This window comes from Candoia aspera, chromosome 4 (assembly GCF_035149785.1).
Source record: "Candoia aspera isolate rCanAsp1 chromosome 4, rCanAsp1.hap2, whole genome shotgun sequence".
Taxonomy (NCBI): Eukaryota; Metazoa; Chordata; class Lepidosauria; order Squamata; family Boidae; genus Candoia; species Candoia aspera.
This window is the reverse complement of record NC_086156.1, coordinates 100,600,049-100,744,227: the sequence shown is the minus strand read 5'-3', so window position 1 is coordinate 100,744,227 and position 144,179 is coordinate 100,600,049. Positions and strand designations below refer to the sequence as shown.

At 43.9% G+C, this 144,179-nt stretch overlaps 4 protein-coding genes across 4 annotated transcripts; 1 reads left to right on the top strand and 3 right to left on the bottom strand.

Annotated features, from left to right (window-relative positions):
• Positions 1-36,935: 36,935 nt before the first annotated feature.
• On the top strand, positions 36,936-47,923 carry IZUMO1 (izumo sperm-oocyte fusion 1). The gene is made up of 9 exons (XM_063303053.1): positions 36,936-37,167; positions 39,205-39,279; positions 40,721-40,804; positions 41,588-41,608; positions 43,418-43,498; positions 43,736-43,836; positions 44,062-44,212; positions 46,530-46,743; positions 47,734-47,923. Exons 1-9 carry the CDS (start codon positions 36,936-36,938, stop codon positions 47,855-47,857), a joined length of 1,083 nt encoding a protein of 360 aa, XP_063159123.1. The 3' UTR covers positions 47,858-47,923.
• Positions 47,924-52,317: 4,394 nt separating this feature from the next.
• On the bottom strand, positions 52,318-91,319 carry MAMSTR (MEF2 activating motif and SAP domain containing transcriptional regulator). The gene is made up of 13 exons (XM_063301237.1): positions 91,232-91,319; positions 81,241-81,306; positions 80,406-80,464; positions 79,145-79,220; positions 76,907-77,056; positions 76,157-76,296; positions 72,095-72,214; positions 62,898-63,169; positions 61,430-61,577; positions 59,234-59,629; positions 54,864-55,001; positions 53,782-53,836; positions 52,318-53,113 (listed from the first exon to the last, which is right to left on the bottom strand). The coding sequence occupies exons 1-13, from the start codon at positions 91,284-91,286 to the stop codon at positions 52,668-52,670; spliced, it is 2,121 nt and encodes a 706-aa protein (XP_063157307.1). The 5' UTR covers positions 91,287-91,319; the 3' UTR covers positions 52,318-52,667.
• A 6,323-nt stretch (positions 91,320-97,642) lies between these two features.
• Positions 97,643-116,079, bottom strand: RASIP1 (Ras interacting protein 1). Its single transcript, XM_063301236.1, has 12 exons — positions 115,647-116,079; positions 112,721-112,872; positions 110,358-110,935; positions 108,712-109,082; positions 106,590-107,237; positions 105,452-105,489; positions 103,669-103,820; positions 102,958-103,073; positions 102,625-102,865; positions 100,925-101,097; positions 99,955-100,102; positions 97,643-98,248 (listed from the first exon to the last, which is right to left on the bottom strand). The coding sequence occupies exons 2-12, from the start codon at positions 112,852-112,854 to the stop codon at positions 98,049-98,051; spliced, it is 2,799 nt and encodes a 932-aa protein (XP_063157306.1). The 5' UTR covers positions 112,855-112,872; positions 115,647-116,079; the 3' UTR covers positions 97,643-98,048.
• Positions 116,080-120,056: 3,977 nt separating this feature from the next.
• On the bottom strand, positions 120,057-124,634 carry LOC134497397 (cytochrome c oxidase subunit 6B1). Its single transcript, XM_063303052.1, has 4 exons — positions 124,533-124,634; positions 122,405-122,533; positions 121,637-121,737; positions 120,057-120,513 (listed from the first exon to the last, which is right to left on the bottom strand). The coding sequence occupies exons 2-4, from the start codon at positions 122,529-122,531 to the stop codon at positions 120,460-120,462; spliced, it is 282 nt and encodes a 93-aa protein (XP_063159122.1). The 5' UTR covers positions 122,532-122,533; positions 124,533-124,634; the 3' UTR covers positions 120,057-120,459.
• Positions 124,635-144,179: the final 19,545 nt, after the last annotated feature.

The window sequence follows — 144,179 nt, the reverse complement described above, 5'->3', positions numbered from 1 at the left end:
CCTTGACTTTTTCAAGTGTCCTGTGGATACTTCTGTCACAGGCCCACCATCCCTCAATACCACAGTTCTTCCTCACCTCTATTGTCCTTTTGCCCATGGCTGGCTGGTGAATTCTGGGAGTTGAAGTCCACACATCTTAGTTGCCAAGGTCGAGAAACCCTGACTTGGAGGGACAGGAGAACAGGAAGCAATTATGAGGAGACAACTTGGACCAAGGGACCCCAGAGATCAGCAACAGGATTCCTACTGAGCATTAGCAGATGCCAACTTTTGACAACTGACAGCAGTCTTTCTTTTGTCTCTGGGAGATGCGATTCTTCCTTCCCCAGAATCTATTTCTCTGGGGAGAGCAGAAAATAGATAATTATACCAACTTAAGTCCAGGTTCCTTCCCAAATGGTTGAAGCTACCTTGTTTCTCCACAAGTATCTTGTTTGCTTGGCAGCGTCTCCCTGAACATAGCACCCACAGAGTGTCGTAGGAGTCCTAACAAAGGATGCCATTGTTCTAACATCCCAATACAACCCCAGTGCAATTGGGCTAGGGATCAATGCTATCAAACTGATGGCAGCTATTTGAGAGGCAAGAGCCATTTGGGGGTAGTTGTTAAGCCACCAGTCTAGAAACCAGAAAACTGTGAGTTCTGGTCCTGCCTTAGGCACAAAGCCAACTGGATGTCCTTGCACCAGTCCCTCTCTCTCAGCCCTAGCAAGAAGTAGGCAAGAGCAAACCACTCGCAAAAATGCTGCCAAGGAAACTGCTGGGACTAGTCCTGGCAGGAGTCAACATAGACTCAAAGGCAACCCCCCTCCGCAAAAAAAAGAAAGAGAGTGGGGGACAACAGCCTAAGACTTATATGATAGAGATATGGGACTATGGTACTGAAGATGTTTGGTTATAATAAAACTCCACAAAGTGGAGTTTTGCCCGTTGTCGAGTTCAGCTGCTGTAATTCCCAGCCAACATGGCATTCATCTCCCATCTCTGACATTTAAAACATTCTGTGGGTGGCCACCACCAGTATGGAGATCAATGCACATGGTTTTCTCACCTCGAAAGTTGTTACAGCACCTGTTCTTGGCTCTCTGATCATTCGTACAACCCTAATTCACACACATGGACGTCTCCCCCTACCCTCTTGCCTCTGATCTCAACAACCTTCTCTAATAGAGAAAGCAAGCCCAAGAGCCAAGTAGATGAGAATTTAATGAGCATGAGAAAATAGCTTTAAACTCCCTTTTCACAGTTGAGGCACAGATGGGAATTAGCTTGGTCACAAGGGCCTGGGGGGTGGAGAAGTCAGGAGAGACAGAGAAAGGGAATAAACAAGGAGAAGTTGCATTTGGTCCCGTGTGTGTGTGTGTGTGTGTGTGTGTTGGAAAGGATGCCTTGATCATTCAAGAAGAAGTACACATTTGAAAAGGAACTTTGGATCAAGGAGTAATAATTTGTGGATTATGATAAGTCGAATTCTCAATTTTGTCTGCGTTCCACCATGCTGGAGGGTTGAGTAAACATGTTGGTTTCCCAAGAGGATCACAACCATTGCAATTCTGGACAGAAAACTTGAGAGAATGAGCAATTTAGCGGAAGAGAATCTCTTGTCAACTGAGCATCCACTGGTCTGAGAAATATGTTTGTAGCAATGCCTAAGTTTGGGAAGATGTGTCCTTCAAAACAGAAAGGTCATGGATTCTGCAAGTTTTCTTACCTAGTACTGCAGCTTCCATGTTCTGGCTGTGTTCACATGCAACACTCTTTGCTTAATTATGATTTGTTAAATAAACCACAATTGTCTGGTCAAAGCAATAGCTTAAGCCAAAATTAGGGGGTAAAAACCCAACATAATGCTTTAGTGTGCTCTATGACCCAGTCTCTATATTTGTTTTTAAATAAAGCCATATTATACAAATATCTGGGTTGTATAACACTGCCTCTTTTCAAGCTACCAGATGCAGAAGAGCTCAGGGCTCCTATAACAGGAAAATGTGTGTGTGAATGGTCTATCCCAGTGTCTCCAACTATTTATAACTTTTAATAAATAGTGGAATAAGGTGGCAAGCTAGGACAAAATCATTTAGAACTCTTCCCCACCAAAACCCAGGAATCCTGGCATATCTCAGTGCTTGAAAAACTCACTAGATTTACCATTGCCCTGATAAGGAGCAACACAAACAGGTACTCTACTTAGAGTAGCACATTAAGAATAGATGCAATTTGTCTTGCTTAGGTAAAAATAGCTACATTGATGGGATTGAAGATGTCAAAGATATAACTGTATAGATTAATTCTCCTTACCATCTAGTGACCTTATACAGGTAATCCTCAATTTATGACCATTTGTTTAGTGACCATTTGAAGTTACAACAGTGCTGAAAAAAGTGACTTACGACCAGTCCTCACACTTATGACCATCACAGCATCCCTGTGGTCACATGATCAAAATTCAGGCGCTTGGCAACCAGCATGTATGTATGTATGTATGTATGTATGTATTTATTTATTTATTTATTTATCAATCATATTTTTATCACCGCCCATGTCCCACATACGGGGGACCCTGGGCGGTTCACAACAAAACAGTTTAAAATTCAGTAAAATCATAAATAATATCCTTAATCCATAAATATCAATATCAATAAATAAATATAAAATGTAATGAGATCCAAGTAATGGCAGATCTAATACCACCCAAAGGGGAACAAGACCAGCCTTGGCAGGACTAGGGAGCCAACCAACCCCAAGAGTGGCTCTTCCTCTCCCCACTCCAGGCATGGTGACAAAGCCAGGTCTTCAATCGTTTCCTGAAGTCCAAAAGAGAGGAGGCCAACCTCACTTCTGGGGGAAGGATGTTCCAAAGGCCAGGAGCTGCTGTACAGAAGGCCCGCCTCCTGGACTCCGCCAGATGGAATTCTCTTACAGACGGGGTCCGCAACATGCCCTCTCTGCATGAGCGGGTGGGATGGGTTGATGTAACGGGGATGAGACGGTCCCTTAGGTAACCTGGACGCATGCCATGTAGGGCTTTAAAAGTGATAACCAACACCTTGAATTGGACCCGGAAGCAAACTGGCATCCAATGCAGCTCGCGCAGCAATGGGGTAATATGTGCTGATCTTGAAGCACCCAAAATCGCCCGCAAAGCTGCATTTTGGACCAGCTGTAGCTTCTGGATACTCTTCAGGGGCAGCCCCATGTAGAGCGCATTACAGTAGTCTATATGGGAGATGACCAGGGCATGAATGACCGTTTGAAGGGCCTCCCGCTCCAGGAAGGGGCGTAACTGGCGCACAACACGAAGTTGTGCAAATGCCCTTCTGGCCACGACTGCCACCTGCTCTTCGAGCAGGAGTCATGAGTCCAAGAGGACCCCCAGATTACGCACTGAGTCTGTCTGGGGCAGTGCCACCCCATCCAGAACTAAAGATGACAGTTTCCCAGAAGATGAAGCCCCATCAACCCACAGCCACTCCGTCTTACCAGGGTTCAGTTGAAGCCTGTTGTTCCCCGTCCAGACCCCCACAGCCCCCAGGTACCAAGAAAGGGCAGTCACTGCATCACTTACCTCACCCGGGATAGAGATGTATAATTGGGTATCATCAGCATACTGATGATACCTCAACCCGTGGTGACAGATGATCTCACCCAGTGGTTTCATGTAGATGTTAAACAAGAGAGGAGAGAGAACCGAACCCTGCGGCACCCCACAATGGAGGGGTCGAGGGTCGGATCTCTCCTCTCTTATCGCCACCGACTGGGACCGGCCCTGGAGGAAGGAGGTGAACCAGCGCAGAACTATGCTGCCCACCCGCAACTCCCTGAGCCATCCCAAAAGGATACCATGGTCAATGGTATCGAAAGCCACTGAGAGGTCAAGGAGAGCAAGGATGGATGCACTGCCTCCATCCTGCTCCCGCCAGAGATCATCCATAAGTGCGACCAATGCATTTTCTGTCCCATATCCTGGCCTGAAACCTGACTTAAAGGGGTCCAGATAATCCGTTTCCTCCAGGACCCTCTGAAGTTGTAATGCTACCACCTTCTCAACCACGTTCCCTAAAAAGGGGAGGTGGGAGACTGGACGAAAATTGTCCAGCACGGTTGGGTCCAGAGATGGCTTCTTGAGGAGGGGGTGCACCAGTGCCTCCTTAAAGGCAGTTGGAAACACCCACTCTCGCAAGGATGTATTTACCATCGACTGGGCCCAACCACACGTCACCTCCCAAGCTGCCTTCACCAGCCAGGAGGGACATGGATCTAATTGACAGGTGGTGGCATTTACAGTCCGGAGGATCTTTTCCACTTCCTCAGGCCCAACAGGATAAAACTATTCCCAGATAACTGGGTAAGTACGCTCCCCAGGCATCTCCCCAGACTCTGCCCCACGCTTGGAGTCCAACTTAGAGCGAATCCAAGCGATTTTATCCTGCAGATACTCTGAAAACTCCTCAGCACAGCCCTGTAGATGATTTTCCAGGTCCCCTTTCCCCAGCAGGGATTGGGTGATCCTAAACAGGGCTGCTGGGCGGCATTCTGTGGATGCAATAAGAGCGGAGAAATACTGACGTTTTGCCGCTCTTACTGCCACAAGGTCGGCCTTAATTGTGGCTCTAGCTTGTGCCCGGTCGGGTTCAGTCTTGGTCTTTCTCCAGCAATGCTCTAGGCGTCTCTTAAGCCTCTTCAAAATGCTCAGCTCCTCCGTGAACCACAGGGTGTGTCGGGTTTGATAGTGAGGCCGCACAGGTGCGATCCTGTCCAAGGCCCCAGCCATCTCCTTATTCCAGGCAGCAGCCAGGGCCTCCGCTGGACCATGCAGCAGATCCTCAGGTATAACCCCCAGCTCTCTCTGAAACTGCACTGGGTCCATCAGTCACCGGGGGCAGACCGATCAAATAGGTCCTGCCTCCCTGTGGAGGGGGCTGGCATATGAGAATCCCAAGGTCACCAGGGCGTGATCTGACCATGACAATGGGGAAAGATGTAACTCTCCCCTCAGATCACATTGCCACTGCTCTGACAAGAAAACTAAGTCTGGTGTGAGGCCGCTGTCTCGAGTTGGGTCCCAAATAATCTGAGTCAGGCCCATGGCCGCCATGGTGGCCATGAACTCCCGGGCTGCCTCCGAGGCCTGCCCCAGGGATGGCAGATTGAAGTCCCCCAGAACCATAAGCCTGGGGAACTCCACCGCCAACCCTGAGACCGCCTCCAGCAGCTCAGGCAGAGAGGTCGCTACACAGCAGGGAGGCTGGTACAGCAGCAACACCACCAACTGCTCTCGGGCACCCAACTTGAAAAACAGGGTCTCACAACCAGCTACTTGTGAAGCAGCGACCCTGAAGTCCACTAGAGACTCTCTGATGACAACTGCCACCCCTCCTCCCCTGCCCCGGCATCTCAGCTGGTGCCACACCCGAAACCCGACTGGGCACATCCATTTATGATGGTTGCAGCGTCCCAGGATCATGTGATCACCACTTGCGACCTTCCCAGCTGGCTTCTGACAAGCAAAGTCAATGGGGGAAGTCAGATTTGCTTAATATCCATGGTGATTTGCTTTATGATCATGGCAAAAAAGTCATAAAGTCAGGCATGACTCACTTAATGACCACCTCACTTAGCGATGGAAGTTCCGGTTCCAACTGTGATCTTAAGTTGAGGACTACCTGTAACTGTACCTTTCACATGGACTAATGACTTGGTTATTCATGGATTTCATTTCCTTAGATGGAGATGACAGGAACCCGGCTGGCATTTCTATGATATACAGATAAACTCACAGAAAGGAGAGCCATTTAAAAGCAGAAGTGAATAAAATATCTTTTCAACTGTTTCAAAATGAGATGTCCTTGTGTTAATATCAGGCTGCCCTTAATAATGGCAAAAGGCAATAAGTAAGGGGTACGTTTAATTTAAAAACAAAAATAGGACTCCTGTACAGAAGGGAAACAGATACCATCAAGGCCAACTAGATACAGTTTGGGAAGAGAACTAGTAGAAGAATCATGGCTGGAAGGTTAAAGAAGAGGGGAGAGCAAAACATGATAGGAAGAATCTTGGTCTGGGGGAACAAGATGGTCTGGAATGGGTATGCTGGCTGGCTGGGGGAATTCTGGGAGTTGAAGTCCATGTTAATATATTGTTTTCTACTACAGATTAAGGTTACTATGGTAAGTAATTGTCATGATCGCTGTTGCGATGTTTGCGACATCGTAACGGCTCGCATGACAAAGCGCGGAGGTGTGTCAATGACTGGAGAGGTGCAGGCGATAAACCGGACAAAGAGGGTAATGGGTTTGGGAGATCTACAAGGTCTCATCGCCCGGTAATCGACCATTGACACCATTGTCAAAGAAATGATCAGGGCGAGGTTCGGAAGGGCACGTCCGGGCTTTCGAGGAATATCGAAGTCTAATCGCCCGGTAATGGACCATTACTTCGCAGGAAGATAAACGGGGCGATGCCTGGGGCGAATGGGGCTGGACGACCTCTCACCTATCAAGTATTGATGACCTGTCACTCCGTGGAACTCATGGGGCACACCCGGGGAGTGTGGGGGTGGAGCGCTGTTTGGCGCGAGACTATTTAATTCAACTTTTGGCGAGCTTCCCTCACTCTCAGCTTTTTACTGGTGTGCATTCTATTCTAAATAAAAGCCAGAGCTTAAACTTGATTTAGAGTCTGAGTCTTTTATTTAGTCTTAGGCATTCCTTACAGTAATCATTTTGGCCAGGTAAAGAGGTTGAATTTAATTGTCCCCTTTTCACGTGTTAATGGTTGCATTGCCTAAGGGACGAACTTGCCTGGACTTGTTTTAGTTTCAGTTTCCCTTCTGTGTAGGCTTGCAGAGAATATGCAGCTGAGAGAAATCTCTCCTCTCAGCAAACAGCCTTTAAATATGTTTTGCTTTCTGTAAATAAAATTATTTTTATAGAAATGCCTGGTGTGTGACTTTTCTGATCTCTCCTGGGCCAAATGCTTTCCTAGCACTCTGCCAACAGGTTATGGGCCCAGTAAGCAGCCCAGTAAACCCAGTAAAACCCAGAGAGAATAGAGAGATCAGCTCCACACCTCATGCACAATTTAAAGGCAGGTAGCAAAGACCTGTGAAGATTTTCTTTGGAGCCACCTGGAGATTTTCCAGCAACTGCCAGTCCACAGGACAAAGAAGCCAGCTGAGGTGACTTGCAAAAGAAGGAAGAAGCCATGGCTACCTCCCAGCCCTCAGCGATGCCTCTGGAGCGCCTATCAGAGACCAACTATTTGAATTGGGCCCTGAAGATGGAGATGTATCTTCACAGAGAGAATCTTTGGCTGCCAATTGGTGAGCAAACCCCCCCAAATCCCAGTGCTGAATGGCTTAGGCAGGATGAGCGGGCTAGAGCCACCATTATCCTGGGAGTTGAGGACAATCAGCTAGTCCTCGTGTGAGGTATGCAGTCTGCAAAGCAACTTTGGGATGCTTTGAGAGACTTGTATGTAAAGGCAACAGCAGGGAGTAAAGTTACCCTGACAAAAAAGCTGTACAAAGCCTGCCTTGCAGAAGGAGATAGACTTCCTGAGCACCTGCATTATATTCAGCAGCTGTTTGTCGAGTTGCAGGAGAGAGGAATGGAATTTACATCTCTCACAAAATCCTATATCCTCCTGTCCTCACTGAATGAAACGTGGGACACGCTGATTTGTACCCTGGAGGCTATGCCTGAAGCAGACCTCACCCCATCGTATGTTCCACAGCGCTTACTCGCTGAATGGGAGAAGAGAGAGGAAAGATCCCCCCCATCTCTTCTGGAAAGCTGCAGTACCAGAAAAGAAGGGAAAAGAAGGGAAAGGAAGCTGAGGCCACAGCGCTAGCCAGCCAGCGATGCTTCACTTGTGGTTCAGCTGGACATTTGCAGAAAGACTGTGCCTTGAGACCCAAGAGTAGAAAGACAGAGAAGAAGAACACAAGGGCAACACAGAAGAAGGCTCTTCAGACAACCCAAATTGCACAGGTTGCTGAGAAGGGTAATTCTGATGTATGGGTGTTAGATTCTGGGGCCAATTGTCATTTATGTAATTGTAAAAGCTCTTTTGTGTCACTGTCTAAAACTGACAAAGTGTATCTTTGCCTGACGGGTCTGTGACCAAAATTATGGGACAAGGTGACTTGTATTTATCCTGCTTGGGAGAAACTGTAAAAGGTGTGTTGTATGTGCCAAATTTACAATCAAACCTTTTATCTGTGGCACAATTGGCTGCAACAGGGTATGTCATAATATTTAAGAAAAATGGTTGTGAGATACGTAAAAATGGAAAATTGTGTGCTACTGTATATTAAAAGACTCCTTGTACATTGTGCAAAATGCAAGGAAGCCAAGCTGCAAGGCTGCAGTTGGCAACATGCCATATCATGACCAATGTGTACACCTGATGCATAGGAGAGTTGGTCATGCTAATATCAAGTATATAGCACAAATGCCACAGCTGTGTGCTGACCTAAAGATAAAACCCTGTGACAAATACTTAGATTGTGTAGTTTGCAAAGAATGCAAAACACTAAAAGCTCCTGTGAGTAAGCACAGTGACAACTAGACCTTTGGAAATTGTACACTCTGACATTATTGGTCCTTTTGCTCCAAGCAAGGTACACAATGACCATCATTGATGATTTCTCAAGATACACATTTATCTACATCTTAAAACATAAAGATGAGGCATTTGAGAAATTTACAGGTTTTGTGACATGGGCAAATGGAAAATTCCCTAGGCCTGTATCTGCACTCCAGTGTGATAGAGGAGGAGAGTACCTTTCTCACAAATTCAAAAGGTTCCTAGTGGAAAAGGGGATAGAACAAATTCTTTCTAACCCTTACACCCCTCAGCAAAATGGTGTTGCTGAAAGAAAGGGCAGAACCTTGCAAAATGCAATGGAATGCATGCTTAAAGATTCACATTTATCTTTTAAGTATTGGGGAGAGGCAATATCTACTACCTGTTACGTACAAAACAGATTGTATAACTCTGTGATTCAGGACACTCCATTCCATTTGTTTTATGGTGTGAAACCAAAGGTAAACCATCTTAGAGTGTTTGGTAGCACTGCTTGGGTTCATATTCCAAAACAACAGAGAAGGAAAGGAGGCCCCACAACAAAGAAAGCCATCTTTGTTGGCTATGAACAAAGCCAAAGGAGCTACAGGTTCATAATGGGAGAGAAATTAATAATTAGCAAAAGCGCTTCTTTTGCTGAACAAAACTGGGGGAGATTAAATTCTAGCTCTCCAGTTGATCTGACCACCACAAGAGAACAGCAAGGACTTGCTGATGGTGATCTTTTGCCTGATGAGGACATTAAACCAGAAAAGCAAACTGAAGATCTGTCTGATGAGACAGATGCTTCTCAGGAAAGTGATAGGAGTCAAAATTTAAGCCCTGTATTACCTCGCAGATCAGAGAGGAGTAATAAAGGTGTTCCTTCATCACATTTTTCAGGCTGAAACAGTAAAGGCTTTTCACATATTCACAGAACCTGAGTCTTTAGAACAAGTGAATGCTTTACCACCTGAGATTGCACAAAATTGGCATTCTGCCATGCAACAGGAGTTAGCATCCTTGAAAGAAAATAAAACATGGAAACTGGTAAATCTACCTCCCAATGCATGCTGTCTAGGTTGTAGGTGGGTTTTCAAACTGAAAAGGGATGCTGATGGCAAAATCCAAAAATATAAAGCAAGGTTAGTTGCAAAAGGGTTCACTCAAAGGAAAGATTTAGACTTTGACAAGACTTTTGCACCAGTTACTAAAGGTGAATCAATTAGATTACTGTTAAAAATTGCTGCACTCAAAGGAATGTCAGTTCACCACTATGACATTCAAATTGCATTTCTCTATGGTGATTTAGACCACAAATTATACATGCAGTAACCCCCTGGCTATGAAAAAGGGGAGAATCTAGTCTGTGAACTGCAGAAGTCAATCTATGGGTTAAAACAAGCTGCTAGATCCTGGAACCAAAAATTAGATGAAAAACTGCAGAATTTTGGTTTTGAAAAAGGAAAAGCAGATCCATGTATATATATGAAGAAAGACAAACAAGGCTGTATGTATCTGTGCATTTATGTTGATGATTTGCTGCTGTTCACACCAACAGAAAAACTTGATTTTGAAGCCTGCATGAAAAGCCATTTCACATTAAAAAGCCTTGGAACTGTAACAAATTACCTAGGTTTGGAAATACACAGGAAGAAGGATGGTAGCTTTCTGTTAAACCAAAGGGGAGATAATGTTAAAATAATGTGAATGGAAAGACATACAGAGTTGTCAAAGAAAATTGGTTTGTGTCTTATTCTGTAGTATAAAAAGGGGAGTGTTAATATATTGTTTTCTACTATAGATTAAGGTTACTATGGTAACTAATCATTTTGGCCGGGTGAAGAGGTTGAATTTAATTGTCCCCTTTTCACGTGTTAATGGTTGCATTGCCTAAGGGACGAACTTGCCTGGACTTGTTTTAGTTTCAGTTTCCCTTCTGTGTAGGCTTGCAGAGAATATGCAGCTGAGAGAAATCTCTCCTCTCAGCAAACAGCCTTTAAATATGTTTTGCTTTCTGTAAATAAAATTATTTTTATAGAAATGCCTGGTGTGTGACTTTTCTGATCTCTCCTGGGCCAAATGCTTTCCTAGCACTCTGCCAACAGTCCACACATCTTGAAGTTGCCAAGGCTGAGAAACACTGGTCTGTAGATTAGCCTATGGAGTGTTTAAGTGGAGTTTCAATGGAGAGTTTAAGGGCAAAATGTTAATCTTAAATTAGGGCGAAATTTAACAAGTCACAGATCACTCAGGTATTTGATGGGCAGTGCCTAGCAAATTTTATTTTACTGCCTTTTCACACCCTTAGATAGTTTACACTTAAACAACTGTATTATGCATAACCCCGAGAGACATTCAAAGGCACTTTTAGTGTCACTTTCCAAAAATACCCATGGTGTGAGAAGCAGCAGAACAGCCATAAACCCACAAACCTTGTAATCTCCGTGCATCTGCCTTTTAATGATAGCTCTGAATAAAGCTTGAGCTTTAGCAAGGCAGTTAATTAAGGGATGGGTTGAGGCACTCTGGTGGGTCTAGCAAACCTGGGCATCTGTTCTCTGATTTCTCCTCCCTTGATAGGGGATCATCTTTGCAAGAGAGGAATGTGAGGCCTCCAGCTTGTCCATAACTTCTCCCCCTCTGATTGCTCATTGCCTTGTGGAGGGGGGGCGGTTTGCTGGCGGAACATTCCTCAGCTACCAGGGAGGTGCCTTCTCCTGCAGAGCGTGTGGTTTCTTCTGATTGTCATGCATGATGCAACCCAATGTTCTCAGACAGGCTACAACCCAGAATTTCTTCCATCCTGCAATCGTTGCCTCTTTTGCAAATTCTGATTCTGGAATGGCTTCCTTGGTGGTCTATCAGTGACATGTTGGGACTAGTTACCTCTATGTTTTATTTTTTTCTTCCTGAACTGGTCTGTAGCTAGAAATATTATGGGGCCTAAAATGCAACTCTGCCCATGTGTGTGTAAGATCCATGCAGAAAGCCAGGAGTTCAACAAATTGAATGTGTCAGAAGTTTTCTTAATGGCAATAAATATTCATATAAGCCCATTTAATTTGATACTATTTCATTATTTGTAGAGGTTCAAGAATCATTCTATTGCACTTAATGGCCTAACAATGCAAAGTAATAAGATGGGTTACTTCTCACCAAACACTTTATTATTTAAGTTGTTCATATCCTCCTTTTCTTCCAGTGGGAACTCAAGACTAAGTCTGTATATAGCAAGGCAAATCAATTCTGGAAATCTTCCCTTCCCCAATAAATGTATGCACATGTATTTCTACCTGCGGGAAGCCCCATTGGCAAAAAGGGTAGGGTCAGGGGAAATAATATATTAATACCTATGGATTAAAATGAATTACCTGTGAAATAAGGTATCCTATTATAATATTAATTGATTCCCAACTCCACACATTATGATTCCCAACTCCACATATTATGAGTTATGGGTTGGGTTTTGTTGTTTATTCATTCAGTCACTTCTGACTCTTCGTGACTTCATGGACCAGCCCACGCCAGAGCTTCCTGTTGGTTGTCAACATCCCCAGCTCTCCCATGTGGGTTGGGAAGGGCGGTTTATAAATGAAATAAGTATTTTTTAAAAAGGAAAATATGATTTTGCTGTTGCTGAGCCTCCAGTATTTGTTTAGTTGTTAAACTTTGATTGGGAATATGTACATTCAAATCTTCACTTGATATGGAGTCTCTTATAGGACTGTTGTTCTTGGGATAAAATTAGGGGAACCTCTCAGGTGTGCCAATGTTTGAATCCCCATTAAAAAAGCAGGATATAAATGTAATAAATAAATGATATAATATATAATAAATAGAATGATAAGCCATCAAGATACCACAAGAAAAATAAGTTTCAGTCCCCAAATAGTCTACATTTGTATATTGGGGAGATAAGAGAAGAGTAAAACAAAGGCTATCAGCTTGAGAGGGAAGGAAAGAGAGATGTTTCTGAATCTTCATAATACTTCATGTCACATAGCCTGCTGCTTTTACCCCTGGAGGGCCTAAATTTTCCAGGTAGCTGGGAGGGGCAGCTGGTCTTTTTCTTTTTTTAAAAAAGAAATGAGGTGTAGACAAAGGCTGGATTTTCCCTGTAGAGTCAACCAACACGACTGTCTTAATGGTGTTACTTCTTCTATTTGTCAAAGAAATACACTATTCCTTTCCACTGTAACATGTGGAACATCCCAAAATTTGATTTTATGCCACACTGTGAAATTCTTAACATCCTCTTTGACAGACCTTCTGTCTCAGCACCTGCTCTGCAGAGGGAGAACCAAGAAGAGGATCTGGCATCGGCTGTTCTCTTGTTACTGTTGGAAAATTGACCCCATCACTTTAGAAAAGAGGTATGGGTGGGGGGAACAAATTTATTTTTTAAGCTGCCAAAACAAACACCTTCTCCCCCTTTCTAGTACACCATCTTGACATAATGCAGAAGAGTTTCAAAACCATCTGGAATTTCAATATATCATTTGTCAAACATAGAACAAAAGTCTTTTTTTTTAAAAGGAAGTATGGAATAAGGCTGTAAGATTTTGCACTGCTATCTTCACTACGTTTCTGCAAATCAAACCCAATGTTGGGATGGGATAGAGGGAACAGGAACATCTGTGTGAAAAATCAGGTAAGACCTGCATTTCTCTAGGACTACTGTGATTCACACAGTTTATACAATAAAACAGCAAGGATCATGGGAGCCTTACCATAGAAGGCACCAGCACAGAAGCTGTATTTATGGTACTTCCATAAAACTCCTCCAGTGAGTAGATTTGGTGAGCAAAAGAGAGCAAAAGTGATCTTCGTTAGTTAGATGAATATGTCATTTATTCCAACTGCCAAAAGCATAGTCCTTTGGACTATATATGCTTTTATATATGTGGTGGCGCTGCGGGTTAAACCGCTGAGCTGCTGAGCTTGCTGATCGGAAGGTCGGAGGTTCGAATCAGCGTGACGGGGTGAGCTCCCATTGCTAGTCCCAGCTTCTGCCAATTTAGCAGTTCGAAAACATGCAAATGTGAGTAGATTAATAGGTACCGCTTCGGCGGGCAGGTAACGGTGTTCCGTTTAGTCATGCTGGCCACATGACCACGGAAGTGTCTACGGACAAACGCCGGCTCTTCGGCTTTGAAACGGAGATGAGCACCACCCCCTAGAGTCAGACACAACTGGACTTAATGTCAAGGGAAACCTTTACCTTTTTACCTTGGACTATATATATTTAAAGCACTTGATTAGTGGAGACGAAAGAAAGAGAAAGAGAGGGAGAGAGAGAGAGAGAGATGGGTCATCATAGGATGCCGAAGCAGAAGATATTAAGTCAACAGCTGCTTGCAATTCACACACCGCTCTTTCAGGATGGCTGCCTAGGCCCCCAAGTTAGTATGGAAATTCAGTAGCACTGTTCACTGCCAAGAGGCAGCAAAGTATTTTATTCAACCTTATTATTTTATTTTATTTATATTTCAAATTTTGTCACCGCCCATCTCACTCAAAGAGCGACTCAGGGAGGTTTACAATAAATGCTTTAAAAAATGGGAAGAGTGACATTTCTGATTTCAGAAAGGCTTTTTGTTTTTGTTTTTAAGGTGTCCACTTTTTGCCAACTTTTATACAGCACAACCCACATCTGCTCACAACACTTTCGGACCTTTGCCTAGAATGAATTTTTCCCACTCTTAATTTAAATTATGCTTCTTGAGGCAGACGTGGTCACATCCTGTTACTTCACCCCACAGGAAAAGTAATTTTGAACGAACTGTCTTGGAAGTATGTGTTGGTCTCATGTTGCTAGCAGCACCAAGGGATCCTTCCCAAAGATTGGGAGGAAATTGCATTTTGCTTAATACTTTAACCTCAATATTGGGTCTGTCATCTAAAATAGATAGTGTAGGGATGGACCTTTGGGAGAGGGATTATGGGGAGAATAATTTATATTAGTATTAATTTAACAAAATTGTTGAAGATGTCAGTCTGGTGAAATATAACACTGTAGAGATTTCAGAAAAAATGTGTTTGAATACCATGGTTGTTATAGGGAGGAAATGTTGTAGGCAATAGACTTGATGCATATTTGGTGAGAATGTCAATTACTCTGGGTTTTTATATTCATTATTTTCAGATTGGATAATTACTGCAGTTGGTAAACTTTCTCATTGTAAATAGGTTGATTTCCTCTGAGTTTAAATCTCAGTTGTTTGATTTATGTTATCATATGCTTCTGCCATATTTGATTGAATATTGATGCAAATTATGTACTTGTAATATATTGTTTATTATTAAAGCAGCAGTTGCATGGACCTTCTCAATATTTAACAAGAAATAAACTTATGGCTTCTCTGTTTAGAAGCTTAAAAATCCAGAGTCCCCTGTTGGGGGGAGATGGGCAGTGATATAAATTCAATAAAATAAATAAAAATACAGGTAGTCCTTGTTTAGCAACTGCCTCATTTAGCAACCATTCGCAGTTAACACTGTGATGAAAAAGTAACTTTACAACCAATCCTTGCATTTACGACCTTCACTGGTCTGTACAGCAAAGCTGAAGGAAGATCATAAGCACAGCCATGGTCTCACATAGCGATTGCTTCGCTTAATGACTAAGTGTTTGTCCCAATTGTGGTTGCTAAATGAGGACTACCTGTAATATACCCAACTCAGCACCTTCCTGATGTATTGAAGGTCATAAGCCGATAAGTCTCAACCTGTGTAAGATGAGCATTGTGGGAGTTGCAGTCCAACATATCTGGAGGGCTGATAGGTTAAGGAAGATTGAAGTGGAATGAAGTTGAGTTGAGGCAGTACTAGAGAAGTGTTTGGAAAGGGGACAGAACTAGAATTGCTCTGAGTTTGTGTAGATTAACTGAGCTGCTAAAAATCTAATCGATTCTGGCTGAGGTCTATTGCTCTGCCTTGCTTGGGATGTTTGCTGGGATCAGTGGAGAGAATTTCATTGCTTGAAAAGGAAGAGCTTCAGGGCAGAGGTCATTTCAAAGATACAGTCATGTCCAATTAGAACATACAATTTGTCATAACAAAAACAGCACATCAGCACATTCTGGGAGCAAGGATCACGGGGAAGCTGCTACCTCGCATCCCAGGAAGACCATTACGGCAGTGGCCCCCTCTGTCCACCGGGGAAGAGGCAACAGTGGGACGTTAGTTTTGCCCCTTTGGGCATGAATGACTGCCTCTCCCCCCCTCCCCATCTTCCCTCCTTTTCCTGCTTCTTGTGCAGAGAAGTATTGGGGAATTTTTTTTCTGATTTTTTTTTTCTCTGCACCCTGGCCAGATCTGACCCTTTTTCAAACTCGATCCTTCTTTTGCTGGCTTCTCTCACCACGCCAAACCGCACCACACCTGTTCTGTTCAGAAATTCTTGCACAGACAGACAGACAGACAGACAGACTTCTAAGTCCCTTTGCATAATTTATTTCCAACATTCCTTTAGGTGTGAATTTCGTGAAAGCTCAAAGTCCCTTGGGATAAAATAGAAAATCCTGGCCCTACTCACATGCATACCTCCCAGCTACAAAACATTTGCCCATCAGAAATATCCATGAGAGGCATTCCAAACACAGCTACTAAATCTGACCTAAAAAATATGGATGGCCACAAGGTGGTAGACATATCTCAAAATAGCTGAAAGAAAGCCCTCCCCACCCACAGATTTCTTTGGAGCGACCCATACAGCACCACAAAACGTGGGCACCTGCAACACACGTAAAAAAGGGGTAGAACTTCAATTGTGCGGTGGCGGTTACCATCTTGACTTTTTTGACACTGCCTGTGGATGCTGCTGCAAAGGGAGTCAGTTGGCAAGCTTATACCACCTGGGTTTTCCAGTGCTAACAGTGAGGACAATCTGAAAGCTGGTGCTATTATCTCCATACCTATCCATGTCCTAATGTTGTGCTTCCTACAAATCCATGGGAATTTATTAATTGATTTATATTGATTTATTCAATTTATATAGCCACCTGCTCAACTTGCAACTCCTTACAGTCCAAAATAACCTGAAGGTCAATAGGTTGTTCTATTGAGAGAAGCTATTGAGCTAAAAACACCACATTTTGATAATTCTGCCTGTAACACTTACATATTTACCAGCCTCTGAATTTTGTGCAGTGCTGGCTGTTTCTTGAATTTCTTGGCATGGGGCAAAGTTGTAGGTTTCTTGGGTGGGGGACACAGGGGCAGGCTGCATTAATATAATCAGTATCTGAAAAGACCTTCACATAACAGGTGAAAATCAACAGTAGACATGGAGTTTCAGTCACTGTTAGTGCTGAATGAAGATCGGGGGAGCCCTCCAGTTTACATCTACACCTCTTGGATCATGCTATCAGTGAAGGGGCTTCATGCTTCCAAGTTAAAGTCCAACTATGTTTGATATAGTATAGAATTCCAGCCTTCCTCTCCTCTCTCTTGAGTTTTGAACATTCTTCTTCATGAAAAAGTGCTCCAGCAGGAATCTGTTGGGGATTCATCCTGCTTTAGCCTTGGAGGCAGAAGCCATCAAGACTCAGAGGACTTAAAGTAAACCAGTGTAGAACCAGGAGATAACTTGCCCTATCTAGCTAGCTATTAATCAAAGAAGTTACCATTTTTCTCCCTGCTCTATAAAGCAAGTCAGCAAGAACTAGGGCTGTGGATTTGTCCCTCGCATGTTGGCTAGATTTGACCATCTGATGCTTCTTTGGCATCTCTAGAGGGCAGGTGGTTAGAGCCTCTGCCGCTCCAGGAAGGGGTTTGCGAAGCATAAATCATGGGTTAAAGTGATTGCCTTCTTCCCGTCAACTATCCACATGGTTTCCCTCCTGTCTCCTCTGCCATCAATTTTTGTGCAGAAGCTGAGGTCTGAACTAATTCGTTCCACATATGTTGTGTCACCTTCTCCAAGCATGCTGGGTGTGAATGACTCAGGAAAAGATTGAAAGGAACTCGGGCACCATCTTAAAAAGGCTTTTGGCATGGGGGAGTGCAGGAGAGGAAAATTCAAGTTCTTCCTTGAATGTTTAGGATTCTTTCTCTGGAGAACAGAACAATGAGCCAAGACTGCAGTTTAGTGACAGGGCCTTTCAGTCCCTGCCATTGTCGTGAAGAGCTTCAAAAAACCGAAACAGAAAACACAGAATGCTGATGCCAATGAGTGTTGAATTCAAGAAACTGTCTCTTAGATAGTAGTTCCCTATCATCCCTTCTTTGGATAACTGGGCTTCTAATTCTAACCCAAATTAGAAGAGTAAAAGTTTGATCTGATTTTATATCCATGCAGTGTCAATTCTGATTTTTGTCAACAATTCTATTGGTGAGAATTACTTTTCCTATGTGAGATGGAGGGGTACCCATTTGAGGTACCTTGCTTCAAAAATCGTTGCCCTACGATGCACTGGTTCACCCAGTTAAAGGTTACAAAATATCAAACAGACACAAGAGTTTTAGTAGTATATAGATTCAAGGTGCTTTCTGACTGGAGCTGATACCTGAAGGGTTGATTGAATGTTTTCCTCCCCTCTATCCCTCTGGGAGACAGCATTTCAGTGAAATTCCTTCTCTGTGGGTAAAGACAGTGTGTGGAGGACAGAAAGTGAACTTGGCGGGTGGTGGGATGAATCTGTTCGGGATGAATCTTTCTGTGATCCTATGGAAGGAAAGCATATCTATAGATAGATGTGTTTAATTACAGTGACTACAAAATTCCTGGAATGAAGAAAACATCTCGCTAAATATTAAGGGCCATTTATCTTTTTTATCAATTGAAAATAGTCTTGTGTTTGGGTTCCCCCCTTTCCCTTAATGTTTCCATGCTCCCAATCCATCCAACTTCCTCCCCGGAGCAAAAACAAAGGCTTAGTGGTTTCAGGATTAGAAGGATACATTATTCTGTCATGTGTCTTTAGTTAAGCAAACTGCAAGCAGCAGGGATTCCTGCTGGCTAAAGGGCCATCTCTATTTCTCCATCTCACTCAGGCTGTTGGTTTTCATGGCATCCTTTCCATGATGTCAGTTTTTCTGGTGTTAATGCCTCTCGTTGAGGGATACATAGCTCTTGGCTTCCAGCAGTGTATCTCCATTTCATCTCCTTTTGCTGCTGCACCCGATTAAACACAGGAGGGGCTGAGCGTTGCCAGAAACAAGCCTCAGTCTTGTCAGAGTCAAATAATACCTCAGTAAAGAGAGAGAATGGCACCTTTACAGCCGTTGGATAGCCAACTTCTAACTTGGAAGAAACAGCCACAGGCAAGGGCCTTAATTCTGCTTTGCCTTCTTGTTGAGGGTCTTCCTTTCCTAGACACCATGCTAGCATAAACCTGCCCTCTCGCAAACAATATGGTGCTACCAAAGCAGGGTTTCTGGGGGGGTGGGGGGGTTTGAAAGTCAGGATGGCAGCCACAGCTGTGTGATCGGTGCCTCACACCTTTTTTATGCATGTAAAAGAGAGGTGAGGCTTGGATGATGCATTTGTGGCCATGGTCTTGACTTTTTTGATCTTTTTTGACCTTTTCCAATGAACAAACTCTCTAAAAATGTATATATCTAGGGAAAATGTTTAAACAAATATGCAGGTTACAGGAACAATGCACAAAAATGCACCATATTAGGGACAATTATGAAGATCAGGAAAAAGTATATATTAAAAACTGTACATCAGTATTATATGCATGTTTTGTCCAAACTTAAAAAAATTCTCAGATTGATGTAAGATTAGACATGCTGAAATTCAAAAAATGAGGAATGGAGTGTGGCTGAAATTGTCAGATTCATACATTCCACCCTTTAGCGGGAACTAATTCTTTTTAGCAACAGATAGCCATGTTGTTTTGCTGCAAGAGGCTAACATATCTGTTGCTAAAAAGAATTATTCAAGATGCTGATGCTCAATAAATTGGTATTCTTTAATGTGCCGCAAGCCTTTTTATTCATTCTGCAAAAACAGAGGTGAAACGATCAACAACCTATGAAAACTTGTTCCCAGTTCCTCTCATTCTTCAAGCTGCACCAGAGAGTAACAAGAAGCTGTGGTTATTCCACAAACATTTTCTGAATTGCAACATGTTTTGGAACCATTTACAGATTTCCCTGAATTACAAAATAATATTCCTTGCTCATTCACAAAGCACGCCAGTTCCTGCATCATATGTCACAGAAAAGACTTGGGTTTATATTACATTCAGATCATGTTACAATTGTTGCTATAAATTGATGAACTGTTTGTTCAACAGGGTTCTGTTTAGTTCAGAATATGCCTCATATATATCTATATATCTATAAATCTATATATCTAGAGAGAGAGATAGAGAGAAAGCAAGAAAAGATGTAAAATGTATTCCACTATGTATTGTAGCTGCCATCCTCCAAGTAATTCTGAACTGTTGATAATAACATATTCTGGGGCAATTTAAAGGTTTCTAGCTATTTTTAAGAGACATTACTGTTATCCCCAAATCTGCTGTGTTTTTGCATTGCTGGGGATTTAGTTCTTCTCTTGGGTGAAAAATAGTCATTTGGCAGAAGTGGAGGAGCCCAGATTTAGGTGGGAGAATCATAAAAACAGCCCCTTATCTGTACCAACTTCCAAATCTACATTTTATAAAATATAAAAATTGGGAGAGGGGGGGAATGTGACTTAAGCATCACATATAATTTGATCCTAGAACTGGAATGACCTGTGGCATGTACTGAAAAGTAAGTTCCTGTGAATAAGTGTGATTTATTTCTCAGTAAACATGCAGAAAGTTAGGCTGAATTTTCTTAAAACTCAAGGGAAATATTCTTATTTCATTTTTTGAAAATACTGGGAAGTATGGATTCTGGCAACTCTTCTGAGAAACAAATTATATGGACTTTTTAATACCTAGTGGCTACAATTTCGCACCGGCAAAGGGTTACACAAGGCTTCTGATTTCTGTGGTATCTAAAACTGCCACATGTTCCATCTATGTTTTAATTTAGTGTGGAGATTTAGCCTGAACAAAGATACTTCGTTCTACTACTCATCATTAGGTTTTAGTTACTATAAACAAACAAACAAAACAAATCTATTATATTTGCATACATTTTCTGGGAAATGGTAGATCAGAAGTGAGAGCACGCTTGACTTTTTTTTTTTTCTTCATAAAACGTATATCATGTAAACTGTTACCCTCTTGGGAAGAGGGAGCACTCCTTTGTGAAAGAGTATGCATGCTATCTGCAGTGTTTTTTAAAGTTCTTCCGCAGACTTTTTTCTCTGATAAAATATCTGAGATTTTTCTTTTTCTCCTTCCCTTTCTCATGAAGACAAGACGGCCTTGTAGATGTTTTCTTCACAACTACTAATGCATTTTTAATTCATTTTCTTCCCCCCCAAAATTTTCACCTGCCATTTTTCTTACACAATGCTCTGGAGCAACACTAAGTTTGGGGACGGGGGTGGGGGTGGGGGTGGGGGGTGGAGGGGTAGGGGCATATGACGGATTCAAAGGATAGCTGGCTTGGTACTGAAATGGCTTCTGCTGCTGTTTGCAATGGCCCACGAAGGAGAAGAAATTCAGAAAAATGAGGCTGTGACTTGAAATGCTGACCGTTCTCCTTCCAAGGACTCCCTGGAGGAATCCGTTGAAACCATTCCTCCCAATTTGTCTCTCTTTGTACAAGCTCTAGTATTTACAACCATCTTTAGAACAATGGATGAAAACCAATCTGCCGATTAATCAAAAGGCATATTTTTTTTAGTCAACCAGGATTGCAGCCCTAAACATACCTAGTGGCTATTAACCCCTTCTACATTTCTTCTCTTACCAAATGTTTACGCTGGAATACGTTAACAGTTGCACTTGATAAAACAATATAGCCTTAATGAATAGAAACAAAATTGCAAGTTTAAAAAAATCTGCATGGAAGATAAGGCTAACCTTGGCTACGCGCCCTGAAGGGTTTATTTTCCTCTCTCCCTAAGCGAAAATCAGTCCTCGAAAAGCTTCAAAGCCAGTTTTCAAAATCAAATTTGCCCTTGACAACTGCAGGAACAGAAGTTGGACTAGACTCTTCTTTGGTCTGAATCAGTCCAGCTCATTCTTTACATTCCTTGAAAGATTTAAATGGAATAACACATCCTCTGTTGGTATAATGCAATCCAAGGAGTTGCACTTTACATCGTTTCACAACCTTGCAGGATGAACACCAGTATAATGAATGCTCCTAGAAACTTGCTGCCCGTTTTTTCCTCTCCTTGTCTATTGCTGTCAGTAGAATTTGCTTTGTTTTGCTTTCTGCAATGTTATTACAGTAAAAGAACAATTATTGTTGCTGATCTTTTTGACTGTCATAAATACAACATTCCCATTTACCTGAATACTCATTTTCTGCTTAACTGCCATCTCTTTCCTTCACAATCATTTCCATTTTAATGGTTCAAAGCCCTTCACCCATTGCAAGCTTGTCTAACTATGCATTTAGTCACGCAACCACCAATTCTTGGCCTCTGGCTCATAACAATAGAAAATTGGAGAGAAAATAATCAGGATAATGAACAGCTCTGTTCAAGGCAGGGATTTCTGTCTGCTTGTTATGATGCTGTTATTTACAGGATCACATTGCCATGACAATACAAAATAGGTCTAGTGGATCACAGAAATATTCCTGTAGTTGAGACAGCCATCAAAATGATTTCTGCTGGTTTTCCTATTTTCAACCTGCCAGCTAAGTTTCCACGTTTCAGATATTACAGCCTCTGTGGATGTTTCTTTTCCAATATTGCACTTACTGTTCCTCTGAATAATTTATTCCCATGAAGCCTTTCACCTGTGAGCAAATTTAAGAAATGGTCCAAGAGTTGGTCATTTTGTTATATATTCCTAATTGTACCACAAGCAGTAGCATTTTTTTTTTGCTGTAATGATTGGATAGGTAGGCTGTGTTAATACTGCAACAACAAAGCAGAATATTATGACAATTTAAAGACTGACATATATTTTGTGGACCCATTGGAGTTACACGTAATGTGTGCAATAAAATGGACTCCAACCTACAAAACCACATGTTGTAATAAACTGGCTAGCTTCAAATGCGCCACAAAAAAAATACCCTAATGAAAGGCTGATTTTCATTAGCAAGTGATTGATATTGGTGTTATTAGTACTTTGATAATAATGAGCTGCAACAGTAAATATTTTCTTTCTTTTCTTTGTGGTGCTGAAACTCTCTGGAGATGCCCAGTTGAAGTTTTACTCCAAAGAGTCCCAATCCAGCCAAAGCAAGACACCTTGTGATTTATACGGAACTGTCTACGTGACTTATTACTGTGTAGAAGTAAGTCACATTAAGTGCAATGGGTTTTCCATCTCCCATATAAGTGGGTACTACAGCTTGCATCTCTCCTATTTATCTCAAAAATACTTCACTGTGTCTGGATTATGCCAAGCATGTTTGCGTTTCTTGAGAAGGCTACTTTTGAAAATCTTCTAAATATTTTATTTGTTTATTTATTTTATATCCCGCCTTTATTATTTTTATAAATAACTCAAGACAGCGAACATACCAAATACTCCTTCCTCCTCCTATTTTCCCACAACAACAACCCTGTGAGGTGGGTTGGGCTGAGAGAGAGTAACTGGCCCAAGGTCACCCAGCTGGCTTTCATGCCTAAGGCAGGACTAGAACTCACCATCACCTGATTTCTAGCCCATTGCCTTAACCACTAGACCAAACTGGCTCTTATAATAAATATAATTATATAGGTATACTTTGGGTTGACTTTTTTCACCTTTCCATATTCTAAAATTCAGAATGGTGAGCAAATTGTAAAAAGTACAAAATGTGATTTAAAAACCTTCTGAAGAAACTTACTTATAAAAATCTGCTTTTTTAAAATTATGTCCAGAAGCAACTTTCTAATCTACCTTAAACGCAGAGGCCAGTATTGTTCAAGATTTTAACTCCATGACAAATTATGTAGTCACTGTAAAACCTCTCAAAATTTTAGAAGGCTTTTTAAAATGGGATGTTAAAAGAAAAATATACACAACTAATTTATCGTACTGTATTCAGTCCACATCCCTCCTTTCTATTCAATTGTATGCTCCAGGCAGTGTTCAGATCCACTATAGGCCACAGCTATAGACTGCTGATAAAAGGGGGAAACATTAAAAGTCCTTTTCATTTTATTATGGCTAGGGAAAACATAGGAAAAATGGCTGAAATCGGCAATTTGAAGTATACATAAGAAATAAAGCTTACAGAACTATATGAGTCTTTTCTGAGTAAAATATATTTAGTACTGGAAATAACTTATTGGATGTACATGTAAATAAGAATCCAGACAGCCGTCTGAAAAGATGATTATCCTGTGTATGCTTAGAAAAACAAGCATAACATGAATATGAATACTCAGAATAGCTTCTCCGTAGTTGGAACATGATTGTGGTCCAAGTGGGACCACTTACTGTTTTTGTGAAGGGCTGACATTTCTATGATAAAGGTAAAGTGCAAATAAATACTAAAAATGCATTACAACTTCCAGATCCCAAGTATAAATGGGACATTAATGCGCACAAGGGGGCTGTTTTTGCTGGATGGTATGCCATTATCATGGCAAATCATGATTCCCTTGCTCCTGTTTTACAGAATTTCACTGGAGCACTGTGGTTCAGATAACCCATTTCCTCTTTCTATCCTGCTAGATTCATTCATCACTCTAAGCCACATTTTAACCATAGTTTGTCATATAATTCACAGTTGGGTGGACACTCACATAGTGCTATACTGCAAACCATACTCAGAAACCTCAAGGGCTGGGGTTACACAACCCAAAACCCTAGATCAACCCACCCAGTTTATGACCTAGATGTTTGAACAAGCCACTCTATTCTAAGTGTGCTGAGGATAATAGACTTGCAGTCCTACACACTACATGTCTACCTACATCCCCTCCTATGTAAACTGGTGCCCCATTGCCCCATTTTTCTCTTTGGGGCAACTTGTGTTAGTTATATTCTTACAATTGTTATTCTTCAATTACTGTTCTAAATTTCCAGAAGTTTACTTTCTGAAGTGGGAACAGATAGGGCTCAAATATCGGCAATCGTGGGGCTGAGCCTTAAGGAGCCACACAGGGGATCCCCAGCTAGCGCTGCTGTTGCAAATTAGATTTTGAAGTCTTGCTAACGTATTGGCCAACAACTGGATACTATCTGAGCTTTGAAGGCTGCAAAATCCTGTTTGCACTGAGTTGGAAGTAAATTGTATTTGTACAATGCACAGTGTACAAAAGTACATTGATCTCAGTGGGTTGTATTTAAAAGGCATGGGTAAGATTCTGATGCAGGTAGTATATACAGCGAAGGAAGGGCTGGCACTGAGTGAAAACAATGAACTGAATTTTCAGCAGTATACGTGTTTGTGAGGAATGGGGTGGAGAGAGTTGGAAAAGAACAGGGATGTGATAAATACGTCCAAGTTTTCATCTGTGAAACACCGCAAGTTATGAAGATGTGGCATTTGCCAAAGAAAACTCCTTAGGACGGATCCAGATTCTTAGCTGCGTTTCATTCCCGCTGAATTCCATGGGACTCAGACTGTAACCAAACTGCCCATGGACTTTAATAGGGCCTAAATACAGCTAGTGTACGATGAATATTAATTACGCGTATGTCCTAAGTTAAGGCATGCATAGAATTTATTATTTTATTTAATTTTATTTATCATATTTTTATCACTGCCCATCTCCCCCACACAGGGGAGTCTTGGGATAGGAAGAATTGCAGCCTTGGGATAGGAGTAACCCTTGAATTCAATGGGACTTTGTAATTCTGTATAGAATTTTGCCGTCAGAATCTGAATCCCAACTTTTGTGATTAAAATATCCTAATGCTAATGTAAATGTCTTTGGGGGCAAGAACATAAATTTCAGTTTTTAGCTAGTAGTGCTTCCAGACGAGAATTTCAATGTGTCATATGTCTTGCTTTATTCATGTAATTTTACGGGATACATACTCTTTTTACAACTTTCTGGACACCTCTTTCGTCTTTTTTCTTAGCATACTAGGAACTGTTTATAACAGTGTTTCTCAACCTTGGCAACTTTAAGATGTGTGGACTTCAGCTCCCAGAATTCCCCAGCCAGCATGTCTGGCTGGGGAATTCTGGGAGCTGAAGTCCACACTTCTTAAAGTTGCCAAAGTTGAGAAACACTGGTCTATAAACACCCAACATTGATTGCATTGCAAATAACAAGGATGAAAACAAAGGCTAGCAGCAGTTTTCAAATTTTGGGACTTCCTGCACCCTGATTTTTACATTCATCAGACCAGGTTGGGCCTCACCATGAGTCTTTGTCAACTGAGACTCATTTTGATGCACATTAAAGAAGAACTTCCCAGTTTCTCATTTATACAAATATGCCAGTTTCAATTTATCCCTTAGAAATTTTGTTTCTCCCATGCCTGAACAGGTTTGAATTTTTTTTAAGTGGTCTAAAATGTGGATATATTCATATTTGTCTAAACATACCCCTTTTTTGGTTTTGTTTTGTCAAATTTATACAATTTTTGCAAACAACCTTTCTTAACTGTAGTTTACCACATTTAGAGAAGTCTGAATTTCAAGTAAGTCAGGCACAGTTGTTTAAACATATGAAATTTCTATCTCTTTCCAATTAGACACACGAGAAATAAATGTCTCCTCTGAATCTAGTGCAGGCGTTAATACTTTCCTGGAGCTATAAATTACAGAGAAAAGGAAAACAATCTTTTAAGTGAGTTTGCCTTTGATAATTAATCTACGCATGTAGAGGAACAAGGGGTTTACGAATCTCATAGAATACAGTTTTGAAACCAAGAGGCATACGGATTGCTGGAAGAGACACGGTTCATCTGATGTTGCTGGTCAGTCTTCTTTTAGTTTCAGTTCTGATTATGATTAAAATGACAATAGAAAGACATTCTTATTAAATCTGGGATTGTCTTGCAGTGAATTAATAATAAATAACGTGCAGTAAATACCTGTTTTGCATAGTGCAGATACCAGTGGATCTTGGGTCCATATCTCATTGGCTTTGGGACACTATTTCCCCTTTGTTTAAGTTTGCAAAGCAGCCTACCATAATTTTAGGTAGTGTCAACTATTAAAAAAGAATAGCAGGCTGTTCATTGAGAACATACTGCGAGCATGCAATTTCCTTTTGTAATCAGTTCCTGTAACTTACACATTCTCTTTTGCTGGGGCATTTTAACAGGTATAAATAGCCGCTTCGTTAAGTATTTGCTAGTTCAAAAGAATACACCAAATAAAGATTTAATGCTTAAGTATGTTCCTCAATAATAGTTTTCCTACCAGTTTTAAGAGCTTTTTCCAACGTTTGCAGCTATTTACCAAGACTGTAAATATCTGTAGAAAAGAGCTTAAAATATTAGCAAAATAAAAAAGAATAGTTCTTAAATGTACAGAGTTGTTTGTTTCTAAGCTATAGGAAAATGTAGAAATCTGAAGATTTCCCAAATGTTTAGCAGGGTATGCCAACCTTCAGAGCTCATAGTATTATTTTGTTTCCCATTTTCAGGCTTATTAAACAGAACAAACCTTTTCCCAAACAAAATAAACTTAATATGAGCTAAGGTTTGACATTCATCACCAATGATCCTCAAATTTTATTAATTTGTGCTTCAGTGCAATTTCTGAATGGAGTGGAAAGTTTATTTCTAGCTTTTGTTTGCTGCAAGGAATTGTAGCGCTGTGACAATCCTTTGCCATTTACTTGGAACATTTAACACTGAAGTAAGTGAGATTTAGTAACTGTATGTAGTAAATTGTGCTATTAATTCATTTGCCCTCTGTGCCATTAAAATATGGTTATCAGTCATGTATCTTAAACACGTATGCTTGTACATAAAGAGAATCTAATCTATAAGTTGCAGATAAAGGCAGGAAGAATTATTTTGTTACAAAAATAAAAAATGCTACAAACCCAATGACCTGTCTTCTCCAAAATTAAAGAAATTGTGGCTTTTAATTAATTTTCACACAAGTGTTCACATGAATCTCTAGGTTCTATAGATGTTAAAGGAATTAGTCTTTTTAAAAACTGTATTTAAAAAATAGCTTGGAGAACATTCACTTACACAGAAGTAAAGGCTATTTCTTACTGAAGCAATAACCTTGCGTAACTCAAAACAGCAAATATTTGGGAGGTCTGTTGAAGTAGCAGAGATTCTATCACATACATCAAAATCAAATAGTTGACATCAACATAAAGCTCATTCAATGTTGCAGAATAACAGTCAAGCTCACCCTCAGCTCTTGTTTATTTTCTGACCTGCGGTAATCTAAGAAGTATTATACAGAAAATCATAATAATTTTAACATGTCACTGGGGAAATCTCCAGCATTTCTTCTGATTTCAGGCATACAGAGGAACAGGCAATGGAAGATTAGTGAGGTCTTGAGATGCAAATGCTTGGGGGAACTTTCACCTCTCCATACATTTTAAGAAACCTTGAAAAACTGTTCTGGTTCTCCACAAAATTGTCACTAAGCCCCAAAATATGAACAACAAATGAGCCATTAGCTACAAAACCACTCACATTTCCCTGCATCTATTACACATTTTGTTACCAAAGGCCTGCGGTAAATATGGATATATTTAGCAGTATAAGCACCGGCATGCTGGCTATCTCAAATGCTTACTACTCATACCCCCTACATTTCCCTTGCCTGCATCATCTGAGATTTTACAGCTTTGTTCAGATAATACTGCAGTATGAACACTGCGGGTTTTCTGTCCCAGTGTCACAGATCTTGCTCTTCAATAACTGGGTCCACATTAAGTTGCAACTGTTAGTCAGGGTCTATATCTATCATCTATCATCTATCTATCTTGCAAGAAAAGCCAACACACTGCAGGTATGAAACAACAGGCTTTGCCCTTTTAATATTTCTCTGATCAAATTTGGGGGGAGGGGGGCTGGCTGCAAACATAGGCAGAGCTACAATTTCTCATGCATTAAAGAAGTGAATGCAGGAAAACAATGCGATAGAAGAACACAGTGATACAATAGACTGATGAGAGGAAACCCACCTTTTCTCCCCCAATTGTTGTGTCTGGAGCCTGCGTCCACTACACTGTCCACCGAGGTTTCTGGAATCTGATATCAGCCAGTCTGGAGTTCCTTAAAAATGAAACCCTCTTTGTTGAGAGTTTTTGGGGAAGTCTAGCAAGTTTTACAAGCCGTTGGGTAAATACTAGACGGTCGTCCTGTTGGATGCATGGATTGTGGGGTGGAGGGTGGGGGGAGAGACGGGAAATAGTGCCTCTGGGGATCGCTTAAAGTGTTTGTGAGTTATGCAGGTTTTGATAGTCAGGTTTCTCACCCAGTCCTGGAACCAGGAGGAACTGTTGCTGAAAGACTTTTCCAGGTCTCGGAGGCTTTGATCTGTGGTTGCTACATTTCCTGATGGCCTTGTCCTACACAAGTGGGCTTCCAGCAGCGATCGTCATGAGTCAAAGTAAGGGCGTAAAGCCCACTGACAAGACAGATGCCAAACACACGCAGACAGGTGGGCTATTAATGCAGGATACAGAGGAGGGAAATACAAAGAGGAAGAGGCAAAATAAAAAATGGGCCCATGTGTCCATCAGGAAAGACATCCAGATTATAGACCAACAGAATTATACCCAGGAGCAAGGAAAAACAAGAGACCAGTGGAATCCGTTCCTATCTCACACACTCCACTTATCCAGAGGGTATGAGGGGATCACAAAGGAGAAGAATAAAGGCTTGGGACTGGGTCATGTGTTTATTACAGTATCTTTTTGTGCTCACAAAACCCCATATTGCTCAGAGGCAGAGGGAGAGATGGCCTTCCAGAGAGTTCGATACTGAAAAAACGTGACCTTTAAAAAAAGGCTCCATTTCCCATTCTAACATAATGGGAATGGTTCTTCCTTCAGGTTTTTGGATGTTGCAACTTAATCCCGGGTTGGTGTATAATAAAATAGTTGATAAACTCCAACATTTGGCTGCGGAAGTCCTCCAGTTTTGCCTTCTTGGGTACTTTGACAGAAATCACGATGGCTATAGGAATAGGACATAAACAGCTTTCAGCTTATATTAGGATAAATAGATGCATCTTAGTCATGTAACATAAATTTTTATGCTTATCTTTGCGTATCCAAGATGATATAGATACAGGTAGTTCTCGACTTACGACCATTCATTTAGTGACTGTTCAGTGTTACAACCGCGCTGAAAAAAAGTTACTTAACGACTAGTCCTTGCATTTACGACTGTCACAGTGTCCCTGCAGTCACATGATCAAAATTCAGGCGCTTGGCAACTGGCTTGCACTTATGATGGTTGCAACATTCTGGGGTACCATGACCGCCATTTGCAACCTTCCCAGCCGGCTTCCAACAAGCAGCCAATGAGGGAAGCTGGATTCACTTAATGACCATGTGATTTGCTTAACAACCATGGCAAAAAGATTGTAAAATTAGGTGTGACTCACTTAACAACTGCCTCACTTAGCGACAGAAGTTCCAGTCCCAATTGTTGTCGTAAGTCACGGACTAACTGTAGATAGACAGATAGTTAGGCAGGCAGGCAGAGAGATGGGTGGTGACGAAATTTGAAATATAAATAAATAAAATAAATATTATTTATGTAATAATCACATATATGCTTATGTAACCACGATGATAGATAGATATTAGTTACGTGTTATACACATATATGCTTATGTATCCAAGATGACAGTAAACACAGAGAGAGAAAGAGAATTTTACCACAATGTCACTTACAGTGTCACTGAGAGGAAAATTCCTAGTTATTTACTCTCAGAAACTCTAATTATTTTAGCCCAGGCCAGAAAATGTTATGGCCTCCTTGGAAAAGTGCAAACAAGAAGGTTGTGTGATACTCAGGGTGGGCTCAAGACCCTTTGTGAGCTAACAGCCAAACAGCAAGGCAGAGTGGCCTTGCACTTGAATCTTTTCTCACCACTTATAATGGGACATGGACTCTGCCATTTCTGAGGGCAGTAGACCAGTTTGTGGAGATGGAATCTCTTAGTTTTAAACCTTTGGTCTCTGTTGCTCTATACACCAAAAGTGAGCAGCTCAGGTGGAATAGCTTTGAATACAATAATAACCTTGTAGGAGCTGCCATTGGGGCGGTCCCCTCTTTCTGTCCAACAGAAGATCCAGTCCTAGAGGGATTGAGAAGCCAGCCCATAATGCCTACTTCTCTATACTTAGCTTGTCCACCTTGCATTGGATCTCTGGCAGAGGCCTAAGGAAAATACACTTTTGTTTAAGGGCTATGCACAACGCTGTTTGCTCTCAGAAGTACTGGTGTGTCGTATGTGGCTCTGAAGATTTGGCGTGGGTGCCCTCCCTCGGCTGCTTGTTGATGGAGCTGTGCCTTTCCCTGAACTCATCCTGTAGCTATGCAGGCTCGGGAAAACAGGCATTTGAATTAGGGACAAACGGCTGCACTGACGTGTTGCCACCTTAATTCAAATGCCTGAACTTGCACAGCTACCAGCTGCTGAGGAGCTGAGGAAAAGGCACAACTTCAGATCCCAATACTGCATACTCTACCGCTAATCCAGAGTTATATTTCCTCTAAAAAATGCCTAGTCTCTATTATATGATTCTTTTTGCACAACAGTATAAACCAGAGTTTCTTAACCTTGGCAACTTTGAGATGTGTGGACTTCAACTCCCAGAATTCCCTAACCAGCATACATTCTGGGAGTTGAAGTCATACATCGTAAAGATACTAAGGATGAGAAACACTGGTATAAACCCATCTTTATATTAGAAGACTGGTTCTACGGACCGGTGCATATAGCTTCTTTGCATAGCAAGCTGCTTCTTGAAGCAACTGATGTGAAAATGCTTATGGTAGAGAAGATGTTCACAGCTACTGTGGTAGGAAATATTATAGAATAGCAAAGCAGGGATTCTGGAATTCTTTTCAGCCCCTTCACCAACAGTGACCGTAGGAGGCATCTGTATTTTCCTCTGGGAAATGAAGTAATCCGTTGCATCTGTATGTACCGTGTGTGTGTGTGCGCGCTCTGGGGAAGCCTAGGGAGGGCTGTGTATCTTCACACTCTGGGTCACGTGACCAGAAAGGAAGAGGAAGGGGGCTTAGAACGGAAAGTTGCCCAACTGTCTGTTCCATAGGGGGGCATTGAGAACATTTTTTCTTGATTTTTTTTGCTCCACCAACCAGATACAGCCCATTTTTTAACTTGATTTTTCTTTTCCCAGCATCTACATCCCCCCGCACCAAATGTGGTCCAATTCTGTTCTATTTTCAGAGACTTATTCTGCTGACAGACACACACAGGCAGAATGCCCACCTCCTTTATACAAAAATATTTTCCCCCCTAACATTTAGTTGTGTTGAAATTTCCTTCCACTGAGGGTACCATTTCCTTATTAAACTGATCGTTAAATTAGCTTATTAAACTTGCCTTTTAATATGCTCAAAAAGGAGACTGTATTACAGTTTTATTACATTGATTTAATCATCTGGATATATTCAATAAATTGACTACATTTCAATAAATTTAAATAATCAAGTGAAACTTTCTTGGCAGTTAATAGAACAAGACACCAAGCTTTCCTCATATTAAAGAAAGTTAATAGGCAATCAGAATGAAAAGCGAGAATCCAAATGCATAAAGCAGCAATAAAAGATAGATTGGCAAAGTCTTTCTTGCCAAAGCACCTACTGGATTTCCAAGATACAGTCTTGGAACTTCCTGACATTATAATATTATTAGTTAATATTAATCAATCAATCAATATTATCCTCAGAATATGAGTTGACAACATCCCATGCAATATTGTGAACTTCTGTAAGATTGACCGAAATATTGTGAGATTTGGATATTGTACATGTGTATACTCTCACCCTACCTATTCAACTTGTACGCAGAACACATCATGCGACGTGCTGGGCTTGAGGAATCCAAGGCTGGAGTTAAAATCGCTGGAAGAAACATTAACAGTCTCAGATATGCAGATGATACCACTTTGATGGCTGAAAGCGAAGAGGAACTGAGGAGCCTTATGATGAAGGTGAAAGAAGAAAATGCAAAAGCTGGCTTGCAGCTAAACCTCAAAAAAACCAAGATTATGGCAACCAGCTTGATTGATAACTGGCAAATAGAGGGAGAAAATGTAGAAGCAGTGAAAGACTTTGTATTTCTAGGTGCGAAGATTACTGCAGATGCTGACTGCAGTCAGGAAATCAGAAGACGCTTAATCCTTGGGAGAAGAGCAATGACAAATCTCAATAAAATAGTTAAGAGCAGAGACATCACACTGACAACAAAGGTCTGCATAGTCAAAGCAATGGTGTTCCCCGTAGTAACACCTGGCTGTGAGAGCTGGACCATAAGGAAGGCTGAGAGAAGGAAGATAGATGCTTTTGAACTGTGGTGTTGGAGGAAAATACTGGGAGTGCCTTGGACTGCAAGAAGATCACACCAGTCCATCCTCCAGGAAATAAAGCCAGACTGCTCACTTGAGGGAACAATATTAAAGGCAAAACTGAAATACTTTGGCCACATAATGAGAAGACAGGACACCCTGGAGAAGATGCTGATGCTAGGAAGAGTGGAGGGCAAAAGGAAGAGGGGCCGACCAAGGGCAAGGTGGATGGATGATATTCTAGAGGTGACGGACTCATCCCTGGGGGACCTGGGGGTGTTGACGACCAACAGGAAGCTCTGGCGTGGGCTGGTCCTTGAAGTCACAAAGAGTCGGAAGTAACTGAATGAATAAACAACAAAAACATGTGTGTGCCAGCATGATGGCATCCAGAGCCAGAAAAGGTTGCTCCTTCCTGCAGTTAAGATTAAAGCTTCAGTCCTATTGATATTTTCTAGAACAGTGTTTCTCAAATTCAAATTCCCCAGCTGGCTGGCTGGGGAATTCTGGGAGTTGAAGTCCACACAGCTTAAAGTTGCCAAGGTTGAGAAACACTGTTCTAGAAGTAAGTCTCACTGTATTCAATAGTCCTTGCACTTAGCTAGACATGTACAGAAGAGAGTAGGGTGTCCATACATCATACCAAGTCATAAAGTGGGTGATTTAGTTTAGGCTTGGGGTGTTGGGTAAACCCAGCTATTGTTTCTGAACGTGGCTTAAGGTTTAACACTATGTCAATATTCACCCATTGGTGAGTTATTTGACAAATTATGGTGAAAAGGTAGGTGTATGGATCCAGCCAATATATCTCTGACAATATTGGGAGTTACTTCTGAATGAAGAGAGTTGGCTTTTGTGCTGCAGTGAAAGCCTTTTAGGATAGCCAGATATCCTACTTTAGAGGACAGTCTTCCACGTTTTGAAGGTGAATACTTGTACAGACCATGCCAGACTTTAATATAACTAGTACAAAGGGGCATTGAAGCCTTGAAGTTGGTATATGAAGAGAAAGGTTGTAATCTCATTGTTAACAGCCTTCCCCATGAAGTTAATATATATTTAAATTATATAAATTATTTCTGTGAGAGTACGTAGATTAGTATGCATGCAAATATTATGCAAATCTGTGTCAAGTTTGCCCTCTTCCCCTTTTGGTGTCATGCATCTTACTGGGTGATGCATTATGGACTTACCTTAATGTTAATCGAATGTGATGACCGAAAGCCTTTGGCAACTATTTATAATCTATATCGGCATCCAAAAAGAGTGTTTTAGCAATTGCACATATCCTTCTAATAATAATTTGTATTTTGATATATTCAGTCAATCTGAATCCCAAACATAAGGCACTTGTCTAATATTCTGAAGCTTGCAATTTTCACACAATTGAAGATCAACTTTTAAACTGTGCCACAGACTGAAAACCTGTAATTTGGACTCACAGCTAGATTTGCCACTTTTTCACTCACTCTGTTTCTGAGCCTTAAACACCAATCTTAAGCAGATGGTGAAGTTTATTTCTATTTTGAGAAAACCTTCGTCTGACAATTCCCGCAAATCCAACTGCTAAACACTGGTGGGTTTTCCCCTTAAACAGTTGGCAACCCTCTGTGCAGTTGCTTTGCCATTTCAGCCTAAGATGTCCACCCCCCTGCCTAGTTCCCAAATTTCTGCCCCTTCCTCCCACCCCCACCCATCTGGCAGGCTCCCCCCCCATGCCCCCCAGCTGTCCCAAGCTCTGAAAGTGAAATTGCTGGCTCGCTTGCTATTAATCTCCCTGTTGTTTTTATGAGGCTCCCCCACCTCTCCTCCCCCAGGGTGCCCGTTAAGGATCAAAGGTTAATTAATGCAGAGCAGACCGTGACCACAGTTATTCTGACCCCATATGGCCAGGTGGTCCCAAAGTCCTGATATACAAGATGCGATGAAAGGGGGACACAGCCAAGGAATTTACAAGATTATGAGGCGTGGCGGGTGAGGGGACCAAAGTGGAGAAAGAGGAGTCTGTGGGGAGCTGACCTTCTCAGGGTCAGCTGGGGGGAGAAGTCTAAGGGAACGTTGAATTTACTTCGGAAGCAAGCTACATTAAAAGTCAAACCATTGTTGGACTCGATGGATGTGACCCTTGTGGCAATTTTTCTCTCCCCTTACATTCCATCACCATGTGCAGCAAATCTCTCCTGTTATTGTCAAGTCCAGGGTCGCTTGGCAGGCAAATAAACCAGGCTCAAACCCTGATGTGCATTTCCTGTTTGCAGAGTAAGAGCGATCCTAGGTTTTGCCCTTTGAAGAGGCCAGATCAGAAAGTGAGGGAACCTGTGTGCTGATGGGGTAGTTGGCATGTTGGTCTAGGATGTGACGTATTCAAATTTCTGCTCAGTTTTCTAAGGCTACCTACCTTGCAGGGTTGTTTTCAAGATAAACTGAGCAGAATAGAACTGTATGCCTCTATAGCAGTGTTTCCCAACCTTTGCAACTTGAAGATGGGTGGACTTCAACTCCCAGAATTCCCCAGCCAGCATGTTGAGTTGAAGTCCATCCATCTTCAAGCTGCCCAGGTTGAGAAACACTGCTCCATAACCTTAAATTCTGGGGAACAAAGGCAGAATGTAGTAAAAATGACAACACCAGTATCAGAAAGAGAAGAAGAGTTTTGGAAGGAAAATCGGGAAATCCTATGATTTCTGGCTTTCATATAGGGTGGCTAATATTGTAAACTTAATATTATTTGACTCTGCACTCTTGAAGTACATCTTTTCATCTCCCTGTTACAAAGCTATTGCAAACACACTCACCTACCCCCAAATTAGTGCCTTGGGACCATTTCCACACTGAGACTCCTGTCACTTTCCAAGCTCCCAGCAGCTGCTTTAAAGTTCCAGAATTGTCTTCACTGCTGTCAGCTTCAATGCGCCGAGAGCAGGCTGTGAATAATCCATGCTCATTTGGCTGTCCAATGGCTGGCCGCAGGTAGGAGGCTGGCAACTTTCACGTTCCTACAATTGTTCCTTTCTTCCATTATTTTCAGATGAACCAACACTAAAAAAAAAACCTTTCTATTAAAGAGTCACGAAACCTGCTTCCAAGTTAGACTCATAGATTCCTCTCCTTCTGTGTGGTCTATTTGCTGGCTGGGGAAAATGGGAATTGTGGTCCAATGTGGGTCTACAGGGGTTATGCATTAGGGTTTTATTAGTGAGCTGTGGTCCATCCAACACAAGCTGAGAAATGAAAGAATAATAAGGAACAGGCAAATGTGACATTAAATACACTGGAAGTATATCAGAGAGGACAGAAGCTAAATTGCCTCCATCTTCTGACTAAAAAATATGTGAGGATGCTAATGGGAAGTTAAGCTGCATTTCTCTGGCCATTGCAACATTTACTTACTTATTTATATATTTTTATTTTATTTCCTATCCCGCCTTCCTTATTTTTATAAATAACCCAAGGCGGCAAACTTACCTAATACTCCTTCCTCCTCCTATTTTCCCCACAACAACAACCCTGTGAGGTGAGTTGGGCTGAGAGAGAGGGACTAGCCCGAGGTCACGCAGCCAGCTTTCATGCCTAAGGCGGGACTAGAACTCACAGCCTCCTGGTTTCTAGCCTGTTGCCTTAACCACTAGACCAAACTGGCTCTCATGCTCTCTTACGCTGCAGCGATGTTCACACATTGTGCTAAGCTATAATGTGGTTCGTTCTGTTTCCATTACATATGAGTGAAGCCAGCCCACTGGAATTTATTCAGCCAATTATGGTTAAACAAACCACAGCTTAGCGCAACCGGGACTTTTCAACGGAAGGGTCACATAGTCTTCTGATTGTTGAAGAGCTTGCAGGCTTTGTGAGGTCGTGGTTATGATGTCACTGCTTTGCTGCTCAAGGCCCCCTCCAGCAGCTGTAGCATACTGTCATGTCTTGGTTAGAGTCTTGGCTCCTGACTGTGGTCATCATGGGATCTCATGGCTGCTTAAAATGTAGCAAAGAAGCCATGGCACTTCGGACAAACTTCAGAAATAGCTACCTGGAGCAGAAACTCCAAAAGGACCCTCAACTCAAAACAAAATTGCAGCAGCTCCTGGACAATGTCATACAGCAGCTATCGAATCAACCCGTAGATCCACAAAAATATATGGGTATTATAGGTACGAATGCACTCCTTCCAGTAGCCCTCCAAGAGGATCCAATTTTTTCTGGAGTGGATCTGAGCCATTCTGGAAGGACTAAGTCCACAGCCTGACATCCAAGTCCAGTGATAGGCTCTGTGTGCATTTTTTAAGGGCAGGAGTTGATTTTTACACAGCAACCTGTATATGGAACAAAGAGGTCACGTCACCAAATGATACTGATGTTTAAGATTAATATTTTAGAGCAGGAGGCATAATCTTTCTGTGAACTGAAGGCTCTCCTTTGCCTTTGTCATGCTAGGGCAACTGTATCCCCAGACATTGGCAGGGCCAAGTTAGAGAAATTCATGGGGACAAAAATCTAACTTTTACAGGCATGTATTATAAATGAGGCCAGGTTATTTGCAGGACCACTTACCTCTGCTTGTCCCACCAAACCCGACAAGGCTGGCATGCTCCAGGTCCCCTCTAGTAACCTGTGTCATCACGTGGGACCAAGCCAATGTGTCTTCTCTGTCATGGCGCCTGCCCCACAGATCAGCCTCCCCACTGAGATTCAGAGGCCCCTGGCCCTCTTGGCTTTCAAGAAGACCACAAAACCTGGCCTTTCCCCTGGGTCTTCATGGGATGGGCCAGGATGTCAGAGGAGCCCAGTACAGATGTGTATGTAGTATGAGTTTGTTATATGGTGCCTTGGTTTCTTTTTGTATCGGATTATCGTTAACTGTTCTGTGGGAGAGACATAAATTGTTTTTTGTGAGCCGGTGGCTTTATACGTTTCCTAGATTAAATAAATAAATAAATAAATAAATAATTTTTTAAAAATCGAATAGAAAGGGCAAGTGGAAAGTCAGGGGGGCAAGCTGCCTTGATGGGCTGAAAATAAAAGCCTCAGAAATGTAAACCTTGATGAGACTTGCTTTGAGCCTGGTGCGATGAAGGGGGAATACAAGCTGAAGGTATCATATTGATGGACTTTTCTTGCTCTGGCAGGTGAATGAGGTGATTAAAAAAAAAAGCATTAAAATGGACTATTCTCTGAGACCAAATTCAGTACCTCAATCAGCAGGCTGTCCACTCCTTTCGTTTTCTTTGACCATATTCCTATTTCATGTGAGCAATTTAAATAATGTAATTTTGTATCATGGTTTGCATTGTGTTTCTAACTGTGAAATGTCTGCTTCAGTTTACTGCAGATGTGCTCTTGCTGAAGCCCCTGATCAAACTGAGATCTAGTCATGCTTAGAATGCCCACTGAAGTAAATGTGACCAGGGGCTTCCACGGTGGAGGTGTCAAAATGGAGGTGCAAGATAGTGGGTGTGATGCCTCACCCTTTTGTACATGTGTCCATTGATAGGGAACTGAAGTTGGTCATCCTAACTGAATGGGCCTTAAGTATGACAAGATCTAGATCCACCCCAGGTTTGGGTTCAGTAGCTGTGCAATCAAACCCAGTAAACAGAATCGATGGTTTATTTTATCTCTCTCTGTTCTATGAGAGCATTTTAACCAGGTTGATGATTTCTTTGAGGTTATAAATAATAGAAAAGTAACGTACACATATATGGAAGTACATCGATGTATTTGTGTGCCTGTGTGAGAGAAAACTTCTGTGCTTCAAAATGTACTAAACACTGATCTAGTAAGGATAATAATCAACTCCTTAATGGATTCAAGCTTTTCATGAAAGTCTTTAAGGAAATATTTGGAGGGATTTACACATATTGCAAAGCTATGATTTTTAACCTTCATTTGGCCTTTTGTGCATGCTGTACATAAACTATAATGGGTATTCACTATCACACCATCTTAAAAAGAATCCAGCAATATTTGGTTTCATGTTTGTGTGAACCAGAAAACTGTTTTGGAGACAGCTTTTATGTTTGCAGACCACAAAATTCACAAAGGCACATATTGATTGGAAGCCATGGATGAGGATTAGATACGGAGAAATGATTTAAACAAGGCTTCTTAAGACAAATGCATGAGCAAGGAGGAAGGAAGCTGGTTTCTTTCTTTTTCCTACAATCGTTCCTCTCTTCCATTATTTTCAGATGAATTAACACTAAAAAAACTCACTGTCTATTTCAAACGCTCCCTGAACCAGATCAAGGAAAATAACTTTGAAGGTAGGGACCTGATAAAAGGAATGATTCTGTATGGACATAAAAGGAAAAAGACTGGTTCCTCTTGAAGGGCACTTAGAAATATTTTGAGTTTAGACATATTACAATCCATTAAGAACAGGGTGAATCTGTGCAAGGTCCTCCATAATCCTCAAGCAAGCTTTGCTTTGGCTGCCCAGTTCATCCACCCGTGGCCTGTTCCCTGCTTTTGTCTAAAGTCATCACCAAAATGTATTCCAATATAATATTTTTCTCTTGGAATTAACAAAGCAGCACCATCTGGTGGTTTGGGGAATTTCCCTTACCCAAGGGAAGAAAGGATTTTCCCTGTTCATATACCTGGATGTAAATTCCTTCCTTCCTTCCTTCCTTCCTTCCTTCCTTCCTTCCTTCCTTCCTTCCTTCCTCTTTAAATCTCAATGAAGAAAATGTACATAACCCCCCCCCCATTTAAGACGATGGCTACTCACTGTAGAATCTCCAGGATAGCTCATGCACCCATTTTAGAGCTGAGGATCAAGCAGTGGGGCATTAAATAATTTGAAGTATCTGCTGTGTGAAGCCCTCCTGCTTATTCTACTAAGTGGACCCTGGATAACTGTCCCAAATTTCTTTCAGGGAGAAGCCATCATTTGAATAAGAGAATTTAGTCTTAGAATTCACAAAGACAAGACTGAATCTGTGTTCCACTCTAGACAAGGCCAAGGCTACCATTGAGCAGAATGAAGCAGTCATCTTGGGCAGTGGACTAGCTCAAGATGAGAATTGAAGACAGGTCACCCTGCCGCTATGGCCTTCTAGTCTGTGTCCTCAGAGAAGCTATTTCATTGGGTCTAAGATTTTTGTTAGCTTCCTAGTTCTATAGGTTTCTTGTGGGGGAGGCTTCTGAAGAACTGGCAAACTGTGAGGAACTTATGGTGACTATCTGTACAGCCATAGATGTAGCCATTCCAACAGCATCCATGTATAAAAAAGAAAAGCTAATATGGCTGCCAGGACTGTGCACTTAAATCCTCACCCCATTTTTACATGCAATGCATGATAAGGAGGGTAGGACTTTGATCATGTGATTATGGCCACCACCTTGAGTTTCTTGACCTCAGGGATACCCCAAGCCATTTCACATTGAGTCATTCTGAGTAACCCCTCAGAGGGATGCTTGCAGTGTCGCTAACTGGTCATGGGAGACTGTCAATATCCCTGAAGGTAAAAAACAATGTATAAGACAACGCAAGTTTGTCCCACCACTTTGTCGGGTCTCAACAACAGGGTAGAAGCCCTGGGTCCTTCCTCACATGTCAGACAATAGGTCTTTTCTTGAGTTGCCCCTAGCTTTAAATTTATTTCTTGGGGCGCTCCAGCCTTGTCACCAACAGCCTGGTCCCGTTGCCCATGTCACAACTCTTCCACCACTCCCTCTCAGCATCTTCCTTCTTTCTGGCAGATCAGCAGCTTTTTAATGAAATGATGTGGAGCCTCCAGAAACTGGTAACTTATTTTGAAGAGGTCATGCCACAAGTTACAAAACGTAAGCTACATTTAATTCTAAAAAAGAAAAAAAAAAGGAGGAAGTGGTTCTAGGTTTAAACAACTGTATGCAATTCTGAGTTTTGCATGCAACACCATCCGGGGTTCCCCACAATGTTCAGTTTGCAGCTGGTGGCTGCCAACCTGCCCATTCTGGAGATGGTTTATAATTTTCGGAAAGTAAACTTTCCAAAACTTATTCCAAGAATTTATGAGGTTCCCACCACCACAGAATGGCTGAATTGGCTCATTCCAAAGGAGAAATGAAATTCCTTAAATCCTGAAACTTTCGTACCTAATTGTGCTAAGGGTTCTCCTGCACCATGGTGCTAAACTGCTAAAGTGGTCCAGGACAGGGCTGGGCACAAAATATAGTATACTTTGACCCCCTCTTTTGCCTCTGCAATGAAGCAGAACTGGGGTTCTGTCCAAAATGAGAGCTTCTGGGGTGGGGGGGGCGGAGAGCAGATTGATGGCAGATGCTTCATTTAGTGGCAGTTACTGGCAGCAGAAGACCTACAGTTCTCTAGCAACAAAGAAGCCATCCTCATTTTTCTCCCGCCCTCTGTTTGATCTATGACCAGACATTTTAATACTGTAAACTGAAACTGTGGAGTACTTGGTTTACTTGCTTGATCATCCCTTGCTCAAACTGATGTTAAAATGTCAACTTCCAGGACTGGTTCAAAAGCTGGCTTTATCAGCACTAGCTAGGGAATTGGGGCTGGAGGAAATAAACCATCTGTGGCTAATGACCTTCTTTGTTTCTCCTTTCAACTTGTAGTCTATTGCAGCAATGACTGTGGTGAGTATCAGACTGGTTAAAAGGAATGCTAGTGGTGGGCCTTTTGGGAGTGTGGTTTTCCCCATCTGATCAGGGCTGGGAGTCACATTTTCTTGTCACCCCCCTCTTCCGCCCCAAGACTTATTCTGTATTCAGTCCTGAACATAATCAGAACTGTTTCAAACAGCAGCAAAGAAGGAAGGATGGACAGATAGATTATTTTCATCCCCAGTTTATTTTAATTATAAGTCAGAATACTGGTGCATCTTATTCAGGGGCACCCATTACAAATGGCATTGTTCTTTCAGAGTCTCCAATGGAGAAGGCAAATCTATCACACTAAAGTTTACTGTCACATTTTTCATTTTCTGGAACTTACAGGTAGTCCTTGACTTATGATCATTCATTTAGCGACCGTTCACAGTTATGATGGCTCTGGAAAAAGTGACTTGCGACCAGTCCTCATACTTACGACCGTTGCAGCATCCCTGCAGTGATGTGATCAAAATTCAGGTGCTTGGCAACAAGCATGTATTTACAACAGTTGCAGCGTCCAGGGGTCATGTGATCGCCATTTGCGACCTTCCCAGCCAGCTTCCATCAAGCAAAGTTAATGGGGGAAACTGGATTCACTTAATGATCATGTGATTCACTTAATGACCACTGTGATTTGCTTAACAACCATGGTAAAAGGTCGTAAAATTGGGCATGACTCACTTAACAACCACCTCACTTAGCGACAGAAGTTCTGGTCCCAATTGTGGTCATAAATCAAGGACTACCTGTATTTTCCCCAGTGCACATATCAGATTTTTAAAAAGTGTTCTGAATGAAAAATGGTGCCCATTTTGTATATGGTTCTCCTCATTATTTTCTTGTACATTATGGCAAGCAATTTTCCCCATAATATAATGCATTTCTGTGCATACTTTGTCATTATATGTGTTTTTGCACACAGTTTTTGAGCTGCAAATGGCCTTTTAGTAAAAAGTAGGAGGAACTGAGCCCAGGATCGTCTGTAATCCAAAACTGAGCCGTGTGACCAAGGCTTTTCTGCAATGACACCACTAGGTCTGCTAACTGCTCATCTGAGCCCTGTGGCTCTGCCTCTAACAGCAGGATGATGCACCAGCTCTTGGAACAAGTGATGTGTTTGTGCCATCAGACATTTTAAATGCTGCTTTCAGCACAGCAGTTTGCTTTTTGTGGCACAAGCATGAGGCACAGCCTGGGAAAGAGAGTACTGTGTCCACTGCATATAAAATCATAGAATTGGAAGGGGCTGGACCTTAGAGGTCTTCTAGTCCAATCCTCTGCTCATTGTATGATCCACTAGAGCAGGGTTCCTCAACCTTGGCCACTTTAAGCTGTGTGGACTTCAACTCCCCATGCTGGCTGGGGGATTCTGGGAGTTGAAGTCCACACAGCTTAAAGTGGCCAAGGTTGAGGAACCCTGCACTAGAGCATCTCTGATGATTATTCAACCTCTGTCTTAAGACTTCTGGGTCCTTATCTCTTGAAATGAAAGAGCAGCTCTACACATCCACCATTGCTTATGTCAGGTTGCCACCTCCTTTTGCTGATGTCCAGGTGGCCAGCCTTGTTGAAACTGGTGCTCCCCAGATGTGTATGACTACAGATCCCATCACTGCAACCATTCTTGTTAGGGATAATTGATGTAATCCCAGTACATCTGGAAAACCCTGCATCAGTGGTAAATGTCTGTGCTCTCTGCCTGTTGTATCGACCGTTCTGGTTTTCTTCTGCTTTGCACCCAGCAAGTTCACTTCTCTCTTCTGGTCCTCCTCTGATTCAACTCCTGCTCTATAGGTCGGATGGTGTATGTTTTTATCAGTTGCTTCTCGTGTGAGACAAATCAACAGTCGTGTACCAAGAACTACCACTGTGGAGGTGAGCGTTGGGAGGGCAGACCCAAAATTGACTCATGCCGTTTTGAGCTGGGTTAGTAGGTAATGGGGCCTTGTTGGACTGAGAGGTCTAGCATCCAGTCTAAATTGTGGGCCCATGAAACTTTCAGGCAGGGAAACTGGTCAAGAAAGCCTAATTGATTTATATATTCAATTTAAGGTAGCAGCAGTTGGCACAGCCTGACAGTATATAAATTTATAAATTGTCTGGATTTTGCAGAACGGAAAATTCTAGTGGAAACAGATGGTGATCTGGTTTTGGATTGTGCTCTGAAATGGCATAAGGCAAGCTACGGAGTGAAGACATATAAGTTCTACCGGGTAGGCACTGTCCCCAACAAGCAGTTTCTCTGACACCAACCTACTTCCCTGTCTCCTTTGTCTCCTTAGCTCTTTAATTTTGACTTTCCAAGGCATTGAATTATCCTGCTCTTCAGTGGAGAGCTTGTATTACTGTCCGTTCTTTCATCCTGGATGGCAACAATACTGTTAGTCTGACCCAGACACAATGTGAACTCAGCTCTTTTCAGGTCTTATTCTTCTCAGATGGTGTATAATAAAGAGGAGCTGATGGCCAGTAGTACAGATTCCTATCTGATCAAGAAGGAAGTCAACATGAAAGATGCAGGCAGATACAGATGTAAAATGATGGATATAGAGGGATATGCTGCCAGCCAGCTTGAATTTCAAGTTGTGGGTGAGTGAAGTGAATCAGGGCTGGAAAACTTCTCAAGAAGCTTCATATCAGCTGGGGTTCAGAGAACTTCTTCCCCAACATATTCAAAGAATTCAGGGTCATGAGTCATACTGGGGTTACCCAAGCCCTGAATCCTGTTTCTATTGGCATCAAAATGCCCTAGCAAAGCTATATAAATTGCCTGGACCAAGTTGGCAGAACGAGTTGGGAGCCTTTCCCAACTAGATGCTCTCCAAGACTGGAATTGCAGTCCAATACTTCTGGAAGACACCAGGGGGGCAAGTAATATCGTCTGAAACCATAATGGAATGTGAGAATGACCTTGGAAGACTGACCTTCCCTTGGGGGAAGAGATGCTGCCTAGGGACCGATCAGATAAAAGGGGGAGGAGCCTGCAACTGAGTAACGGGCACAGAAAGAAACTTAGAAAGGATCTGCCCTAACTTGGCAGGTAGTAAACAGGGACAGCGGGAGATTTGTACTTCCAGACTTGCAAGATTCTGTTAATGTAGCCTAACAATAAAGTAGAAGTAGTTTAACTGGTCCTTGTGGGCTCCTCCCCATTTTATCTGATCGTTCCCTAGGCAGCATCTCTCCCCTCCCCCATCTTCCAAGGCCATTGTCACATCCATTACAAAAACAAACATATTGGCCACTTGTAGCCATGTTTCTTATTTGTGATGATAACGGTCAATCATCATCATCGTCACCATCATCTTTCAATTACATATGCTTTCCTGACTGATTTTCCTGTTACTTGAAAATCACACATATTAAGCAGAGGCAACACAACGTATGGGTGTTAAGCAGTCCTGAAACATACTTTCTCTGTGGGTGCAACCAGTGGGTATCTGCATGGGGTGGATAAAACAGGCAAGATGGGAGATGCAACATTGCAATGCAAGTCCTGCCCCTATCGTACATGCAGACCGCAGCGCAGGCCTCATCCGCCATCCTGTCCGTTTTGACCACCCCCGTCAGTGCTGCTGCTGGGTGTAACCTAGTAAGTAGTAAATGCCAGTTTCAGGTTAGGAATCTGCAATGTAAAAGACCAGATAAGCGGGGCAATGAGTAAGATTATTCCTGGCTGAGCTGCTGGTGAGCTGCTGCCAGTTTTAGGAATAGCGCAGTTCAAAGCAGCTTCCTGTAATATTCCTATGGCACATATGGGCCTGGATGAACTCTATCATGCTGTGTAGCAATGTTAATTAGAAGGGAATTCCACCGACTTCAGTGAGACTCATTCTGTAACTCAGGGATGGGTGGCCACCTTAGGGCTGTGATACCTGGGCTGCAAAGATTTAGGGAGCCACTAGATGGCAGCAAAGAGACATGGAAAACACCAAGTCTTTGCTGCCTCTAGTGGTCATTCTTTTTTATGGTCCCTGTGAAATTCTTTGGAGGGTACAGCAGTGGTGAGCAGGGCAGATTGTTAGTGGACAGTGGGTACATACAGTGGCCACCCATGAGAGTTGCTTTTTGCTCATTTCTGTTAGAGGTGGAGAAACTGTGACTGTGATCTGGGGGAAAGGCTGTAACAATATCCCCCTCTCAGTGAAAATGCAAAACAGCTGAGCCTAACAGCCTACTGGCCTCCTTGCACAGATGTACGTTTGTAGCTTTAGTCTATGAAAGCAAACTTTGGGCTCTAGGCAACTGATTTTTAATGGCTGATTAAATCTTCACTGCCTGGCCTTTCATTAAGAGTTTTGAAGGGGAACCCCCCCCCCCAAGGCATCTCTGCATGGTTTATGCAAAGGTTGTTGCAGCTGACTGCCATCTTCAGGGGTGTCTGCAGGGAGGAGGCTAAAAAAGTCAAGATGGTGGTCACAACTGTGTGACTGAAGCCCTGCCCCTTTTTTACAGGCATTGTAATGTAAAAAATACCCCCGGGGCCATCTTTAGAGACTCCTTGTCAACCCTGTGATGATGAAGAGAGTATTTCTCTTCTAAGGTGGTGTCCCCCCATCCGTCTTTTGTATGACAGATATGTTTTCCTTTAAAGTAGATTGCTTTGTGTCAGAGTTTTCAAACCATTCACCTAATCAATTGACTAGAGCAGTGTTCCTCAACCTTGGCAACATTAAGAAGTGTGGACTCCAACTCCCAGAATTCCCCAGCCAGCATGGCTGGCTGGGGAATTCTGGGAGTTGAAGTCCACACATCTTAAAGGTGCCAAGGTTGAGGAACTCTGGACTAGAGGTTGAAAATTGAAGAGATAGAATTACTTCTCTTCCACTCTGGAAAAAAGAGCCCAAACTCCTAATCCCTACCCTGATGTCTCTTTATTTCCCATCTTGCCCTCTTCTTCTATCAGTGCTACCTACAAGGCAGACCACCTGGTTTACCCGCCCACCACCGCTGGTTCCACCACCATCATTACTGTCATCAGCATCATTGCTGCCTATTGCAGTGGAAAACCCTCTCACCCTAGGGATTTCTTCCAGGGCTCCAACCCCTACAGCTGATTGGACAGCTTGGAAAGTGAGCGGGATTACTGGAGGAGTGCTGTTCTTCATTGTTGCTGTTTTGTGAGTCTCACCATCCACCCACTTTACTATTGAGTAGCCTCATTTGCCTTTTCTGAGGATAACTGGAAGTAGATCACATTAGGACATGTAGCACCCTCCAGATACTTTGGAACTATCAATCTCAAAGGCTAACACATCTGGACAGCACCTGGTGGGAAAAAGCTGCATGAGGAGATGCCAGGGCCAGCCCCATCTCCAGAGCCTCATCTCTGAAATGTCCGTAGAATTCAGTACGATGTCCTAAACACACCTTACTTAGTTATTTGTTAGTTTTAAAAATGTCTATGGTAGTTTTCAAAGCAGAATTGGGCTTCCAGATAGGATGGACCATATCATCCTGAGCCTACACTGACCTGCCAACTGCAGATTAAGGAAATTGTAGTTCAGTTTCCCCAGTGGCAAGTTGGGGAAGGTTTCTTTAACCACAGAGTCACACCTATGTAACTATTGGCATCCTTAAAATAATGTCATTACAGCTGAGACCATAAGACCAATTTTCTCAAAGTGGCATCCTTCAGGTGTATCTGTATTCCCAGGGATGTATTTTTAACCTTCTTCTGGAGGACATCAGTGTGAGGAAGGATGAAACAAGGGATGAGGTGCCAATTTCTGGTGAGACCACTGTGAAAAATCAGTAATGGCAGACAGACTTTAATAGAGTAGCTTTTTTCAAGATAACAAACATTTGTGCTTATACCCAGGATACCCAATCCATCTTAGGCAGCAGACTGAGTTCCCACCATCCCACTATTGGAAGATGCACAAAGTAATTTGGGCAAAGTAATAATATGGCCCAGCAGGCACAGCCAGTGTTGTAGATGAATCAAGGGCATATCCTAGAATTCTTCCAAGTATCTTCCAAGGCTGGTAGGTAGGGCCTCATTAGTAAACAGGAGATTGCTAGTGGAATTTGACAAAGCTAGGAACTGTGAACTCTGCCTCTAAGTTCTGCTTCATTCCCAGCTGTGTTATACCTTTTTTTTCTTACAGTTTATGTTATTATCGTCATATGGCTAAGAAAGAGGAGGAGGAAGATGAGGATGACGATGATGGCGAAGAGGATGAAGATGAGAGTGACAGTGACAGTGACTCATCAGAGTTGGTGGAAATGTGAAATGTTCCCTCCCTGTCTTAAATTACTTGTAGGCAACATCCCCCTTCTTATCTTGTATTTTTATAGTCTTATTTAATCTGGATTTCATAAAAGGCAGATGATTTACTTTACTAAAGTTTAGGATGTAATAGAAATCTGCCACAGATTCTAGTGGAAAGAATTTGCAATTTTCATCAAAATTGACTTCCTTCTATTCCAGGACTGAACAGAGTCAAATCTCATGCGTTTGTAAAAATAAAGTTCTGAGAAAATGTATGTTTCTGATTGATTGGTGATTATGTGTTGACTCTTAGTGACAAATCAGTGTTGACTCTTAGCAAGCCCATAGACAAACCTTCTCCAGGATGATCTGTCCCCAATCTGGGCCCTTCTTATATGTTTCCATGAATGCAAAAATTGTTCAAACCAGTATTTTTCAAACTTGGCAACTTTAGGATGTGTGGACTTCAACTCCCAGAATTACCCAGCTAGTATGCTGGCTAGGGAATTCTGGGAGTTGAAGTCCACACAACTTGAAGTAGAGACGTTTGAAAACACTAGTTTAAACAGTTAAAAAAAGATAAGAAATGAGCATTTTCTGGGAAAATCATATTTTAAAAATCTGTATAGAATAAAAATTTTCCAATTTTGCTCCCCCACTTGGGGAACTCCCCTTTTCTGCCATCCTGTTGCTTAGGTGCATCCATGGGGTGTGTATGTGTCAAGAAAGTACAATTGTGCAACTGAAATCCTGCCCCCTTTTACATGTATCACATGTAAATAAGGGGTTGGGCTTTGATTGCATGGTCATGGATGCTCTCCTCATTTTTTGGACCCCCCCACTCAAGTGGACTCTCTTTCCAAAAGCTCTGTTGAATAAGGACAGTAATGATTGCAGAGTTTTTGATTTTTTAAAACCAATTTCAAACTGATTTCCCCCCCCAAAAATCATTTAAAAATGCATATCCAGTCCTACTCTCATAGATGGTAAAATGGGTTTGATTTATATGGATCTACACATCCCTAGTAAAAACAAAAATCCCAAACTTCTTGGAGCCAGTTTAAATAGTAATTGGAAATGGCTTCCACACACATGCTACAGGAGGGGGGAAAAAGGATAGTTGGTAGCAGCCTTTCTCAACCTTTTGACCCTGGAGGAACCCTTGAAATATTTTTCAGGCCTCGGGGAACCTCTGCACATTCAGGCTCAAATATAGGCCACAAGTTTCAAAATTATTATATTCGTTTCATGTGTAGGCCTGTATATATGCATTAACAGTGCTCTTAAACTAAAAATAAAGATTGAAATTTACCTCTTTAATGTGAAGTTGCCCGAATTTGAAATAATTTTTTAAATAACTCGTGATCTCCCAGGGAACCCCTAGCGACCTTTTTCGGAACCCTAGGCTCCACAGAACCCTGGCTGAGAAACCCTGTTTGGTAGGGACAATTTGGCACATCCTAAAAAGATAATTTGTCACAGAAGAGCAAACAGGGTTAAGCAGCCATTCTTGATCTGCTGCTCCAAATGAATCCTTTGCCACCTGATCCTTCTTTGGGGGAGGGTCCGCAAAACACACAAAAAACAGGTGGAATGAGATTGCAGCTTCACAGCCACCATCCTGACTTTTCGACCATCCCCTGCAGACACCCATTTTACACAGAACAGCCTACTGGCAATCAGGCCTCGGTATAGCGCAGGGAGCACAGCAAAAAGAATGCAGAGAGGGAAGGCAAATGCAACAAAAATCATAAGCCAGCCAGTGGGGAGAGGATGTGCCAGTGAGAGCTACAGTGAGCAGCAAAAGAGATCCAGCTCCCCCCGCTTCAATATGGCACCTGAAGGGACAGGTGCCTGCTGCGACAGGCTGGGAAGACCTTCTGGACTTGCTCCGATAATAACTTCCCTTCCTGACCAACAGCCCCCTGGGCTTCACCTGTTTTGCCAGCTGCTTCACTGACTTATCTACAGGAGCTCTTCAATAAGACAACTTCACCGAATAATAAAACAAAGATATAGTAAAGCCCCCACACAAATATCCACACGTCACTTCAGCAGCGAGAAACGGTGTTTATTCGGAGAGTAACTGAGAAACAGGAGAGGGAGGGTCCAATTTTGAACCTCTGCATATTGGAAGCACAAGAGACAACCTGCTTTTCCAATCCATTTCCCAGCAGGAAAGCTGGACGAGGCTGTCTTAACCGAGCAACCCTTCGCAATTCTGCCTGCTGAGTGCTACCCCTCTTCCCCAACCTCGGACTGACCAAAATTGGGGGTCATCGTGAACAGGGGGGAAAAGTCACAGGCAGCTGGCTGGGCAACAAGCTATGAGCTGGGAGGGCTATATTTGCCCCGAGCTTCCCCAACTTGGTGTCCTCCAGATGTGCCGGGACTGCAGCTTTCAGAATTGCCAGCCAACGTGGCCAAAGTTAGGAGTTGCAGCCACAACCCATATGGTGGTGCCAAGAGAAAGGCTGCTTGGACCCGTCACTATCAAACTGCATGAATAAAACATTCTGCTTCTGTACTACCCAGCTGGAGAAGCCAATGCTGTGTAAGCTGTGGATGAAATAAAGGATGTTATAACTGAATTGAGAGCTACTTTGAACGGTCTAAGGATTGCTATGGATGTCCCGAAAACCTGATGCCGCAGTTTTGTGGCTCTGAAATGGATCTGGCTTCTCCCTGGATCATTCTTCCCAATGACAAACATGCTACAAACACAGGCAACACAGATTTTCTTGCTCGCTTGAGACCTTTTCCTCCCCGGGGCTGTTCCCTGATTAATTTGGGTAATTTTTGCATTCACGCATTAGATAGCATCTACTTAATATCTTAAAAAAATAAGGCACAACTGCTCTGAAGAAAGAGGAGATGATTCAAAATGTCAACATGCTCATTTGATAGGTATTCATCTCCCTCTCTACCACAAATTGGAAAATACAATCCCATATGATTGTATTTGCAGAACCACAAAAGTGTATCTTCTAGAGCAGTGTTTCTCAACCTCAGCAACTTTAAGATGTGTGGACTCCAACTCCCAGAATTCCCCAGCCAGCATGCTGGCTGGGGAATTCTGGGAGTTGGAGTCCACACATCTTAAGGTTGCTGAGGTTGAGAAACACTGTTCTAAGCAGACTACAACAATTTCTGTTGTTACAGATCTCATTCCCAAGCCTGGTGCTCCCCCAAACTGTTGGCATTACAGTTCATAACCTCCAACCAGAGTAGCCAAATGAATGGTAGCTGACAGTTCTGGGAGTTGTAGTCCCAACAAGATCTGGAGGGCATCCACACTGTCCTTTAACATTTGAGAATACAGTTGCAAATACATCTGAAGAGAATACCATTTTTAAAATCTTTTTAGTGACTTTTCATGTGCTTAACTTCCATAGCATGCCTGCCAAACAAGCTTGTGAAATGTAATTTGGGGGAGTTCATGTGAATTTTACCACAGCGTGCCCAAGACCTTTCTCACAGAACTGCAATTCGCATTCTAGCAGAGATAATTCAACCAGATTAAACATTTGTGTTGATGTCCCTGACATTTTCACACAGCATGAGCAGTTGCCACAGCTAAGTGCTAATGCTTGGATAACAGCATTGGTCTAAATTTCCCAACAACCTTTGGCTACTGGGACATAAGACACCAACACCACCCATCTCCCTGAAAAAAGTAGACCTCTCCATATGTAGCGACCTTAGGGTGCTGTTCCACCACCATGGTCCAAAGAATGGTTTTGAGCCTGTGTATATACAGTATGTGTATGTATGTATCTGTTCCTTCTGTTTCATAACACCAAGTAAAAATGAAAAGAATTTAAGAGTTAGCAAGGCATAATCCACTAAAGATGGCACCTCCTCTTCCAGTTGCATCTTTTTATGACCAGCTATAAAAATAAGATATCGTTCCTAACAGAGAAGATGTCCTCCCCCTCCCCCCATGCCATACTTTCAAGAAACAGGAGGCTGCTGCTCACGATGCAGCCTCTTCAGGTGGCCCCTGGAAATTAAAGCTTCTCCATCACCATGGGAAATCAAGATGGAACAATCCCCCCCCCTTTTTTTTTTGAGTTGGCACTGAACAAAACAAGACAGTATGCTCATTCAAGCTAGAATCTGTGCTTCTCATCCTCAGGGACATAGCATCTAAATCAACATGACTGTCCAGATGCGCGTAGAAATATTATCCTCATGCTTCAACCGATCCAAAATAGCCTCCTGGAGATGTCATGATTTTGGGACCGCAGAATTTCCCAATCTATTAATGGTTTCTAAAGTTAACATCAGGCAAATAACCAAGGTTCAGTGTAGCAGATAACAACCAACAAGTTTGGATCACAATATTTTAAATCCAAAAGTGGCATAGAAAGTTGTTAAGAACCTGAGTATCAACTGTTTCAGTGAAATTAGTGTCTAAAACTTGTTTAATTACTTTGTGATGTTAGAAGTTGACATAGAAAACCAACACTTGTTTTACTTCACCGTAAGGTGAAGTAGTAATGTCTTAAGCCATAATTTTATGAATCTGAAGTGATTGATTGGTTGATCTTCCAAACATTGGTTTTACCTGTTCAAGGTGAACACCAGAGTTTCTGGCATGTCTGACCATCCAAGATGATGCATACATTGACACAATCCAGGCAACAGTGACTTCATTCTTCCAAGGGAGCAGTTGGACATGTCATTAACAGAAACAAGACCATACACGATGAAGCTTGATGTTAGCAACTCAAAGAAAGACATTCTTGCCCAATCAAGCTGGATTCTAGTGCCACGATGACCTTTTAGGATAAAAAGAGGATTCGCAGATTGCTATTAGTGCCCTTACTACCACTGCTCCACCATGAGGTCTATCATGTGGTTGACACCCAGGTCAGAAGAATCAAAAAGGTCTGTGCAGAAGATACTGTTACCAACAGGACTGGCAGAGCCGAGACCTGATGCTGAACCTGAGGTCAAGGCTTCTAGCCAATCAACAGGATCAAATCCAGCACGGGTCCCACTCCCTTGCCAGGCATCTGGAGGAGATGGCGGCATCTCCAGAGAGTCAGGGGAGAAAACAGAGGACAGCGAATCCAGTGATGCAGATGAAGAGGAGGCTGTTGAAAGGAAATCATAGGGTCCAGGAAAATCAAAGATGGCAGAAGACACTAAAGATGGCTCACTGTTGCAGCAGGATTTCTTTGGTGGTGATGCTTCTTGGTGGACTAATGGGGACAAGGCAACTTGATCAGGGACTTCCGGGGTCAAGGCAGGTGCTTGAAGAATGTCACCTAGATGCCAAAAAACAGATACACACTTTGACATAATCGTGCACCCCACCCCCACCCTAATCTTCCTAAAGGTAAAGGTAAAGGTTTCCCTTGACGTAAAGTCCAGTCGTGTCCGACTCTAGGGGGCGGTGCTCATCTCCGTTTCTAAGCCTTGGAGCCGGCGTTGTCATAGACACTTCCGGGTCATGTGGCCAGCATGACGACTCGGAACGCCGTTACCTTCCCGCCGAAGCGGTACCTATTGATCTACTCACATTTGCATGTTTTCGAACTGCTAGGTGAGCAGGAGCTGGGACGAGCAACGGGAGCTCACCCCGCCGTGCGGTTTCGAACCGCCGACCTTCCGATCGGCAGCTCAGCAGTTTAACCCGCAGTGCCACCGCGTCCCTTCTAATCTTCCTAACTCTGAGCTAAATAGCAAAGTCACAGAACATGTTTTCACACCAGGATTATGCACTGGATCATGTGGTTGAGAACACATGGCCATGTGAAGAGCACCTGTTTCTTTAACCCAACCATCCCCAAACTTATGGCTCCTGTTTGCCAAAACCTATATTGCCTCATCTTTATTCTTGACAGCTTTTTCTGTTATTAAGTTCCTCCATCAGCTAGTCCTGACTGCAGGCTGCAGCCTAATGATGACACAGAAAATAGAATCATTGTCTCACCCGTACACATCAGTGGTTCCTCTAAAATCTCTTCAATGGATTGGCTTGGTACCAGCTATAGGAAGGGAAGAAAAGAGAGAGTGGCTAGAACAGCATCTCTTTCAACAAACAAAGCCAGAACTTATTCTGGTACAAGTGTCAGTGCTGAGCTTCCAAACTGATTTTCAAGCCAATGCAGGCTTTGATCCTAACAGCAGAGCAGAGGACATTCAGCAGGTGAAGTCTGTTCCTTCTCTCTATGAAAGATGGAGGAACTCTGAAAGGATCCGAAGACACCAGAAGGATTCATATTTCCAGAGCTGCCCACACATTTGTTCCATGTTGGTTCAAAATTGGTTCAAAATTTCAAATTTCAAAATTTCTTTGGTTCAAAATGCAGCAGCCTGCACAATTTTGCACAAGTTAGATTTGCGCCTGTCACCTCTTTTGTGGGAGCTGCATTGGCTGCTGATTTGCTTCCGGGTCCAATTCAAGGTGCTGGTTATTATCTTTAAAGCCCTACATGGCTTGGGGCCTGGTTATTTGAAGGACCCCCTTTCTCCAGTTACATCCCCCTGGCCCACCAGAGCAGGGAGGCAGGGTATGTTGCGGGTCCCACCTATGAGGGAAGTGCATTTAATGGGACCACAAAAAAGGGCCTTTTCCATGGTGGCTCCCTCCCTATGGAATATCGTTCCCCTGGAGATAAGATTGGCCCCCACCTTGATACCTCTTCAGAAGGCCCTGAAGATGTGGTTCTGTGAGTGGGCCTGGGGACTCCAGGTTGATACAGAGCCAATCAAGTGCCTGATTTGACTGTGTTTGTGGCTGCCGTGGGGGGCGGGGGGTTGATGGGTTTTTGTATTGTGGATTTTAATTCTGCAAGGCGCCCGGAGTCACTGTGTGTGAGTTGGGCGGCCATATAAATTTGTTTAATAAATAAATAAATAAACGTTGTTATTCTTTCAATGAGAACCAGGAATTAAAGGGCACAGAGAACTTTGCCAAGCCAAAGTAGCCATTTCCTTTAAGACAGCCTGCGTGCAAAGCAAAACCAGATAACCTGCAAAAGAGTAAAGGCCGAAAGAGATGCCCTATCGTACCTGAGCCTTTTGAATAGCCTCTTGGAGTTCTTCCTCAAGGGACCGGGTCGCTGGGGCTGGGTCAGGAGGGCTGGCTGTAATCTCAAGGGGCAGCTCCATATCAGAATGGATTGGCTCACACGATGGAGGGCATAAAACCTAGTGGGAAAGTGGAAGAAATGCTAAGAGTTCAACTTGATTTCTTCTGGGTCTGACAAAAAGCCCCACTGATTTTGTATCACTCACGAAAGGAATGAAACTTGGTTTCAAGCTGATGGTTTCATAACGACTCTGGTAAGTGCTCGGTAGAAGTGCCTGACACTGAGTGAGTGGCCTAGTAGGAAGATCCTGGGATCATGTGTATGGAGGGGACCCTCGGGCTGGAGAGAGAGATGGCAGGGATCAGGGAGGATTACCAAGTCGGGGGGATGAGGGGCAGGTGAGGACACTGAGGTGGGGATGGGTAGGGGGAGATATGGCAGGAGTCGGGACAGACCGTTCTCATGGAGCATGGTCTCGGTGTCTTCTACCAATCCTGCATTCCAGCTGCCTGTACTCTGCACCAATATCTGGTCACTGAGCCTTAGGAAGCCCTGGGCTTCAGCTGTTGTTACTCAATACTAGGTCCATCTGTAATAAAGCCGATCTCATCCATGAGTCAATAATGGATGAGAGGATCAACCTGACGTGTATAACCAAGACCTGGCTAGGAGTGGGGGGTGGCGGTTCCCCTTGCGGAAATCTGCCCACCTGGGCTTCAGTTGTGCCACGGCTTCAGGGTAGGGACAGGGAATGACCACTGTTACACAAAAGACTCTGAGTTCAGGGGCACTGCCCTGTAGATAACTGGGTATGAAACCCTTTTTGTGAAGTTGGGCGCTTGGGATCAGATGGGATTGTTGCTACTGTACCAGCATCCCTGTTGTGTAGCAGTCTCCCTACTTGTGCTAAAGCTGCTCCCATTCTTGGATTGAAAGGTCCTGCTCATGGTCACTCGTGTGTTAGTCAACTCCTGGTTGGACTACTGCAACATACTCTGCTGGGGACTGCCCTTAAGGACCATCCAGAAGCTGCAATTGGTCTAACGTGCAGCAGCACAGGTAGTAATGGGCATATCACATTACATCCATGTAACACCACTACTCAACCAGCTCCTAATGGGCTTCCAGATGCAGTCCAAGATGCTGATTATAAAGCCCTGCATGGCACAGAAGCAGACTATTTGTGGGACCATCTATCTCTGGTCAGGTTGGCCCATTTCCTGCTCTTCCAGACTGGATATGCTTTAGGTCGCTTCCCTATGACAATGTTATTTGGTGGGTCCTAGGAAGTGTGCCTTATCTGTGGATTTGGAATCTTATCCCTCCTGAAATTTAATTGGCCCTGACCCCGTTAGCCGATTTTTCCTCTGGGCATTTGGGTTGGGCTGTTAGCCATCTCTGTCCTGGATGGAGCATGGTGGATTTGATGGCCCGGTAAGTATGTTCTACCTTATCTGTGCTATTATTAATTATCATCCTTTGTTGTTCTAATTTTATGTCAGCTGCCCGGGGTCTCTCTGGCGAGTTGGTTGGTGATAAAAAATTATTCTGAAAGGCTCACCAGTGCATGAACTTTTCACTGGTCAAGCTAGCCTCTCCTTGTTGCTTCCCTCAAGGAAGTTATGCATTTCTTCTTTACACTGTGAAGCTCTGAACACAAGCTTGCTGCTTTCTTTTCCTTTTCTAGCCCTTCTGCTCCGCAACGGGGCAGTAGATCTGAGATGTTGGAATCACACTTAACCAGGTACAGGAGGAGTGAAAAGAGGTATGATGGGTAAAGCAAGCCAAGCATGGGTCCAACAGGGCTGTCAAAGTCAGCAGAAGGCAGATGTGGGTTGACCTCATTAAGGCTGGTGTCCCCAAAGAGTGGGCAGACAAGCAGCCTCCTCATAATGTGGAAGGACAGCAGTTTACCAGCCTGACTGGGGAAGTCAGAAGCCCATACAAGGCTGGGTCCCACTGTGATAACCACAGACCATATATCACTATCACCCTTCCTTGGTTACCAAAGAATAGACATGTTTTGGCCCTAGCAGATACAGGAGCAGAATGCACTTTAACGTATGGCAACCCAGAGAGATTTCCCAGAGAACGTCTCTTATATCGATGGGTTCGGATCTCTCAAACAGCAGATCTGCCTCCTCTTGGGACCTAAGTCCTTAAAGGGGTAGAGACCACTCTTGAATGAGGCCATCTTAACACTGAACTAGGGGTTTCTGGGACCACATTCCTTCTATGTCCAGCATCAAGACCTCCCCCCTGCTCAATAGGTTTGCATGCTCCGTATCTGGAGCCTGGTGCTTTCTTGCCTGTGGTGGCTACAGAACAAGGGCAGCAAGGTTTTGGCTCCACCAGAGCAAGACTCTGGGCAAAAGCAGGGACAGAACAGATGGAGGCACTGTTTCCTGTCATTGGATGAGAGTGGGGGAACTTGGGACTATAAACATGGGCACTAAAGGACCCCTAAGTAGACTCAAGTCATGACGAATGGCCCCTCCCGCCAATATCGTGGCTGAATGGGACAAGAATTCCCCTGTGTAAGTACAGGTAGTCCTTGTTAGCGACCACAACCGGGACCAGCAACTTGGTCATTAAGCGAAGCAGTCACTAAGTGAAACTGTGACTGTGCTTATGATCTTACTTCTGCTTTCCTTTGCTTTACAGACTGGGGAAGGTCATAAATGCAAGGATTGGTTGCAAAGTAACTTTTTCATCACTGTCATAACTGTGAATGGTCACTAAATGAGGCAGTCGCTAAACAAGGACTACCTATATATTGCTTTCATTAATATCACTCTGCTTAATAAACTTTATATTTTACTGTCATTCTCTCATTCATAATTTCTTCAGGATCTCATCTGCAATGGGCATTGCCCACAACAGGTGGCCACATAAATTAGATACATAAAATAAAATATAAATAAATAAATAATGCGGATGACCAGCCCTTAAATTTCCCCCCGCCAAATGACAGAAGCTATGCAAGCAGTGATTCTCTGTGGCCATGAATGTTTTGCTGCAAAGGTGAGGTGACTGACTGCTGAGTTCTACTCCTGTACAGCTAGAAGATTCCTAAGATAAACAGGGGCAGACTAGGTTTGTTCCCTTCTGGCTGGAAGAGAGAAATAGCTAAAGGTGTAATTTGCTCCATCTGGGCATCAGATACAATGGGGGAAGCTACTTGGCATCCGTAGGGGATGGGGCAAGTGACGACACGTGCATCACAATGTTATCACACAAGTGATGTGAATCATGTGGTATGCATCATTTGCACAATGATGTCCAGGCAGACAAGGCATCCGCGTAGCTTCTTCTGGACACCCATGAGCAGCAGATGAACACAGATTTTCACAACTTGAATCAGTTAAGGATAATTTATTTATCACAAGCTGAGAAAAAGTAAAAATGAAATAGCCTTCTCCAATTCAGGACCCCTTCAGAGTCAATTGAGCTACTTGGAAGTAAGGTTTACTTGTGAGAAAATGGTTTTATTTGAGTAGATATAAATGGCAGCACCTCCAAATTCACTCATCTTCTGACTTAGGCATGTACAGTATTTTGTGTTACATCTGCTTATATTATTTAATTTTCTTATGTTTCTTATGAAATAGCAAACATGAATAGTCCCTCCAGAAGTGTTCAATTAACACTCTGATTCCCTGGGTGTGCCGGCTAGGAGCCAAAGTCCAACACATCAAACTAGGGAAAACTGTTGTAAGAGAATGTATTTCCAGGAGTGGGAGAACAACAGATGAATCAGTCAAAGGACTTTCATAGCAGGAAAGCGTAAACCATCTGTCACTTTTCAGCTCAGAGAGAAGATGAATGCCAGTGGATTCTTCCAGGGGTACCCATGGGGGAATAAAAAAAGTCAACACAGTGGTCATGACCGCATGATGCCCTGTCCCCAGCCCCTTTTTACATGCATCCCATGCACACATAAAAAAGGGTCAAGGCTTCAAGTACATGGCCGTGGCTGCCATCTTACTTATTATTTATTTTATTAGATTTAGAAGGCTGCCCGACTCCCAGATGACTCTGGGCAGCTTACCTAATTAAAAGAAAGGGGAACAATTAAAAACAAATTAATCTTGACTTTTTTGAGCCCCCTGCGGATGCCCCTGGGTTCCTCTCTTTGAAGCACCCTGGCATGAATAAACGAGCAGATTAAATCAGATGAAAGGATGCTGGCTATGCTGGCTGGGGAATTCTGGGAGTTGAAGTCCATGCATCTTAAAGTTGCCAAGGTAGAGAAACACTGCTCTAATTCATTAGATTGCTACCCCTTTTACAGACAACCCCCATTTTCCTATCACATTCAGACTAGTCAAGGAAAGCTGGCTTGCTCACCATGAACCCATCTTCTGTGCCCCCTCCTTCCTTGGCGCACTCTCTCTTGGGGAGGTAAGGAGGGGGCGGGGCCTCCTGCTGGCCAGGGGCCTGCAGCGCTCCCTTGCGGCGATTCTTGATCTGCTTGTGCACCTCCAGCTCCTCATGCAGGTCGCTGTCGTGGTGCTTCAGCTCTCGATGAAGCTTTAATGCCAGATTCTCCACAACGCGTTGCTTCTCCTGCAGGGCCTGGGGCTCTTCTTCCAACTCAGAGGGTGCTAAGCGGGCACTGGGGAGGGGAGCAGGTGGGGGCTTCACCCGGGCCACCTGGTAAGGCTTGAGACGCTCCAGCAGGGCTGGCTTGGTGCCTGAGACAGGGAGGCCCCGCTTACGGAGCTGCTGGCGGAGTTCGGAGACCTGAGAAGCGAAATAACGGCCAGAAGTAATTAAAGGGGAGAAAGGTGTGGTAGATTATTAAACTCATACGCACAGAGAAGTGGCTATTTATGATTTGTTTCATGCATTTTTATCCCACTTTCAGTGAAAAACTTTCTGCAGAGCAAAACCGGCATCGGAAGAAAAGGGATTAGAGAAGGGAAGGGGGAAGCCAAATGAAGCATTGGTGCCGGATGGCCTATTTATGTTTTCATGGTCTCCCTATTTCTATGAGTTGTGAAAAAAATCCCAGATTTGTCTTTTTTTTTGGAGGAGAGAGAACATATCCCATCTCTGGGGGTTTCTAAGAAGAGGCGGGCCTGTTGCCTCTCGAGGGCAGCTGAGCTGATTTCTCTGCATGTGGTTGAGGGTTGGACTAAGGACCCTTGTGGCCCTTTCCCGCTCCACAGTTCTGTGATTATGGGACCTCTGCAATGCAAGCAGAGCAACAGTAGGCAGGCAGGACCATCTCAACAGCAATAGGCAGAGGGAGGCATGGTGGGAATCTGAGGGCAGGCCACACTCAGGACACCAGGCCCGATCTTTGAGAGTGGTCCCGCTATCCCACCCTTGGTTCCCACCCTCAGTGCCTGGCTATCAGATCCTCAGTGGCCCTGGATTTCAGCTGTTGCTATAGAATGCCAGGTTGGCATATAACAAAGCTGCCACTATTCAGAAACTTACGGGCTGAGAGCCCAGGGGAGGGGAGGAGTGATGGCTGTTGTCATCCATGAATCATTACAGGCTTTCAGGGGATCCGCTCTGCAGATAACCAGATGGGAGGCACTCTGGCTGAAGTTGGGCTTAAGGGGACAGTTGGGACTGCTGCTGGTGTACCAGCCTCCCTACTGCCCTGTGGCAACTCTGCCTGAGCTGCTGGATTTTGTTGCTGGGTTGGTAAGAGACTCCCCAAGGCTATTGTGCTTGAGGATTTTATTTGCCACCTGGTGATATTGAGTCTGGGGTGGCTCAGGAGTCTGGGGCCTCCATGGTAACCATGGAACAGTCTCAAGCCATTGATGGCCCAATATATGCTGGAGATTTCTACTGCAGGACAGACCCACCAGCACTTTCACACTGCTGCCTGCAGTCTAGGTGTGGCCCCCTGCAAGCACATGCATGCACAAACCGATACACACCGACATACACACAAACATGGATCCTGATCTTTCACAGAGAGCTTGGTTTTTGGTTTTCCTCCATGGGGCAGGCATAGCTGAAATACCCATTTTGATGCATTTTCCACTCTCTTCCTGGTCATGTCTTTTTTTCCCAGAGAAGAAAAAGAGGGGAAACACAAAGCCACTGGTCCTGCCACAGATCCTCTTTCCTTCCCCAGTGGGTCCTGAAGGGGCTAAAGTCAGCCCCCTGGTCCTCAAACCTGACTTGCTTTTTCTCAGAGGTCAGGCAGGCAATGCCATGATAACCGTGGCTGGAAAATGTCCTGATCGTGAGGGGAAGTCAGATTGGCTGTACAACATCAAATTGACTACAATTTGCAAATTGTATTGGTTGTGAGGTGGCAGAACTCTCTATTTCCAAATTTACTCTTTGGTCCCCTATTGCCCTCTAACCCCCTCTCCCCATGGGACATATGTGCCCACTTACACCTCTACCAGTTCCTTCCCCTTAGCTGGGAATATGCATTTGTTGGTGGGGTGAGGTTCTTCCACATTGATAGCTCCTGGGCTTTTAGCCAATACTTTGCCAGTAACTTGCCTAACATCATGTAAGGAGATTTGAGTTGATAACCCCCCTTACCGTTCTACGGTCTAAACCTACCGTGAGCTCTTCTAAGTTGGCAGGTAACAGTTCTGGTTTCGGGGGCAAAGGGGAGATTGGGGTGGCTGGAGAAGGAAGAGGGAGCGTTGGAGGCCCACTTGTGGGACCTGGCGTCCCAGGGAAATTCAAAAGCTGCTCTGGAGCATTGCTGGGTGAAGGAGAGAGAAACAGAGAGATAAAATAAATAATGTGCTATTGCTCCTGGATAGTTTTGCCTCAGACAATAAGGACAAGATGATATTAGTCCATGTGACACGTGCCCAGAGTTGCTGAGAGTCGGGCGGCATACAAGTCTAATAAATTATTAATAATTATTATGTGGGGTAGCATAAACTGGGAGCCAGAGGTTTAAATTTCCACTTAGTCAAGAACAGTGTTTCTCAGCCTTGGCGACTGGAAGATGTGTGGACATAGCTGGCTGGGGAATTCTGGGAGTTGAAGTCCACACATCTTCCAGTCATCAAGGTTGAGAAACACTGGTCAAGAAACTGAGGGGCTGCTTTTAAACCAATCAGTATCTTTCCACCAAACTCATTCACAGGTTTATTGAGAAGATCAAATGCAGAGAAGGAGGGCCATGCATACTTTCCTGAGCTGTCTGAAGGAGGGGCAGGAGAAAAGGCCGTAAAGGCAAATGATACAATACACCAAACCAACTCTAAGCTAGCCTCAAGCTTCAGCACTTCTTATGACAGAAAAGCAACTTTCTAACATTAATGCTAGCTCAGGCATGCCAGCTGCAGAAGACGGAGTGGAGGATAAGACCTTAACAAAATGACATACGGTATTACATCAAATGTGAACAGTATTTTATTAGAATATGTATAATGCATTCAGTGTACTTATTTATTATATTTATATATTGCCATTCTAAGCAAGTTTTTTCTAGAATTCTTGGATAAGAATTCAGTCTATGCTAATCGCAACTAAGTCCCTTTGAAATTAATGGGACTTATGTGAGTCACCATGACTGGTTCCAGTAGATGCTTCTCTTGAGTCACTAACTAATTCTGAATTCTGGTACTTAATAAAAATGGCAAGTTAATTTAACATTGCTTTTTGCACTACTGGGGCATCTTCATCAAGGCCAAGCAGTCAAAGAAATTGGAAAGCAACATCCACTTTAATCTTAAATAGAGAGCAAGTCCTTGAAGTACAGAATAAGTGGCGAGTCTCTGGGGATGTTAGCAAAAGAAATATAAATGTTTTAGCAGCACCCAACAGCAAGTTGTGCCATGAGTCAAGGGTGCAGCTGCTGCAAACAAGGCACCATCCACAAGATGGCAGGTGTAGTCAAAAAAGTCAAGATGATTGCAGGCTGTGACTGCGTGATGCATATGTGCAACGCAAATAGAACAGGGACAGGGCCTCACGGTTGTGGCCACCCTCTTGACCTTTTTGATTCCCTGTGGATGCCCCTGCCTGGAAACCGTACCTGTGGAATTCTCGGTGCAAAGCAAAGAGTTACCTGGCAGGGACTGCGTGAAGAGCTTGAACGCAGAAGGTTGCTGGGGACGTGGGCATGGGCTGTTGCTGCTGATTCAAGATCTGGAGCTGCAGGAAGACTTGCTGTTGCTGCAGGAGATGAGCGTAGGCGGCGTCCATGGGCAAAGGAGCCTGCTCCCCCTTCTGATCGGGGGGCATGTACTGGTGGTATTTGAGCTTCTTCACTTTGGGGCGTGGCTCCTTGGCCTTTTTGGGCCGAGGGGCTTTTCTGGCCTCAGGAACTTTGTGCAGGACCTAGGGAGCAGAAATGAAAAGGAAGGGAAGAAAAGCTGCAAGGTGCTGTCTGTGGATCAAAGCAGGGAGGAACAATTGGAGAATCTAGGGTAGTCCTTGCTTAACAACCACAGTTGGGACTGGAATTTTGGTTGCTAAGCAGGGTGGTCATTAAGTGAATCTGACACGATTTTACGATCTTTTTTGTGGCGGTCGTTAAGGGAACCACGTGATTGTTAAGGAAATCATGTGGTTCCCCACTGATTTTGCTTGCCAGAAGCCGGCTGGGAAGGTTGAAGATGGTGATCACATGACCACAGGATGCTGCGATGGTAATAAATGTGATGGTCACAAATGCGAAGTTGCCAAGTGACCAAAACACAATCACATGACCATGGGGACGCTGTGACAGTTGTAATTGTGAGGACTGTTTGCAAGTCATTTTTTCCAGTACTGTCGTAGGTCTGAACCATCACTAAATGAATGTGTCATTAAGCGAGGATTACCTGTAGTGGATTCTGGGGAGGGGCAAGAAATAGGAAGAGGGGTCACATTTCTGTTTCTTGGAAGGATTTGTCTTCTATCAGCAAATGTCATGTTCACCATTTCGATGTTCTGTTAACATCGTAACGTTTCACATGTCAACCCGTTATTCCGTGTCCTACATGCCTGAAGGTTTGCTGGTGTTTTCCATTATTGCTGTGCTCTTTATTTTGCTACTTTGGAATGTATGTTTGGGTTTGCAACTCTGTTCAAGGTTACTTTCCCAGGCAGATGTAACGGTTGCTAGCACCTGGGAGGAGGTGGTTGCTAACGAGCGCTCGGGGCGGGACTGGGTTGGAAGCAAGGCTTTTAAGTTTGTATTTGGCGTGCTTTTGCTCATTCTCAGCTTTCTCTGTATTTGCATACTATTCCTTTAATAAATCAGTTATCTTTAAGCCCGGGCTTGTGAGACTGAGTATTTGGGATTAGGCAACCATTACATTAAGCTGAGAATCATTTAAACCATCTTCCGCTAGCCCCATCCAAAGTTTGGATAACGGGGAGCGCTAGCGATGACAGAACCTCAACTACGCGAGAGTGAGGGGAGCGAAGAGGAGCCGGACTCGACAAAGACCCTGGTAGCTCCGACCCCGCGAGCCCAAAGGGCAGCACGTCGAGAGAAGCGGGATGCCCAATTGGATGAACTATTGTTGGCGGTGCAGGGTGCCACAAGGGGTGAACTACAGCCCGAGGTGGAAGTAAGAACGGGGAGGGGATCACAGCAGCCATCCTGGGAACCTGAAATCCCCTTATCCCCGAGGGTGGTGGTAACCACTAGACCCCTAGAAGAGCCCGTCACCTCTGCCCGCATGAAGGCAATAGAGGACAAAATGGACATGATAGTGACCCTCCTGAAGGATATTCCCAGAGGGTCGGGGTCCCTACAGGAAGATTGGGAAGAAGAGCCCTCTCAGCTGGCTTACCCGAGAGAGAGGTCCCTGTCACTCAGGGGAAGAAGTAGGACTCGGGCTTCCCGACAATCGAGGGGAAGGGAGTCGAGAGCAACGAGGGAGAGGCCACCACTGGGGGCTCGACGCGCGTTGATGTTTGCGGAGCCATCGCAGCCGGCGGAGCCGATGAGGACCTTTCCACCGTTTGGGGTAAAGTTTGATGGCGACCCTACCATGCTCTCTTTCTTCATTACCAATGCTAGACATTACATGGAGGATTGGGGGCGATGCTTTCGTTCGGAGCAGGGCAAAATTAATTTTATTGCCAACAAGTTGAAGGGGAGGGCAGCGGATTGGTATATGCAGTTATGCCAAGCAGAAGCCACGGAGTTAGAGGACTTTGATGAGTTCCTGTGGGCACTAAAGCAGCACTTCGAAGACCCCTTGGCCCAAGAGAGAGCAAAAACCGCCTTGAAAAAACTTTATCAAGGAACCCTCTCCGTCGCAGACTACGCTTTGGAATTTAAAGCCCTGGCGGGAAAGGTGGAGGATTGGTCCCAGTCGACTTTAGTGGAAATGTTTAAACAGGGACTGGAGATAGAGGTCCTCCGGTGGGCTTTGTGTCGGGACGACCCCAAAACGTTGTATGGGTGGATTCAGTTGGCGGGCAGCGCGGAAAACGCTCTACAAATGTTCGCCCATAGCAAAGAACTGAGGCAAACCAGAGTTAGTAGGGGGGCTCATGCCCCTGGATTTCCAAGCCGCCCGAAAACGAAAAGTTGGGAAGAGGAAAGGGAACGACGATTTGCGAAAGGGCAGTGCCTAAGATGCGGGAAAGAAGGGCATTGTGCCACTTCGTGCCCGAGGCGCAGACCGGAGGAGCGGCCGGCGAAAGCGCTGGGAAAATCGCCAGCATTACCGCGTAAGATGAGAGCTGCCTGCGCAGAAGTCGACCCTGCAGAACTCCTATTTGGAGAAGAGGAAGAGGAATTGCATTTCGACCAGCCAGCGGGAAAAGGCTACCACCTGCTCTGAAGGGCGCCATTGGGCAGGTGGAAGAAACCGGGTGTGACCACGATTCGGTGAGTGGGAATTTTCCTACACTGACTGTCAAAGTGAAATTGGGATCTAGAACCAAAACTGTTGAAGTCTGGGCTATGCTAGATTCGGGCTGTTCACGTTCACTAATGCACCCCGATGTTGTAGCCGCCCTAGAACTGCCCACGTTTCCTTTGCCACGACCAATGATCTTCACGCAATTGGATGGAACTATGGCTGGGGGGAAAGCGGTCACCCACTCTACAGGACTTGTAGCTTTGCAAATGGGTACCCATTGGGAGAAATTGCCTTTTGTCATAGCTCCAGTGGGGGGTTCTTTGGTTATATTGGGAATGCCTTGGTTCATACAACAAAATCCTTTTATCAACTGGTTGCATGGAACTGTAACATTTGCTGATGGGTTTTATAAAGCACCAGAAAAGGACTTGTTGGAGGACATTGAGGGTGGACGGGTGGCTACCACTACTGTACAGACGCTTCAACCCCTAGAAGGACTGCCTAAGCAATACCAAGATCTGGCAGATGTGTTTGGAGAGAAGGAAGCAGATCGCTTACCACCGCACCGAAAAACAGACTGTGCCATTGAATTTCTGCCCAATGTGAAATTACCTCACCCAAAAATCTATCCCATGTCTCCGAAAGAGCTGGCCACGCTGAGGGAATTCATTGATAAAAATCTAGCTAGGGGTTTCATTGAGCCGGCAAATTTCCCGGTGGGGGCACCTGTCCTCTTTAGACCAAAAAAAGATGGGTCTTTGAGGCTATGTACTGATTTCCGCGGGCTCAATGCAATATCAATATTAAATAAATATCCTTTGCCCCTCATCAAGGATATGTTATCACATCTGGCCAAGGGCAAAATCTTCTCGAAGTTAGATTTAAGGGAAGCTTACTTTCGCATTCGCATAAGGGCGGGGGATGAGTGGAAAACAGCGTTCAACTGTCCTCTTGGGGCTTTCCAATACAAAGTGTTGCCTTTTGGTCTGTCAGGGGCACCTGGGGTTTTTATGCAACTTATCAACGAGGTCTTGCATGACCACCTATTCAAAGGGGTTTTAGTGTATTTGGATGATGTGTTAATTTATACTGAAACCATGACAGAACATATTCACTTGGTGCGTCAAGTGCTTGCTAAACTGAGGAAAGCAGAGTTGTATGCGAAACTGTCCAAATGTGCCTTCCATCAATCACAGATTGATTATTTAGGGTATAGAATTTCAGCAGAGGGCATTGAAATGGACCCTGCCAAGGTGGAAGCCATTGTGGCATGGGAACCTCCCCGTACCAGGCAGCAATTACAAAGTTTCCTTGGATTCGCCAATTTTTACAGGGCATTTGCCCCAAATTTCGCTGAAACCGCCCTTCCCCTTACTGAACTACTAAAAACTAAAGCTCAAGGGGATACGTGGCGTTCCAAGAACCCAGGCGCGCTCCTTAAATGGACCCCAGCCTGCCAACAAGCGTTCGAGGTGCTCAAACAGATTTTCACCACTGAACCTATTTTGCAGCATCCTAACCCAACTAAGCCTTTTGTAGTGCAGGTGGATGCCTCTGACTTCTCCATTGGAGCAATTCTGCTGCAAGCAGACCAATCTGGCATTCTAAAACCCTGTGCTTACCTCTCTCGCAAGTTCACAGAAACAGAGAGAAGGTGGCATGTTTGGGAAAAAGAGGCGTTTGCTGTCAAAACAGCCTTGGAAACATGGCGCCACTTACTGGAAGGGGCTTCCCACCCTTTCGAGGTGTGGACTGATCATAAGAACTTAGAGGCGTTAAGCACCAGTCGAAAACTCAGCCCCAAACAACTTCGATGGGCCGAATTTTTCACTCGCTTTGATTTCACACTCAAATTTATACCAGGCAGGAAAAACTTTTTAGCAGATGCCTTATCACGCAGACCCCAAGATGCTGGCCCTGGGCCCACGGTACAGGGTACTGTATGGACTGAAAAGCAATTGAGTTTCGCAGCTGTGACACGCAGTCAGACGCGAGCGCAACAGGCTGAACGCCAGACCGCTCCGCCTCCCTCCCGTCCGGCGTGTCTGCCAATTCCATCAGACTTGAAACAACAGTTGCTTTACCACCTGAAATCTGACACTTGGTTACAAGCAAATTTAAACACTGTAACTTTTACTGAGGACTTTGCCTGGCGAAACGATCGTCTGTATGTCCCTGAGGCTTTACAAAAGACGATCCTCCAGCGCTGCCATGACGATAAGTTGGCTGGACATTTTGGGTACCTTAAAACCCTTCACCTCATCAGGCGTCAATTCTGGTGGCCAACTCTTCTAAGGGACCTTAAAACTTATGTGGCCGCTTGCCCCGTGTGCGCAACAACCAAGCGCAAACCTGGCAAGCCTCAAGGCTTTCTGCAACCAGTGGCAACCCCTGCCTACCCATGGCAGGACATATCCATGGATTTTATTGTCGACCTCCCACCCAGTCAACGAAAAACAGTCATTTGGGTAGTAAAGGACTTTTTCTCCAAACAAGCGCATTTTATCCCATGCGCTTCCATCCCCACCGCGCAACAGCTGGCACGCCTCTTCCTCGTACACGTGTACCGTCTCCACGGTATCCCCGCCCGTTTGGTGAGCGACAGGGGCTCACAATTTACGTCACAGTTTTGGCGGGCATTTTAAAAACTGCTTGGCACTAAACAAGCCCTCTCCACTGCGTGGCATCCAGAGACAGATGGATCTACTGAAGCTGTTAATTCAACACTGGAACAATATTTACGAGCGTTCGTCAATTATCAACAAGACAATTGGGTTGACCTGCTTCCTTTTGCTGAAGTTGCCTACAACAATGCTGTACATCAAAGCACTGGACAAGTTCCTTTTAAAACTGTCTTTGGCCGGGAGTTTGTCCCAATACCTGAACTCCCGCACCCACAATCACTGCCAGTCTCTCTCACTGACTGGGCTGAAACCTTACAAGACTCATGGCACAACATTCAACGAGCCCTTTCTCATGCCCAAACCACCTACAAAAAACATGCAGATGCTAAACGTGCCCCCCAACCTACGTTTACCGTGGGGGACAAGGTCTACCTCTCCACAAAATTTATCAAATCATCACAACCCTCGAAAAAACTTGGTCCTAAATTTGTTGGTCCTTTTCCTATTATTGCACAAATTAACCCTGTAACTTTCAAACTTGATCTTCCCCACAATCTTAAACGTTTGCATCCTGTTTTTCATTGCAGCCTACTCAAACCGTACCTGGCATCGGACCGCTGGCATCCCCAACCGGTCCCACCACCTCCGATTATGATCGATAACCAACAACACTTTGAAGTCAGGGAAATCCTTGACTCACGCCGCCAGCGTTCCTCTTTGCAGTATCTCATCCGTTGGAAACATTTCCCTCATCCTGAGTGGGTTTCTGCCCACGATGTTCGCTCACCCGACCTGGTTGATCGTTTTCACTCTGCTTATCTGGACAAGCCGGCTCCTTAGCAATTGTTTTAGGGGGGCGATATGTCATGTTCACCATTTCGATGTTCTGTTAACATCGTAACGTTTCACATGTCAACCCGTTATTCCGTGTCCTACATGCTTGAACGTTTGCTGGTGTTTTCCATTATTGCTGTGCTCTTTATTTTGCTACTTTGGAATGTATGTTTGGGTTTGCAACTCTGTTCAAGGTTACTTTCCCAGGCAGATGTAACGGTTGCTAGCACCTGGGAGGGGGTGGTTGCTAACGAGCGCTCGGGGCGGGACTGGGTTGGAAGCAAGGCTTTTAAGCTTGTATTTGGCGTGCTTTTGCTCATTCTCAGCTTTCTCTGTATTTGCATACTATTCCTTTAATAAATCAGTTATCTTTAAGCCCGGGCTTGTGAGACTGAGTATTTGGGATTAGGCAACCATTACAGCAAAAGAGGGAAGGGCCACCAGTGGTCACATCTACTCCCTAGGAATGACCACTTCTGCCACCATTCAGTAGCAAGAGGGTGGACAAAGCAGGCATTCCCCTTCTGCATTATTTCACCATTTATTTATTAGCCATTCTATTGTAACCCTAGCCTCAAAGGCAGCCAGGGATTCCATGGGGTGTTATTGGTTTTTTTTATCCATTCAATTGTGTCTGATTCTCAGAGACTGCCTGGACAAGTCCCTGCAGTTTTCTTGGCAAGATTTTTCAGAAGTGGTTTGACATTGCCTGCTTCCTAGGGCTGAGAGGAAGTGACTGGCCCAAGGTCATCCAGCTGGCTTTGTGCCTCAGGTGGGACTAGAATTTACAGTCTCCTGGTTTCTAGCCTGGTGCCTTAACCACTACACCAAACTGGCTTTCTCCATGGGCTGTACCTGCGTAAAAATCTGCAAGAACACAGGTGAGGCATCATGATCAAAACCCTGCCCCTTTTGTACATGCGCAGATCACCAAAGGAGGGAAATTTCAGTTGTGACACCGCACCTGCCATCCTGCAGATTTTGGCACCCTTCTGCAGATGGCCCTGCAGCTAACAAAGTTTATAAAATAAGAGAGAAATTACAACAATCCATAGAACAGATTTCACAGGAAACGTGAAGCCAGCAGAATAAGGACCAAAATAATGATTCCAAGCAGTGAATTGTCCTTTCCTTATTTGCTCATAAGACAGATTTAACTTGGCAACTAAAGTGTAGTGAAGATAACAGTAGGCACACCTTTCCTGAGGTTGAAGTTCCCTAATTAGGCACTCCTCACATCATCAGGAAGTAACCCTTGCTGATACACACCTACTACTTAGTGAAATTGGAGATACCCAGAAAAGAAATTTTGGGAAGTATTAGTTGATGAGTGTGGGTACACATTAAGATGAATGCCAGGGCATGGTTCTTAGGGAATTTACAATACTGTAACTGCACGTTTTGGTAAGTCTCAGTTTTTTAATGTTTGGACTCTTCCATTTGCTGACTTGAGTGTAGAAAGACTGGGTATGCAGGTAGTCCTAGCTTAACGACCACAATTGGGAGAGGAATTTTGGTTGCTAAGCAAAGTGGTCATTAACCGAATCTGACCTGATTTTTATGATCTTTATTGCGGCAGTCATCAAGCAGATCACCACACTTGTTAAGCGAACCATGTGGTTGTTAAGCAAATCATGCGGTTCCCCATTGATTTTGCTTGCCAGAAGCTGGCTGGGAAGGTCGAAAATGGCAATCACGTGACCGTGGGATGCTGCCACAGTTGTAAATGGGAACAGTTGCCAAGCACCTAAATCGTGACCAGGTGACTGCAGGGACGCTGCGACAGTCATAAGTGCGAGGACCAGTTGTAAGTTGGTTTTTTTCAGCACTGTCCTAAGTCCAAACTGTTGCTAAATGAACAGTTGCTAAGCAAGGACTACCTGTACTTTGAAATAAATAAACAATACATGTGCCTGATCCAAACAGGCAAGCCTTCAGCAAGCAAAGCCTCAGCTGCTCTCCTTGGCTGCCCCTGCACACTGGAGAAAGCTTCAGATGCTGAATGTCTGGTTCTTGTGCAGCAGGACCAAGAGGAAGGAAGGGGCCGATAGATAACAACTTCCCAGAAGGAGTGCGAATCCTGTGGCACCCCAGATGTTGTTTTCATCATCCCTGAAAATTGATCATGCTGCCTGGAATTGCTGGGAAGTGCAGCCCAGCAGTATCTATGGCTTCTTCAGCAAACCATAATTTTTAAAAAATGGAAGGGAGGATTCAGGACAAGGGTGGACCCCACAGGCTAGAGAAATTCTTGTTAATGTAGTGTTTTGCAATTTGGAATGAGCAGTGGATTACCTTTTATTTTTCAAACAACATTCAGCCGACAAGGGCAGTTAGGGCAAAATAGCACAAAATAATTACCCTCCTTCCCTTCCCTCCCCTCCCCTCCCCTCCCTCTTCCTTTTCCTGGCTTTTCATTGATTTGCAGAGGCTGTCAGAATTACTGGTATTCCTCCCCGTAGCTACTCCTAGCCAGCAGCTGCTGTTTCTTCTTTTACAGAAATGCCTTCTCAACAATAATACATGCAGAGAGGATGAAAAAACACTGCACCAGCTAAAAATCAGCGCAGCATTGCCACCATTGACTAGAATTAGTTAAATTTTACCCACTGAACATTTGCCCAATTTTTCTCTGTCTGCAAGTGAGGCAGTGAACACACAGGGATGGAGAACTCACAGCTTGCGCTCCATGGAGAGAGTAAAAAAAATCAAGATGGAGCAGCTTTGATGGTGCAGCCGCAGCCATCATTTTGACTTTTTTGACCCCTCCCGGCAGATATCCCTGGTTGCAACAGCCACATTTCTGCTGGCAGGACCCTTAGAGCTCCTAAATCGCGCAGCCTTGCAAAATTATGCCTGCAACCCATGGTTTATCTCTTTTTCTGTGAAAAATGGTGGAACTGACTTTGTCCAGCTCTTTTCCTAGGCTGCCAATGATCTATCCCTACAAACCGACTTTGTCCAGCAATTTTCCTAGGCTGCCAATGATCTATCCCTACCTTGGGGAGCGAAATTGAGGGCTTGAGAAGCAGGTTTCCCCCTTGGAGAGAGAACTCGGCCTCAGAGGTAGATGAAGTGACAGCAGGCTGTTGATCAGCCAGGACTGGGGGCATTTCCAGCTGTAGGAAGAAAGATAAAATTCAAGAGTGCCGGCTCTTATGTATATAGTACCAGGTTTTCAATATTGACATAAATCTTGTTCTTTAAACTATGGTTTGGTGCATAAGCCACAGTAGGGTGTTCACAGAACGTAAGAACCTAACAGGCCCCATATTGGAACCCTAACGTCCCGGGATTCCTAAATTCACTAGTTTCTATTACTTCATGTCAAGGATTCTCAACCTTTTGGGCCAGTGGGCATATGTAATAGTTTAAGATGGTGGACATCATGGATGCTCAAAGAAAATGGCTGCCCTGGGGGTGGAGGCACACTCACAAAATGGCTGCCCCAATGGGCATGGCCATTCATACTGTCCAGCACCTGCCATTTTTATTTTCTAAATCATTGGTACTGGCCACATGGAATCCAAAGATGTCCCTGGAAATTAAGTTGATTTTCAGCACCAATACTTTCTTTTGCAGCATGCCAACCGCCTTTTTGACTTGGTTTAAAATTAAAATATGTTAAGAAATGAAGGTTATAGATGAGGGCAGGGAATATAGTGAATATCAAGGAGGTATCTGCCACATTGGGGACCTCAGTTCTGAATCCAATAATATTCCAAAGTGTCCTGCAGAGGGCAGCAGTACCACACACACACACACACACACACACACACACACACACACAGAAACCTAATGTATCCTTCAGTGCCACAGCCCTTTCCCCGCTTTTAAAAATACTTTGCATTTCATACATAATGGAAAATCAAGTATTACATAATACAAAATCAAGTTTTGTATTATGCTCTACAGTTGAACTTGAGGCATGAATAAATCGACCTATTTGAGGGCCTCCCTCTGTCCAACAGTTTCTGCCTGACCTGTACAATTGGACAGAGTTGGCACGCCCTGGGTCCCACCAATTAAACAATGTCATCTGATGGGACCCAGGAGATCGGTCTTCTCTGTCACAGCACCTGCCCTCTGGAACAGCATCCTTCCAGAAATCCATCTGGCCCCTACCCTGATGGTGTTTAAAAGGTCTTTAAAAACCTGGCTTTCCCCCCAGGTCTTGGTTAGGCTCTTATTTCATTCTACATGTCAGTGTGATTTTTGTTTCCTCTCTTCTTTTCTTTCTTATACTGGTCTTTGTTGTTTTTAATGTTGGATGCTGCCCAGAGTCTTTATGAAGTCAGGGAGCCTTATAAATTTGAAAAAAAAAAAGCAAAGCTTTAACAAAACCATAAGGCTTTTCTGACCACAGATCCCAGCCACTGCATTTCTATTACAGCCACAGCTACAAGAGTAAAAATAAAGAAATAAAGACATAAGAAATGTAGAGGAATCAATATCCAAGTGCCTGAAAGTAAGCCATGAACCTTAGGAGTCATTTTTTGATGAAGTATGGAAAGCGGTAGCATAACTAACGAACACTAGGCACTTTAACATTTTATAGCATTATTTTCTTTTCTTTGTATTTGATTAAATCACATCACTTCAAATACATGAGCCATCTATAATTTGGTTCTGGTTGCTGGGTATTGATCGATCTCCTTTCCATATACTCTTAGGCCCCAACCTAACACATAATTTTCGTCTCTGGTCTGTGGTGAACAGGACTCAGTGGGGTCTGCAGGAGGGGTCAAAAAAGTCAAGATGGTGGTGGCAGCAACGCAATCAAAACCCCACCCCTTTGGTTCACATGTGGCATGGTTGTATTGTGGCAATCACCATCTTGACTTTTTTGACCTCCCGCTAATGCCACTGGAACTATTATTGAGTGGAAAATTCTACAGTTCTCAACTACAGAGAAACACAGCAATATTTCAACGTGGCTTATTCAATAAAACTTCCTGAGAAATTGCAGCTGAACAGAACAATTTCACCAGGATGTGATACTATTCTATTTCCAGTCTTCAGACTCCCAGGGCCTTTGCTTATAGGCATCAAAAGCAACAGCAGCAGAGCACATAAAGAATGTCAGGCTAGTCTGGGGAAAATGCAAGATTTACCTTTTTTTTTTAATGGTGAGGAAAATGGAAAACCTCTAAAAAAACACAGTGAACAGTAAGATTATTCCAATTCATAGGACGCTGTCTCTGAAATGGTGAGGGGAACTTCCAGAAAATTAAGGAGGAATAATAGAATGTCACAGCCAGAATAGGAAGCACTACCCACTGCAACATTTTGCTGTAGAGACCCACCTGCGCTGCTCCATCTGGATTTCAATCATTTGTATTAATGTCAGAGGCCACAAGGGCTATTGCTCAGATTGTCTTCTTCCCATATCACATTGCATTTATCTTCTTCCCCACAATTTGGCTGTTTAATAAAGGTGAAGGTCAGAAAAGCCCATCAATAAATCATACATGCTAAAGTGGGCTGCACTAGCTACACGACCACTATTTTGGGTTAGTTTTTTTTTTTAATAACAGAAAGAAAAAAAAGAAGCGGGGAGGGAAGGAGGAAGCTAGGAGAGTGAATGATGGACATATATGCAAGGGGATATGGAGCAATAATTCTCTCTGTGAGGATTCTGTAGGCACCAATAAAGGCCCTTCTCTGTGATCTCTAAATGAACAGGTCACATACAAGGAAGCCATACGTGTCAGGATATTGTAGTGACCAGTCAGTGTTTCAAAAGACCACAGAGGGAACAAAGTGCCTTTGTTTATGGAAAAAAATGTACAGTTTAACCATATAAGGCAAATGCATACATTAAACCAGTGTTTCTCAATCTCATGCTGGCTGGGGAATTCTGGGAGTTGAAGTCCACACATGTTAAAGGCTCTGAGATTGAGAAACACTGCATTAAACCAATGAGAAATGGACACGTTCTGCTATGCAAAGTTGTAAGATCTGTAACCATCAAAATGTTGGTAACTGTTCCCATGGGGCAGATCCAACAATTACTGCTGGATAAACTTTTCCTTTTAGGTGTTGACCTCCTCTATTCATTGGGCACAGAACTGTTAATCTACAACAGCTTCTACTCCATGAACATCCTACCATTTGTACCTGGCACTTCCCTATTGTTATTCTGCAAAGCTGTTAAGATGGTGTAGTTTCCCCTGGAGTTTGGATTCTGGATCCTGAATGTTATTATGGGATTTTTACAGTGACCAGCCTGTAGCTTTATTTTTGTTAGAAGCTGTTGCTGCATATGGTTTTTATTATTAAATTTTGGTTATTTATTGGAAATGTGTTGAATCCTATTAGCATAAACCATCAAGAATTTTGAGCACCAGGCAGCATATATGTGTATGTTCTCTCTGTGTGTGTCATATTTTATTACACTGCCTCTTTTATAGAGATATTAGAAATAGGTATAATGCACCTCTTTTAATGGACATCCCAGAATATGCTGGTTGTTTTTATCTTCAGCTATTGCTGGCTAGTCAGTATGACCCTACATCATTAGCAGTGGCCAAATACTGTTACACTGCATTCAAGATCCAAAGTCCAATTCTGACCCAGCAACATTTCCTGGACAAGAATTTTAGGGTTGGATTTTTTTTCCTGCCTGGGTTTTATTCTATAAGACACAGTATGTGTCTACCTATAAGACATATTTTTCTTTTATCTTGTATTACTTGGTCTATGATCATAAACTGAATAAACAAACATATTAGGGCCTATGGCTCTACTGACTTACTGGTCTCCAACAGGTTTAAGCAGGAGTGGGGAACTTGTGGTCCCCAGAGGTTACTGGATTCTAATTCCTATTAGCCCCAGACAGCAAGGTGAGTGGCCAAGGAAGACAGAAGTTGGGGTCCCATCAAGTCATCATCCTGGCTTGTAGTTTCATGCTGGTATACTTTAGCCAGTTCCTCCAAGTAGCGAGGAGTCTCCCACTGTGTCCTGGGGATAGGAGTGTTCTTTTCCACTTTCAACTAATAGTCCTTCAATAATCCACACACAGACACACACACAAACACACCTATGTAGAAGTTGCTTACTTGAAAGACTGCCTCTGAAGTGGAAGGATTTCCTTGGCCACTTCCTGGGGACAATGCAAAACATGGGGAGGAGGAGGAAGAGGAACTACTAAGATCTTCCTCAAAGTTGAAGGAATCAGGGGCTCCACCATGGGCTGCGTCTGGAGATGGGGAAAAAAAGAGGTAGAAAGACACAGGAAGTTGCTTCAAATTCACAATAGAGTGAAAGGACAATACTGCCCTGTTCTTTTATTTATCTCATTCAGTATAAAACTATTTTATATTGAGCTTGACCATTGATTCATCTAGCTCAAAAATGTCTAATCAGTCCCTGTTCTTGAAGATCTCACAGTCAACAAACTCATTCTGAGCCATAGTAATTGAGAATCGTTGTGACATCTGGAGCTTTTTTTGAAGCGTAAGACCTTAGCTCCAATCATCCCCAGCCATTACACCCAATGTTTCCACTATTTTAAACATGCTTTCTCCCTTACAAACCCATGTTGCTGATATTTCCATTTTGTAGATGGGAAATGAGGATGAAGGAGAAGGCTACATAGCATGGCAGAGATGACTTTGGTACCCACTTCTCCATTTTGAAGGCCTGTCCTACTATGATACTACTTGCTGGAGAAGCCCAGAATCCAAATGTTTGGGGACTTTTGTCCCTCTACATTCAGTCTTCCTCATTTCCAGAGCAGCTTCTGGAATGAATGAAGCTTGCATGAGGCTGGATTTCCCATTCTGGAGCACTATTAACAATGTCATTACCTGCCACAACATCTTTGATACTAGGATCCAGGGGGAGAATATTTTTCTTCACCAACTCAAGTGGCCCAGGGCGGTGCAAGATCTTCTCGCTCAAGTCTTCGGCCAAGCGAGCCTTCTTTTCCTGCAACTCGGAACGGTCCCCTTGAGACACTGAAATGGAAGACCAAAGGGAACTCAGTGTTCATGGAAAGCAGATAAATAAGATAAGAACAATCTGGCTAGATCAGACTGGAGTTTTACCTCATTTAGAAGTCTGGCTCCAAAACAAGATGTTCACCAATAGGTATAAGGAATTTAATCATCCCCTGGGGATTATTCTGAGTATCTGATTGGCTGTCTCTGAGTAAGATTTAATTTCAGGGACTGGACCTCTCCTTCATTCATTCCTCCATCTAAAATGCCAGGGAGATAAGATTGGAGGACTCAAAGGTTTTTAGTGAGATTTCGCCAGAGATGGTACCATCACTATGTAAGGAGGAAATGAAGAGGCCTGTGGATTGAGGAAGACTTCAGGACCTGACTGTGCTCCTGATGACTTAGCTAGAAATACTGATGGGCTTGTTCATGAGTGTACGTATGTTCCATCCTGCCTCTCATTTAGGAACTCGAGATGATGCACAGAGTGATCTCTTCTCCAATTTTTCCACACCACAACAACCTTGTGAGACAGGTTGGGCTGCAAAAAAGACTGGCTCAGAGTGAGCATCTGCGGCATAAACCTGGATTCTAGTTTAAATTAGGAACTTAAGAAAAAAATAACCTGTTTTCCAGAAAAATGAGTTAATTTTCCCATGAGCTAATGCCAAATTTCTGAGCCAGTTCAAATTAGAAAGCGAAGGAGAGAGAATGTGAAGTGCTTCAGATCAGAAGGGGAAAAGGGGAAAAAGGGCATTGAAGAGGACAGGAGGGTTCCCAGAGCACCTGTCATCCACTCCTTAAGGTTGAGTTGCCAGCAGAGGCTAGGTTAGCTCCCCCTGCACCCGCTGAAGCACCTTTTTCTCTTGGGGGAAGGGATTTCTGACATTAGTATTCATCACTGAGCTTGGAGAATGGGAGTTCTTTTCAGTTTCACCATTAGGGAGGCAGGAGTGGAAAACATGGAGATAATTTTGGGCCCAAAGTGTCTTCTCATCTTCTCAACCTCGTTCTTTGGAGAGAGAACACCTGCACTCTTTGGCAAAGAGTATGAAGAACTCCAGAGGAAGGGGAACCCATTTTTTCCCCACAAAAATTAAGAGCAAAACTCATTCTTTTCTAAATCTCTCCCCCTGTTATTTATTTATAACTGTACGTATTTTTTAGTCAGGGCCATGCTGAGAATTGGTCTTGCTACCTGAGCACTTCCCAGAGTTATGATATCCGACAGTGCAGCAAGTGGAAAGCTGGGGCACGATAAAAAATTCTTTCTTGGAAGTAAAGGGAACTGGGGCAATATGACCCCCAAATTACTGACTGCAGGGGCAACAAGTTTGAAAGCAGAAATAAAGTAGGAGAGTACGTTTAGGAAAGTAGGTTGTGCAGCCCCTGGGTTTTGTAAATACTGCCCAGGGCATCTAAAAATTTGGCACTACAATGCCCAACTCCTGCCCCCCTACTTTTTATCCCCATACTTGCTAATCAAATACACATGTTCCATCTAGAACTCTGGGGCAACTTGAGAGGTCAGAAGAGATGATTCCCTCCTGGAAAGGGATTTTTTAAAAAAAAGGAAAAGAGGGATCTGGCAAGATTCTGAGGATGATAAGTAGATGAAAAATGGGAACTCCCAAAGGATCTGGATTTTGTATCAGAGTTTTAAGGTGATTTGCCTGGGTTTGCACAACATACTAGATCAGTGTTTCTCAACCTTGGCAACTCTAAGACGCGTGGATTTCAACTCCCAGAATTCCCCAGCCAGCATGGCTGGCTGGGGAATTCTGGGAGTTGAAGTCCACGCGTCTTAAAGTTGCCAAGGTTGAGAAATGCTGTAATAGATCTTTACTCTGCGTTAACAAAACACAGGTGCTTTGCTCATATAATATACTATGCCCAAACAACCAATATTATGACTTAATGTGCTGGTCTGCATCACACAACATGCTAAGACAATGGTTGTGTTCCCACAACACACTGGCCCACAAACTATTCCACCCACGTTGAGCCTTGCCTAGTGTGTTATACTAACCCAACATCTTGATTTTAAGTTTAGGACTGGCAGAGATGTTTGCAACCTGGACAGAAACTGTTCTTTCTCCCTACCTTCAGCCAGCTGGCCCTTAGCAGAGCTGGTCTTGTGAGGCCGGGGTGAGACCTTGAGCTTGGCAGCCTCAGTGGCCTGAGAGAAGCAAAGGAAAAACATTGACACGGCCATTAGGCCCAGCCAGTCATCACTAGAATTTCTTTCCTCTCTCTGTAGAGCTGTCCCACCCGCCACCCCCTACCACACTAATATATCTCAATCATGGAGTTTTGAGCTGAAATAACTGTTTAGCCTGAAGGGTATATTGTGCAGGTGGTTAACACCCTACGGTAGTGTTTCCCAGCCTTGGAAACATCCATATCTATAGATATCAGCTCCCAGGATTCTCTTCAATGGCAATGCTAGCTGGAGAATTGGGAGAACAGAAGCCTACGCATTTGGAAGTTGCCAAGCCTTGGAAACACTGCACTAGGGCAATCAAGAGAAGAGGATTAGAAAGTCCAGTGTAAGGCCTCCTCAACAGGGCAGTGACCATGTTTAGCCAAGCATATCCCGTTCCAGTAAAGCAAGTTGTGAATGAAACTTGCATGCCAGGCACGCTGCTCTATCATGCAACTCAACGAGTCACTTAATTTATTTCTATAACTGTCTATTTTAGAGATTGAATTGATGGGATTCTGTGTAAGGTTTTGAGTTTGGATGATGCCACTCCAACTCTGCATGTCCTTGAAAAGAAGGAGGTTTGGATTACCATTGGTGATCTAATATCACAGCTAGCAGAAACATGCCTGGGAACTTTATGGGATAAGTTTTGGATATAGATTCCATGCATTTCCACACCATAGGTAGCATAAATCATCTCCCTCTGTCCTAGACTTTGGAAATGCACTGTTGGTCAGAGTAGCAATTCAGAGTAGTGATACTAAAGGACAATCACCTTCCCTTGGAAGAGTTCACCTTGGTCCATGTCGTAGGAATGGTGGGTGCTTATCCACTGCATTTGGAGAAGGCAGACATAAGCATATTTGGCAAGACGGACCAATGGCCTAAATCAGCATGTATCAGCTTCTGTCTGTCTGTCCTACCCAGTTCAATATGATGGGATGGTGGGAAAGGGGACACAGCTTGAGAGGCTTATCTACACTTTTCTGTAAGCCAGCAGCTAAAGATGGTGGCTGATGCAGAATGTGGATCTCTGCTTAGATATTTCTCTTATTGCCAGCCAGCCCAATCCTTGAAAACAGGGTGTCCAATAGCAAGTTAGGACAGCCCCTGTGATTGTTCATGCTGCTAGAATTCCCAAATCTCATTTATACTCACCCTGGTCTGCCCCTGTGTTCCACTGGGCTGCGAGAAAGTTGGAAGGGGTTTGTTGAGTGCTGGAGGGGTAAAGAGGAAAAATATCAGATGATCCCTAGAGGAAGTTTTCCATCTTTCATCACTACGCTTCCCCTTACTTTAGGAGCATATATAGGGTAGCCCAATCCTTCCCAAAAATGGAGAGTCTCAACCCCCAGCTGAGCCTTTTGACAGATTTCCAAACAATCAACTTCAGTATTCTCAACTATGAAGTTATTTGAGGCCGGCTATGTCCTTTAGGCTTAGCATTTTATTGCACTTATTTGCAAAATCTGGTACCTGGCCCAGAACTGATTGCTTTGGGGGTTCTTTTAAAATGTTGTTTGTAAAAAAATATGCCCTGTTACGCATGGCAAAAAGGAGGCCCTTCCACCCATTTAGCATTATGCTATTAGCCATTTTGGATCAAGCTCTTGTTGTTAAGAGGCACTCGCACACTATGTCCTTTCCATTACAGAAATCAAGGAAAGTGTTGAATCATAACTTTTTAAAACATGCATTGGCTGGATGTTTTCCTTATTATACTAACTGAAGTCCTCTGTTGGGTATCCCACCGAAATCAAGCTATTCAAGCAGCGCTATTACTGATGTTTTTTCCCCCTGTGGAAATCCGTTAGTGTGGCGTAGTATGCAGAAATTCAGCGGGTGCAGCTTTCCCTCCATGGCAGGAAAAGCATTCCCCACTACCATCCTGATGCTGATGCCAACTCTTTTCCCAGGCACCCACCACTCTCCTCCCACACCTGTGGTGGAATCTTGTTCGCCGCGCAATTCTCTTGGCTTTTTGGAGACTCACCTGGAATTAAGTGTCGTTCGGAGAGCTGTTCTTGGGAGCGCCGATGCTGCATTCGCATCTGGAGCACTGCAGAGGCAACCAGAGATGCATTATGGGAATGATGGGTTGTATCAGCCAAGGGGCATATGGAAACAAAATGTGAAATGTACATTCTAAAACCAGACTCACTGAAAACACCTCAAAAACAGGGCTAAAGGACAATCATCTTCATTTGGTCTATGATTTGAGATTAGTGATGTTGACACAAGATGTAAACTATAACTATAAATGATGTTGACAGTGTTTAAAACTACAAGCCGGTCCTACTGATAAATACTCAGTTGCAATACTGCACCAAACTGAGGATTATTTTCCCCCAAAGTTCAGCTCAGGATGTAAAACAGAGATTTTTCTGCTATTGCGCATACAGGTAGTCCTCAATTTATAGCCATTCATTTAGCGACCGTTTGAAGTTATGACAGTGCTGAAAAAGTGTTATGACCAGACCTTGCACTTAAGACCATTGCAGTCACATGATCAAAATTTGGGTGCTTGGCAACCGCCATGTATTTATGACAGTCGCAGCGTCCCAGGGATATGTGATTGCCATTTGCGACCTTCCCAGCTGGCTTATGACAAGCAAAGTCAGTAGGGGAAGCCAGATTCACTTAACAACTGCGTGATTCACTTAATGACTGTGGTGATTCGCTTGACAACTGTGGCAAAAAAGGTAATAAAGTTGGGTGTGATTCACTTAATGACCTCCTTGCTTAGCAATGGAAGTTCCAGTCCCAATTGTGGTCATAAGCTGAGGACTATCTGTACATGTATTCAGTTTTCCCTCCACACCTGCTGCTTGGTAGAGTCTGGCTGGCAGAGAAGATTCTTTTAAACACATTATGCTGAATTCGATACAATTGGGCAGCTGCGACTCATTGTGGCTCCCTGCCTGTGCAAAAGCTGGGGATGTTATGAAAAGGTGCTTTGGCACAGCACCTTCAGGATGCATGCATCAAACTTACAAGGTGGGCGGCTTTTTCGCCCCCCTCCTGAAGGTTCACATGGAAGGCTTGTAATAATCCCATTCTAAATGGAACTGGAGCAAGGTTACTCAGCACTATTTAATATTTTAAAAGCAAAAATTAAACAAACAAATCAAAAGAAGAGAGCGAAAACAAGTTAACGATGAGAGCAGCATGAATCTCCTTCGACAGCTGTCCAAGTGGGGTGAGGATGTAATTGAGGCATCCATCTGCCAGCCAGCAGAGAGACTTCTACCATGGTGGGGCGGGGGTGGGAGGGAAGCAATACTCCAGAGGCCCAGTTTTGCTTGCACCATGTTCCTCTGGTATAAATCTTCCACTGGCAATGCTTCTGCTGGTGGTAAGCGTTAAAACAGGGCATTTGGGGACAAGGACAATTGAGATCTGCAGATCCAAGGCCCTTCCCCTTAACAGAGAGAGGTCAAACTGGGTCTCATAACCGCACAAGTCTTCACTGCTCTGGTTTCCACTGATTCCCCATCACAGGTCACATACCCTTCTGCTTGCGGGTGTCCTTTCCTTATTTGCTTTTGGCCTTTAAAATTGAACAAATTCAGATACGTCTAGGAGATCTCTACAGGAACTACAGTATTTGCCTTGCTGCCACCTTAAGCCCTCTTCTGGTTAAGAAATTCTTTGTTTGTTTCTTTATGTCCAGGGAACATGGGGGAGACAAGGAAAGCACAGTCCCTTGGTTCACATTTAAACAAAGACACACATTGACTCTTGTTAAATAACTTTAAATGGTTTATGTCACTTGATTCCACTTGATTCCACAGTGTATCTATAGCCACTCAATATGGGCCTAGCCTTGCACTAAATATATTCTTAACTCTGCCTGCTGGACAGATGGGAAGTACTTTCTAGGCTAGAAGGGAGAGGCCAGTGTGGTGTAATTGGTCAAGATGCAGGCGCAAGAGCGGGGAGATGGAGGTTTTAGTCCCCCCTCAGTCACAGAAGCTCTCTGGGTGACTTTAGGTCAGGCACTCTCTCTCAATTCAGCCTATCTCATAGGATTGTTGTGGATATAAGTAGACCTTATCTACTTAAATATGCTTAGACATAAGCACACACATGATGAAAATATTAGACTAGACCAGTGTTTCTCAACCTTGGCAGCTTTTAGATGCGTGGACTTCAACTCCCAGAATTCCCCAGCCAGCATGGCTGGCTGGGGAATTCTGGGAGTTGAAGTCCAAACATCTTAAAGTCGCCAAGGTTGAGAAACACTGGATTAGACTGTTAGCCTTTTTCAGACCTGTCCTTCCACTTAGACCTCAAAAGTTCCTCTCCTCCAAATTCCCTTCCTTCTATAATGTTCTGCTTTGATTGGCCGTTCCACCACCCAGTCATCACACCCCCAAAGATATCGACAGAATGACCAAGTTTAATAACAAATATAACAACAGTCCCCTGCTTTAATGGGAAGTAGGAATAACCTTGATGAACAGGAGGAAGAGCCACAACTAAGACAACAGTCAGATAAAAGAAATTTGAATCCAAGTCAGAAATGTAATTTGAGAAGGCGTCTCAGACATGACCCTCCCTAGTTCTCACAGAGACAAAGGCGGGGGGGGGGGGGGGGGGAGGGGAGCGTATCCAGACTTGCAAGGTTCTGTTATTGTAACCTTATAATAAAAGTAGTGTATTAGCATTCATTCATTCATTCATCAAATTTTGCTACTGCCCATCTCCCCTCAGAAGAGGGACTCTGGGCTTTTTTTCATAACTTTGGTTTTCTAATCTAGTCAACCTTGAATTCCAGACACTTCTGTACCTCCTGTTCTCCAACTGCAAACTAGCAAAGAACAAAACTCATTAATTGGAATATGGGATATTGCTCTGCTTTTTCTTTGTAATGTTTTATTTATACCTATTGTGCCATAGTAAAAGTCAAGATGGAGATCGTGACCAAGGGCCCACTCTTATTGTGTGCATCACAAGTTCAATCATGCAGTCCAGGTCACCACCTTGACTTTTTTGACGTGTCTGGCTGATCCTTCTAAAAGACAGAAAGGAAGGGAATGGGAGGGAGAGTGAATAGGAACAATGCAGAATGTGGACTTGGAAAAGGAGAAAAGGCAAAGCTGCTGTTTGAGGATGGGCAAGAAGTGACACCACAAATGAGTCCACTGAGTTCACTGCTATCTGCAGGCCGTTGGATTAGATCTCCATGAGATGGACCTCTTTACTTGCTCTAAGAAATCAAGAAAAACTTTAATACAGAAAGCACGCTATTGGGCACTGCAAGCTACATCCACGTTTGCCATGCTTAAGACCTACTCTACCCATTGTTTGAATTTAACTGCAAACTGCTTCCTTTTTTTAAAGCATGGAAATGGGTAGGCAACTGTTTTAAATAAATAAATAAAATCTGGATGATAAAGCAACATAGCTTCTCTGAAACGATTTCTTTAGGTTCTAGGATTGCTGTCATTAAACAAAATGTGACCAGATGGAATACTTGGAAATGCCATCAGCGATTATATAATATTTGTTAATGATACAGCTGGAAAGGAAGAATGCAACAGCTTAGGCAAAACAGACACAGGTGGATACACACACACCTGCACGCACCTTCACACAGTCTCTCTTTCATACATACCCAGAAAATGGAACTGGAAAGGAAGTCCCATTAATAACTAACTAACTAACTAACTAACTAACTAACTAACTAACTAACTAAATGTCTCAAGTGCTACCAGAAGGTTAGATTAAAATCAATTTTGAAAAAAATGAGAATTCTATGTACTTTGGCTAATAAATTACTACAGTTGAACCTTATGGAGTTGAATATGCAGCAGCAAAAAAGCCCACAGTTTTAACAATATAAATGCATGATTGTTATCGCTTGACAATTAACCTCCTAATGAAAAACAGAGGAGAGTTTTATAACTGAACAAGAAATTGGGGATTGGATGAACAAGTGGGTTAGCTGACAATGTAAGCTTGGTTCATATAAAAGAGCTGATGGATGATGGCTAGGTCATCTAAGACACCTACATTAGATGGACTGGCCATATGGTCCACCTCAAAGACAACAGATGGACTTCCCGTCTTACAGATTAAATTCCTAGGGATCAAGTGCATCTCCTTGGCATACTTAAAATGTGTGGAGCTGATCCAATGACACAACGTTTTAGTCTCTGCTGAAAATCAACTTGCTTAAGATAGAATGGAATGGTATATTGTTGGTTTGCATTCACGTTGGAATGGGCATGGAAGTGTTGAGTATAGTTGATATAGGAGGCTTAGATTATGGAAGCAATTAAAGCAAATTTTGGATTTTCTTGTTCTTTCTGAATTTATCTCTTTCATCCTCTACCATTAAGAGAAGACCTGTGTTCCTCAACACACAGAAGTACATGCTTCTTAATGTGTGGATTTTCCATTTGAACCAAATGTGTATACGCAAATAGCAATTCAATGAAAAATCAGGAAAAACGCATAAATCCCCCCAGTTCCACAAATACATACAATAGTACTTATTTTTCAAGAGCCAAGATTCTAATTTTTTTTAAAGTCAATTGTTTGGAGGCATAATGCTAGATGAGGATTGTATAACAGTACATGCAAATGGTGTTAATTCAGGAAAGAGAGCTGAAATACATCACAGGAGATGGGACACTTGTAAGACTTCTTGGCATCTTCTACAGTAGGGATGGGAATTAACTCTAGCTCAAAAACCATGTTCTGTTCCTCACAACACAACAACACTGATGGATCAAAGTAACATTAAGAAATGGGGTTCTCTATTCCAAATCCTTTGAGTTTTCAGTCTCTGAAGAGGTTAGGAAGTTGGAATTTCAGCCAGAATTCTTAATACAGGTACAGAATTATAATTCCTATAATCATCTATGAAGGACAGAATCATGACTGTTGCGGTCATTTCTAACCCAGATATCTCCCTAGCTACCTTCAGTTTCTTGGAGAGCTGATCTGAACACTGACCCTGGAACGAAAAGTGCATTGGTTGTTCTAAACCCAGAAAGGAAAAAAGATGGATCTGAATCATCACTGGCCATTTTTGTTTATCTTATCACCAGCACAGAAAGATTGTTGGAAGGCAAACTCGGATAGAAGAGATCTTGAAGAACTTCTAAACCGGTGTTTCTCAACCTTGGCAACTTTAAGCTGTATGGACTTCAACTCCCAGAATTCCCCAGTCAGCTAGGGAATTCTGGGAGTTGAAGTCCATACAGCTTAAAGTTGCCAAGGTTGAGAAACACTGATCTAAACTAACTCTTGCTCGCTGATGGAAAGCAGTTGCTAAGGCATTATGGACAGATGGCCTCCAGTTTCTTCTGAAGTAGCTCCAGAGTAGGAAGGCTTCTACCTCCCAAGAAAGTCTGTTCTATTACTGAACAGCTTTCACCTTTAGAGGGTTTTTCCTAAAGGTTAGCCAACATCTGCTTCCCTGCACGTCTCACTCTACCCATTGAGGCTAGTCTTACTCTCTGGTGCAACAGAATGCTACTGCTCCACATTCTGGTTGGCAACCTTTCAGAAATTTGATGACTGACCTGGCATGGAAACCCGAACTCAACTTGCTAGGTATGAAACCCAAAGGCATTTGAGAACTCTTTTTTGAAAAGTCTCTCTGTGCATTGAAGTCCCAGTACTGTACCCTCCTTCAGGGACAATGGCTCCCTGCCCTGGGAAGGGTGATCCTTGTCCAAGGAAGAGCACCACATGGGTAGGATGGGATAGGTGAGCCCCCATCACCCACCTTCCAAGAGCAGGCACGTCATACCTCTGGAGGATGGGATTGCTCCGAGCGTTTCTATTCCTGTGCCCCCTGCTTGCCTGGCATTTGTCCTGTTGTCAGCAACAGCTGGGGTGACGCCACTAGCTATTTATTTAAAAGGATGGAAACACAAGATACCCCTGGCTCCCAGGCCAGAGGCTGCAAGGACTGGGGTGGTGGGTGATGCCACAGAATATGCAGCATAGGAGCTCCTTCATATGGGACATAGGGGCACCAAAGTGGGGATTTATTGCAGACCATTCCAGGTAGCCAACCAAAGCAGCTTTCAATTGCACCCTGCATTCCCATTTTCACTACGTTTGTCAAGCCCTGGAAGAAAATTTAGAGCAACAATCAGCTAGCTTCTTACCAATCAATCAACTGATCAGCATGAACAAATGTTTGCATCAAAATTCACTGCAAGAGTGTTTCTGAGATTCTGGAAGAAGTATAACGTTGTACAATTAAAAAAAACTGCCAGGCATGGTGGGGGTGTTTCCTCCTTGGTGGCTCCTTGATTAGAATATTGTTTTCTGCCTGATTGCTTGTCTAGTGCTGAGCCCTGCTTATCTGAATGTGGGCTGCTGGAGGGGATGTATTCTAGTCCTTTTCCTTCTAAGCTTTTTCATTGCCTCTTTTGAACAGCAGACCCCACACTCCCTTGCACTGATGAAGTTACCTAGTTGGGTAATGAAACGTCTGCGAGCAAACAACCAAGCTCAGGGAGCACCAAGGACTCCACAGTTCAACCCTGAGCTACAGATGTTTTCTTCTATTGGAGCAATACTATACTGCCATCAAATTTTGTAATCCAAAGTGCCTGAAGGCCAGCAGGTTACCTGGCCTTACATTGAGACGACACTTATTTTCACGGAGACATTTCAGAAACTCTGACAATACCTTAAAAATAAAATGTGCAGAATAATTCTGAAGAATGTGTTGCCAGAAATGGGGAGGCATGCAAGATTCAATACAGCACCACAGTAACCATTAAGAAACACCCAGAGGCAGGTTGGGTTTTTAGGAGATTGGGCCAAGAGAAAAGTGACTGCAAGAGACCAGGCTTCATTCATAAGCAGTGCTGGGCCAGAAAACTAAGGGTTCCTGTGGAAAAGAGATCCTTACAACTGGAATGATATTATATTGATCTAAGTGTGCATGTCCTGCTGCTTTGGCTCAGTTATGTATCTGGAAGGAACACTTGCTTGATTATTTTACTTATAGTAGGTCATATATCTGCTGCTTATATCCTCTATTCCTCCTTCTGCTATTCCTACCCGACTTACTGCTGTTGCCACATCCACCTTGTCCATGTTCCTGTCACTAATACTACTGTTTCTCATCAGAGAAGAACAGTGTAATTCTTCTATAACAGGCCATTTAAATTGTAGTGGTTAAGGTGCCAGGCTAAAAACCAAGAGACTGTGAGTTCTAATCCCACCTTAGGCACAAAGCTAGCTGGGTGACCTTGGGCCAGTCACTCTCTCTCAGACCTAGGAAGCAGGCAATGGCAAACCACTTCTGAACAACCTTGCCAAGAAAACTGCAGCGATTCGTCCATCCAGTCACCAGGGGTCAACACTGACTTGAAGGCACCCAACAAAAAAAAATGATGATGATGATGATAATAATTTATTAAACCTATATGCTGCCCAACTCTCAATGACTCTTGGCAGCTCACAACAATCAAAGAAATTACAATAAAATCGATAAAACATAAAACGTAATGATAAAAGGTGGCAACCGTAACAAAGTGCAGGGTCCCAGTCTCCCTTGCTGAAGGCCTGGTTGAAGAGCCAGTCTTTTTTTTTTTTTTAGATTTTTTATCCCACTTTTATTATTTGTTTATAAATAATTCAAAGCGGCAAACATACATACTATGCCTTCCTCACAGCTCTTCTAAACAACAGCAGAGTGGGAGCCATGTGGATCTCGATGAACATCATCTGGATGTTCATGTAGAGACACTGCTCTTGAAGATACCCTATTTCTTATCAGCATAGGTTAGCCAACCCAACTGGAAAGTTATAAATTGCTAGGCTGGGCTAGTAAAGGGGGATTAAAAGGTAATTGTCAATACATTTTTTTAAAATCCTTTGAGATCTGAAGAAAATGCTCAGATTTGAGAACCAAGGCAGACCCCTATTCTGCCTGAGAGATACTGGAAGCTGACTGCCAAGTTAAGCTCTAAACCAATGATTAGAGGTGAGATCTTTGAAAATGAAAGATGGCAGGTCTTTCCCCTTTCCCAGCCTCCCCCCCCCACCCCAGCCATGCAGCCTTATGTTCAAAAGTGTTTTCATAAATACACGGATTGCCCATTTCTTTCTCCACCCTCATTTCCATTAAACGCAGAACTGAATGACCTTGGTTCAACTCCTGATGGGACAGGGTCCTAAAGCAGGCAGTAAACAGAGGTGTAATTGTACCATCAGTATAGTCAAATTCAAGGCCAGCCTGTGCTTTAAGTGGGCAGCAGACTGACAGAAGTAGACATGTGGAGTCTTGATTTCTGGGTTCTCTGTCATTTTGACTTTTTGATTGAAACATGGACATGCATAAGGCCATCACTATGTAAGGCTTATGTATATGTATGTGTATGGTGGTGGGTGAGTGGGTTGGGGTACACTTGGATCAAGAACATAACTCTCACTACTGTCGAGGATCCCCAGACCCGGATTTGACTGCAAACCTCCAATCCCCAACTTTGCATGGCTGCTAGAATCAAACTCAGAAATCTCTCAGATATTTAGCATGGTGGAGCTGGATAAGAACTTTTACTGTAAACTAGCTGAAACCATATTAAATACTTGACTGCACTTCGTTGGCATTTGGTTCCTATTATACTTATTTATTAAACTAAAGCAGTTTAAACCCACTACTTCTTCTTCCTGCCTTTCCTGTGTTTTAATGGATTATGTTCCCTGAACTTCATGGTTTTGAAGAAGCTCAGTTGTTGTTGATTGTTGACATAACTGGCGTCTCTGACCTGAAAGTGCTGGCTCTTGGCTTCTCTCTTACAACTACTGATTTTTCTGCAATGTTCCTATAGCAACACTACAACATGGGGCATTTTGATGTCCAGTACTGGGATTCTGTTGGGAAGAAAACTCTGATCTTAAGCATGTCATTTGTGGAATGGTTAAATAACATGAGAAAATTACTCCACACTTAATAGAAGAGATACTCTTCCCTAAACATGCTGCAAGGCAAAAGATGGCTGTAATTAAGAGTTGGAGGGTGGAGATTTTAAATCATTAAGAAACTTCTTTAGATGAAACCACTGACCTCTCTAGATCACTTTTTTTAAAACCTAGCCTGGACCTGCAACTCTGCAGAATTTGGGGCAGAATTTTGACCACCCCTACCTGGAGATGCCACAGATTGGTCCTCCAACCTTCTGCCACTGAACTATAATGTTGTTTGCAGGGCAATTCCCAGTGTAATAAAATATAAAGTATATTTATAACATAAATATTGCAACATAAAAGCAGCAGGCAACAACCAAGAAAACAGCAGGCAAAAGAGCTAATAAAGGGGTCTGACTTATACTGGTTTTCTTGCATCTTGCATTGGTAGAAGGATTTAAACCAGTGTTTCTCAACCGTGGCAACTTTAAGATGTGTGGACTTCGGCTCCCAGAATTCCCCAGCCAGCACACTGGCCTTGGGAATTCTGGGAGCCGAAGTCCACACATCATAAAGTTGCCAAGGTTGAGAAACACCGGTTTAAATTAACCAGCCATTAATAGTTGCCATTGCCTGCTGTTTGGGCATTCTGAGAATTGTGACCCTAGCCTATTTGGAGAATATATAATTTGCATCATTAACATGATGGCATCAAGATGTTCATGATGTCACTTCCTCTTCCTGCAGACACCCACAGTATCAGGCTGAGGAAGCTGAGCTAAATTGTTCTCTTATAGAGCAGGAGATGCCTGGGAGAGGGTACTTTTGTGAGGGGAAAAATAAAACCAGGGGTTAAATGGTAGGACACTGGCTCCTCAGATCCTCGGAAGTTAAGACACAAGCAAACCTCCAAAAATCAGACAAAAGCAAACTTTCATTATCAGGTGACACGAAGTTGCAAAAAAAAAAAAATGCAAAAAAAAGGCCCAGGGGATCTGTTAGGGAAGGGGTTTGGGGGCAGCTGGGCCTCCAATCGAAAAGTACAAAATGCTTCCCGCCTTTTGAAATTACACACCAAAGCAGGTGGGACCTACCGGAGCGGAACCTTCTTCGAATCAGCATTGATTGTTCAGATGCCAGAAGCGTCATCTTTGGCTTCCTTTGGAGCTACAGATCCCAATGATATTTAGCAACACTGGGAGGGGAAAAGAAAAAGAAGAAGAAGGTGAGGAGGAGGAAGAGGAAGAGCTAAGAGAGAAGGAGGAGGAGAATTATTTAAACAACAACAGGTTCCTGATCTCCTCTCAGAAATCCTGGTGGGATCCATTTTAGCAGAGGTCATGTACAGTACCTTTTACTGTACTGTGGGACAGATATTTGGATTAGGATTTAGATTGGGAGATGGATTTAAATCTCCACAAGGCTGGGAAGTCCAAGCTGGGAGACTGGAATTATCATTATCATTATTATTGGTCTTCCATTCTCAACTGCCCCAGAAACATTGAACTGAGACTTGGCATAGAAATATTTTCGGTTGGTTGCCTACCTCATGGGATTGTTGTGCAGATCAAACAAGGAAAGGGAAAAGAATCATCACTGCATCCAGAACTCAAAATGCCATCATAAAGAAGGAAGGGTTGCAGTAAGGATAAGGGCACAGCAGTGGGGGTAAGGACAAAATGATAACTGAGCAGCTCTCCCATGGCAGAAAAGCTGCAGGTGGAGCACGACCTCTTTTGGGAGGTGGCAATGGGGGCGGGGGCCTGGCACCGCACCCCAGGAAGGAGCTTCATCGAAAGAATGGTTCAGGATTTGCCCCATCAGCTAAATCAACTCTTTTCACTCAAAGCAGCAGTAAAACCGAATCCCAACTTTTTTTGGCAGCTTTGGTTCCCTCCCCCACCCCTGTCCCCGCACACTTCCCTTTACTGGTCTATTGGTTTCAATGGGCAAAACGAGGGAAGACATGCGCGCCTGGCAGTGGCAAGACCAGGGGTTCGGCTGAAAGGTGGAACGACGGCGGCCTTAGCAGATGAAGAAGTGGGCTCCACCGGGTGAGTTTCTGCCTGCCCCTGTGGAAGCTTAGTGGGAAGCGGCGACTCGACCAGATTTCGCCGCCTGGCGCCCCTCGGCAGCCTCCCTGCTGGCTTTCGGGAAAGCCCAGGCGCCCGGACGCCGCCTGCCGCGCAGCCCCGAGGGCTGCCTGCCGGGCGCTCCCCCGAGCAGCCCCTGCCCCAAGAAAGCGCCCCGGCTCACCGGAATGGTGGACGAGAGAGCGCGGCCCTCCTTCTCCTCTGGCTGCCGCTTTGCTCGGGGCGCCCCGACGGCTTCTCGGGGAGGGTCGGTCGGGTCTGGCTGCGGCCGCTGCGGGGAGGAGGGGGCGAGCGCGCTCCTGCCTTTCCTCGCTGCCCAGGTGAGGCTGGCAGCGCCCGGCGAGCCCGGCGGCGCGGAGAGAGGCTGGCCCGAGCGCTCTGCCCCCACCCCCACCCCGCTCGGGGGTCGGACGGACGCCACCGAGCCCCCCTCCCCGGCCCCGGGCAGCTGAGATGGCCCTGCGCCTCCGCCATGCTCCTCCGCCCCTCCCCGCCGGTGCCACCTGCCGCGACACCCGACACCCGGAACGCGCTGCTGGCTCAGCGGGACGGGCCCCCTTTCCTCCTCCGAGTCGCCCTCGCCCTCCACTTCGCCAGAGGATCCCCGCCGCGCCCCGCCTCCCTCGGCTGCCCTGCCCGCTCCCTGCCCACTTGCCTAGGCTCCGGGCAGCGATGGCCCAAGGGGAGCCCGGGGGAGTTGGATGGTGTCTCCCAAGGAGCCCACCAGTCCCTATTGCTTCATGCACCCTTCCCTGGCCTGCGGACCTGCAGAGGTCTGGGCCTTTACCCCCTGGCTGGGAATGATGTCAATGGGAGATGGATGCCAATATGTTGGCAGAGCACAAGATGGGAGAAGGTGCCTTCCTGTGTTCTCTTCAGCTTCTGCTTTCCCAGAAAAGTTTGTCTCCAGTGTGCATAATAGGCAATACTTCCTGCTCTTCATAATAATAATGACAGTGTCACTCTCCTGGACATTTACCCCCCACATTTATTCCCAGAATACAGATGTCTGAACTATCTTAGCACCTGATGCAGTCTTCACCAACCCTTTCCCCATTTTTATGGGACCCAGAACTTCCAGTACTCATCTTCCTCATTGTTGCTTCTGGTCCTTTCCCAGAGAGCCATGAACCTTGGCTTCCCACATTCAGATCCATGTTTAGCTCTTCTCTCCCAGAAAAAGGTGGACCTTTTTAAATTTTTTTAGAAAAAAAAAATGTATCCTCTTAGGGGACCTTGGAAGAAGCCACAAACCCCATTTTTCCCCAAAACCCCTTTCCAAAGCAGTCAAGTACCCAGCAATGCCTTTTTCTTCCACAGCCCTTTCTTAAAATTCTTCTCCTAAGTCTTGGAGATCACACGCAGCCAGCCGTGGCAGCTCAGAAAGGGCTTGGATTTACATCCTTAGACATGTAAAGCCTGCTGCGTTCCTTGCGAAATTCTTCAGAGGTGAAAGGCTTTCCTGTGGAGGAACTTACAAATAACCAAAGAAGTGTATGGTGCCATCCTGGTGATGTTTAATTGCATAATTTCTCATCTGAGTTAAGAATTTTGGAGGATTTGCTAATAACTACTTAGAAGAACCAATTTTAGAATGCAGGAACTTGGGATATTTCATCTCCAAGTCTAAAAGATCCTGCCTGCCCTTGGGGAAGTTTGGATCGGTATTGAATATTCAAAGGCCAGGATTCCTTCTTAGGAAAGCAAAGGTTTTTCTTTAAGACATTTTCAGGGATTATTTTTTTGTTACAACAGTTGCATCCTGTGTAGGAATGGTCATCTATCAGAGCCCACATCCTGACAGCACTGGATCCAATTTTCCCCTTTTTGCCTAACTGTGCCAAAAAAGTCCAAATACCTCTTTCCCTGCCATTAACACTGAAGTAATTCTCCATTGAGAGCCAGTTTGATGTAGTGGTTAAGGCAAATTAGAAACTGGGAGACAGTGAGTTCTAGTCCTGCCTTAGGCATGAAGCCAGGTGGGTCACCTTGGGCCAGTCACTTTCTCTCAGCCCTAGGAAGCAGGCAATGGCAAACCACTTCCAAAAAACCTTGCCAAGAAAGCTGCAGGGACTTGTCTAGGCAGTCTCCAAGAAATGGATATGATTGAATGGATTAAAAAAAAACCTCCATTAAATCATAAAGCTTTTCATGGTGCCCCAGGCCATGTGCCTCACCAAAGTGGCTGCCTCAATCTAAGTGAGCAATGTGCAGCTTTTTCTGGGCAGAGGAGAACCATGTTTGGCCTTTGAATTGCGCACCAGTGGCTACACTGTGAAAGCAGTAGGTGAGTCTATCATAAAAAAGAAAAGTGACTGTGTTTTAATTCCATTTACAAGGGTAGTTAATCTTGATCAGATAATTATCAACAGGGTTAGTTCCTAGTTGTGCATTTAGTTGTTTCCTTCTTTTGACAGTTGAAATCTTGTTTGGGGGGAGGTGTTAGAGGCAGCTATGAAGCCCCGGATGATGCTGTGGGTTAGCAGGTTCACTTTATTCTCCCTTATCTTTCCCCCATCTTTTCCAGAAATATGTCAAATGGCGTTTCTGGAAATCTGAACTGATGGCTTCCAGATCTTTGCAGTTCCCTTGCTCTATTAGTATCACTTTCTCTTGTTCTTCCTTCCTCCCTCCACCACCCTGCTCTCCTCTGGATTCCTCGTTTGTTGCCTAAAAGACAGGTCCACAGCTTTCTGGTGCCACCCACTGATCCTGCATCCCAGCATGGTGGACGGGGGTGGGGGCCAAGTTGCTGAAATGTGGCTGGGCTGGACTCAGCTTCTGACTTGCCCGTGTGTTCGAATGCTGGGACAGAGGCAGTCTCTCAGAAGGCGGCGGTGGTGGTGTAAGGAAATAGGAAGAAATAAGTAGATTTATGCCCAGTGAAAATCCGTAGGTGGGAGAGAAACCAGTTGGCTAGGGACACTAGCACATCGGTGGCATAAAACATGTGGAACATTTATGACTGCCGGAGCAAAACACCTCGTTCGCAGGCAACCTGAGCTTGGTGTGCAGCGATTGCCCAATGGCGAGAGAGTTCTTGCTGAGGCAATGCCATTTAGCAGGAGGGCTGCACCAGCTGTCCCCAGTGTGTGACATGAGCACTGTCTATAATTGTGGGGAAGGGCCGCCTGGGATTGTGAACTCACGGCCACTGGGCCAACGGAAGGGAGGGAGGCATCTGCTGCCCCATGGAGGGGCAGGAGTTCTGTTATAACAGCCCCAAAGGAGTCTCCCCGACCCAAAAAGCCTCAGGACTGTAGCCCCTTGAAAGGAGGAGTGTCAGCTGAACAGCAAACCTCTAAACAAAGCAGGGAGGAAGGGCAGAAGCTCTTTCTCAGAATCCTAAAACAGGGAGTAATGGCCAAGCTGGACCCCTGGAGCTTTATTGCCCAGGGACTGAGAGCATCGTGCTTCAAGTCGGTCCCACAAGACTCTGGTTGGTTTCCCTGCAGGCTCCAGGTCCACCCCTTGGCACTAAAAAAAATATACTTTATGGAGTCACCGTGTTATATTTATACAGCAAGGTTCTTTCTCCTGGCATAAAGGCAGACCTGAGGGCAATGATTTTAGGTCACCCTGCGTGCAGATGGAGCAGCCGCCTTGTCATTAGAGAGGCCGCTCGTCACACCAGGAGATCCTTCCTCTTCAGAGCCGACCCAGAGCGAATCGCTGGGTTGCCTTTGCCCTTTCCCATCGGCTACTGTCAGGCCACAGGCAGTGTTTCTTCACACAACAGGTGTCACCTGTTGCCAGCTGTCTGAGGCCCGCGCTGGATTTCACTGACGTGGCGGATCAGGTTCTGATCAGAGTATTTAAAGTCAGACAGGCTTGTTGCCCTGCGTCCCCGCTTGGGCCCTGCCCCTTGGCACCACCGTTGCCCCACCTTCCCCTGGAGCTGCACTTGCAGCCTGTGTGTGTGTGTGTCCCTTGCAATGAGAACCTGACAGGATGTGTGCCAAAACCTCTGTACATTTGTATGCCTATGTGATGTATTGGAATGTATGGATGAACAACACTGACCCCTCCTGGCTGTGTGTGAAAAAGACATTTCTCCCCACTTGGTGCAGCAGGGATTTGTGTAACTGGGTATGTGTGCATATATAAGTGTGTGTGTGTTTTTAAGAACACACTTGCATGTGTAGGTAGTGAGAGAGAGGACAAAGCAAGGGTTCTTTTGTCTTTCCAATACTGCTTTCTGTGACTGTCATTTTGCCATCTATTTTGGGCTCAAATACATATGCATTCCCAGGTAAAACTACAGACAAGTGTGAAGGTTATACCCATATATAAATCTGCGTTCCCCCTTAAGATTCACATAGTCGGAGCCCAGTCTTTTCCTACTTACTGTCTTTCTGCATTTTAAAGAGGAAGGTGGTCGGTTGACAACACACATGCTAATGCATATTGTACAATTTTTCTTCTGCCCTCCAACAGGCATGATCTATGCCAGCCTTTCTCAACCTTTTGACCTTGGAGGAACACCTGAAATATTTTCCAGGCCTCGGGGAACCCCTGCACATTCAGGCTCAAGGATAGGCCAGAAGTTCCAAAATTATTATATTTGTTTCACATGTAGGCCTGTATATACGCATTAACAGTATTCCTACGCTAAAAATAAAGAATAAAACTTACCTCTTCAATGTGAAGTTGCCCAAATTTGAAGTAATTTTTAAAATAAATAGTGATCTCCCAGGGAACACCTAGTGACCTCCCATAGAACCCAAGGGTTCTGGGGAACCCTAGTTGAGAAACCCTGATCTATTCATTTGTGCAAGCTGTATTACCTGGCACGGTCCCTCTCCCGGGGAATGGAGCTGTCGACAGCAGGCAGATTTGCTTGACTGGGAATGGGGCTTCATGATTCAGAGCTAAAACTCCTGACTTACACATGGTGAATGGGCCCAGCTCTTTCCTTTCGCCTTGGTCTCTATAATGTCTCTGGTGAACAGTTCTGGGTTTCCTGCCTTGGCTGCGATATCCTTAGGCTGCTCTCAAACCAGCCCTTGGTATGGCTGCTTTGCTGGGAGCTTCATACAACATCCAGGGAGGGGAGGGGATGAGCTCATAGGTCTTCCCCAGGCTCAGATTTCAGAGATTAATCCCAGGAGCAGCAGCCGCGTAGCTGACGCTATTGACCAAGATAGCACACTTGTGGTCTGGGACAATGGAAAAGAGGCACGTCCCAGAGACGACAGACGTCTACCAAAGACATCAAAGAACAGCACACTGAATCGTTACCCACAGAACATTTCATGTAGGTACACACAGCCTCACCAAACCCAAATTCACATGCCCCAGGGAGACTGAAGGAGCCAGAACACACTCCTGCCTTTCCAATTATCCTGCTTGCTACACTTCTGCCTTCTGGATGACAGGGGAGTTCCATGTCACCCTAAAATATTTGATATATTTGTTTCAGATAATCATTTTATTGCAAGGAAAAAAAAAGGGAATACATAGTTTGCTACAAACAGTATGATCTGCGGCCAGAAATAATAACCAAGGGTTGAGGTTGGTCCTCTTTCAAAGATGTTTCCAGATTGCTCCTTGAAGTCAGCGCCTGCCGCCAGATGGCATGGCTGCAAAATTGGAACAGCGGCCAAAGAATGTATTCTTTGTGACCTTGGATGCCAGGGCAACCGCTGACCTTCCCGGACCATTCTGCATGGAAAGAAGCAAGAGCTATTTCAGGTGATTCTGTGTGTTCCAGAATCAGATGCAGGGTTTCTACCCAGCCTGATCCCCCAGAGTAGGTTGCAAAAAGAGCTTCTTGAGGTCAAAGCACCATCTTGAATGCTGGCATTGGCCCCTCTTTTCACTGACTGGGATCCAGCCCATACGCTGCTCTTTGATTGGCCGGGAGGGATTCACGCTCCAGCTCCCAGAGAAAACGGCGCAGGCGCACAAGTTGACGATGGAGGGTATCGTCTAGCACAGGCTCCGACAGACGCAAGCGGAAACCGTCACATGGAAGAATAAGGGGTGGGTGGTCTGTGAAACTCTCAAAGATATCACCTGGGAGAATAAACATTGGAAAAAGACAGATGTTGATAGTCGAGTTTCCCTAAAGGACATACAACGTTACTATTATCCCACTCTTTAGCCCCAAAGTATCCCAAAGCAACCTTCAAATATTGTTAGCAGGAGAATTTGTATCCCCCCTCCACCACCCACCCCAGTTTTACACATAAGGAGCAGGCGATGAGAAAGGCGGAGGAAAAACATTAAATCAAGCGCCGATGTTACACATTTTGTCACGATAGGCTGGACTGAAAACAACTGAAGCGCCCTGACCGAATAGCTGTTGGCAAGACGATAGTTGGAGAGTACTGATCTCTCCATAGAGGCAGTGGAATTACTCTATTTCTTTTCTTCACATTTGTCATTTCTCTGTCCTGGGTTGATTTAAAAATCCACATCCCAGTTTATGGCTTTTGGAGGTAAAGGAATGCCAGAGAAAGAGAAAGGAGAGACCCAGTTTAGAAGAGAAAGAAAAGAGATATATGGATGCAGGAGAAGAGCTCCGCTTGATAAATTGCTACTTGGCCTGTGCTATCCAGTCATCCTTGGGTTTGCGTGAATCCGTGCCAGCATAGCATTTGTTAGCTCCGTTGCCAGTTCCTGTCCTGTTTCTTGTCACTGATGAATGGTGCTGCTCTGATTAGAGAGTATGCTTCTCATAGGCAAGGTTTCCCCCCCCTCTGGCGTTGCTGATGACTTATTTCACCAGCAGAGAAAACATTTACCATCAAGGAATGGTGTGGGTCTGGCTTTAGGATTCAGCTTGAGCATTCCTAGATTGGCTGGTTTTCCCCTCTTCCAACACCCTATCTGGGCATCTCCAAGTTAAAATAACGTGAACTATAGAAATATATGGGGCAGGAGAGAAGGGAGGCAGGCCAGACCATGATAGCATAACTGGCTAAGTTCTGCAGAGGCAGAGACCTGAAACAGACTACAGTAGGTGCTGAGCAAAGGGGTTTCCTCCTTCAGCCACAAGGGCCTGAAGTGCTTGAAACAGGCAAATTATTTGGAAGCTGGTGAATAGGCAGTTCAGGTTCCCTCCTTATTTTCTGGTTACAGCAATGAAAAAATGGGGGTGCTACATCTGAAGGGAAAGATACATTTCAACGTACTGTTGCAGATGAGTAAGGGAAAATACCTGTCTTTTTCTCAAGATAAATAGTGAAGCTCCACTTGGCTTTTCTCTGCCTTGGTGGAAGCTTGAAAAAAAGACGATGTCAAAAACAGGGAAAGGGAGATGTGACAGGACTGAAAGGAACTTAGAAAATAAAATGCTAATGCAGAAGGCAAAGGCTGGGAGGGGAATGACTGTGTGAAGGCTGGCTGATGACCAGAGGGGGAAAATGTGCCCCCACCTCCCAGCATTCCCCAAACACACCTTTGATTCTACTTAGAATTGGCCACCTCTAAGAGAATGGGTGACAACGCATCAGAGATTTTATACACTTTCAGGCTGTGGGGAGGTAGGAGGGAAAGATTATTTTTATACTGGTATACCTAATGATGATTTAGGCTGCTTCACTCATGGGCTGGGGGTAAGAATAAGGAAATGCCATGAGGTCAGGAGGAACAATTGGTATCATCGGATCGTGATTGTGTCGTGGTTAAGTGCAAGGTGGGATAGAACCAGAAACCCCTGCTAGGTCTCAAAAAAGTGGCAAGCAATTTATAGATTTGACAATAAAATGCTCACGTACTGTGGGCCATCTCGTCCCTTTCCTTTTCAGGCGTGTTCCAGCATTCAGGAGACACACGGCCTGGTCCCAGCTGGTAATTTCTGAGCACATGCTGGAGCTGAGCTGGTGTCAGTGCTGGGTAATCATTTCTTAGGCGGGACCAGGATGCCTGGATATGGATAGAATACAACATATAAAAAAAAATTGCAGCGGCCCTTAAGAAGGTCCTGCAAACCTGACTTATTCTTAGTTGAATTTTTAGTTGTATCTGAGTCCCCTAAAGCAGCTTCATCTTCTTGAAGGAAGAAGGCACAATTATCACCCCATTTTTTTTAGAAAACCTAGCTGGTCAATAGTTTGATTTTACTGATTCATGAATTAAATTTCTTTATGAATAAAAACAGCTGCAGAGGAAGGCACCCTTCCTTTATAAGTGACACTAAATGTTGCAGGAACACCATTTTTTAAAACGTCTTTTTGATGGTTGATCAAAAAGTTTTTATCCAACCAAAGTTTGTGATTACATGACATTAAAAACAAAGTGATCGATTTACTTGGTCCCATAATGTAAGCCATACACCGAGAGGTTAATAAACTTATTGTTTATTAACCAGGACACTGTATCCTGCCAGACACGGAGCCAACACACCCCACACATCTCATTTCTGAGAAGTTATCGGTCTTCAATATCTAGAAATAGGTGTTAAGGAAAACAGAGATGCACTTGGGCAGAACTGCAGAAAAACACAGCTATGCTGCTGCATTTGCATATAAAGTGGGGTGAAACCTTTACTAATTTAATATTCTCTGGTGTATTTTCTTCAGAAGCAACAGATCCTACCAAGAAGATTACCAGGACCTGGGTAGAGAGTAGTCCCTTTAGAGAGCTGGCCCCACATCAAAGCTGGCCCTGAATGTGAGGGAAAGCCCGGAGCTGAGCTGCTGCCCCTCAAGCCCCTTTGGAGGGAGGGATGTGAGCCTGCTCTTTCACCTGAAGCAAGCTGCTTTTGGGCACGCACAACAGGTTGGCTGTGTTGCTGAGCTTGCGGAAGAATTCCGTGGCGATGTCCCCGAGTCCTATTCCCTGCAGCCAGTCCAGGACAAGGTCCAGGTTGGTTCGGATCTGCACCGCCTTGGCCCACTGGAAGAGCGACTGGGAGCCACCTGGAAATGGGTCGGGGGGAGCAGGGAGGAAGAGAGGGTAAGACTGGTTGACATCCCCGGACCCCGGCTTTCCTGGCAAGTAGCTTAGCCCTAGCATACCCCACCCCCTCCGCGTCTGGAGGAGGGAGCCGCCCCGGCAGCCAGGCTTGTTTCCTGCTGCGTCCGAGGGCAGCCCTGAACTTTGGGACAGGCAGGAAATAGCCGGCTTCCACCAGAGACCAGAAGGAAAAATAGGAGGAAACAGCAGCTGCTGGGGTGGGGGGAGCTGGGTAGCAGGGAGAGGCAGAATGGGATTATTTCTTTTCACTGCTCAGGAGCAAAAAACAGAACTGGGAGAGTTCTGGTTGTCTCACGTCTCCCTGGGCCTTGGTGAGGGTCAGAGCAAAAGGTGTTCTTGCTTCACTTGCTCTCGTTAATACAAGCAAAAATCCTCCACTGGCTAGAATGTTCATCCAAAATCCAAAGGCTGGCTGGCTGGCTGGCTGGCTGGCTCTCTTTCTCTCTCTCTCTCTCTTTCTTTTCCCCCTCCCCTTCCTCCTCCTCCTCTCTCTCTTTTGTTATGCGGCATTAACAATTCTAAAAAAGCATCTCAAAAGCAATTTTAGTCTAAGTTACTGAAGTCATGTGACATACTTAACAGATCAGTTAAAGGCCTAGTAGCTGCCGAACATAATAAGTTTGACTAATGTAAATTTTGGGGCTTGGGGGGCTTAGCATGACTAGCACACACAGCCTGTCTAGTTAGTTTATAATGCTGTGGGAACTTGGAAAATGGGTTAATATAGTAGTGTGTGTTGTGTGAATGCAGCTACTATGAAAATACCCTTAGCTTTAGGGCATATCATGGTCCATTTCCTGCACAGAACTTTCCACTTTCTTACACTCTTACTTGATTCTTTTTCCTCCAATGCACAAAAGCCAGGTGACCACTTTCTGCAAATTCCCTGTCTGTTCCTCCATATCATTGTCCTAACCAAAGAACTCCTGGTTTTGGTCATTCTTTTCTCTTTCCTCTTGCTCAGAAATATTTCCTGATGTTTCAAGTGATATCTTTGCTATTCTGTGTGTCTTAAACTCTTTGCAAGCACAAAAAATGTGAACCATTTTAGAGTTCAAAATTACACTTTTGACACGAAGCCTTAGGATAGTTTTGGCTTCTATACTCAATAATATTGAAAGCTTTTATATAATTGAATAAACCAATCTTCTCCCTCTATCTTTGTATCTTTGCTACTGTCCCTCTCCCAGTATGGTTTCTCCCATGCAGAAAGTTAAATTACAATTTACTTGGGGCACAGACCTTCCTCCTATGCATTGCAAAAAACACATTTTATTCATGGAGCTGCAGATAGGTGCACCTTTTTGTCTTTAAATTTGAAGTACCGCGTAGCCCTAATACAGTAATGGGAACTGAACTTATCTAGTTTTCTTCCACAAAATTTTTTTCTGCCCATCCACCTCCAATTCTTTCCAATTTGTCCCCCCCCCCCGCCACCCGAAAATGTCTGGACACTATTCTCGGCCCACCTCTTTCCATGATGGTGTTGAAGAGTGAGGCATTGGAGAAGAAGAAGAGGTATCCAAAGGTCTGTGAAACAAGGTCAGGGTGCAAGTCACAGTCACGGGTCAGTTCAAGGGTTGCCTGGTAGATAGCAAGGGTCCCTCGGATTCCCTCTGGCATGCTGCTTAGCTCAGGCACGTGCGACAGGTCGGTGGTGGCTGTGAATGGGTTACTATCTAGCAAGGCAGGAAGGGCCGAGTATAGAGTCTGCCGGATGAGGAAAGAATTAGACACAGAGGCTACTGGAAAAAAGGAAGGGTAGAAGGGTCCAGCTTGATCCTTGGGGAGTGCTTGCTCACCTTAGTGAGGTAGTACACAGACTGCTGGAATGTGGACATGATGACTTCATCTAAGACAGCCATTGCTTCATCACATGTCTCCAGGTCACTGGAGAGCAATGCATTGTGTGAAACTCCTGCAGTCAGAAAAGAGTGGGTTTGAGGACGTAGTGTACCTATATTCTAGACAGGCAGTAGTTCTACAGACAGTTTATTATTTATTAAATTTATATCACCGCCCATCTCCCCCAATGGGGGACTCTGGGCAATTTACAATAAAATAACACTAAAAACATAACCATCTAAAAATTACCATTAAAATATACATAAAAACAACAGTTGCTCTGAAATGGAAATTAGGAATTTGTGGAACATTTTCAGATTGCTCTACAAGGTTTAATAGATTCTTTGGGAAAAGCTATGCTTGCTCAACTGATATCAAGCCGTATCAGTTTGGTAGAATGCCCTTAGAGTTCTGGGCTACTTATGCAGAAGCTATGATTCCCCTTGCTGATCTAACCTTGGCTTTTCTAGAGGAAATGGTAGTACTCGGCCCCCATTCTATGACCTCACAATTATCATGAGTCTATAATATGAGTCTCGGAAAAATTAGAAAGTCTTATTTTCTTGACCCCTCTGTTCTGGGATGAATCTTTGAAAAACCAAGGTTGGCCTGTCCCTGTCTTTCTATCCTCCCCTGACTACTAGAAAAAAAGAAGATTCTTGGTTCACCTTCCAAGTCCAGATCTTTCTCAATGTCTAGGACTCTTTTTTGCACTAAGTTGAGTAGCTCCATTGAGTTAGCCATCCAAAGCATGAGGGGACGCAGGTCAGCTGCCACTTCCTCAATGCTGAGATTTCCTGGTTCTCCTTTGTCTTGCTGGCTGCAAGGAACACCAGAGCGACAGAGATTAGTGTCAAGTGATGAGGGAGGTTGAAGAACTTCTCACCTGCCATCAAGAGGCAGCTGACTCTTGGCTGGGATATTAAAACAACAAATGGACTGGATATTTTGAATTCAAGCCATTCTACACATTTTCAGAGTTCACACCAAGTTCAGCATTTCTTGACGATTGTGAACTTTGTTTCCAAAGGACAGACATGCGTGGTTTCCACTTGTGTGTTTGCAATTTGCCTTTTACACTGTTAATATTGCTACCACAGGATAAGGCCTTTTTATTGCATTCTTTGAGAAGTTATGCATTTCTGGAGATTTTGTACAGCACATATTCGGCACAGCCAATCTTCTGTACAACTGTTTTTTGTCACAAGGCTGACCTTGTGATTTTATAGCTTTGTTGAGTAATATTGTGTATCAAAAAAGTTCCATTCTTCCCTAATTCCTGTACTTTCCCCTCTCCAGTGCTGGAACAGAGAGATATGCTGTTTTATTTTCTTAAGGGGAAAATCATACATAACTACTGATCTCCGCAAAGCCTGCTGTCTCTTGCTGTTTGTTATGTATGATCTGGATTTGCTGTTGATTTGAAAATGGACTGTGGTTTTAGCAAAGACTGTGTGAAAGTTGCCTAGACTGAATGGGAGGAACTACTCATTACAGGTTTTGGAGGAGCTAAAGAGAAGGATGGGAGGAACTAAATAATGTAAAAATGGGAAAAACTAATCCATACAAAGATGTCCTCTTTACCTGGAAAACAATTTGTTGTTTATCTCACTTTTGCCTTTACTGTTAACTCAACAGATATTTTCTAAAACAAAGAATGGTATCCAACCTCCCCCAACCTGATGGTCAGTTCCCATAATCTCCAGTCGGCATCCCAAAATGTTAGTGCTGGCAGGGACTGGTAGGAGTTGCCTCAACTTATCTAAATATCTTGAGACGGAGAAGGATAAACTGCATCCCAGCATCCAAGAAAGCTGAGCAAGCAAACTGAACTTGCTTGCCAAGCTTGCTCAAGTTTAGAAAGTCTGCCACTTCAACAGAGATGGAAAAAAGTCTAGATCAACACATCAATTAAATCAGCCTTTGCCATCCTGTATCCTCCACAAGGCTGGAAATTCTGGGAGATACTGTCTCAACACATCTGGAGGGAAGACTGGTCTAGACTGACAACAGTGAACTGAAAGTGGTTATTAAGCTCTTTAGCCTAGAAATATCCTCCGGGGCAAACACCTTGTGGAGGTGTTTAAGGTCATATTTTGAAACTAGAGCATTTCCCAATCCTGGTGCTATGCTCAAGCCATTTTGCCATCTAAAACAAAGGGTAAGGTCTCCTTAACATTCCACAAATAGACCTTGACTGGATGAGCAGCTGAACCTTACTCACCACTGAAGATGGGGCAGCATTTTTCACTGATCCCAAGGGGTACAAATGAGTTTAAGCTGCCAGGAACCCAAAGCTCTGCTCCCCAATAAAAGGAGATGACTAGAGAGTTCTCTGTTGTACCTTCCACATCACTCAGCATCTGTAGTTCAAAACAACTACCTGACTAAGCCTAATATTAGGACTTGCGTTGGAAAACACGGTCTTCTAGAGAATATCACTTGACTTACTTTTCTGGTTGCCGATCTCTGATTTCTTTTATCTTACCCTACAAAGAAGAATATGAAACAAATGAAATTACTTAGGGAGGACTAGATGGTTAGTCTCAAACACTTTCCATACCTGATAGCCAGAAAAAAAGTCTACAGCTAGGAGAGGACCAGATGGGGGCAGAAAAAAGTATTTATTACATTTACTTCCTCGAAAAAGATCAAATATGGAGGTCAAATATGGAGCTTCTCCATATAGGTTCTAGACCTGTATAATTCTGCTTAGCTATTGATGTAAAGGTTTTATTTTACATTTATACTATTCTGTTTTCTCTTCTGATTACATTTAGAAAATAGTAGAAGGCAAGAAAGGAAGAAGAGCAGGGAGAAATTTTTACTTTTTGTGTAGAGCCATGAGAATCAGCATCTTGCAAATACCCCTTTCTAGTATTTCCTTCTTTAATGAAACCAGTCATGCTGCCTTCCATTCCATGACAGAATGTCATAGCTATATAACAATGAATATAACATGACACAGACTACACAGAATTGAATTAAGGAGCCTCAGAATAGAGGAAGGAGATGGGGGTTGTTGTTCTAAGACAGTGGAATGCAACTTTTTCAGGACCAATGCCACCCCTGACGTTTGAGGACATACCACAGCAGCATTCCAAAAAGTGGGCCGGCCCAGAGCAAAACCTAAATTTGATTGAATATAAATGTAATTACATACAATTAGCGCAAACCTCCTTATGCATTTAATAACCTTTTCCTTCTGATATTTTAAATGTTGCACCCCAGCAGCATCTTTGGAGGGGGTTTGGTGGGAGCACCTGCAGCTATGCCATAGGTTTTCCAACAAAAATGAGGACTGATCCTAAACGGGTCATAGGTACAGCGACCATATTTTCTTGGAAAAAATAAAGGACCAACTTGAAAAAGGGGCAAATCTGAAGGAGGTTCATAAGGATAAAAAAATGTAATTGTTTATGTTTATAACTTTGCTTTACAAAGGAAAATTCAAGGGCAAAACCAAGAAAATAAATAATTAAATCAACCAGAAGGACAGCTTTTTGAAATAAAGGCCTGTCCTTCATAATAGAGGATGTATGGTCACTGTAGTCACAGAGCATAAGCAAAGAAGTAAAAAATCCTTTACCCAAACAGCTTCCTTGACCAGCTGAGCAATCCTGGCTATCAACCTGGGCAGATGGCCTGGCTCCAGCTCCCGAGCCGCGTGCTCCAGGCAGAGCCCAAAGAGGAAGGCAGGTCCCAGCCTGCAAGTGGATGTTTCCTGCAGCCTCACGATTTCAGCCAAAAGGGCCTCCTGTTCCTGCGGGCGGTAGCGTAGCTGAGGTTCTCGGCTCTTGAGATAGGCCCGGAAGGCTTCTTGCCGCTCCTGCAGGGACCGACCACAGGCCTGGCAAGCCAAGGCCCCCACCAGCCCTGGAGACACCCAAGCTTTGGGCAACCAAGCCGGAGGTGTGGTGGCAGCCCGTGGATCTTTGTACATGAAGAGGAAGTACTGCCCCATCCCCAGCAAGTCTCCAGGAGCCAACTCCACCTGGCGATGGAGTGGGGCACCATTGTGGGTTATGGACGCTCCCCGGAAAGGCCGCACCATGGCTGAACTCCGGGGCTGGCTGGGATCGGCAGGGGGCACTGAGGATACTACACAGCAGTGCCGTGGCAAGATGTCAGGGGCATTCAGGAAGGTGTCCACAAAGCTGGATTGGTCTGGAGCTGGGCGGCGTTCAGGGCGTCCAAAGATGTGGCGGCGGCGTGTCATCACGTGGATCACAAACTCCTGCAGAAAGTGAGGAATGGAGCAGAGCAGTGTGAGAAACTGGGAAGGGTGCAGTATAGATGAGAAGAGGCCACTCAGTTTAGATGTGAAAGCTATGGGAAGGAAACGGTTCAACTAAATCAACTCACTGTAAGTCTGGATGGAAATGTACTCTTACGGTTTTCAAGGTTATGATATATTCCAGACTAGCATTAAAGATGCCTTTTGTAAACCTGTGTGATTTTCACTTCTTTGGTTTGCCAGCCTGTGGAGCTAGATAAGCACAAAAGAAGACTCAAGATCTTTGCCGGTGACAGTGAGGTGCTCTGAGCGTGTAAATGCTCAGTAATTGGGGCACTCAGTTTGAGCACTGTCAGCTATACATTATACAACATTAGTTGAGACTGCATGGCCGCTAGGCTAGACTCTTCTGGGCTGAGTAATGGCTTGTGGTTCAGCATGTTGTCTTAGGGTGTTCTGTGAATCCCAAGATCTTTATACTGCTGAGTTAGAAAACCCCACGGGTTTTCTCTCTTTGAGAAAAGCTCAGTAAAAAATTAGGTAGTTGACAGTTGACTATGTTTTCATGGTACTAAAATCGGTTCTCTAAGGTTGACTTCCTCAGTCTGCTTAACAAGAAGGCTGGCACCAGTGGGATGAGGAAGGCTTCCCTGCTATTCAGCTATGGGTTTGCTATCCATTCTCCTTAAATGATCTTGCCACCCTGAACCTGGCCTACGTAACATCTAAACATGGCAGTGTGAAATGATTAAATTCTGAACTATCAAGTTTCAAGGGAAGGGATACTATTTTAGAATGTTTCCTGATATTAAAAACAACAGAAAGTAGATGAAAACATGAGCACTTCGGGATTCAGAAATGAGCCACGTGAAAATTATTCTGTGATGTGCTGACTAGGCTGTTATATACAGAAAGCTTTTTAGATAATGGGAAAAAAATTAAAAAGATGAATTTTACTGGCAGTCTAAACTTTGTTCTTTCCTTTCTGCTATCTCAAGACCCGAACCATCTCTCTCTCTCTCTCTCTCTCTCTCTCTCTCTCTCTCTCTCTCTCTCTCTCTCTCTCTCTCTCTCTCTCTCTTAGCATGACTAGACCAGATGGAAGCTTGGCCAGAAAACTCAAGCAGTGTGTGTGTGTGTGTGTGTTTGTATCTATGAATTTTCTTTTTCTGTAGTACGGGACCAGGTGCTTTTCAGACCCTTTAACGCTGCTATGTGCAAGTGTGTGTGTTGACAAAGACGTCAGATGCAATTGCTAGGTAGGAATTTCCAGTAGTCCATCTTTTCCCTAGGTGTCCTCTGGATGTGTTAGACTTCAAATCTCATAATCCCCAATCAGCACATCTGAAGAGGATGAGAGCTGAAATTCAGCATTTCCAGGGGACATCCATTTGATGAAAGCTGCCCGAGCCCTTTCTCTCTCTGGGGTTCTATGAGAAGCTGAATGAGCACCACTGGCAGAAGGTGAATTTACCTGCTTTTCGTTATAGCCCAGTAACTGCAGAAAATAGGGGTGTTCGGTTGGGGGCTGTATGAGGCATTGTGTAAGCTGCTCAAGGCTGGCCACGTCCGTGGCCTCCTCTTCAGAGGCTGAAGGAGCCGAGGTGCCCTCAGCCCCTTCTGCTGCTTTGAGCCGCGATTCGTCGGCTGGACCCCCTTCTGCCGGTTCACCGACTGCCATGCTGAGCACCCCTTTGCGTTCCCTGCGGCGCTTAGTGCTGAGATTCATCTCGCTGATACTGCGCCGGAGCGAGAGGTTGTCTGCTCTCTCTTTGGGGCCCACGTGGCCCCCTGAGGCAGCCCGAGAGCGGCGCGACTGTTGCCGGCGCGACTGGGAGTTCATACCTACGAGAGGCAGAGACAGGAGGCGTTAAAACCAGGAGGAGAAGTGCAGGGCTTTTGTGCTAACCCCCCACCCCCAATCACCTGTGACAATAAAATTCAGGGTCATGCAAAATTTGGAGAAGCTGCTACTGTACAGACGTAACTGCTTTGTATAACCGTCTGTTCTGATAGCTAGAAATATGTTGGTATGGCTGAAGCCCAGCAAGGTAAGGAATAAAAGGAAAGTGTCACTGATTTAGGCACCTGTTCCCTTTGCACCAGTATATAGAGAAGAGGGAGCCTGTTTACCACTCAAGGAGTTTCCTTACTGCTGTCCTCCCACCCTTTTTTATGTAGATCAGTGTTTCTCAACCTTGGCATCTTTAAGCTGTGTGGACTTCAACTCCCAGAATTCCCCAGCCAGCAAAGCTGCCAAGGTTGAGAAACACTGATGTATGTAAATGAAGCAACAGAAGGGAGTTTTGCTTCATTCGCATGTGAGGAATGAGGGAAAAGAGAGAACGTGTTAGCCTTGGGCTCTGTATTTTGGACATCTCAGAGAGCTACAATTTAGGTTTATCAGCTGTGGCTACACATAGAACTCGGATAAGTTCTTGTGCCAATGTTTTAGAAGAAAGGAGACTGCAGGGCACAGCACTGAGTGATGCCATGGGCCACTGAAAAACATTACATCCTGTGGGGTTGCAAATCACAGTTGTGGGAGACTCATTTTTCATTGCACGAACAGCAGCTTTAAAACAGACCAAAGAGCTAATGATAGCCAGCCAGATGGTCCTGAGAAGACCTTCAGCAGAGCATGATAGGACAGATATATCCTACCATTCCACCCCCAGCATCTGCGACTCAGATATATACTGAGTGAAGTTCCGTTTTCAGCGTTCTTGGCTAATTAATGGCCGTTAGTGGGCGTGGATTTCCAAGTATAGACCAAATCTTTTGTGAAAGCCTTCTAAACTCAAGTCTATCGTACCACATCCCGTGGCCATGAATTCCAGAAATTAATGATGTACTGGGCAGGGAAAGACTTTTTTTTTTTATTAGCTATAAAAGCGTAGGGTTAATTTTAATTTACGTTTCTAGCTTTACATATTCTGTTTTGGTTTTAAATTTTGGCTGCTGCTGTGGGTAGAAGGTGGGATATAAATCAAGGATATAAATAAATTCCGCACAAGCAGAAGGCCCAGAAATGTGAATTCCTTCAAAAAACAAAGGCAAATGTCTGAATGGTTTGTAAGGCTCATGAGAAACCCAACCAGCATCACGAAGAGCACTCACCGCCTCCATCTTCATCCTCCCCCTCTACCATCCTTTCTACGTCACATCGGCGGTGGATCTCAAAGCGACGAGTGCATCCAGTCTTGGGCTTCCACACATCCTGCAGCACAAGCGGCCGTTCAGCATCACCAACTGCTCGGAGATACTGGGCCTGCCAGGAGCTATCCATGCCATGAACACTGCCGACCACATCACACAACACGTAGGCATCCTCAGCATTGGGTTGTGTCACCCCGTAGCGCTCCAGGGCCTCCCGCACTAGCTGGCGGGCAGTGGAGCGCACGGTTGCCAGCACGCTCTTATAGTTGGTGCCCATGGAGATGTCTCCTCCATAGATTTTCAGGACTCCTGGCACTTCTCCTTGAGATGGGGGCTTGACTCGGTCTTCAGGCAGAGGGTCAACGAGATCAGCTAGTTTCTTTTCACTGGCCCAGCGGCCGCCACCCCCACCAGTGGGCCCTCCCACCCCACTTCGCAGGAACAACGTTGAAAGCCTCTTGTGTCGTGCAGCCTTGTTCTTGGCTGGGCGCATTTCCACAGGTTCGCTGCCACGACTGGCTGTGTCCGAGGATGTAGACCTGAGAGGAGGACAGACAGACTGCAAGGGGTAGATCCAAACCAGTACAGCTGGACTGAGATTCAGACAGGGGAAAACAACTGACAAATCCTGAAGCCATGAGTGGCCTTGGGGAAATGGACATCTTTTAGCTCAGTCTATAAAGAGAAGTAGAAGCTTATGGGGAAGGGCACTTTTATAAGGCTAAAGAGGAAAAAAGTATATTGCCACTTGTCCAAATAGGTTGATACAGAGTGTTGAGTCAAAATATCCCTCCCACTTAATTTTGCCAGCGATAGTCATCTCAGCACATAGTTTTCAGCAGACAACATGTTTTTAAACCTTTCAGATTCCAGGTTCAGGACAGAAAGCGCTGTTTTTGCACCAATTGCTTCAAGTTGTCAGCATGCTAGCTGGGGAATACTAGGAGTTGAAGTCCGCACATCGTACAGTTGCCAAAGTTGAGAAACACTGATCTACAGGGAATTCTTCATTAAAGCCAAACCTGAGTGATGACAATTCTAGGGACTGATGAGCAGAAAAAAGATGGCATCAACAACTGGAACAGTCAGTATTAGTACTCCCAGGACCACAAAACAGCTGATTACCAATAATGTAAGGAAGATAGTTTGGTTAAACTATTTCCCCCATCTTGGAAAATTTGTAAGAATTTTGGGCTAAGTTCTAATTATAAATGAACTAACAAGATGCCCCAAACAGACAAGCTAGGATGGGGGTGGGGGTGGGGTAGGATATATCTGCAAGGAGACGTAGAGATGTGTAGATTCCTCGAAAAAATAGGTTTTTTATTTGCCCTGTACTGTTTTACCAAATCACTGGGAAATATGTGATACAATTTCTGTCCATCTGTTCAGCTGGCATCCTAGATTCCTGAATAAGGGTCTCACTTTGATGCTTGGGATTTGCTTTGTCTGTTCAGCGTTCTATGACTTTCTGGGTGATTTAGCTGTTTTAAATGTGCATTTTTTGTAGTACTTGATGATTCTGTTCAAAATCAGTGGCTCGGTGTCCATAAGGGTCCTCTAATTCTTCAGAACTGAATGAAGGAGGGAATGCAGGGGACAATGAGGCGAGGACCAATAAGATGTAGAATACTATTCAACATACTGACAGCATGGAACGCACCAATTGGTGCCGGGGAACACAATTATGCAAATAATTGTGGAAAAAACGGGCTTACCATGGCATACACTGAAATATACACACCAAAAAGTATATGCCCAGGTCATGGTGCAATTTTTTTTCCTTTTCTGTAAATCCCAAGAGTTGGCTTCTCAGAACTAATCCTGAGTTGTAATTCAATTTTTGCCTGAACTGGTGAAATATCTTAAGAAGACAAGCACTGAAGCTCATGTACACTGCTGTGCGTTTGACATTAGTTCAGGCGACCTGACAGGATCTCTTCCAGTGATGCAATTCTTGAATTTGACCACAGTCCTTTTCACAGTAGTACACCTCAGCTGGCTTTGCTCTGGCAATAAATTTTTTTGCCAGCATAATTCTATATGGTCCTGACTCCTAGCATTATCCCATATATTTTGCATCTGATGGGTGGGTAGTGAGTATTTTGAGGTGCTGACTGGTTGATGAATAGCCAATAGCACGTCTATCTCTTCCTCCCTCTAAGAAACAGCCCACTCCCACATTTTTGTGTCACTTGGGCTTACTAATGATAATCAAGCCTGGTGTTGTCATATGAACACATCTGTCCAGAAAAGACGTGAGGGAACGCTATGAATTTTGGATACCAAGACAGCTTCTGCAAAGGTCCTCACTGAACACTTACTTGACGGACCCCACGCTTGGCCACCTTCGTCCCAACTTTGCAAAATGCTTCTTTGGCGAGTTGATCCAAAGGCCCACGGGAAAGTGAAGTTTCCCAAAGCGGGGGCTCCCGTCCTTTCGCTCATCTGAGAACATGATCACGGGGACCTGGAACTACTGAAAGACACAAGGGTACGGAGGAGGAAGGGGGGGGGGAGAGAAACAGAGACAGAGAAATACAAACTGTAAGGCCAGTTCCTGGTGATTGTGGCCCTCCCCTGGTTGAGTCCTTTGACCTAAGCAGAGCGGCTTCTGCAGCATTTGGACACAACTTCCCCAACCTGATGCTTTCTAGGTATGTTGGATTATAGCTCTCACCCCTTAGAGGTAGCTTCTTGCTTTCCTCATGTTTAAAACTTGGCTTTCTGAGTGTGACTTAGTATAGAACTGAGCTGTTGGATATTAAGAACATTGGTTACATAGAGCACAGTATTAACAGTTTTAATTCCTTTATTAAAACAGGATGGGTTCTTCGTGCTTTAATATGGAAAGGCCATGAACAAGGGAAGGTATGTGGCAGGGCAGAGGTGTGGATATTATCTGTGTTAAAAGGAGAAGAGATACTATGACATAATGAGCCAGACTTATCACATCTTGAATTTCACAGAGTTATTGCTGATCTGGCTATGTGACAAGCCCCAACTTCTTCTCAGATGGCCTCCAGATTCAGCAACAAGGTTGGTGAGTTGGTGGTCTCCTATTAGGGATATCTGATCTGGGCTGCGAAACCCCAGGTGACCATTACTTTGACAGCAAAGAGTTACAGACTCTTTGCTGCCTCTTAATGTTGCCCACATTTTTGCAGCCAATTCTGGTAGCCCTATGGTTGAGTCTCCTCTGCTTCTGTCTTTCCCTTACTTTGCCACTTGCAGCCTTGCTTGACTGGTTCCCTGAGAGAGTAGCCATGCCCTTTACTCTACAAAGGGCACTCCTTTGCTTAAGGGGCTGTCAGGTGGCAGTCTTTTATTTTAATCTAATGCCAGGTCCGTTTTAGGTAAAGAAGCAAAAGAAGGAAGCAAGATTGGGGATGGAGGTGTCTTAGCATTGCTCATCAAGGCTTAGCACCCAGAAAGCATTGGCCCCAACATTGGACATGTGAGCAAATTGGCCAAACGACCCCTATACCTTTTCTGATCTCCACAAGTTTTGCATTTTTAATGGTAGCTAAAAAAGGCAAGGAGGACTAATAATTCCTCTGTGTGGGCTTGACAGACAGGAGGGCTGAGTAGAAAAATGTCTGAAGCGTCTCCAAGTGCTTCTTCTCCTTCCTGTATCCCACAATCCGTGCAAAAGTAAAAAAAAAATAACAAAAGTATTTGCAACTTTGAACTACACCCTCTGGCCTCTTTTAATGATGCTGTAAACCATTTTGGACATTTCGTTTAGAAAAGCAGGATACAGAAACGGTGAAAAATCTTTTACGTGTGTATATGCCCATTTGCACAAACTTCACGCAGCCCCGCAATGGCACTGGAAAGACTTTGCTCTCCGTTCCCTGTCTCACTTTGGTTGTCCTTACCCTCCTGTTTCCTACTAGCTTGCCCTTCTCCAGCTCTCCAGTATTTCAGATATGTTGGACTATTCCCAGAATTCCCAGGCAACTTGCTGTTGGCCATGCCGCCTGCCCATATACCCTTGGGCATTGTAGCCCAATAAATCTTGAGAGCACCAAGTAAAGGACAGCTGTCCCAGATCTTCTCCTTGCCAAACCTTCCCATCTCCAATTAGCTGATTTTTCATGGGCTGAAAAATTCAGATCCAGACCAAAGAGGCAGTGAGAACAAATCCAGAACTTCCACTGTGGCCGTGAGTCATAGGCCCTGAATCAAACGGTTATGTCAACAGGAAAAGATGAGATAACCAGCTTTGGGGTCAGGATAGCTGGGCCTCACCCCACAAGAGCTGCTTAGTTCTTGGGCGACTGGACACGATGGGGAGGCCCTATGAGATAAAGCAATCCAGGCCCCGAGCCCCACCCTATCCAATGCTTCAGTGAGAGCCATAAAGCACAGCTCCAAAACATGATCTCTCCTTTAATCAACTGATGCCCAGCACCTTTTTCTTTCTCCATAAAGCTGGGCTACTTTAGCCCCAAACCCAGGAGTTTTGGCTCTGCACTCGCCAAACTTTCTCAGTCTCTGAGACCAAAAATCAAGTGATGTTCCAAACATGCATTCCTTCCCTTTTTCCCACTCCCTGGAAAAAGAAAGAAAACAAATAATGCAGGGTGCAGGATTTTGTAATGGTATTCTTACATTTGCCACTCGGAATAGGATGGCTGTCCACAGTCTGTTACTTTTTCTCCCAGAGTCAACTTCCACATTATCAACTTTCTGCAAATATTGACTTGATAGAGAACACATTTTTGAGAGACAGTAAAGTATGGCGCAGGGAGCCTGGATTTTCTAATGTGGGATCAAAGTAATTGTTTAGTGCAGTGCTTCCCAAACTTTTTCCTTCATTACCCAAAACTGCTTATCAGAAAGTCCTTTTTACCCAATGTAGGTAAAACACTTTAAGTCAATTTAAATGTCCCTGTTGCGATTAGGTAATGGGTTCGTGTGTTGTTACCCAAAGAAAAACCACTTTTACCCATTTTTGAGGAATTTTCCCAGGTTTGGAAAGCATTGGTTTAGTGCAAGGGGAAGCAAACTTCCCAATTCCTGGGTTTGATGAGAAGGTGGCAGTGGTGGGAAAAGACAGAGTTAGAGGCAAAGAAATGCCAGTGCTGGACCTTATTAAGTTCGCTTTGAGATGTGGTGGGACAAATCAGGATTCACCCATACACACACCATCTCATCCATTTTTCTACCTGTTTACTATCCAGAGAGAGAGAAATTTTACACACACGCACACATGCACACCCAGCCACAGACTGACATGATTACCGGTTACAGAGGATGTCCCAGATGCTGTGGCCTCTGCACATCACTCCCTTTCAGGCATCCCATGGGCCAGGCTGCATCTTCTGCTCCCTACAGTCTCTGCGATGGTGTTCCTGTATATGTGGTGACTTAAATCCAGAATGACTGAGCACGGATTTCCCGTGCCTCTGGTCATTCACACACAGGAGGTGGAGCAGGAAAAGGAGATGGGGGTGGGTGGGCAGGAAACTGGCTTGAAGCAAGGCCTCTCCCAAGAACTGGGGAGGGCAGGGGTTCAGGGAAGGGGATATAGAGCCAAAACTTGAACTAGCAGGGGCAGGGCCAGGAACCCCCTTGCAATAAAACCAAGGCGGGGAGGAGATAAATTCTGACAATTAGAACAGGGGTTAGTTGACACTCTTTGTTGCAGTCATCAGATAGTGAGGCCTACTGATTTGACTATTTGGACAGAAGGGAGCTGGGAGGAAAACTTACCTGGACTGTTTTCCCAAAGCTGTTTGTTCCCCAGATGTAAGTTTCAGGGTTTTGGCATATTATTATATGTACCAACATTTTTCCTGGCTATTCTAACTGCAACTATTGGTAACCAAGAGATATGAGCAGGTGATCATTCCTAATCCACACATTGTGAGAAGCTTATATATCAACCTGCTGAAGAAGGTACAGGAGCAAGTTAAACTAGCATTTCCTTTGGGGTTAGCAGTCTAACACCTACAGGAACAACAGCACATGTGATTTCCCCCAGGTGGCATCGGCAAGGTCCCAAGATTCAATAAAAATAAATTAAAATGTTGGAAATCATGCAATATTGTCAAGTCCCATAAGATGTTGGATGAGAAAGTCAAAATCCTGTCAGATTTTGCAATCTCCCAAGAGTGTGTGTACACACAAGCACACACATACGCATCTCTCATTTTGGCACTCTCACAAGGGACCACCTGCAGGGTCACTGTGGATCTCAGGTCGGGAACCGTTGGGCTATGTCCCTTTCCCTGGTCACTTGATGCTTCCATTTTTTTAAAAAAGTGATGCTTGAAATAGCATGTCTAAGGTGAGAGCAGACTCACGTGGCTGGCTGGCCCCTGTATATAGGTGCAGATATTGTCCTGTGGCCGCTGCACATCAAATAATTACACTAGTAGCCCAAGAGTTGGGCACAAGCACTCTACTAACAGCAAGTATGGCAGTGACTACATTTCATCATGTACATACATATCTAAAACATGGGAGAAGAGGTCTGTGCATCTTTAAGGTGGGTTCTTTAGATGATTGATATAAATCCTTCGAACTGATTCCTAGCTTTACTAGAGGTTTAGGATGCAGGTCACACATACATTATTTTATATAAGTCCCATTCAAAAAGTTGGGTTTCTCAGGAAGACTTGCGCAACAGCTTACAGGTAGTCCTCACTTAACAACCACAATTAGGACTGGAATTTCAGTTGCTAAGCAAAGCGGTTATTAAGCAAATCCTACCTGATTTTACAACCTTTTTTGTGGTGATGGTGAAGTGAATCACCACAGGTGTTAAGCAAACCACTGTAGGCATTAAGCAAATCACACGATTCCCCACTGATTTTGCTTGCCAGAAGCTGGCCGGGAAGGTCAAAAATGGCAATCACATGACCACAGGACACTGCGACAGTCATAAATGTGAACTGATTGCCAAGCACCCAAATTGTGATCCCATGACTGTGGGGACACTGTGATGGTCATAAGTGTGAGAACCAGTCATAAGTCGTTTTTCAACACCGTTGTAAGTCTGAACCATCACTAAACGAATGGTTGTTAAGTGAGGACCACCTGTATACTCCAAATGAATCATCTCCCATAGAATCAGAAACTTGGAAAGAGTCCTAGATGGGTCATGTAAACCAACCAGGCTTGCTGGAAGGAATCCAGAGTTAAAGCCTCAGTCTCCCCTAAGCTATAGATTTCCCATATTAAGCATTTAGCTGAATAACTGACTCAAGCTTACAGTCTTCACTGTCATACTTACTCTACGCAAATGTATTTTATTGTAACTGGTGATATAAACATACATTTTGATAGCCTCGTACCTTTGGGTTGAGTCCAAATCTTTAAAAAATGGTATGTTTGAGTTGGTGGTATATGTGAAAGGCAATATATAAATACAGCATTATTACTACACTACTATTATTGGTAGCCAAAGAGTTCATAGAGTGAAATAGCTCACTATGGATTTCTGTGCCTCTGGATAATTATTTTCTGTGCCAACTACAAAGCTTTTGAACATTGGTTTGATGATAGTTTTGGAAAGGCATGGTCACAAACTAAAAATAAACTAGAATTAGATAAAAGGACAGAAACAGGAACCTGCTGAACTCAGTCAAAAGTCCATCCAGTTCTGTATACTGTTTCCCCTAGAAGCCAACTGGATACTTTGGCGAAGCCCAGCACAGAGCACAAGACAAAGAAATTGCACACATTCCACCCCTCCAAAAGGAAACAAGTTTAGCAGACGGGCAGAAAGGCAGAGGAAGTAATTAGACACACCACTGGGTGATTTTAAAAAGCTGAAGTGCAGTGGAGTTGTGAGGCAGTGTTGAATTCATCAAGAGCATCATGGAATATGGGGGAAAGGCTGATTCTTGTTCTGCTGCAGGGGATAAACAGTTATGGAGGGCTAGATTTTCATCAGTAAAACAGCATGCTGAGAAAAGGTCACCTTCTTATCCCAGTGTCTGTTTCTATTACCTTAATGCAGTGTTTCTCAACCTTGGCAACTTTAAGGTGTGTGGACTTCAACTCCCAGAATTCCCCAGCCAGGATGGGCTGGGGAATTCTGGGAGCTGAAGTCCACACATCTTAAAGTCGAGGAGGTTGAGAAACACTGATCTTTAGTGTATAAAGAAGAGTAAAGAGTCAGAAATGTATCCAGTTTAAAACAAATTAGAAGATTAAATTAATTTTTGTCTTAGATGTTTAACACCATGCTATCTGATTTCTCAGTATTGGAACAGGCCAAAATAGAAAACTGCTTTTAGGCTAAAGCAATCCAAAACCATGGCTGGCTGGGGAATTCTGGGAGTTGAAGTCCACACATCTTAAAATCGCCAAGGTTGAGAAACACTGCCTTAATGGAAGTAACTGACTAACTTTGAAAACATCACAGAAGAACAGGACACCAGCTTGCATGTTTAAAATTATTTATATATATATATATATATATATATATATATATATATATATACATACATACACATACATACATACATACACACACACACACACACACACACATATACATATATATATATATATATATTCCAAATAATTCTTACAACAACCATGTAGGAAGGCTATATTATTATTATTATTATTATTATTATTATTATTCCTATATTGCACACAGAGGGGATAGCAAGGCTGAGGGAAAGAGAAGCCAGCTAGCCTCAGGCCATCTTGGGGGTTCAGCAGTGATTTGTAGCGAAGACTTCCTTGATTAACTCAGTGTTCAACGTGTCATTCAGCCCATCATTCCTCCTCTCTCCATAAAGGGTAGGGAACCAGGGCCAAGATTCCATTAGATTGCCCCTATTCAGCGAAAGTAATTGCAAGGTAAGGAAAAGCAACAGGCCTTCTAAAGCCCAAAGCAGAAAGTGTGTTGGCACAGAAATGAGAGGGTGGGTGAGCATGTCTGTCCGGGGCCATGGAATAGCAGCCTCAGCAGTGCTGCCCGTCCGTTCAAGCTCACATTTGCATCAAGAGATTTCCCGCACCTGTTTCCTGAGTTATTATTCCAGAGGAGACTTGTTTTTCCCTTTGCCACACTCCACTTTGTAGGCAGAAGATGGGGCTGTCCTGGTAGGGCGTGTAATCACTTTCTCGACCCCAATTTCAATTTTGGGTGTGTGCTTGCTCAGTACGTGAGCATGCATTTCCCTTCCAACTATTTTCCTTAGCCAGTATGCCTGGGTGTGGGGAAAGGAGTGGTGTTTATGTCCTGGCTTCACACCTTTCCCGTTCATTATCTCTCGTGTGTTTTGAGGTGTGGATCCAATGTGTGTATACAGGATTTTGTTTTAGAAGGCAAAAAGTTGGCAGGACAATCTTGGGTTTATGTTTGAAGGCTCAGATTTTGTGATTCCTAATATGGTAAAATAATCTGGAAAGCTTTCTTGGCTCTTTCTGTTTGTACATAAATCACCTGTTAAGATCTGGATCAAAACCAGGATATGAGAGGAGGATTCAATTCTTTCTTGTACTTTTTGTTCCAATTAAAACCATCAACTTGTCCTGAAGCAGCTGTCCATAACTAGGTCCTTCATACGTATTGGACTACAGCTCCAGTTGGTCAAGATAATAGGAAGATTGCTACGACAGTCCAACACATCTAAACAGCACAAGGAGGAAAAACTGTCTCAGCTGAACTATTGAGAAAATGTACTAATAGAGGATTCCACAGACAACTTACATATGTTCTTAATTTAAAGAGGTTGGAGAAGAAAAGACTTCTTCAGAGGTAGCATGAACAAATGGAACAAGGTCTAAACTAAAACATAAATAAATTTGAAGATTCTGGGGGGAAATCAAAGTTTCACATAAAAGAATCTGGGGAGAAGAGCATTTAAAAATACCTAAACATTTCTGTTGTTAGAAACATATTTATTGGGAATGATTCTTCTCTTTGATTTTCTAACAGTAACTTCTATTTGCATTTTGTTCTGTTTCAGTGGGGCGAAGATTCACAAATCTGCTGAGGTTGACTAATAGTTGAATTGGAACAGGGTGAAAGTTGGCTTGCTGTTGTACTTCCCAGGTGAACTTCATAAAGGCAACGGGAGATAGATCTTCATATCTTGCCAGGAAAAGTTCCCAGTTTACGCTGTTCATCCCACTGATTTACCTGAACAGCAAATAACAACCTTAAGGAAGCTTAAGCTCAGGCACAAGATATTATGGTTCTTGAAACAACAACAACATTCCTCCCTATGATATTGAAAATCTCAAAATCACTTAGGCCACCTTTGCTACCTTATGTCTTGCAGGCATGTTTGCCTGCAACTTCTAAATTCGTAGACAACAAACCCAGAAGTTTATGTAGGCTAAATTATCCCAGGGTTACTGGACTGGGGAACGCTGATTGAAGCAATTTACCATTTTCTGTCCATTAATGATAATCTAACATCTTAGAGCCAGTTTGGTCTAGTGGTGAAGGCAATGGGCTAGAAACCAGGAGACTGGGAGTTCTAGTCCCACCTCAGGCATGAAAGCTGGCTGGGTGACCTTGGGCCAGTCACTCAGCCCAACTCACCTCACAGGGCTGTTGTTGCGGGGAAAATAGGAAGAGGAAGGAGTGTTTGGTATGTTTGCCGCCTGGAGTTATTTATAAAAATAAGAAAAGTGGGATAGTAAATCAATCAATCAATCTTCTGTCTCATGTGCCTTTACCAAGGAAAGATTGATACAGACAATGTCTGAAGAAATACTGTCATCAGGGATCACATCCTTGCATTATAGCAAATGGACTTGATCCAGATTTACAGCCTTTTCACAGTAGCAAAGCGAACCTTGGTGGAATCCAGCCCTTGCTGTAATGATAGAAAGAGCTGCTGACATACTGATGCATTGCTGTCCTGTGTGTTTTGCTGCTAGCTGGTGTTTTGTGGTTCAGGAAAAAAAAAGGATCAGTCTTTTACAATCATGGCTAAGACAAGGCCACATCACAGGCTCTCCTGTTATACTACAATTAACTAATAAAGATAGGCAGTTTGGTCTGAAGCACTACTGGATATTGGGTACCTCTGAAAATATTTATCAGACTGAGGACCAGTCAACTACTAGAGGTTTCATGGATGTTACGCACATGTTTGAGTGGTAAAAAACCTATAATAAAAAATCAAGCCTTTTCAAAATGAGGCCATGTTCATGGATCTGGCAAAATGGCATGGGATGAACGCAGTTGAAACATTCTTTTGAAAGGGGTGAACAGGTTAGGCGATCCTTCCGTATCTGATGCTTCTACTTACCCAGGAGCTGGGACACAAGGATGTGAAAACCTGATGGTACCATTCACACTTCTGCACATCCTTGCCTTTGGCTTTCATGATCTTCAGACAGCGGTAATAATCTGCAAGGAGAGAGGGGAGGCTAATGTCTTCTGATAATAATTGTTCCACTCTTGAACTAGGAGTGGGAAATACATGTCTGTATCCTTCCTTCATTATGTTGTTTATTGGGTGACTTAGGGCCAGTATCTCTCAGTCTCTTGTGGGGATAAGGTGATGGTAGTGTGGATAACCATATGCAAATGCAAGAAATAAACAGCATCATCCATTGTGCTTATTTACAGTTTAGTATTCAGGAAAGTTGTAGCCGGTGCATCGTGCAACATCTGGAATCGGGTTCTTTGCAAATACTATTACTGTAAATGGTTGAGCTCTGAAGAAACACATTCAGATCAAATATTCCAGCCTGAATTACCAGTGGTATGCACCTGAAGCAAAGCACAACTCTGGTTCCTTGGCCATGAACAATGCAGTCCTGAGAAGTAAGTTCCACTAAGTACAATGGCAAACGGTTCGCGTTAGTAGTCTGTCTTTTGCCAGGTGCATATAGCAATTTCTCCCCAGCGCTTGGGTTTCTTTATCTGTATTTAATGTACAGCACTATGCTACTGCAATCAGGAACTGGACAGGCCAAGAAAGATATTCAAGCTTACTTTATAAGCCTTCATGGCTCAGAAGCTGTTCAGCGGAATTATCCTAAGCGTTATGGCCACATCTCTTTTTACCTACCCACGTAATTCTGGTAGCAGTTACGGGTCTGGTTGGTGAATGGAAAGCGAGGATCAAAAGGAGCTGTGAAACGGCCAGCCGGTTTTTTCTTGCTGGTGTCTAGTGTAGCAGCTGAAACACTCTGCATTTCTGAGAAAGTGGAGAGAAAAAGAGAGAGAGAGAAGGTGTATTGGCAAAACACGGAGGATTCAAACTGATATGCTGCTTATTCTTTCTCAGAACAAATCATCTTCCCAAAGAAGCCCTCATTCCAGAGATTCAGGAAACTACCCTATCCAATTAATCACTGCCACCGAGAACAAGTAACCATTCCAATGATGCTTACTCCCTTTCTAGGGAGCTGAGGATTTCTGGCTCAGAAATAGTTTCTCCTTATTGATTTATCTTCTCTTGTGTCCCACAAAGTTAATAACACCTAATTCTTATCAAAACATAGTCTTCATCCCAATCCAGTTTGGGCCTTTATCCTAGCAGTTTTCTTCTCTTCCAAATTACTTCTTTCAAACTTTACTATGGAAATTGCTCTTCATTTCCAGCTTGCATAATCTCTCCTCCTGTTTATTTTATTTCTCACTTGACATGGCCTTCGCCTAGTCATTAACTCTCATCCCAGCAAACGGCAGCTCCTCCCAACTACTGCAAGCTGACTTCTTTGAACTCCAGTCCGATCCTCATTTCTCACTTTCCTGCTGTTCATAACATCTCTCCTCAACATACACCACTGACACTTGCAGAGTTGCCTAATGGTTCATTCATCTGGGGTAAATTCTTCAGTCTGTTTTACTTTCCTTTCAGATTATTTTATGGCAAATTAAATGTAAGAGCAAATGAAGAGGATGGAATCAGTTGGGGGTCAAAGCACTAGGAGGCCTGAACTGTTATCTCCATCTCAATTTCCCTCCTCATGGGAAGAATCATACAGCTTCCTGTACTGTCAAGAATTCATTATCAAAAACCTGAGATGCAAACCTATGTAAACAAGGAATTCTAGGGTGTTTTGGCCACAGATGCTCTGCTGCTTTGTCACACATCATTTTAATCTTTCACTGTAGAGCCCAAGTCAGGTTGAACTCCTAGCCTGTCATGGCTGATCTGAATAGCCTTGGACTCAGAGCTGATTATTGCTTGGAAAAGAGACTACCATGAAAGTGTTACCTGGACACTTGTTAGCTTATAGCTCTAGGTTAGACTGGGAAGACCCCCTACCCCTCCCCCCCGAAATTCCAGAAGACAGGGATGACAAATCACGTCCATCTTGTTGCCAAGAGTGAAACTTGAAGGCAGCTTTACTTTTTTTTTTTTGTACTGTACCGAATGGTGAGCTCCCCCTACTGGAGATAACTTTATTAATATGCATCTGATTATCACTTTGGATGGGATTTTTTTTAAGGAAAAGAAAGTAATCAAAAAATTATTTAAATCCACCATAGCTGATTGTCCAAATGATCATCCCCCTTTAGTAGAGGCAAACATACCTCCCTGCATTTACTTTTAAAGATCATACCTCAGCCTGATACCCAACCTCATTCTTATCAATCCCTCTCTGTTTCCGGACTGTTTTCCCCCCTCCAGCTAAAAATATCAGGAAGAAACCTCTGTCTCTACCCCCCCAAAACTTATTAATTTATTGTATAAACAGCTGCAGTGACATCTAGCCCTTAGAGAGGAAAAGTGAGGGGGGCATTTCCTTGGTCTGTCTCAGGAGCTGGAAACTGGCAGGCCTCAGCTCACCTGTAGCCTTGACCCCATTTTAAAAGCCCCCTGATTTTAACTCATTGCTTTGCAGCCTTGAATGAAAAGAATCATGTCAAATATTTAACCGTGGGTAGGATGGGGTTCCTTCCACGGGTTCCCTCTGCCGCCTCCAATCTCGCCTATTCCTATTCCTGAAACGTTATCCCTGACCAGAGGCAACCCCTTGTCAAAAGAGAGGCTGAACAGTCCTGTACAAGGCAAGGTTGTTATTTTGGGGGGAGCCACAAACAGGAGAGGGCCTCACTCTCAGTGCACTGAATGAATGCCCTGCCCCATCCAGACACTTAAGGGGGCAGTTGAGGAGAAACCCTTCTGGAGCTAACCCTGGGTTAAGACCGCTGTGGATCCCACGGGGCAATGGCAAACTAGCCACCTTTTTCTAGAGAATGGACTAGGGTTTATGCTGCCTTCTCCCACCCCAGTTAGATTAGGAATAACTGCCACAATTTCTGGGAATGGGAGAATATTTTTTTTTAAAAATGGGCCAATCAGGTGTGCGGCTGCTGCCCTGCTGCCTAATGATTGGCTGGAGGCATAGAATCTTCTGGAAGTGGCATAGAGGGAGGACCGCGTGGGATTCCCCAGTGAAGTGAGGCAACAAAGCGGCTCCTTTTCATGGGACGGTGGAAACAAGCCACTCAGGCAGCACTAACCGAGAAACACCGTTTATTCTCACTTTTGACAGAAAATTTCAGTCTGGAAAACTCCATTCTGGTTGGCTCTAGTATATGTACTGTATATACACTGCAGCACACAGATTGGCAGTCCCCAAGCTTGGCTGATCTCAAAAAGCTGAGCCAGCCCGGATCAGATCTGGTTAGTATTTGGAAGGGAACCACCAGGAACACCCAGGACTAGAAAGTTGAAAAAGTATCTGTATGAAGACAGTGGCCAACCACTTCCAAACTGTGGCCAAGACAGCTTCATGGATGTGTCTATGTAGCAACAAGGATTCGAGCTTGACTTGGAGACTTTACTTTATGTGTGATTAAATGTGCACGGTTAATATATGCCCATGCAAAGCAGCAGCAACAAAAGCCAATACACAGATTAGAGCTAATGCAGATTTGAAATCAGTGTGTAAATTTTCCTGATTCATTTTTTTCCCCAGTGAAAGCATTTTTTGGATCAATTACTCCCTACAAAAGATAGTCAAGCGTAGAGGTTTTTTTTTTTTTTAGCACCACAGCCATATGGATTTTAGCAGTAGCTATCCTCAGAGGAGTGACAGCACATAGTTTTTAAAACATGGAAGTACAGGTAGTCCTCAGTTTACGTCCATTTGTTCAGCGACTGTTCAAAGTTACAGTGATGCTGAAAAAAATGGGTGTATGACTGATCCTCAAAGTTTTGGCCATTGCTGCACCCTTGCGGTCACGTGATCATGATCCAGGTACTCGGGTGCCCAGCTTGCGATTATGACATCGCAGGGAGCCACGGTCTCATGATTGTCATTTGCAATCTTCCCTGCCAGCTTCCCACAAGCAAAGTCAATGGGGACGCTGGCAGGGAAGTTTGCAAGTTGCTCCAGTAAGTCTCCCCAGCCTTCCTGTGCTTGCACAGTGCTGCAGCATCCCCCTCCTCTGGTCTCCCCCAACTCATGCCCTGGCCTCCCCCAACCACCCATGGCACCCCCATGCTCCTTACCTGGGACTCCTGCCACTTCCTGCTTAATGGCCCATGCATCTTGGGGTTATGATGGCCACTGGGACTGGTGGGATTGTCATCGCTAAGTGATGTGGTCACGTGACGTCATGCTTTACAACCTCATTGCTTAGCAATGGCGATCCCAGTCCCAGTTACCATTGTAATCAGAGGGCTATCTGTAATTAATTTCAAAACTCTGGAACATTTCCCACAGTTGTCTTTTGAGCAATCCAGCAAAAGGGGTCTGAAAGCCATCTAGCACCACCGTCATTGCCTCACTTTGCAGGTCAAATTCACTTTTTTTCTCTTGCATCTGGCTTGATGGCATCTGTGGATCAATTTCTGGATTCTGCATGTCACATTTCTGCCAGTGAATTCTGATTAGGCTTTATCCCAGCAAGGAAGAAAAGATGCATAGAATCCTGAATTGGAAGGCCATTTAGGGCATTGAGTCCAATGCCCTACTTAGGGAAGGAATCCAAATTAAAGCATCTTCAGCTTCGAACTGATTCTGCTATTAAACTTATACTCAGAATGTCATGGGGTTCTTTGGGGTCTGCTGAATCAAGATATATTATGTCCACAGCATTCCTACAATCTACTAAACTACATTAGGCAAAACATTGCTTATTATTTTAAAAAGTTTATTAAAATATATATTTTGATAATTGGCATATCTATAGCAACCAGTTGCTTTTGATAACTTCAAAATTTGATTTACTAGGCAACACAGGTTGAGAGACTATGAGCAAGTGTGCTGTGGACACCATCAAGCTGTGGTATTTTCAAACTGGATCATGTGCAAGGTCTGACAAAAGCAGGGAAGTAAAGCACATTAGAGGACATTTTCTGTTTACAATATTTCTGCCCTGCTTTCTTCTTTTTAAAAGCCCTTAAGACAGCTTGCAAAGCAAATACAATTACATTTATAAAACAGAGATTAACAGTATTTTCGGGCATTTTGTACAAATAACATTTTTAAAAAGGCCAATTTCTTGCAAGATCATCATTCTAGAGATTTCAACAATCTCTCCCCCAAGATCTCACACATTCTTGCATGAACTTTTGTGAGAAGTGATCTCATGAGTCCTTTGATTTTTCTTAAAGAACAAGTTTTAAATACTTCTATTTATGTTGACCCCAGACATTACCTAGGATCAAAATAAGCAGAAGCTGCAAAAAAGGACAATTGTTCTCACTTTCTGCTTGATTGGTATCTTTTATAAGATCTTTACCAAAGACTTAATAAAGGTTATGGTTATAAAAACAGACACTAGACACACACACACACACACACACACACACACACATGCAAACACACAAAATCAATACTACTTTTTTAATCTGTCGGCAGATTGGCCACAGTAATTCTCTTCCCTAATCAAATTTTTGTTCTAACCACCTTATATTTGCTATATATATATATATAGCAAAGATCCCCACATTCTTGTTCCAATCCAATAAAATCCTCTTTTCAGAAGTTTTTGCCCGACCTGAGATTACAATCCTTTGAGTTTTAGGACTGGGGGTAAGAGAAGTGAGATTGTCTCTATAGGCCAGGTTTTACTGGTAGTAGTCCTAGAGAAAACGAGACAGAATCCAGTTAGGATCTCATCCGCTTTGCCTCCTTTCTAGATCCTGCCTTCTAAGGGATGCCCATAGCCTCAGGCTGTACAGCTGCTTACAGAACTGCAGGATAAATCCTGAAACAATGATCAGGAATTTGGGTTAAACATGAATTCTCTAGATCCTGCTTTTCCCCACAATTCAGTGCTACATCCCTAATTTTCTCTCCATTCCAGTCCAAACTGCTTGTCCCGCTGTTGTTTTTCCCTAAACACCTTTCAACTTCTGTTCAAATATATTACAGGTAGTTCTCATTTAGCGATTGCCTCATTTAGCGACCATTGGCTGTTACGGCAGTGATGAAAATGCAACTTTACAACTAATCCTTGCATTTATGACCTTTGCAGGTCTGTAAAGCAAAGAAAAGCTGAAGTAAGATCATAAGCACAGTCACAATCTCACTTAGTGACCACTTCAGTTAATGACCAAGCTGTTGGTCCCAATTCACTAAACGAGGACTGCCTGCATTCTGCACAATCACAGGATGTGCTACTGAGTCCTGAGAACCTCGGCCCTTCCATTTGGTTTAAAGAATCACATGTTTGTGAAGATACTTTTGTTATCTAACTTGTAGACAAGGGATGCCGCAGGAGGCAGCACCACTGAGCTGGCCTCAGATGATCTTGAAAAACACTATGCAAGACCAGCCCTAGTTAGTACTTAGATTAGAGATTACAGCTACATTGAAAACTTTAAAAAAGTATTCCAGAAGAAGTCTATGGCTAACCAATTCCATACTGCTGGAATTGGTTAGCCATTGTGGATCACTGTCTGTCCCTTCTCCCCCCCATCCCTGCTCTGGAACTGTATCCCATGAATTGGAATAAAGCACCTCACATTCATTTTAAAAAGGCAGTCAAGCAGGAAAAAGGTGGGGAAATGAGCAACTCATGACTCCCTGCCAGAAAGAATGGCTTTGCTAATTCAGAGACAAATTTAATCTATTTAGAAGGCTGCTGCCAAGTAGAATAAAGTAACAATAATAAAGCACATAGGCATCCTTGGGGGTGCAAGGGGGCAAGAGACGAAACATACATTGCAAGGCAAACTCAGCCCCATATGTTTTTCCATGCAATGATGCAAAGCAAACGCAAAAGGGTGGCACTGGCATCGAGGAATCATAGCAAACATTTTGTTATTTTGGCATCACTGTGACTAGGAACAGATGTCTCTGATGGGGGCGTAAGCTTTTGCTTAAGCCTAAACAAAATATTAAACATTAAGGAATGGAATCTCAAGTGAATACAGTTGCTTGCGAAAAGTATACCTGCTGTCTTCCTTTTTGCTGCCAGATTTACACAGAAAAAGAACACTTATTGTACCATGTGCATGGCCATAAAAGGAACCATGCACTGTAAAGTGCTTGGCTTACACATGCCCTTTCTCCTCTTCCTGAACAATCTGGAGAAGAGATGAAGCAGCATTCTGAATTTATTTTCCTTTTACCAAGCTCCTGATTTCTTGTGTGCAAACAAGGAATTGTGGCTAGTTGTTAAACACACAACTGAAACAATTCAAAGTTTGTGGTTGACTTGTTTAACAGTCTACTAGAGTTTGCTTTAAAACACAGTTCCCAGTTCACATGTAATAAGAAATTAGAAATTCACTAAGTGAAAGTGAATTCTTCCTTATTCCTCCCTTTAGTCGTATAAGAGGCTGAAGATACTCTGTTTGGCACACGGCATGTGAATTTTTCTGAAAGCTCAGAGTTATGTTTGTTTGAAATCTCTTAACTGAATCTCAGAAAGGAAGACTGGCATTTAAGTTTTGGAAATCTAAATTTCACAATTCAGATACAGTTTCATTCCAATCTGAATGAATATAAGATGGAAGAGCAGCCTTTTGGAACAGGCAAAAGGCCTCCCTGGTCCACTGTTCTGATTTCCAGATGGAAGGATTTTGGAAAACTCATAGCAGGACAGCAAAGCCATAAAGGTAGGGTGTGATACTGCTTCATGGAGGTTTTGCAGCCATCATGCCTAATAGACATGGACAGACCCTTCCTCTTCCATGGGACTGGCCAAACATTCCTTTAATGTTTTCTAAGCCATTGGCTACCACACTATCCTGTGGCCACAGATTCTCTGAATTTTCTGTGTATTATTCCAAGAGGTTCTTATCTGGCTTGCCCTGAATTTCTCTGTGCCACCTTGAGTTTTAATATCATGAAAAAAAAACATTCTCTTTGTGCCTCCAACACTCCACTCATAATATCAGAAAATTCACTATTACATTTCCTCCCCAACCTTATTAGTTTAAAACAGTATTTTTCAACCTTGGCAACTTTAAGATGCGTGGACTTCAACTCCCAGAATTCTGGGAGTTGAAGTCCACGCATCTTAAAATTGCCAAGGTTGAGAAATATTGATTTAAAAAAATGAAATTAAAAGATTTAGCCTGCCCTTCCCTTGCCCTCTATTTTAATCCAGACCTGTCTGAGGGATGGCTGCCAGCTCCTTGAGCAGGGCTGGGGCAGTAGCAGTTTTAGATTTCAGAAATACCATCATGTCCTCTACAGACTTGTCTTCCACTTCAACAGATTTAAGCCACTGAGGTTCGAGGGCACTTTTCACCTGAGATCTCAGCCTAGCCTTGGAGGGCCAGCAGAAAAGAATGAAAATTACGTCTACCGCAGAGCACCCACCACCATGGTTTCGATTTCTACATGACCCACAACCACTGCAACAGGGATTTAAGAAGCGGGCATGATCATTGACAGCCTCCTCTTCAAGTGTGCTGTGGGTGTCAGATGTCAGTTGTTTGAGCTTATACTGCTAACTGGCTCAAAAGGGCCAGTTGCTTCAGCAAATAGTCCATCATAAGTGCCCCACACCCAGCGTTTGGGTTTTTTTTTAATAAAGTGACCCATACCCTTTGATACCCAGGATTTGGTGGGAGAGCCAGATACTGCAGAGGGTGGGAGAGCCAAATACTTGACCTCTGGACACCAGCTGTTCTCCCCAGTGCTGGGACTGCATACCAGGCTCTTGTTTGCTCTGGTTGTCTCAGATGGATGGACCAATTACTACAGTGACTTGCCTATGGCTGAGCATCCCATGCTTACAGATTTTGGCAGACTTGGAAGAAGGCCAGGCCCTTAGGTTTTCCTTGGTGCTTTTCTGGATTGTGGAGATCTGGGGGGGAGTTTTGGATGGAAAAATTTCATTGGTGGTGGTTTTCTCCATGGTTTCAAAGGGGTGGTGGCAACTGTCCTAGGATTCTCAGCTATTCTGCATGCAGTCAAAGTCTTTTTAGCAGCCTGTTGAGTCTCCAAGCCTGGGACACTGCATTGTTCCATCCTTGTATTCTTGAATGGTGCTTGGGAAGTGATGCTGGTCATACCAGGCTCCTTGGCAGCACTCTGATGGCCCGATCTTATGGGTTCAGCTGTTTCCAAAAAGCCCTTTCTGGATGAAGGAGTCTATGGATTGTTCATTGATTTTTGGGGCTGTGAGGATGGAGGAAAATCTTCTTTCTTTACCACCCTAGTAGCTGCTTCCTTGGAGTTTCCATCTAGCCTTGGCATGCCAGGTGTGCTAACTATCTTCTCCTCCTGCAACACAATACTTTTTCTTGATTGAGCAATCATACCTGAGATTGTGACATGTTTGGAAGTTTTGGGAGTCATGTGCTGTAAGAGATCAAACAGAGGAAGAGAAAGATGTGATGACTCACATTGGGGAAACTGAAGAAAACAGGATGGTGAGGGAGAAACACAAAAATCAAAGGAACCCAGAATGATGTAGACTTCAAATTATGAAAAGTAGTCAATGAATTAGGGGATAATGGCCCAATGCCCAGCATCCTTCTCCATCCTTTAGATTAGCCCCACCTTTAGACCAGTACCTTAGTACCAGCCTTGCTTTTTGAGTTCTTCAGTCTCTCCACCGATGAGGACAGGATACTATAGAGGGTTACAAATTTAAGGCTGCTTTTTTGTTTAGCTGCAAAACAAATGAAACAAATGTCAAATTTAAGGCTCCCAGCTGAAATGGCACAAGCTAGGGATGGGCAAATCTGTCAATGTCATTTTCTCTCCGTTTTTCATTTTTACAAACTGGTCATATTAGTCTTGATTCACTGTGTTTCTCAGTTGCATGCAGACTTTTCTCTAATATACAGTACCTTTAAAAAAAATTGCAAACTGCTTTGCTAAATTTGGAGGAATGCAAATTTGGAATCATAGCCAAGTCCTGTGCCTTGGTTCAATGACGTCATTAACCCCAGAAAGGGATGCTTTGCAGGATCATGGATAACCCATACTGATATTGGTAATTTAACTGAAATTTCCTCCTACCTTTGGTTATTATAGTTTTCACTCTGTTCTTGGGCTCAGATCCCTGGCTTCTGGTAAGACAGAGGTTAAATTAGACAAACTTAAGGAACTCAAAATAATCACATGTTGAAAGAGCCCTCTAGATCTCAATTCTGATTGTTTTTGCCTGCATAATATTCTTAAGCTAAGCAAGCAAATTTTAAAAGTCAAAATGCATCCATCAAAAGCCCTCAAAATGTGTTTTTTTTTTCATCAGACTTGGGGATCCCCTGGCAGCAGGGAGCCTGCACTTGGTTGCACCACGTATAACATCTTAATTAACCTTCTTGCAATCTTGTTTTATTTATGTTAATTATGTAATTGTTTTAACTGGTTTTTATATTCTGTTTTCATGCTTGGCTTCATTGTACACCGCCCAGAATCACCTTGTGTGAGATGGGCGGCCATATAAATTTGACAGATAAATAAATAAATAAAATCATTCAAAAATGCTTAATCTGTCTAGAACCCTGGGGGCAATATGTTTTAAAAATAAGTCTATGGTAGAAGTAAGAATCACAAACTTGCCAACTCTCATCCATACTTGGGAGTTTCAAAAGGGTTTAATTTGCAGCCAGAATGCCTCATCTTGTCTAGAATGGTTAACTTACAACTGCTCATATTTCAGATATATTAACGTTTGGATGATAGAGGCAATGATAAGCAAAGACTGAAATAAAATGAACAGTTGGAAGGAACAAGGGTCTCTACAAACTAGGTTTTCCATTTTCAGCAACACAGAGGAAGGTCAAGGGAAGCTAACAAATGTAAGAGCCACTTAGCGGAAACTTCAGTAGGGACACCTGATAGAATTTTGCATTGTACCATTGCATTGGGTTTTGGGGGTGGTGGTGGTGGTATAGTTGCAATGTTTAGTCAGATATGCCCCTTTAAAAAATCAATATAGGTTCTTTAAAAATTGCAGATACAGGCACTATTATGGAAGAAGCATCCTTTTTTTCTGAACATAAGGGGAATACTTTTCTAAGATGGGACCAGCAGAATTATGAAGCATGTAGAGCACAGTTTCTCAACCAGTTTCTGTGGAAGCCTAGAGTTCCACAAGAGGTCACTAGGGGTTCCCTGGGAGATCATGATTTATTTTAAAAAAATATTTCGAATTCGGGCAACTTCACATTAAAGAGGTAAGTTTCATTCTTTATTTATTTAATTAATTTTTATCCCGCCTTTCTTATTTTTATAAATAACTCAAGGTGGAGAACATACTTAATACTCCTTCCTCCTCCTATTTTCTCCACAACAACAACCCTGTGAGGTGAGTTGGGCTGAGAGAAAGGGACTGGCCCAAGGTCGCCCAGACAGCTTTCAGGCCTGAGGCGGGACTAGAACTCTCATACCCCGCCTGATTGGCTCTTGGGCTGAGAGAGAGGGACTGGCCCAAGGTCACCCAGCCGGCTCTCATGCCTCAGGCGGGACTAGAACTCGCTGTCTCCTGGTTTCTAGCCTGGAGCCTTAACCACTAGACCAAACTGGCTCTGTTAATGCACATATACAGGCCTATGCAGGAAACAAATATAATAATTTTGTAACTTTTGGCTTATATTTGAGCCTGAATGTGCAGGGGCTCCCCGAGGCCTGAAAATATTTCAAGGGTTCCTCCAGGGTCAAAAAGTTGAGAAAGGCTGATGTAGAGAGTACCTAAACCCAAATAAATTATCATTTCTCCTTCATATAGATACAGATATAACCAATTAACTAGTTCAAGCATACACAGAATTAATCAACTATGATTTATTTAATCCAGGGGCCGTCCCTGTCCCTGTCATCTGCCTGCAACATAGAAGTTCTTGGCTTCTTCAAAGCTTTCTTTTTCAGAGCAAGACTAATTCTACCTGATGAGGACATGTCCGAGAAGCATAGAGTGGACAGTTTGGGGAACAGTTCTTTTACCTTGCCCTTCCTTCCTTCCTTCCTTCCTTCCTTCCTTCCTTCCTTCCTTCCTTCCTTCCTTCCTTCCTTCCTTCCTTCCTTTCCTTCCTTCCTTCCTCCCTCCCTCCCTCCCTCCCTCCCTCCCTTCCTTCCTTCCTTCCTTCTTTATGATGTCTAAAGCATCCAATTCCGTAATAACTCTCAATGGTATACAATATTAAAAAGAACAGAAAAACTATAACCACCACTATCACCACCAAAAAAAAAAAAAAAGAGAGATCCAGAGAGAGCAATAAAAACATAACCTTCAACCACATATTCCCAAAAAGGGCCCAGCACACTCTCTAACCCAAAGCCTGGGGGAAGAGCCAGGTCTTCAAGGCTCCCTTGAACAAGGTCAGGATAGGGCCTTTTTGACTCTCTGGGGGGACGCTGTTCCAGGGGGCAGGGGTGATGACAGAGAAGGACTGCTTTCTGGGTCTCATCAGGTGGCACTGTTTAACCAATGGGGCCTGAAGCATTCTGACTCTGCCCAAACATATAAGATGGGCAGACACCACAGGAGACAGAAGGTCCCTCAAATAACCAAGTCCTATGCCAAGACTGTGTACATCTCACTTTGAATCAACATACCTGGGTATTTCCTTCTTCCCTCTGGCCTTCCTTGGCTCTTCCTGGGATTTATTTGCACTGGATGGATTGTTTGGGGGTCTTCTCAAATCTGGGTCAATTGCTGCAGAGGGCCCCATGGCCACTGTCTTCCAAATGACTTGAGAAGTCCCCACTGCTACTGACATGGGGACTCTGAGAACTTGCTGCCCACTTTCCTTCTCCTGAGAAGTGGGATGTTCCCTTTCTGGGGAAAAGTTTGAAAAAGATTCTGGCTTGTTCCTCACCACCTTGCTTGGCTCCCCAGAATATGTATTATTTATCCTGTTCTGGCTCTGATTTGCTAGATGAAAAGGAGCAACTGAAATGTTTTCAGACCCCACTTTTGGTTTCCTGTGGACTTCTTTAGATGGTTCAGCTGCCACCAACAGAGGCCTTGCCTTTGGTTCAACTCTGGCTGCAGGTTGACTGTGTTTTGGTGACTGGCTCTGCACGGCTGGTCCTTCTTTTCCTTGGGATGGAGGTCCAGGTGACTTTGATGGGCCAGGACTGCTGTCCCTTAATGTAGGCTCCTTTTTCCCGATTGCCTTGGGACTCTGTTTTGACGAGGATGCCATGGTGCTTCTTTGTAACAAACATATTTCTTTTTTACTTTTTTCAAGTGTGACTGGAATAGGATTAGATTCAGACAATACTGCTGAAGGGTGCTTCTCTTTTTCAAGATTGTGCTGCCTGACATTCTTCAGCAGAGCTGCTGCTGCAGTAAGCCTAATTGGTTGGAATGTGAAGGCCTCAGAATGCTTGAGTTCATCAGGGACCCATGCAGGAGAAGAACAAAGAGAAGTCCATTTGGATGGGGAATGCTTCAGCAACTTAGCCTGAACCTTTGCTGACTGCTTAGCTTCAGACTGCTTCTTCAGTTTAGGAGCTGAATGAGGAACCTGCTCTTTAGCAAGTCTCTGTAATGGAAGAAAGGTAGAGTGTCATGGTATATCGGGCAATGAGGTCTGATTCCCAGGAGACAGCAGATGTCAGATGCCATGACTGTACTGCTGCTTCTGAAGTTTTCTTGACATGCCCACTTGTAAATGAACGGAGACAACTCCTTTCGGAATTCATTCTAGAGATGCTGGCCTAGGATGTTGGCAGCAGCTGGTCTGCAGAGCCTCACGCACTCTTTTCTTTCCATTTGATGGAGGATCTCAGCAGACCAGCTTCCCCCAACCTGGCCCAGGTGGGAATTAGGCAACTTATATTCCAATCCATTTGGAAGCACCAGGTAGGGGAACTCCACGTGACAGTTCTCCCTATAGCAAGGGAGGCAATGGTGGCTCTCCAGATGCCTTGGACTGCAATTCTCATAAACCCCTACTATTTTTCATATTGGCTAGGGCTTTTGAGAGCTGGAGTTCCAACAGCTAGAGTCCAGTGTAATAGTTAAGCAGTCAAAATTGGACTGATAGATCAAGTCTTCACTTAACCAGGAGATCCCTTGGTGATTCTGGCTAGTCACTCTTACTCAGCCAAACCTATTTCCTAAGGTAAATAATCTAGAACTTTCAGAGAAAAGGCAAAATAATCACAGTAATGATATATCAATTATTTTATTGATTGTGACACTGAATCTAGGCAGTGTTTTTTGTTATAGTAAACCTAAAATTGATCTCTCAATACGGTCTGCAATATACAACATAATGAAGAAAAATGCTAGAATTTTAAGGACTCATCAGCAAATTCAGCTTACCCGCCAGCCACCCTCTTCACCCAGAGCCATCACTCCATGAGGAAGAGCGTTGACTATTAAATCAGTGATTTAATTACACGCAAAAGGCCTCAAGTTGGACTATGTATGGCCCTCCAGAGGTTGCAGGATTCCAGCTCTCCATAGCCTTTGCAAACATAGCTATTGGTGAAAGTAACGGGCACTGCAGTCCAACAAAATCCAGATGTGGGCATATACACTATATAATCTGTTTTTCATATAAACTAAAGGGATACATATGATTAAGGAGCCAGTTTGGTGTAGTGGTTAAGGCATCAGGCTAGAAATCAGGAGACCATGAGTTCTAGTCCCACTTTAGACACAAAGCCAGCTGGGTGACCTTGGGCCAGTCATTCCCTCTTAGCCCTAGGAAGGAGGCAAGGGCAAACCTCTTCTGAAAAATCTTGCCAAGAAAACTGCAGGGACTTGTCCAGAGTCAGAATCGACTCAAAGGCGTGTGCACGCACACACACACACACACACACACAATTAAAGAGATAGCAAGAAAGCTATTTAGGGAACAGTAATAAAATAAATAAAACAATAAACGACTCATCAAAATTATATTGGAATAGCTGGGACCTTGGAGAGACCAGGCCAGGACTGTGACACTCCAGATGTTATTAAAGACCCAACAGCCTAGGAGCAGAGCCAACAATAAGGAATCCTGAGAGTTGTTCAACAACATCTGGAGGGCAGCAGCCAGCCCATTACTAAGCTATGAGGCTGCCAAATTGTTTATTCCTTGGTATCTGCTTGACTCTCTACACAAATGAATTATGCAACTAAGTTTATTGGTTGCCCTAATTTGTGTGCTAGCTGGATCAATAGAAAGTATGTTTCAATTGGTAGGTTAGACTCTCTACGACTGAAATGAAGGTGACACCACTCTCGTACTGAACGATTTGAAAATGCTTTACAAAGCTTCAGCTGCAGATTCAGGAACCAGAGCTGCAATGGGGAATGGCCAAAGGATTTGACCTCTCTGCAGCAAGAAGTCTCAGAGGACAATAACTTACATCTCACTGCCAGGCCCCTTATTCCAGGCTGGTGTGCCAGTGAATTTCCCCACCACAATGAAACTCAAGCTTCCGAAGTCCTACTAAATTTTAAACTTTAGAAATATTTTGGAATTGATCAGTCTACCTGTTAAACTGCATTTTTCCCCCTCATTTTTTCAAATGTATCACTTGATAACAAAAGGGTTGAAGGTGTATGTGTTTTAATCAGTTAGGGCTGTGTAAAACTTTGACGGGGTATAAAGTGTCAGTGATGCTTTGAGCAAAGCAACACATTCTCACCTGTTAACAAGAAAGGATGGTTTGAGCGACCTTAAATATTTATTAAATATTATCTTAACTTTTGCTATGGCCGCTCCTTCTCCATACAGCCCCATCTCTTTCTCCTAAGGCTACCTACTTTTAGAATACAAACTCTGTCATGCCGTCTATGATGGAATTGGAGATCATTGGCCCAAAACCGATTACCCATATCTGGTTAAAGGGAACAATACAGATGGGGAGCAGAAGCAAGAAAGAAGGTATTTATGTAAGCAGGAATGAATGAGACAGTGCTGATATGTACATGGTACAGTGAAGGGGGGAATGTGGCAATGTCTGAGACTGAGAGGGGGTAAGAGGAAGACCAGGTAAGAAGGTAGAAAAATGGATGGGCACATAGGGAAGGACTTGTTCTGTTCCTTGGGTCAAGAGTACAGGTGGTCCTCGCTTAATGACCACAATTGGGACTGAAATTTTGGTAGCTAAGGCGAAATGGTCATTAAGCAAATCTGACCTGATTTTATGATGCTTTTTGCAGTGGTTGTTAAGTGGATCACCATGACTGTTAAGCAAACCATGTGGTGATTAAGTGAATCATGCAATTCCCCATTGATTTTGCTTGCTGGAAGCTGGGTGGGAAGATCGAAAATGGTGATCCCATGACCATGGGACACTGCGATGGCTGTAAATGAGAACTGGTTGCCAAGTGCCCAAATTGTGATTATGTGACTGCGGGGATGCTGTGGCAGTCATAAGCGCAAGGACCAGTCACGAGTCAGTTTTTCCAGCACCATTGTAAGTTCACACCATCGCTAAATGAATGGTTGTTAAGCAAGGACTGCCTGTAACCTGCAGACTTCTGAGCATTCCTATCCAGAACTTCTTTCTTGCATTTTTCAACTTTATCTTACCTTCATGAGATTAGCTTGCAGAGCACTACCCTGCCATATTGTGTGAAGCTCCGTTTTCTTCGAAGGGAAGTTTTCTGGAGTCTTGATCTTTCCAGTGGCCAGATGCATCAGATAAATGAGGCGCACCCAGCGCTCAAACAATAAATCTGCCTCCCCTTCACTGGCAGAGAGTTGCAGGTAATATCTCTGCCTGGTTGCCAGCTGCACTTTCAGCTGCCGTTTCTTCACATCACAAACAAAAATCTCCACCAGGTCCAGAGGGATCAACCTGTAGGCAAGGAAAAACTCAACATGGGAAACTCAAACTTTGGAGGGAGGCAGGGGAAGGAAGGGGGGGGGGCGCTGTACCAGTCTCACCGGGTGATTTCTAATGCTCGCGACCTCTGCTTTTTATTTGCTGTTCCTTGTTTTTCCCGGGCAATAATCATCAGATCAGGAAGGAGCATCCTGGGACTGCTGGCTAAAATACCTATGGTGACTACATTGGGGTGTTTGTGGATGTTAACGAACTGGCCGTTTTTAGTCACCTGTATGGGGAGGAGAGAAGAGGGCGTTCTGAGATGCCACTAGGTAATTTTAGAAGCTGGATTTTAATGGTCTTACAATATTTCTTAGGAATAGGCATCATTTTGTTACTAAATGAATAAATAAAATGAACATTCAATGGCAAACCACCCTGATATAGTCTGCCAAGAAACCGTCATGAAAGTGGTGTCCCCCCAAAGGATCAGAGATGACTTGGTGCTTGCACAGGGGACCTTTCACCTTTCACACCACAATTGTGCTGCCACCCAACCACTCACTCCCTAGCAACAAAATCCTGTTTGAGGGAAGGAAGGAATCAATCCAAGTCAGGGCTTCTCAACCTTAGCAACATTAAGATGTGTGGACTTCAACTCCCAGAATTCCCCAGCCAGCCCAGCCTCCACACATTTTAAAAGTTGCTAAGGTCGAGAAACCCTGATCCAAGTAGGATGTGAGATTTGTTTGCTCCTGGCCCTATCAGCCGTCTGTTTGCTTGGCCCCTGAGCAGCTGGGTCATGTGTGACTGCTGGTGAAATGCTTTGCCAGCCAGCACAATCCAAGCTATGGAACAGGTCCATAAGCAACATATCTGAGGGCCACCTGTAACAGGAAACACAGCAGTGGTTTCCCCATGCTGAAAAGCCCTGCTCATTCTTAGACAAAAACAGCACACAATCACCTGCAAAAAGTTGCTCTCGAAGACTGGTGCACCTCTAAACAGATTGTACTCTGGCATCTGCAGCAATTTCTGCAGTTTGCCAGGTGATGGTGACCAGCCCCGGAGAGCCTGTTCATGGATATCTTCTGGAGGGGCCCACCATCTCCTTCTTGGTTCCCTACCTGGAAGGCAGCAAAATAATAAGTAAAGAGAACAGTTGTGGAAACTGCTAGAAGAATCAGGGCATGCAGGTTCACAACGTTTTCAATTAGTCTGCAGGACTGGGCATGTTGCTTGTAGGCCCTCAACACTGTCCTCATCCAACGTTATTTTCTTTGTCTTTGTCTCAAACTACAGATTGTAAACCTCTTGGGGCACGGACATGTATTCTTGTACTTGAACACCACAAGCCAAAGAGCTGTGTCATACATTTCCATGTGGTAATGGTACGTGGGAATGACCTTGGGAGACAGGAGGAAGAGCCACAGGCTAGACAACTGTAATGCAAAAGGCATCTCAGCCCACAGGAGGAAAAGGGGTGTGGGAAGCATTTCAGAAACGACTTTCCCTATTTTTGGGGAAAGTAAAAATAAAGGAGGGGAGGAGTGCGTTCAGACCTGCAAGATTCTGTTACTATAACCTTACAATATAGGTAATGTTAGTACTCATAGTTTCTGCTTCTTGTCAGGACTACCTCGAAGGACTGACACACGTCTAGTTGCTCCTCTCAGACATAGGAGTCAGTTTAATCTGATGAAAAAATCCTTCCAGTCTCCAAACATGGCTGCCTGCTGAGACCAGCCTCACCGTACCTCCAAATCCCCTAAGTGACCCTCACAGATCCCCCATTTTAAATTTTGTTTAAGATTTAAATAAACAAAACTAAAATGCCCCAAATGTCATCAGATCTTTGTGTAATCACATGATATCTTCCGAAGTGTCAGGAAAAATTGCACAAGAGCCATTGAGGCTCGGGGTATTTAATTAAACAAAATTACGTTTTACTTAAATTTCAAATGAGGCTTTTTTTTTAAGGATTGCCTCCAAAACATGCAAAGTAACCCAGCGAGGACCATCATTTGAGAAGGTGGCTGACCCATAGTGTTAGCTTCTGCCCACAAGCAAAACCACGGTTTCCCAAGCCTTTCCCTTTAATCCCGTGAAATCCACTCCCCTGCTGTCTCCGTGCATCTGGTCCCTCCCCGCACCCCAGCTCAAGAGCCCAAGCGTGTGCATTTTCCCTACCTGGAGGATATGAGAACATAGCTAGGACTGAGTGGAGGTCAGGGAGAAGTTATAATCCCTGCTTGATTATCATGATACTGAAACAACAGCATCCGGGGGCCACAAAATTCCGGCTCGTAACTCTGGGCGGGGCTGGTCCCCCCATGTGCTTTGGGGGTCCCAGTCTCTGTGCCCATTGAGGCCTCCTTCTTTCCAATTTCCCTCTCTCCCAGCTGAAAGGCATCCTGCCCTAATGGAATGTCGTCTGCCAATTCTTTGTGCATTGTGACATCAGCCAAGAAAGCAGGGGTTGGGCTCCTGGATTGTTGGAAAGGAAAGGGGATCAGCAAAGGGTCAAAAGGGGGTACAAAAAAGACGGAGGCTGGATGAATGCCGCTCTCCAGGTAGGAGGGCCATTCTTTGATGCCACAACTCACATATTTTTAGGTGGTGGAGCTCACAATCTGGAAACGATAAGCATTTGTCTCAGATCTAAAGGGATGGCAATATTGCAAGCAAGGTAGCCCTTCTGCCCGTTGGAAAAATGCAAATGATCCCTTAAGGTAAATTTCCTCTTAGAGCTGCCAGACAATTCAGGCAATGTTGTCACTGGAAAATAGAAAGCTAAAATAGATTTATGTGCCTTATTATCTCAAAATGTACATTGTGCAAAATGCCAAAAAAAACACCCTTTTGTCATAAAAGTAGATAGGTAAATTACTCTAGCCAAATGAACAAAGAGGCAATCTATAGTTTTCTTTGCATCGTATTTGGAAATGCATATTCAAGGAGTTATTTTTGTTGGAGCTTCAAATCCGTCTAGAACACAGGTTGGCAACCTACGGCCAACGGGCTGGATCTGGCCCATCACATGAAATCATCCGGCCCATAGTCCCAAAAAGAAATATCATATCCACCTGGCTTGCAGTGATTCTAAAAAATAATTCAAGTTTGTAATTCTTAGACCTGATGTAGAACTGCACTGTTTTAATAAAATGTAATGATTTGGATGATGTAATGAGCCTTTATATAGCTATACATATGCGTTTATAGTGCACCTTCGGTTACTGAAGTCTCTTCTTCCTCCCTCCATAAGCATTTCTTTCCGTAACCACAAGGGGTGCCCCAAGACTCTGCAGAGCATGCCCTCTTTTTCCCTTTGGCCACACCCCTCTTTTTTTCCCTTAAGAAACAAACACATCTTTATGGTTGGTCTCCAGAGCCAGTGTATTAGAGAGAGTAATGCAGGCATGGCCATTGGCTCCTTTGCCAAAGAAGGTTGCTGGCTCCTGCTCTAGAAATTCAAACAGGAGCTAAGTCAAGGTGTTTATTGCAGATACTAGATACCCTGATTGTTGGAAGTCCTGGCAAATCCAGCATGCCTCATTAGCATGTGAATTAGCACCTAAATTGAGTTGTCCCACAATGCAACTCTGAGGAAGCTGTTTGTTGCCACTCCCACTTCCTGTCTCTCTTTCCCCTTCCTCTACCCAGGGAGAAACAAGCATGCTGCTCTGCTCTCCATTCATCAGGGCCATGTGCTCAGGCCTTGATGAAGGATTCTACCCCTTTCTTTCACACAGCTCTTGGCAGCTATAGGGCTGAAAGTTTAGGGCAAACTAAGTATTTAGAAAGGAAGAACAAAGGAACTTCATCTTTTTCAGCAAGATGGATGTAACAGAACAACAAAGAATAAAGTCAGTAAACTTCTTTTTACTTAATCTAATCTGTCTAAGCGTGTGATTCTTTATGCTTGGGAGGGCTGAGTGTGTAAGATCAATAACCTGTGTTTCTCTGGCATGCTCATTTAAGCTATCTAAGATAATATTCTTTTTCTGTGCCAGCTTCTCAGCTGTGTTATAAGCTCTGCTCCATTTCAGTGGTTCCAGCAGGCCACTAAAATTGGCTTCACTAATAACAAAAAAGATCAGCTGCTACAAAATCAAGCAATCAAGCTCTCTATTTATAACAGGCCTGTAGTTGAAATCTTTGTGTTTCTTCCTTCTGCCCTTACATGGTGACAGACTTTCCATTGCTTGTTTCTTGGCCTTGGATGGGGTTTGGATGATGGTTCTGTCCAGTGCCAGCTCAAGGGCATATAGTGCCCCCAGGCTACATTGACTGATGGCGCCACCTCCCATTGCTGCAAAGATTTGTATCTTTAGAAGGATTTGGAAGGAAGTGTAGGCGCCCCCTAAGCTTTGACACCCTAGACCGGTGCCTGCTTAGCCATAGTCTAAAGCTGGCCCTGGTCATGTCTGGCCTCAAACCCTTTTGCTTCCAGCTTCGCGGGCTCAGCCCTCTCAGGTTTAAACAGATTTAAACCCTGTGTCTAGATATACCAATTGACAGGTGAGGCTAAGAACTGGCACAGTGTTTCTCATCCTCTGCAACTTTAAGATGTGTGGACTTTGACTCCCAGAATTCCCCAGCCATGCTAACCACAAGGGAGGGAGGATCACCTGTGCCTTCATTCATTAGGCAAGTGGCCTGCTTGTTGCAGATGGCCCCAGCTATGATAGGACAATTAGGCAACAGGCAAGTGCATTCCCAGCAGGGCTGGTGCCATAGAGACGTCTCAGAGGTGGATCTTAAGCCCTTTCCGTGGGCTTCCTCCCCAGAGTGATGCAGCTGTTCTGTCCAATGGACTCTATTTTTTCTTAATCTTTATGTGCTATGCTCTACAATGATAGTTGTGATGAGCATGGGTCTGTGCCTATAGGGGTGTCATGGTGGCAGCAGCAACAGTAGGTGTCACTGCCTGTGTCACTGTCACACTTTTGGATTGGGGTGCTGTGGCATCTTATTATGGCCCCAGTGGTTATTCTTTAGGCATCTCCTAAGGGATGTGTAGTGTAGTAGCTTTTTCCTGATGTCCTCCAGATGTCTGAACTTCAGTTCCCAGAATTTCTAGCCAACGTGGAATCCTAGAAGTTGATTCAGCTTGTCTGAAGGATGTTAGATGAAGTGTAAGACTGTAAGATCTCCCTGCCATATGCCCTCAATTTCCTCATAATTGTGTTCAGCATGATACTATTCTCACAACTCACTTGAGAAACTTGGAACCATTTATCTACTCCATCGTCATTTCACCGTCTGGCAGCAGAAGAGATGGGACAGCGGGGTCTTCAGTTCACTTGCTTTTCCCTTTCCTCCCCTCCTTCTCTCTCTTTGATGTCATATTTTTAGATCTCAAGCGTGAAGGGGTCTCCTTTTTTAAAATCAGTGTACAGCATTTAAAACTCTTTAGATCAGGGTTTCTCAGCCAGGGTTCCATGGAGTCCTAGGGTTCCGCGAGAGGTCACCAGGGGTTCCCTGGGAGATCACGGTTTATGTAAAAAAGTATTTCAAATTCCAGCAACTTCACATTAAAGAGGTAAGTTTCATTCCTTATTTTTAGTTTAGGAACACTGTTAATGCATACATACAGGCCTACACATGAAACGAATAGAGTAATTTTGTAACTTCTGGCCTATATTTCAGCCTGAATGGGCAGGGGTTCCCCGAGGCCTGAAAAATATTTCAAGGGTTCCTCCAGGGTCAAAAGGTTGAGAAAGGCTGCTTTAGATGTTG

Excerpts from the sequence above, each read along its gene's own strand:
- IZUMO1 (XM_063303053.1), top strand. The coding sequence starts at position 36,936 with ATGTCTTGGTTAGAGTCTTGGCTCCTGACTGTGGTCATCATGGGATCT. Across the intron at positions 41,609-43,417 it reads CTATTGCAGCAATGACTGTG|GTCGGATGGTGTATGTTTTT; the intron begins GTGAGTATCAGA and ends CCTGCTCTATAG. Across the intron at positions 43,499-43,735 it reads CAAGAACTACCACTGTGGAG|AACGGAAAATTCTAGTGGAA; the intron begins GTGAGCGTTGGG and ends TGGATTTTGCAG.
- RASIP1 (XM_063301236.1), bottom strand. The coding sequence starts at position 112,854 with ATGTTCTCAGATGAGCGAAAGGACGGGAGCCCCCGCTTTGGGAAACTT. Across the intron at positions 103,074-103,668 it reads GAAAGATCTGGACTTGGAAG|GAGTTTCACACAATGCATTG; the intron begins GTGAACCAAGAA and ends TTCTGACTGCAG. Across the intron at positions 100,103-100,924 it reads CCAAAAGCAGCTTGCTTCAG|GCATCCTGGTCCCGCCTAAG; the intron begins GTGAAAGAGCAG and ends ATCCATATCCAG.
- MAMSTR (XM_063301237.1), bottom strand. The coding sequence starts at position 91,286 with ATGACGCTTCTGGCATCTGAACAATCAATGCTGATTCGAAGAAGGTTC. Across the intron at positions 80,465-81,240 it reads CGAACGACACTTAATTCCAG|CACTCAACAAACCCCTTCCA; the intron begins GTGAGTCTCCAA and ends TTACCCCTCCAG. Across the intron at positions 61,578-62,897 it reads CTTCACGCAGTCCCTGCCAG|CAATGCTCCAGAGCAGCTTT; the intron begins GTAACTCTTTGC and ends TCCTTCACCCAG.
- LOC134497397 (XM_063303052.1), bottom strand. The coding sequence starts at position 122,531 with ATGCAGAGTGTTTCAGCTGCTACACTAGACACCAGCAAGAAAAAACCG. Across the intron at positions 121,738-122,404 it reads CTGCTACCAGAATTACGTGG|ATTATTACCGCTGTCTGAAG; the intron begins GTAGGTAAAAAG and ends CTCTCCTTGCAG. Across the intron at positions 120,514-121,636 it reads CCTTGTGTCCCAGCTCCTGG|GTAAATCAGTGGGATGAACA; the intron begins GTAAGTAGAAGC and ends TTTGCTGTTCAG.